At 40.7% G+C, this 144,179-nt stretch overlaps 1 protein-coding gene across 3 annotated transcripts; it reads right to left on the bottom strand.

Moving 5' to 3' along the window:
- Positions 1 to 50,504: 50,504 nt before the first annotated feature.
- cd2ap (CD2-associated protein) lies at positions 50,505 to 133,486 on the bottom strand. Of its 3 annotated transcripts, none has more exons than XM_034150415.1 (19): positions 133,065 to 133,486; positions 117,455 to 117,612; positions 105,667 to 105,844; positions 104,455 to 104,555; positions 103,291 to 103,417; positions 101,239 to 101,417; positions 97,655 to 97,739; positions 97,311 to 97,405; positions 92,220 to 92,318; positions 90,099 to 90,152; positions 78,404 to 78,437; positions 75,313 to 75,375; positions 71,520 to 71,664; positions 71,135 to 71,244; positions 65,712 to 65,827; positions 63,224 to 63,307; positions 57,663 to 57,865; positions 57,007 to 57,070; positions 50,505 to 53,441 (listed from the first exon to the last, which is right to left on the bottom strand). In XM_034150415.1, exons 1-19 carry the CDS (start codon positions 133,066 to 133,068, stop codon positions 53,400 to 53,402), a joined length of 1,941 nt encoding a protein of 646 aa, XP_034006306.1. In that variant the 5' UTR covers positions 133,069 to 133,486; the 3' UTR covers positions 50,505 to 53,399. The 3 variants fall into 3 exon arrangements, with proteins under 3 accessions (XP_034006306.1, XP_034006305.1, XP_034006307.1); XM_034150414.1 differs by having other exon boundaries at positions 78,404 to 78,440; positions 133,065 to 133,485; XM_034150416.1 differs by lacking the exon at positions 90,099 to 90,152 and having other exon boundaries at positions 78,404 to 78,440.
- Between the last annotated feature and the right edge of the window lie 10,693 nt (positions 133,487 to 144,179).

The raw sequence follows: 144,179 nt of genomic DNA, 5'->3' as shown, positions 1-144,179 counted from the left end.
TATATATATATATATATATATATATATATAGCACCTTCTGCCATCCCATCTCTACTGACATATGGATCTTAACAAAGATCCGCTATACATTAGTACCAGATATACTGTACACGGACATTTTAGTGAACCAGACCAGCTGTTTCCGCCGGGTCTTCGCTTCCCGGGCATCACGTTGTTTACAAGTGTGTTCAGATGCTAAATAAAAGTTTAGCTTGTACTTTTGATACCCCGCCTCTCGGCACCACAACATCCAGTTTACTGTATTTCACATGAGCGATGTCGAACATTGAAAAGTCCTTATAAAATTTCTGTTATTAGATCAGTACTTTTCTTATATGACTATTATTGACTTGAACACTGAGAATGTATTTATTAACTTCAGACATTTGAAATATTTGAAATCAGATGAAAACAAACTGTAACGGACCCTGCCGTGTTATCTATGATTACTATGCCTTACTGTACATTCATAATTTCAGCCGGAGGTAGGTGGTAGGCGTTGCGGAGGAGCAGATTGCGAGTGAGGTGCCTGTTCTAAACGAACTATTCCAGCTGTTATAAAGCATTAAATAAAAAGTAAGCAAGGAATACAGAATGTTTCGTTACGTAACTTTGTTGAGAATATGGTCATGTACATGTAATACATGGGATCATTTGCAGCGACTTGGTCATTGTGGGGAAAAATAACACCCATCCTGATCGTTTCAATGAAGTTGAATACAGAATATTCATATTTGTCAGTGATTTCATGTCAATTCGGCGAACATAAACATCAATGATGATGATTAAATTAGGATTAAAAATCGGGAGAGCCGGCTCGTTCGTTTTTTCCGACTAAACAACATTATTAACAACAAAGAAGTTGATTTCACATGACTCCAGTGTGGAACCCCACTGCACCCCCTGGTGGATCAATGATCCATTGCAGCTGGCTTCACAATAATTAAATGTATTTATCATGGGGGCGGTATCAAGTCAGACTGGGGGCCGGCCGGCCATCACGGAACGTGCACGAACCGATCACGACCCTCGCACTTTAAACTGTCCAAAATAAGACGCTTCATCTGTATGGCTTTTATTCCAACACACTCTCACTCCATAAACGTCCAGGAGCGACGCTTGGTCAGGGTCCCGAGGCGTGCAGTTGGGACGCTCCTAGGCTCCTTCAGCTTCATAAAGGGACGCAAATAGCTTTCAACTGATTGCAATGTATTCCCATCTGCGGCGGGATTTGACACTCATGGAAGCACGGCATTCGTTTGTGTCGGCGGCATTTAACCTCTTAAGCCCTGAGCCTGTTTTTCAGGTCTCAGGCTCGAAAATGACATTCCCAGAACAAATGACCATATTTTCCCTTCTAAAAGGGTTAAATTAATAATCTTTGTTCTCAAAGTAATGATAAACCTGTGAGTCGGATGTAGAAAAGTCAGAATCAATATAGATGTTTTTTATTTTAAAGAAAATTCAGATTGAACATAGTAAAAAACTGTAAATTATAGTGTCCGTCCAAAATTTATTTTTTACTTATAGTGAAAACTACCCTTGGATGATGGGTTAGTAGACTAAAAGCTTTAGGAATCCAAAGTACAACATATAATAAGTACCTTGTAGCAAGATTGATGCAAAACAAGTGAAATTTGACATTTTTAGAGAGATTTAGCCAAAAAAACCCACTTCTGGGGTAATTTGGGTGGATTTGACCTATCTCTGGCCCCCCTTGGTTGATTTTGATGAATGAAATCTCTTTATAACTGCTAGAGCCAATGGAATCGAGGGAAAGTTCTATACACACCAACACGTTAACAAATAAGGAGTGAGAGTGACGCGTGACCAAAACCGGAAGCTGCATACACTCTGGTGGCATTAGCAGCTAACTTTTCCGCTCCGATTTTTACATAAAAATTGAATTATGGATTATAAATAATTTTTTCAAAGGCACAGGTACATTATTAACCTATGGATCAACAGTTGTAGCATTTTTTTTCTTCGTTTTAATGCCATTGAACACGTCTTTTGATCTAACCTGTTAAGCACCAAGCCTGTTTTTCATGTTTCAGGCTCGAAAATGACATGCCCAAAACAAATGACTACAACTTAACTTCTAAAAGGGTTATATGAATAATTTCTTTTATCAAAGCAAGGTTACATCTGTGAGTTGGATGTAGAAGTGTCAGAATCAATATAGATGTTGACATTTGACCTTTTTAGAGAGATTTAGCAAAAAGAAACCACTTCTGGGGTCATTTGGGTGGATTTTCCATATCTCTGGCCCCCCTTGCTCAATTTTGATGGTTGACACCTCTTTCTGACCGTTAGAGCCAGATGTACAAAGATATTAATAGGAGGATGTGCAAAACAGACAAACTAATTAGGCTTTATTTAAACATTAAATAATACTTTAGGTTAAGGTCTTCTTTTAAATACATGTAAGCAAAAAGCTTTGGGGGTATCTATATTAAGCCTGACAAAGTACTTAACATTTAATATATTTCATGGTTTGTTTTGGGACTTGACAATCAACTTTCCTGCAAAGTTAACTATGTTGAAGCACTTATTTTACCGATATTATACATATTTATTATACTCTTATAAGATGTATGTAGATAGAATAAGAAATGTGCAGAATATGACAGTTTAATGGTGGAGGTACACACATATTGATAGATCTCTTGTTGAGGAACCTATGACCCAAGTTTGTCATCATTGCATAACTACACCGTAGTTGTGTATATGATATTTCAATAAACCTTTGAAAATCTTGAAATCTTGAAAGGGATGTGCAAAATAGCCATTATATACAGTTTTTGATGAACAATTAGAGAATAACGATAATATGCTTTATAGGGATCTGCAGATACATTTTTTGTCTTCTCAAGCACCAACTATCAAATATCTCGCCTGATTGTTTGCTCTTGACAATCAGCTTCACTGAATTTTACTCAGGTGTAACTAAAGTCTGATTTAAGGGTTGTTTATATTTCACATCATTAATCCAAATCTGTAAAGTAACTAAAATAAATGTAGTAAAAATACCAGGTTAACCTTAAAGAAAGCCCTCAGGATTATAAAAGACCCCCATCACCCCAGCCACAAACTGTTCTGTCTGCTGCCGTCTGGCAGGCGGTACCGCAGCATCCGGACTAAAACCACCAGACTCAGGGACAGCTTCATCCCACAGGCCAAGACTATTAAACACCTGAACTTTGAAACAACATCCATAACATTCATCTGGCTGCTACTTAGAAATTATTTGTCTAATATATCATATTCCAATCACTTGTATATAGACTCTTATTGCACTATTTCACTTTTTACTATTTTACTATTTTTCTTTTTGTATTTACTTGCACTGTTTTATTGTGTTGCACTGTTGGAGGAGCCTGTGACCTAAGGGGGGGGGGGGGGGGTAGGACACGTTCGAGTCTTGATTTGGATAGTGTGCCGTCGATGGGTTTCATTCCATTTCAAAGTGCTGTTTGACACCGCGCACTGCCACTCCAACATCCAATCACAGAGCTTGAGAACTAATCACGGGGTTTGTCACAGAGCACATGGTGTAGTCCTAAACAATAGCTGGGGATTCTGGGTAGTGTAGTGTCTTCTGCCATCCTAAACTCTGAACAAATATTTGTTTCTCCGAATCGAAGGGGAAAAATACAAAAGCATTGCACACAATTTAAACCAATCAATGTTGTGTAATTAACAAGGATAATCTGGCGTTTTTGAGTTGATGAGTAGTGCAGATATCACTGTCAAATCAATCGACAGTAAGGGGAATACTTACTTCCGGCTGTACAATTCTCCGTTATCCAATGGGAATGGACGCTCACATTGCCTTTAAATGCCGCCGACACAAACAAATGCCGTGCTTCCATGAGCGTCAAATCCCACCGCAGATGGGAATACATTGCAATCAGTTGAAAGCTATTTGCGTCTGTTTATGAAGCTGAAGGAGCCTAGGAGCGTCCCAACTGCACGCCTCGGGACCCTGACCAAGCGTCGCTCCTGGACGTTTATGGAGTGAGAGTGTGTTGTTTATTCATGTATTCTATACCTGTTGTGTTTATTTTATTATCTTTGCTTTTTAAAATGCCTGTTATAAAATGCCATTTCATAATGTGTTTCTGCTGTATTTATTCTTAAATATATCTTAAAAATTTTATTTTGTAAAGCACTTTGAATTGCCGTGTGCTGAAAGGTGCTTTATAAATAAACTTGCCTTGCCTAGCCTTGCTACGTTTGCTTTTGTTGTCATTCAGCATTTCCTGTTTAACTTTTACTCATCTCTCCTCTCGTTTCAGTGTCTGCACTTCCTTCGCTTATTGTTGCTCCCTCGTTTGTTTTAGTTGCCTTATCTAACTGATTTTCCTGTGTACCTCACTCTGCTTAGTAAAGACTGTTATTCTACCTTAACCTTTGTCTCTGAGTCGTGTTTTTGAGTCCTTTTCCTGTGTTCACACCAGTCAGTACAGGAGCTGGTAGCATTTTACTTCCAAGATAGAAAAAAGTGTCCTCCTTCATGAAACAAAAGGAAAGATGTGCAACATTTACAAAGAGAGTGAGAGAAAAAACTCAAAATGTATTGTGTTTGAATTAACACATTTATTTTTCAAAGGTCTAAACAAAGTATTAAGTGACTCAGCAGAAATATATATATCTATATCAATGATTGCGTGGTGGCAAACAATTTCAATAAATATGTGTACATAACAAAACGTTGCCATCAATCCTCAGGACAATTGGGTATAAATTATACACTTTTTGAGGCTCAATAATTATTCTTACAATAAATATTAAATCCACAAGAATACAAAAGTGTGAAGATAAGTCACGCCAACAATGATCTATTTACACTGCTGAAAGGAATGCAGACTCAGTTTATCGGACATTAGAGATCATTGCATTGTGATTAAAGAGACTACACCTTCTACTCCCACAGTAGAGAATCTAAATACTTCTTCCCGCACTGTCTATTGGAATCCATGTATTCCCAAAAGTGTCTCAGAGTCTAATACATATCTCAGAACATTATGAACCTGAATTTGAAATCTGCGCAGCTCCGATCCAAACAGTGGAAGGTCAATAACTCCCAAGAACAAAGCATAAAAAAGCAAATAACTGAATACATTTGAAACATGCAGCAACTTATTTGTTAAATTCCTATACTATGGGACATTTCTAAATATTGCCTAAGAGGGGAATTCATTAAGATAAGATAAGAAAGACTAAAAAGCAGCATTGTTTACTGAAATGAAGCAATTCCAAAGTTCAGTTTTGAATGAATATACGTATGAAATAAGGATTGAACTGTGCATTCTAGAAATGAAATGTGATGACATTAAAAGAAACAAAAGCAAAGAAAGAATAGATTTTTGACAAATGCAGGGAGAAGGCGGAAAGTTGCTTGCTGTAAGATTCCTAACTCAAAACAACATTGTATTGGATTACCAAATAACTAAATTACCACTGATACAAATCAAATACCTAAAACATTCACAGGCTTGGACGTAAGTCTGAGAGTGATGATAAGCCTGAAACAATGCATTCATGCTTAGGGTTAAATACATCTTCCCTGATTATCAGAGAAACAAAAGCATGCACTGAAGTAGGCAATGACTCCAATAACAGTTGCCGTATAGAGAGTGAACTGAGACCAGCCTTTGTGTCAGTCTGCTGACCAATTTATATTTTGTAGACAAGGACAAAGGGTCTCTGTGTAGTCTTTCGAATGGTTTCATATAACTGGTTTAGAATTGTTCTATAAGTCCTATGTTGTTAAGGACTGAAGGGTCAATAACATTTCTGTAGAACAAAGATGCAGTCACTCCCGTGTGCACAGAAATACTTCTGCCGGTCTTTTTCTTATATTGATTCCTTATGTACAGTCTGTACGGTATATCCCTTTGCCCAAATGTCTCTATATTCACATCCTCTTAGAATTGTGATGTTGAATAACAGGGATGAAGAGGAATAAGACGTAATAGAACTCAGGGGATGCGTACACATACTTTAGTGTTATAGCAGTAAGCAACACCTCTCTAATCAACACTGTGCCTCCGACAGTATAGTACATAATGGATGCACAGACGTAACTTCATAATGAAATAATTGAATAAATCCAGATGGCCTGCCAACAATTGTGCTTACATGTTTCACACAGGCTGTTGTTGTGTTCAAAATTCCAGGAAAGACAGACAACTTCTAAGTTTAACTATTTATTATAAGGGAGCAAAATATATATATCACTTGGCCAAGGACTCCGTCACGTCATAGAAATCACAGGCAGCAAAGCTGTAATCTGTAACCACTATTTCCGGAAAAGAGCCCCAAACCTCGTGCGTGCATACATTTTATTACACAGGGCGTTGCCCGTACATTTATGATTGGTCAAGACTAGCTGAAGAGATACCATGGTTTAGACTTGGTTCTCTTTGGTTGGTGCACAGACTTTGAAAAAAGTCTCTTGGCAACACAATCCTCCAATCAGCATTCGGCCGGCCTGTGGAAGTCCCTCCCTACTCTGGCACCATCATACGTAATTTGTTTTCGCTAACGTTTCTACAGAAAGTGGAATCTTCATAAGGCTGCTTCCTATGTGTGGGAGTGGAGCTCACCCAAAGCTCAAGGTCGGAGCGATGTCCTGTTTATGAATAACTCTTTGTATTCTTCCAGTGTCTGCACCTGACCTTGCTACTCTGTATTGCAGGCTAAAGACGTCTATTATTCCAAAGTCACAGCAACATAAATGAGCACAATAAGCTTATAATGTAATAATAAGAATCAGTCTTTCTAATGTTATATAAAAATAGGCTCCACACTGTACATGTGATGCTGTTATGTAATAACAATATGTTGGTCTCAATGGAACAGTGTAGGTAAAGCATCATTATAGGCTCTACCAAAATGTTGCCAACCAGTGCTTTGAGTCAGCATTGACCCACTCACTCATTCAGAGGCTGCCATAAAATGAGCTACCTGCTCAGGAGACTAATCAATCAATCAAAGTTAATTTATAAAGCCCAATAACACACATTTACATTTTTGATGTATACATGTATCTCAGGGGACTTAAAAGTTTGTACAGAATATTCTAGAGACTAACGGGCCGTCTCCACGGCAGCGTTAAAAAATCTTGAAACGCTTCTGCCCATTCACTTTGAATGGGGTGACGTCACTTTTTTTCGCTTTCGCCGAAATGCATTGTGGGCAGGCGAGCGGAGATTCTCAGGATTTTCAAGATCCAAAGTTGAACAATGTTCAACTTTTGAAGCTGAGGAGGAAGCGTCAGCCAATCAAATCCCGTGTACGCAAATCTGACAGTTCAAGCTCTAGCCAATCAAACGGCGTGTATGCTGGGAGAGAAATACCGCAGGTCATTTCCTCATATTCCAAAAAATGGAGGAGAAATTAGCGGTAGCGAATCAATCACCCGGTGCTTTATGACCAGACCTACCAGGATATAAACCGGAGGAGCCAGGCATGGAGGGAGGTGGCAGAGACAGTGGTAGGTTTTCGCCTGTTTTGGGGAGTTTATATCCAGTTTACTATGGGCTTTTTTGCTTCGTATGTCGCGGGCGGGAGATTCATGTGATTGGTTGCTCGCAAAAAATCCTCAAGCTTCAGATACGCCCACCTCCAAGATCTTTTTAACGCTGCCGTGGAGACGGCCCGTAACATTTACATGCATTCACACTCCGTTTGCCAAGCCATCCGGAGCAATAAAAAAATCGACATTGTTCACTGCAGAGGCTGGAGATCGAACCACCAACCTTCCAATTAGTGGGCGACCATCTACCTCCTGAGCTACAGCCGCTAAGGTGGCACTAATTTAGGACCGTTACCTTCAATGTGGAAAAATAATTAGTTAGGGTTGGGGTTAAACCTAACCCAATGTTCACCAGTTTGTGCTTTTTATGCTTCAATTTAAAAGTCAGAATAAACTATTTGGTATACTTGAAAGGAAAAATACTTACTTTTGTTCTCCCACAAAGAGATATTTTGGCAACCTTTCAGTCCAACTAGATTTTCTTTTTTAAAGGTCCCATGTCATGCTTTTCTGGTTATTACCCGTCCCGTGTTATGTAGCTTTTTCTGCATGTAAACGGTGTGCAGAGTCACAAACCCTCAAAGTACACCCTGTAGCGAGTAAAACTCTAACACAGAAAAGACCTGTCTATGCTGCCCCAGAACGCCTCGTTGGGGATTTCTCTTTTTCCATTGATTACTTCTTGGGTATAGTGACGTATTTCGGGTATAGTGACGTAACGTAACGGCTCCGCAGATTGGTCCAAATTGACCAATCCGCTCCAACAAGCCGTTTAGGACAGAGAGTGAATACACATACTATACAGAGATGCTGTATGAGAAACCAATGTGAGTTTGGAAAATTGCACAATATACATTTATTTTAGTATACCTCAACAATGGAATTATGATCAGTAGAAATGGGACCTTTAAAGCATTACTGTTGGAGCTCAATTTGAGTCATCTTTGCAGCTATAACCACAGGTGGAGGGCATTACATTGACTAGGCCTCTATACCTTAATTGTAACCGTCTATATTCTCTGAAGGTTTGAAATATCAAGCCATTTATAGCAAATATCAGAAGGTTTCTCTGACTAAACCCTTGCCCTTGTGTTATATCCAGTGAGCTTTAGAGGTCAGAGCGTCCTTTGCTAGCTAGACTGCATTGTGAAAGTATTCTCTTCTTATCATAAAATGCATTTTATCTTAACCTCTCATAAAACATGGGGTAGCCTATCATTTGGCATGGGGTAGCCTATCATTTGGCAGATTGATCTCCACCAATGTCCAATTGGTCAGTTTTATCCTACTGAGTGTTATCTAATAAATCTTATTTTAACCTTCAGTCCAACCATTTCCAGAAAGGATCAGGTTGCTAGCCTTTGGCAGATTGTTTTCCACAAGGTCGGCTGTTGGTAAAATGTCTCTCTTATCGACTGGGAGAGGCAGATCTTATGCTAACACTTTCAGAGAACTGTCATATTGTGTACCGCGAGGAATGGCATTGAATAACTGGAGTGAAGTTTATGTGTGCTTTATGAAAACATTGCTGCAGAAAGTTATATCTGACAACAAAGTTCCAGAGTCTTCTGAGGGTGTCTGTGCTGTGGAGGACATCCTGCCTCGTTCTTGTACCTCAGACGCTGTATCACAGCAGAACAAGGTCTTTCATTACACATTTCTACCTCAATTTCAGTTTATATAACTGGTTTTATTCAATTAAAACCTAATTTCCTCCTGGGATTAATAAAGTACTTTGATTGATTGATCTGTTGTCTCAGTCCTGAAAATTATGCCACCATAATGAATCAATGGTTTATCACTAAATATTTGTACACACACACAAACACACCAAACCAACATTAACTGTTCACTGTGTGACCTGCCTAATCGAGGGATTAAGTTTTGAAAAAATAAGATGGATTGAACCCATCGGTGCAGCTCCTTTTTGTCTCTTTGCCATTGCTCGGGTCCCACAGATCTGAAACCTGACACAGTGTGCAATTACCATTACCATTCATCCAGGTAGATAGACAAACACATTCTGATTTAACTCTTCCCTGTTATGTCTCATTGACATTTTTGGTGGAAATGCATCATCCGTGACACATTTGCGTCCCGCTGCAAACTTTTGCTGGCAGTTTATTCTGATGTTTAGAAAGTTCACATGGCGTTATTTACCGTGACACCACGGATAATTTCTCATCAGGGGATATGAATAATTTAAGAAGTTCCTGTAGCTGTATCATCCATGAAATTAGTCAAAGCCCCTCTTTTAAAATTAGGGTGCTGATTAACCACGCATATCATTCCTGCTTTAATGTGATGACTCCAGCTGTTAATCAACTGTGGAGAACTCTCAATCAACAGACGGATATTTCTGTGGAACTCTAGAAAAACACGGTTGATATGGTTAGACTCTTCCTCAAACATGTTTATGTTGCACAGATCAATCTGCAGTGAAATATGTCATGAAAACTAAATTTAACAATCATGAAAAGTGTTGAAGTGATTCTGGAGAGGTCTGTTTGAGTGCTTCTCTGCCCACTAATGGCCCTCTGTCTGCCCGGTATTAAATTGCATTGAAGACCATTGTACCATAATGAGCACCGAATTGCATGTTGCGGCCACTTCAACCTTAGCCTAGCACATCCCAAAGTGCACCTATACACCAACCTCAGTGCAGACAAGTTCTTTAGTTATTTTAGTGCCGGGAAATTTCCAATAAAGGTAGCAAATAAAAAGACTAGCTTCTGGGAGTTTTTTTTTCAATAAAAGCGTCATTATCCCTGGCTTTGGCATTGCTCCTTTAGGACAACAGAGCCCAACAGTCTTCCAACACAAATTTGGAAATAATTCCTTAAGACCTCATGATTTGGTGATTCATAATCTATCTTATCTATTCATAAGAACTTCTGAAGAAGCGTCTGGATTTTGGGGGGGAATCTCTCCCTGGATGTTGCAGTTATTGGTATTTGTTTTTTTGAATAAGTCTCTTACTTTATCTTTAAAGTTCTTGAAATCTGAGAATCAAATGGCGTTATTAAGTAATGGCAAAGGCTTACATTGGACGCTTGCACAAACAATAATCATGCAGCCATACAGTCCATACAGTTGAGGTCTGCTGGGTAATTTCTTACTGGTTGAGTAACTAAAATGTTCTGTGGTTAGAACATTCCTGTGGTGTACTAAAGTCAGAGGAGAGATGTTTTTTTTCCACCTGATTGATCAGTACACCACCTTTCAGAATGGAGATCCTTTTCTCAAGCTCATGATCATGGGATGAAGTGAAGGCTGCAATCACATGATGAACCAGATACCACGTGGAACGGAAACGAACCCGTCCAACTTAAAATGTACTTAAACACGATTCCACAAATGATGGGACATACACTCACAGCCTACCTGAGTATTGTTGCTTTCCATGTCCATCCCTTTATGACCACAGTGTAATCATCTTCTGATGGCTACTTCCAGCAGGATCAGAATCAGCAGTGTAGATTAAAACAAATGGCAATGAAACGGTTGCATTGACCAATCACATTTCAAGTTGTTGACACCAGGGCCATCTAGCAGGAGTACAATGATGACAGCATTTTCGCGTCCTTTGATTGGATTGTCCGAGTTAGTAAATATTAGCGCGTGTAGCAGTAGCTACTGTTAGCGACCTGTTAGCAAACAGCATCTGCAGCGTCCTTAGCTGCACAAGGTAAAATATTTGTGTTTAGATTTTAAAGCAGTTTTTTCAACCTACAATGGCTGACAGTGGTGGAGAAATTGATTTGGTGAAGCTGGTCGCAGCCAGGGAAAGCGTTTGTCTGCCTCTTCAAATTCAACTACACCGGTACCCTTGGCTCACAGCCTCCGAGGAGCAAACTGTATTGCTGGGAATATGGAGCTAATTTCCTGCCATAACTCCACAAACAAACTAAACAAGTTTTACAAATGCCTTGTGATTCACTTAACAAACACAGTGTGGTTTGCAAATACAAAACACCATTTACAAACTAATGCATTTAGTTTTGCAATTACAAAATGTATCTATCAAACAAACACATTACATTTTTCTAATAAATCATGTTTCAGAGACAAATTCAGCATAGGTTTTACAAGTACAACACTTTTTCTTCTCACGTCACGGAATATTACTGCCAAAAGTCACGTGACTTTTGCCAGTCAGGATTTTCTCACAAATGTACACATACACAATCACACATGCTCACTCACACACAGGGGTTGAATTGGGCCGGGGCTGTCCGGGGCTTAGGACGATGCTCTGACGTCATCACCCTCGCACATTTGTCATATGTTTACAAAAAACGATATATATGTTAAAACTTTTCTCGTTCTTAATATAGACTATATTTAGGGTCGATATGTGTTGACTTTACTTTAAAATAGCAGATCACTGTGACCGGATATAGTTTTTTCGGCTTAGTGAACGTGTGTCTCTTCCTTGGAGGAGCAGCATCGCCCGGACTCCGCTGCTCCTCCGCGGCTCCTCTGTGCAGAGAGTCTGCAGCGGTGTGTGTCAGCGACGTGCAGTCAGGGGAGGCACGGAAAACCTTCTTGTAAATCAGTACCATCATGATTTCCCAGAGAGAGAATATGAGGGAAAACTTCAAATGTCAGCCGAAGAAAGCAAATTCATGCAGCTGGTATCAAGTGCTGCTACACTGAAGGATAATCACTATTATCTACCTTTGCCACTTTGTAATAGTGATGTCATCATGCCCAATAATCACCATATAGCTGAACAAAGAGCACATTACCTTGCTAGGAAATTCAAGAAGGATGCTGCTTATGCTGAATTCCTGCAGGAGGAGGAGTCTCAGTGGCCAAGGAACCCAGACAAAATATCACAAAGCTCTCTTTCTCCAGATGATCCTGAAGTAAAAAGGAATGTCACTGCAAATGTGATGAGTATTGAGGGGAAAAGTCCCACAAGTGAACTAATTGAGCATTACTCAGATTGGAACAGCCTGAAAAAAGCTGTAGCTTGGATCCTGAAATGGAAACTATTGCTCTTGGAGATCAGTCAAAGAAGGAAGGTGATAAACCCTGGATTACTGCTGAGTAATGATAAATCACTGAAAGAACAGGCCATAAACGTTAAAGTGACCGTCACCACAAATCTGACCGTGGAAGATATGGACAATGCTAAAATGGCAATTTTTTATTTTTTTTTAGCCTTTATTTATACAGGTGTAAAATCTCATTGAGACACAAGGTCTCATTTTCAAGAGAGACCTGTCAGTGGTAACACTACCACACAAAGTTTTAATAGCATTTTTACAAAAACAGCCCAGGCGAGCCTAACATGTGAAAATATGGCTTAGACCTCAGAGAGTTCAACTTGGGCCTGCGACCAAAGTTTTACTGTATTTTGTTTTGAAAATCCACAGCGGAGGTTTGTGTCGTACTACATGCGGTGTATTTTGCATTTCTCTCAGTAGCCAACGATCTGTGAGTCTGTTGGACATAAACTCCGTAATTAATGTAGTCTACATTTCATAAGAGGTGTAAAACCTGTGAGCATTTTAAATCGCATTTGAACGAAAGGCTTATATTATCTGTAGTTGTATTTGTATTGTTAATTTAATGTGTGAACGAGGCGATATAGAGAGGTCACGTTAAGCTGTTGTCATTATAAGGCTGTCATTTGTTATATACTGTTGGAGTGGTAAGCAGGCCTATTGTTTTTGGGGATAGGTGGTCCGCGAGTGTTTTTTTATTGGTCCTTGGTATGAAAAAGTTTCATACCATCATTCATTTCATTGGTACGCAAAAGGAGCTTGAACAATCATTAAAATAACTAAAACACGACAAAATCCAAAGCAACCTTCTCCAAGAAGGGATCGAGTGGATATTCAACCCAGCAGCAGGCCCTCACCACGGAGGCGTATGGGAACGACTCATCAAGTCACTAAAAAATATTCTGTGCTCTGTGGTAAGAGAACAAGTCATGGATGATGAGGCATTGCAAACAGCCTTATGTGAAGTGTAAGCTACAATGAATGATAGACCCATCACAACCATAACAAATGACTTGAATGATGTGGAGCCTTTAACACCTAATCATCTGCTTCTGCTCAAAACTAACCCTGTTATGCACCTGGACTCTTCGTGAAGGAGGACCTGTACTCAAGAAGAAAATGGAGACATGTGGTACAATATCTGGCTGATCTTTTCTGGAATATCTTCCAACAATGCAACAGCGAAATAAATGGAATAAGATCAGAAGGAACTTTCTTCCTGGAGACCTCGCTGATATTGTGGACGATTCGGCTCCCAGAAACTCCTGGGTGCTAGGACGGATTCTAAAGACCCTGCCAGGAAGTAAAGGGCTTGTCCGAAGTGTCCAGTTAAAACAAAAACAAGTGTTTTACAGAGGCCTGTCACCAAACTCTGTCTGCTCCTGGAAGCTGGAGATTAACTGGACTACTACTATTGGCTGAAGTTAGACAAATCAAATTTTTATATTTTATGAACTCAAGATGAATTTCATCTATGAACTCTGACAAGAAGAAAATGATTATATTTGTTTGGAATATTGGCTCTATTTATTATTTGTTGTAATGTTAGAGCCATTTTTTGTGTTGATAATGAATGTATTATTTTCTTATTAATTTAGATCTTAATATATTCTTTCCATTTATGAATTAGTATTGAATTAAATATTCGGAGAATAGCTTTGATTTATTGTGATCAATCAGCTGTTATATAAGGAAGGGGTGGGACTGAGCCTCGTGGGGAGATTGTCTCCAGCACGGAACGGGGAATCAGTACAGTCTTTGACCTCACGTTACACTGATAACTTTGTTTATTTGTTTGTTTAATTTCATGGAAGAAGTAAATAAATCTGCCAGAGGAAGGCAAAGAAATCAGCGCCTACAGAGTTTTATTTGGATTGTTTTTAACGTGTGAGTCAAGAAGTGGATCCCTGTTAATGTGGCACAGTTTTAATAAATATCCTACAAGAATGGGCCACGACAGTACCTTTCAATTACATTGAATCAAATTCAGCGATGATTCGCCAAAGTTATATAAACATAACTTACTGTATAACTTATCCCTGTGTCTACAGTAGTTGTATTGACAGGGAGCAGACACACTGATGAAAATGTCTATTTCGAATGTAAGTTGAATTGGATAAATGATTAAATAGTGCAAATGTATTTAGCTGTGTTCTGACACAGAGACAGTGCTTTAAAACTTGAATTCACATATAGTCACATTTTCTTTGGGGCACACAGTTCATGCAGGTCATGACATTTGCATCATGTGCACCTGCTCAAAGCCCATTTCTACCTAGGGCTTTGAGCAGCAGATTTGTATTACCTAATTATGATCAGATATTACATTTCTGTATCAAATGTAAATATCTTTTCCAAATCCAGAATGAACAAGTACAGGGCTGTTATTAATTATGCATGCAGGCCAACAAAAAAAAGTCCATCACATACCAACAATGCAGCTTGATCCCTCAGGTGGGATGAAGTTTTGTTCTTTTTTTGTGCCTCGACCCAGGTGTCAAACTTGTCGATTTGTTTGCTAAGGCGCAGTTTGCGAGGCTGCACCGCCTTGCAGAATTTGCAAGTTTTGCATGCCACATTCAGTGACATGCAGCAGCTTGAGCATTGCCTCGAAGTGGAACCTGGTCCTGGCATTCTTTTGGAGATAAAGACAAATAAAAGACAAGGTCATTTAAAACTGGGTTTCAAATTCAGAATGCAATCAAATACAAATATTGACTCATTTTCCTTTGTCTAGTCTGTCACTGTAAGTCTCACCCCTTGAAGCTACAAAAAAAACTGTATCCTGTTTAGAATAGAATAAAAACACTTGCATTTTTATTTAATTTGAGTAAATGAATTTAGTATCAATGCAATAATGGCCCCTTACTTAGTTTTAGTACAATTTCAAAGCAAAGCTAAAATCCAGCGGTAAAATATGTACTCGAAAGTAAGGTTACACAACTTCTACTATCTTACAAGCTTGACCATGACATTGCAGTGTAAAAGCACAATCTTGAATTTGACCAAAATATATGATACTGTTGTAATTAGGGATGGGTATCGTTAAGGTTTTAACGGTACTACTACTTTTATCGATACCGCTTATCGGTCCGGTCTTTTAACGGTACTTTTATCGGTTCTTTTGGAGAAAAAAATGAGGTAAACTAACTATATGTTGTATGTCAGGGAAATTAGCTCAAAGCTAAAATCCGGCATATTTACACTTGAAGCATTATTTGTCTAAAGTGTTCATTAATGTGCATTGTCCCTATTCAAATAAACGAATAAATGAAAAATGAAAATAAACAAATTGTGAACAAAACTAACATTGCTTTTTATTTAAATTAAATACATAATATTTCACATCAAAAGAAACAACAATGTTTTAACAAATGGTATTAAATAATGTGATGACAGAACTGTAAACAGAATGGCTGAAACTTTAACAAAATAAATGTACCTCTAATCATTAGCCCATGTTTGTATAATTGAGTTAACTCCGTGTGTTGCTGCTAGCATACATACTGTAACACCTGACGTGGAAACGTTACTCGTGGACGGGGCTACAGAGCTACTAGAAAGACAGTCGAACCCGGTGCATTTCTCCGTCTGAATGTGGTGCACTTTTGATAAATGTTTAGACAAATTGCTCGTGTTACCGCCCTTACATGCTAAACTCTTATTGCACTTTAGGTAACGAGCATTGTCCACATCGAGACGGGTAAAGTTTAACCACACCTTTTAGTGCTTAGTTCTCTCCGCCATCTCCTCCGTGTGTGTGTGTTGTAGAGATGGGCGAGTCCTGATTCATCCGGATCATTAACCCGGATCCTAGAAATGAGCTGGTCATGACGAGTCTCCCCTCTCCATTAACCCGAGTCCTTGAGTCCCACACTTGGTGTGACGTACAAATTAAAACTATAAATTGCGTCACTCGCTACTCTCTTTATAACATGTAAAATCACATTACAACGTACCCCAAGTCCATCTACCTACCCTTTAGCAAGTATACAGTCACAGGATAGCTGCCAGAAGTGATCGTTTGGCTCAGGGGAGGGGACGCGGATCAGTGAAACTTCCTGCAGACTCGTGGGGACTCAGAGGAGCCGACGGCTCCAACAGCAGACTCGCAGATTCGCAGATTCGCAAATCCTGACTCGCTGCAACACACAGCGGATCAGACTCGTGCGGACTCGGAGCCGTAACCATATAGCAGCAGATCCAGAGATCCAGCAGACTCGTCGTCATGCACGAGTCCACAGCAGACTCGGATTCGCAAATCCTGACTCACTGTGTGTGCAACACACAGCAGAGCAGACTCGTGCGGACTCGGAGCCGTATATAGCAGCAGATCCAGAGATCCAGCAGACTCGTCCTCATGCACGAGTCAACAGCAGACTCAGATTTGCCAAATCGCAAAATAACCCTTTTTTTTGTGATCAACATTTTTTATTAAAGCAAAATACACTGTGTAGCGGAGGTTAATTATAACGTCAGTTTAATAGATAGATAGATAGATAGATAGTACTTTATTGATCCCAAATTGGGAAATTGTTGTTGTTACAGCAGCATAAAAGGCATTTTACAATAAAACAAAACTACAAAATATACAAGAATAGAAATAAAAATAAAATATAAAATATACATGTCGAAATAGAAAATATACATGCAGATATTATATATATATATATATATATATATATACAAATATATATATATATATATTCAAAATATATGGAATAATAATATGCTCGTGAAATGCAACAACTTTTCGGTTTCACCAATAGGATTTCTACGGTCTTGGTGATGCTGACTCATATGACTCAAATGACTCGTATGATCCGGATCTCTTCAATGACTGACTCAGAAGACCCTGAGTCCGTAAAATGATCCGGATTTGCCATCTCTAGTGTGTTGCTGCATGGAGCAGCTGCGTGTGTGTAAACTGCCCCGCCCCCTCGCAAGCAGGCGGGGGAGAGAGATCTCTCGTCTGGTTTGGAGAGATCGAAAATACTACTGCATTTTGCAGTCTTTTTGCATTGAAACGGAGTTGGCGACACTAAAACTGCAATATAATGTTTGTGTAGCAATAATACACATGACATATTTTTTACATGTCTCCAGTACCGATAAAAAGACCGATAACGTCGGAGCTTAACGGTACCACGGTCTTTAATAATTCAGCCCCGGGGCCCGTTTAATACCGGGGCTCGGTACCCATCCCTAGTTGTAATCCTATATATAATTTTAATTATAATATAATCTAGAATTATAGCAGTACTATAATACAGTACTATAATACTACAGTATAATATGGGTTTCGTGATTCAAGATGGCGCCTGTGTCGGCTCGCCGCTCCCTATTGTGATTGTAGTACTGTGTTTTTATTACATGTACAGCACTTTGGCTCGACCAAAAATCGCTTTTAAATGTGCTTTATAAATAAAACTTGATTTGATTTGATTTGATTTGATATGCTGCAACGTCTACTGTGTTACCAGCTCGAATGAGACCATTTTTTATTTCCCTGTAAGTTTTGCATAACAAAGACATAAATATATGACACTGTTAGTCGATTTGAATGCTATATATAAATCGTGAAAAGTTTAAGTTCTTACCTGTGGGCACAACTACCCAGGTTTGTGCGTATGTGTGTGTGTGTGTGTGTGTGTGTGTGTGTGTGTGTGTGTGTGTGTGTGTGTGTGTGTGTGTGTGTGTGTGTGTGTGTGTGTGTGTGTGTGTGTGTGTGTGTGTGTGTGTGTGTGTGTGTGTGTGTGTGTGTGTGTGTGTGCATAAATACAAAAGAGAAAGTGGTAAAGAGACAGAGATGAAGATGGTAAGAATGGGGAAAAGAGAGGAAGAAATGTAGGGAATATAGCTCTGAGGAGGGAGAGGAGAAGAAATTGAAAAAGGCTCTTAAAAGTGCTGTTTGATCTTGATTTTGCTTTGGAAGTTTTAAATCTTTTGAAGGAAAAAATACAGTTAACACTTTTGGATGCATGACCATTTACAATGTCACATATCATCAACAAGCTTTAACATTGGGGTAAATTACTAGTTAAAGCACTAATCAATCATGGGCGGACTGGAACTCAAGACAGCTCTGAACGTTTTGTCCTAAATAGGACCACAACAATCAGCGTGCAGTAACAGTCTGTAGATGGTTGTCATGACATTTCTTCACAATACTATTAGTTGCCAGTATGCAAGTATGAAAGCCACAATAGGCATGTTTCCATGCTTTGTATTAGGGATGGGAACGATTAATCGAATATTCGAAATTATTCAGGTATTCGAATAATTATTCAGGTTGTAGTGATCACTAATTAACGGGGTTACATAATGCAATCAAGGAACTACAGGTTGGGGGTATTGTTTCCGCACGTACACATATGTTGACGGTACCTCTGGGGTATATACTGGGTGTTTCTCAATCGCGAGTAAAGCTGCTTCAGAGCCACTATTTCAAGCATACTACGTCATCGAGTGCCGCCGAAGTACTGTTCCAATCTCCAGCATACTTGGAAATCTACCGAGCCCGGCGTACTCCGTTTGGAGAAATATCGAGGCTGCACATGAGTAGACTCCGCGGTCTTAAAATCCCCACAATGCTTTGCGCACGGACCAATTTCCCCAAATCTGTGGCGGAAGATGTAAGGCGGGGCCTCTCATATGACCTATATATATATATGTCCTACACAACAGACATGGCGTCAAAAAGGAGTAATGTGTGGAAATATTTCGACCAGGTTAGTGAGTGCGGTGTAGAGTGCAAACTATGCCAAATTAAACGTATATAATACATACTATACCTTGCTATACCCGCAACCTCCGTTCCAGCTGAGAGGGTCTTCTCTACAGCTGGCCTGATTGTGAATCACCTCCGCACATGAAAGCTGTAGGCCTATAGCTGTCAAACTGTGATCACCAGTTCAATACATTTGACAAATTCGACTTGGTTTCTATACTTATTTGAACATGTACTATTTATTTATTTCCAAAAGTTATTGAAACATTTTTTTTTGTACATTTCGGTTAACCGGTTAACCGTTTTTTGGGGGGTCGAATATTCGAATATACATTTGCTTTCAAATTCCCATCCCTACTTTGTATATACAGTGCCAAAAGTATTTAACTCAACATTTTCTTACATTACCTTTTTTCCAACAAAGCATTTACATTGTTAGCAGTTATGTTTTGGTGTACTTCTAAAGGTAATTAGTTATTTATTGCTATTTATTTCAGAGATATTTATTTATTTCAATTTAACAGCTGAGTGGCGTAAAGTTGGCATGACGTTGAAGTCGTGCGACCCTGCTGTACTCGTCTGTAGTTCGTTTATAGCATAACATTAGCATTTAGCTTCTGGCGATTACATTGCTCCGTTTCGCCGGTTCAGGGTGAAGGGCCGTGATACCCCCTGGTTCACTTCTGATCTGGCAGCCCTCTTACGCAAGAGGAATCTGCTTTGGGCTGCTGCGAGGAAGACAGGCTCTGAGGCTGACTGGCTTCTTTTTCGTCAACTGCGTAATCGCTGTACTGCTTCCATTAAAAAAGCCTAAAGCGATTTTTACTTATCCCAGACCACAGACAGTTTAAACGATCCTAGGAGATTTTGGCATACCATAAAATTCCTCTCTGCCAGCTCTCGCTCCTTAGAGCTGCCTCCTAACATTGTTGTTGACTCCACCCCTGTGTCAAATAAAACAGAGACGCTTCATTGTTTTAATAAACATTTGATTGCCTCCAGTTCCTTGTTTGACACATTATCTTTTGGTAAATCATCCCCCTCCATCACCACCAGTCATGCCTCCAGTAGCCACACTTTCTCCTTCAACCCCTTCAATGTTGGGGAGGTTTGTAAGGCTCTAAAGGGCCTAGACACCAATAAATCAGCAGGCCCAGACAATCTCCCCCCTTATTTCTTACGGCTAGCTGCAGATATTATAGCCGAACCACTGTGTCATGTTTTTAATCTTTCTATAACAAACAATGTCATTCCAGATGTTTGGAAAACTGCAAATGTTCTCCCCTTATTGAAAGGTGGTGATCCCATGGCGATGAATAATTACAGACCAATTTCCAAGCTCTCTATTTTAGCTAAAGTACTTGAAAGGCTGGTGAATGATCAAATCAAAGAATATTTAAGCTTGAACAACATTCTATCGCCTCACCAGTCAGGCTTTAGGAAGCAGCACAGTACAGTAACGGCTGCTTTGAAAGTAGTGAATGACATTGTTGAAGGCTTGGACGCAAAGAGCTACTGTGCTGCCCTTTCTATAGACTTATCCAAGGCATTTGATACTGTGGACCATGGCATTCTATGCCAGAAGTTATCTCATATAGGCCTGTCTGACCAAGCTGTTGGTTGTTTTTTAAACTATCTTTCAAATCGCAAGCAATATGTAAAATTCAGCGGTCTCTCCTCAAGCTTTCTTAATGTGCCCAGAGGTGTTCCTCAAGGTTCGGTCTTGGGACCGACCCTTTTTACAATTTATATAAATTATGTGGGTCAAAGTATTGATGCCTGTGTACATCTATATGCAGATGATACTGTTGTGTACTGTTGTGCTAGCACTGCAGTACACAACTTACATTTGAACGTCTGCAGTCTGCTTTTGACACTTTTCAGTCACATCTGTTCCACCTCAGGTTGGTGTTAAATTCAGACAAGACAAAAGTCATGTTCTTTTCCAATAGGAAAAAGTTACCAACTGTTCTTCCCTGCATCATGTCTGCACAGCATAACCCCATTGAAACTGTTAACACCTACAGATACTTAGGCATCACTATAGATGAAAATCTCTGCTTCAAACCACATATTGACAATCTCTTAAGGAAACTGAAATTAAAACTGGGATTATTTTTTAGAAATAAGGCCTGCTTCTCCACAAGTGCTAGGACACGGCTTGTAGCTGCCACATTTTTGCCGCTCTTGGACTACGGGGATGTTGTGTACATGAACGCCTCAGCTCACTCCCTTCATCAGCTGGACGCTGTCTACCATGGGGCTCTGAGGTTCATAACCAACTGTAAACCCCTCACACACCATTGCACGCTGTACTCTTTAGTCAACTGGACATCATTATCAATGCGCAGATCACTGCAATGCGCAGATCACTGCACTGGTACAAACTCATCTATACCGCTATGCTTGGACTGCTGCCCCTCTACATATCCACTTACATATCACACAAACAGTACAGCTATAGACTACGATCTCAAAATTACATCACTCTGTCCGTCCCCTCAGTACGCACGGAGCTTGGGAAAAAAGCCATATCATACTCTGCCCCCTCGACCTGGAACACACTTCAGCAGGAACTTAAGCTGACCAGTTTGATACCCATCACAGATTTTAAACTAATTTGAAAAAAGCTGGAGAAATCATCTGTGGGTGTTTGCACCTGCTATATCTGAATACTGTACTGTATATGGATTTCAATGACTACTTTTTACGATGTTTTATTTTAGTGTTGCCTCTGTGTTTAGTGTCCTGTCTGTCTGTAACTTTGTGTGGTAGTGTTACCACTGAACAGGTCTCTCTTGAAAATGAGACCTTGTGTCTCAATGAGATTTTACACCTGTATAAATAAAGGCTAAATAAAAGGTATGATTAGAAAATTATAAAAGTAGGGTAGAAATGTGGATATTGACTCTAAGACGAGGGAACCGGTAGTGGTAAAATGCTAACTCACTTCCGGGTTTTTGGGACTCGTCCCGGTTAGCTGTTAGCTAGCCAAATAAAGCTAATAGGAGTTTAGCTAGCTCATGCTTTTAAACAAATATGATGTAACTACAACTGATTAACTTGCAATAAACATTAAAATGTTGGACGCATGCGGTGCAGCACCTTACCTGCTTGGCGAAGTCAGACAGAGAGGAAGTTGTAGCCGATGTCCAGTGCGTTCATGGTCATCATACGGCAGTGGCGATCCGTGACTTTTATACCTAGGCCCTCTGACCCCCCCCTTCCCTCGAAAAAAAAAATAAAAAGAAGAGTTATTACGTCACATCGTATACTTCAGCGGAATATCAAAACAACGGCCCGGGGTGCAAAACGCATCAATGACAGCGACCCTCTACCACACAAAACAACACCATTTATATAAACACCTATCATGACAGGGCACCCACAGCCAAGTAACAATTACAAATGAATGAAGTCGGCACGGCGGCCCACATTGAAAGTCACTTAGGCCTACCTTTGATGATCAAATCACTTAAACACAAAGTCCATCCTCCTGTCCTTTTGGATGAATGTCACGATCTTGGTATGTCACGGTTTTAGTTTTGTCTGTCTGGTAATGGGTTTTGTTTTGTTTTTCCTGTCTCCCTCCATGTTGGTCACGATCGTTTTTGGTATTGTATCTTCCTCGTGTTACCTATGTGTTCCATGCCATGTTATTTATGTTCATCAGCTTTTGTTATTAAAGCTCGCTTTTGTTTTGAAACCCGCTTCCCTTTTAATCTGCATTTGGGTCCTACCTTTTGCCGAACCCTAACAGAATGAACCGACCAACTTTGGACTCAGCAGACTCAGATTGTTTTGCTCTACAGGCGGAACGTCTTGGGTACTCTCTGCAGTACATTTTTTACTCTTGGAATAACGCCTCATCTAGACTGGGTAGAGAGGTTGCCTTGAAGGAGGCACGCCAGGAGGTTGCTCGCAAGCCCTGGCTCAGGAGCTTGTTGCCTGAGAGGCTACAACTTCTCACAAGTAGTCCTGAAGACTTGTCTCAAGCCTCTAACCCTTTCCTGGGGTATGACCAGGCCTTGGGAGGTCCACGGATCCTCCAAAAAATCTCTAAGAGACGCAAGACCAAGATTCCAGCCCACACAGGCATGGTCGCGGCTTCAGTTCCGGTCCCAGCAGCCATGGTCCCAGCTCCAGTACCGGCCCCAGCAGCCATGGTCCCGACTCCAGTTTCAGTACCAGTACTGGCTCTTCGGCCGACGCCAGCACCCCGTGTCCTGTCGGCGTACCGGTCGACTCCAGCTCCTCGTCACCTGTTGGCTCTCCGGCCGACGCCAGCTCCCTGTGTCCTGTCGACGTACCGGCCGACTCCAGCTCTCCGTGTCCTGTTGGCGTACCGACTGACTCAAGTCCTATCTCAAGTCTCCTCTCAAGTCCTCTCTCAAGTCCTTTCTCGAGTCCCCTCTCAAGTCCCCTCTCGAGTCCCTTTCCAAGTCCCTTCTCAAGTCCCCTCTCGAGTCTCCTCTCGAGTTCCCTCTCAAGTTCCCTCTCGAGTCCCCTTTCAAGTCCCTTCTCGAGTCCCCTCTCGAGTCTCTTCTCGAGTTCCCTCTCGAGTCCCCTCTCGAGTCCCCTCTCGAGTCCCTTTCCAAGTCCCTTCTCAAGTCCCCTCTCGAGTCTCCTCTCGAGTTCCCTCTCAAGTTCCCTCTCGAGTCCCCTTTCAAGTCACCTCTTGAGTTCCCTCTCAAGTCCCCTCTCAAGTCACCTCTCGAGTTCCCTCAAGTCCCTTCTCGAGTCCTCTCTCAAGTCCCTTCTCGAGTCCCCTCTCAAGTTCCTTCTCAAGTCCCCTCTCGAGTTCCCTCTCGAGTCTCCTTTCAAGTCACCTCTCGAGTTCCCTCTCAAGTCCCCTCTCAAGTCCTCTCTCGAGTCCCTTCTCGAGTCCCCTCTCGAGTCTCTTCTCGAGTTCCCTCTCGAGTCCCCTCTCAAGTCCCTTTCCAAGTCCCTTCTCGAGTCCCCTCTCGAGTCTCCTCTCGAGTTCCCTCTCAAGTTCCCTCTCGAGTCACCTCTCGAGTTCCCTCAAGTCCCTTCTCGAGTCCTCTCTCAAGTCCCTTCTCGAGTCCCCTCTCAAGTTCCTTCTCAAGTCCCCTCTCAAGTCCCTACTCAAGTCCCTTCTCTAGTCCCTTCTCAAGTCCATACTCAAGCCCCTTTCCAAGTCCCTTTCCAAGTCCCTTCTCAAATCCCTTCTCATTTCCCTGTTGGGGGTCCCGCCGACACCTGTCCCACCGGGGGTCCTGCCAACTCTATGTCCTGTCCCGTTGGGGGTCCTGCCGACTACTGTTCTGCCGGGGGTCCTGCCAACCCAATGTCCTGGTCCGTCGGGGGTTCCGCTGGGGGTTCTGCCAACTCTGTGTCCTGTTCCGTTGGGGGTCCCGCCGTCACCTGTCTCGCCGGGGGTCCTGCCAACTCCTTGTCCTGTTTCGTTGGGGGTTCCGCTGAGGGTCCTGCCAACTCCACGTCCTGTTCCGTTGGGGGTCCAGCCGACACCTGCTCCGCCGGATTTCCTGCCAACACCAGATCCTGTCCTGTTGGGGGTCCCGCCGACACCTGCTCCGCCGGATTTCCCACCAACACCTTGTCCTGTCCTGTTTGGGGTCCCGTCGACACCAGCCCTTGCTCCGTCGGGGGTCCCACTGACACCAGCCCATGTTCCGTCCAGGGTCCCGTCTACGCCTGTCCCGCCAGGGGTCCCACCAGCTCCTGCTCTCGATCCCAGTGCTCCGGCGATCCAGCTGACCCTGGAAGGGTCCCATTGCGGCGTACGTCGGCCTCCGGAGCTGTCCCGTCGCCGCCTTCTTGCCCGACCTTGTGCCCGGCCTCCTGAGTTCCCCAGCGGCCTTCGCCCTCGAGCCCGGCCCCCTGACTCTTCCAGCCGCTGCCTTCACCCTCATGCCCGGCCCCCTGAGTTCTCCCGCTGTGGCCTTCGCCCCTTTTTGTACTCTGCCTTGCCTTGCTTACCCAGACCCGTCCTCCGGACCCCCTCCACCCACCCTTTTGGAAATGTTGAATGTTCCATCATGAACGAACTTATGCTAATCATAAATCTATCGATCATAAATCTATCGATTAGATTTATGATTCGAAAATTATAAAAGTAGGGTAGGCAAACAAAATGTGCATTTATCTAACAGGTTCGTTTTCCACAGACCTTATTTCGAGCTATTTTCCAAAATCCTATGGAGAAATCCCATTGCTTTTTTGTCGAGGGAACCTGAGCGCAGCTTACTTCCGGGTTTTAGGACGCGTCACTGCACCACTCTATACACTTGCATAAACTTCACAGTGGGCGGAACTTGTCATAAAGTCCACGAAAATAAAGCCCACCCATTTAGAGGGAAGATATGATTGGTCAATTGTACTGTCATTTGACATTACTCTCTCGTTGAGTTACTATAGCGGGCCCACTGTGAATTTACAGCAGGACCACCAATCAGCTCTTATCTTCGCAGTAACTCGCAGAGAGGGCTAAAGGAATGCAACATGCAAACAGAAACTGAACAGGCAGATTCGATATTTTAAATACAATTCAATCAAGTTATTTTGATAAAACTAATGAAAAATATAACTAAAATTTTTTTTTAGAATATCTTAGGCCCTCTGACGGCTCGCCACTGTCATACGGATAGTAATCACATAGCACGGTGTTCATTTACTATGCGATCGCACATCGTCACGTACAGTAATTCCACAACCACATGAATGGATTAACATCGATTTAGTCGAACAGCTGGGGCAACAAAACTAAAAAAACAAAATAATCTACTGGTTTCATCATTTGAACCAATAGTGGTGCATTTTGCACTATTTTTTATTTATCTTTTTCTAATTTTCTTATTTTGTCTTATGTCCTATTTATATTATGTTGCACTGTTGGAGGAGCTTGGGCTCTAAGATTTTCATTGCCAAAATTACACTGTTGCTAGCATCTGATAACAAAAACCCTTGAACCTTGAACCTTAGTGGTGTTTATTTTCACGGAGTTCAATTGCTACGCGATCGCACGTCACGTCCTGTAATTCCACAACAACACAAATGGATTAAAATCGATTTAATAAATTAATGTAGCCTTTGTTTCTGCTAAAAGGTGTCGACCAGCTGGGGGCATTCATTAAAAATATTTAATTTTGACAATAACAACCGACCAATAGTCGTGGTATAGCATTTGCTTGGCACTTCCGGGTATTTCTCCACTGGTTGGGCCATGTTAACAATACTGTGTAACTGTCACGTTTGAAGGGACGAAATCGTGACATCTTCACGCCTCCCAGCATGGTAAATCGTCACATGTTCACGTCTTGCTGTGATACCGGGTTGCATTTCTCTGTAATTAGAGACTTTAGATCCAATTATTCACTTCAGACAGAGGCTCTGATTTAAAGCCTGTTGAGTAATCGACACGTCCTCTGCACATTTCCAGAAGAGACAGGAAGAACATTCAGAAGTTCACCAGTAATTATACACCACATGTGTCTGGAGCCACAGAACAGGGCAGTGCACAAGTGAAAATTGGAGGGAAATTGACCGTCAGGCAGGGAGGACTTTAACATGGCACCTGTTATTCTGGGATGGATCAATGTTACATCCCCACTGCTCTGAAGACATCCGTCACCATGCTGTGCTTTATGTTGCAATAGCCTAGATGGCTTTTTGGTCTGCATATCTCTTCTAATTTCTAATGGTATTCCTTAACAATTTATCCCACAGTTTGATTATTTCTTCCCTACTCGACCAATTACGATATGCAAATCATATGGGTTTTTACCAGGGGATTCTATGTCGCCAGATTAATTGGAAGATAGTCTCCTTCACACGTTAGGGCCCTTGTCCACATACCCGTGCCTTTTTTCCAATTGATTCCAATGATAACTGAGTGTATGCCATCACATGTGGGCGCTGTGAGTTGAAAATATTTCAACTTTTCAGAAAAGCGGAGATGGCATCAATTTAGAAGTTGGTGGAGAAACTTGTTTTTAACCATGTTTTTGAAGATGAAAACTATTATCATAAAGTGAGGAGTCTTGTTCGTTTTTTAGACTCCAACTTAAGTTTTACATAAGCAAAATTCCAAAAACAGATTTCTTCAACCTACGATATATTCCCAAAGTCCAGCCATTTTTAAATAAAAAAGATGCTTATTGTTGTTTTATTTACTTACTTATTTTAAAGGATCAATTATTTAACTGATTTTATTCACTTTTTCTTATGTCATCCTCATAGACAGATAATTATTTATTTACCTTACATACCTTTTTACTTCCTTTTGTCACTAACGGTTTGATCTGAAGTAAATTCCTTGTTCAGTTTTTTAAAATGTGTGATCTATGACATGTTGTCAAAGCACTTTGAGCTTCACCTTATGTATGAAAAGTGCTTTACAAATAAAGCTTTATCTCAAGAAGAAGAAATAGAAATGAAGCTCAGCGCAAGTTCAACCAAGAAGACCGTCTTTATATCCTGTCAGTCACATATTTCCATCTTACTACGCTCACCTCTCAAATCAGTGAGCGTTCACCCCCCAGCTAAACCTATCACTTTCGTCTCTATTCCCACAAGCCAATCACAGCACATCGTCAAACGCTGTCATTTCAGGTGACTCGACGCAGCCCTCCTCCACCCCTTCCACTTCCTCCGAATCCAGGGTCCAAGTCAAGCTTAAACCACTCCTCTTCAGACCTCCATCAATCCCTTCAGGCCTTCACCACCACCATGTCTAGACCCCAGGGGGGTTTTATCGACTCGGTTTTCCCCTCCCGAATGATATTCCCGCACAACGGGGTCTAATCACCATCACATTCATCTGTGTATTCTTGGCAATACATATATATTGTTACATCAAAACAAGTCTCTCCTGATTGAAATACTCTTTCTAAATGAGACCTTCCTTTTCCTGACAGCTAACTTTGTCTTTTGTAAGAAACGTTGCCAATCCACACACCTGTCGCTGCATGCCCTATATGTATTCTGTCCAGCTGATATACCTGTACCATGAATGATGAGTCTCAGTGTCCCTCACAAAGAGTAGACCCTCTCTGATTAGATTGAAAGCCCTCAACGCTGAAAACACAGCACATCAGCATGGAGCAATCATCAGACTCCCGCGACGCGCTGCTCATCCCAGACTCGTTATCAGCCTTTTCATCCCCACGGACATCCTCAGACACTCAGCAGGTTGACTACAGCTTGCTCACATTTTTCCAATGTTCATCTATCAATATTTATCACACTTTGATGCATTTAATTGGCAGGCAGATGGCGTTGGATGTCAGTGTTTCTGAGAGTACTTTTTTTCACCTACATCACAAAAAAAAAGTCTCTTCAGATTGATTTATGCATGAACTTAATTTGCATGTGCACAAAGGTGAGACAAATGGAACATTTCAGACACAAACAGTGATGGCAGGATTCACAGACCATGCAGTAGTTAAAAGAAGTAGTTTCAACTAGATTGGTGTCAACATACCTGTGACAGAAAGAAAAAAAAGGACAGAGGCAAAGGGTGCTACAAGCCGCCTGGGCAAAGAAGGACATTAGGGTGAATGATTGCAGGATTTTCTTTGATGAGGACTTCACCACCCAAGTGTTCAAGGAGCGCGCAAAATACAGACAAGCAAGGAAGCAACTCCAGGAAAGAAACATCAAATCACGCATACTGTTCCCTGCTAAACTGAAACTATTTGAGAAAAACTGAAAAATCAGGGTGTTTGACAACCCACAAGATGCGGCACAGGGTCTACTGGAGTATGGTGTCAACATGGAGAGTCCAGCAGGACAACCGGACTTGGAGTCTACTCTGCAGGCTTCAGGCTGGCAGAAACACCGCTCCAGGAACAAGAGAACCCCAGGAGGTGAGCTGATGTCGGACGTAAAGACATTTCTTGACTCGCTTGATCGGCATGAAAGAGCAAAGGAATGAACAGGTATGTGTGGAGGGAGTTAACTCCCTGCAGACGTACATGGAAAACAATAACAACAAATAAATGACTGAGCCACTCAGAATCTTTTTAAGATTTGACAACACAGAGCATAACATGTACGATTTTGAATATGATGTCGATTCAGAGAATCACGTGTTTAATCATATCAAGTGACTCGTGTAAATACTATACCGATCATCAATTTAATGACAATGTTGGACTTGAAATGACATTTTCTTTAATACATTTCAACTTCAGGAGTCTGTATGCAAACTTTAATTAGATCACTGACTACACAGCAAATACCAAAGTGTTAAAATCCCAGAGTACTGATGACCAGAGTAGAAATGTTTACACTTTGGAGTAGAATGGACATAAAGTACACTTCTCAGAGTGCACCAGATCTCTCTTTGGTGTTGTTTCTTGGTGTGGTGTTGGTGTTGAGTTCTCCCTCAGAGTATATCTTTGCATTGAGTCTGTCTGGTCCGCATCTGATCTTAGGTTTCGATTTGTCATCAGATAGGCCACGCCTTCTCATTGGTTTAATGCAGGGGTCAGCAACCTTTACTATTAAAAGAGCCATTTTGGCCCCTCGCCCACGAAATAAAATGTATCTGGAGCCGCAAAACATATTTTACCCTTAAAATGAAGATAACACAGTGTATAACGTTTTATATATAGTTATACTATATATACAGAGGGATTGGAATTTATTCAAAAGCTTATTTCTAGTATGTGTCCAGTTATTTTTCATTTTTATTCTTTTTCATTTCCAATTTCTTTTGTCACCCACTGTAAAAGAACTATAGTTTGATGCATTTATGAAATAATAAAACAACACAAAGAAAATTGTTGACATTTTATTGCTTTTTACCTGTTATAACAAAGGAAAACATCAAACTCTTATAAAGAGGAGAAAAAACAATGGCATGTGTTGACCTACTTTGAAATAAAACACAGAACCGTGCAGGTCTATTTGAGTCCTTCCCTTATTTGTGGAAAATTAATAAAATAAAAAGTAGCCCACTTTGAAATAAATAAAACATATAGCTTTAAAAAGAGTAAACATAAAAATAGGCCAGTTTCTATTTAATTATGACTTCAGTCCATCTCAGTTTGTCATCCTCTTCTGTTTTTTCCTCAGCCACGTACAGCAATCAACGATCGAGCCTGAACATAAAACACAACTACATCAGCTCAGGTTCTAAAATGTTTTTTTTGCAAAAATAATAGCCTATTAAATGATAGTGTTCTCACCTGTTTAACCTGTTAAGCCCTGAGCCTGTTTTTCAGGTCTCAGGCTCGAAAATGACATTCCCAGAACAAATGACCATATCTTCCCTTCTAAAAGGGTTAAATTAATAATCTTTTTTCTCAAAGTAATGATAAACCTGTGAGTTGGATGTAGAAAAGTCAGAATCAATATAGATGTTTTTTATTTTAAAGACAATTCAGATTTTACATAGTAAAAAACTGTAAATGATAGTGTCCGTCCAAAAATTATTTTGTACTTAGTTCCAACAGGCTACATACAGTATATAGACACAAGTATTGGGTCACCTACACATTCCCTTTGCAGCTACAGTATAACAACTTCCACTCTTCTTGGAAGGATTTCTACAAGATTTTGGAGTGTGTCTCGCAATCTCTGTTCTAGTTCATCCCAAACGTGTTCAATGGGTTGAGGTCAGGGCTCTGTGCGGGCCAGTCCTTTATGGACCTTGCTTTGTGCACTGGGGCACAGTCATGCTGGAACATGAAGGGCCTTCCCCAAACTGTTTCCACAAAGTTGGAAGCATAGAATTGTCCAAAATGACTTGGTAAGATGAAGCATTAAGAATCCCCTTCACTGGAACTAAGGGGCCTAGGCCAACCCCAGAAAAACAACCCATAGCATTATCCCTCCTCCACCAAACTTTACAGTCGGCACAATGCAGTCCGGCAGGTAACGTTCTCCTGGCATTCGCAAAACCCAGACTGGTCCATCAGAGGACAGATAGAGAAGCCCTATTGGTCACTCCACAGAACACGTTTCCACTGCTCCAGAGTCCAGTGGCGACGCTCTTTACACCACTCCATCCCACGCTTGGCATTGTGTTGGTGATGTAAGGCTTGATGCAGCGGCTCGGCCATGAAAACCCATGAAGCTCCCACAGTTTTGGTCTGATATTAAAGCCAGAGCTGGAACTCTGCAGTTATTGAGTCAGCAGAGATTTGGTCACTTTTACCCACTATGCGCCTCAGCACTCGGCGACCCCCTCGATCTGTAACTTTACGTGGTCTGCCACTTCCTGGCTGAGTTGCTGTGGTTCCTAAACGTTTCCACTTTGCAATAATACTACTTACAGTTGATCGTGGAATATCTAAGAATGTTCACGAACTGATTTGCAACGGTGGCATCCTATTACAGTACGAATTCAGTGAGCTTTTTAGAACGACCCATTCTTTCACAAATGTGTGTAAAAGCAGACTACATGGCTAGGTGCTTGATTTTATACACCTGTGGCACTGGGACTGAATGAAACACCTGAATTCCCAGAGTCCCAATACTTTTGTATACAGTATATAGTGTATATAATATAGGCTACGACTTTGAAGTTTACCAAAGTTGACAAAGCAATGTGAAGACACAAATTCCCTTAGCCTACGGGGAATGTTGTATAAGCCCCTTGTGGCATAAAAAGGAAATAAATGGGAGTCAAGTCTCAATTTTGCAATAAGGTTCTAAATGTTCTTGATGCAATGCATCCAAAATATTTGATTGAAGCACCTTACAATCTCTAATTGTGAACCTTGCATAAGTTGCGTTTTGATTTTACAGTAAGTTCTATAACACACAAAACATCAATGATTCCACCATGTCACTGTACAAAGAATGAAGAATGTGCGTGTGCTTATGATTTTGGTCTGTGTTTCTCTTGTTTCTGCAGTAGTGTTCCCGAACCTGTAAACAACAGAGCATAGCGCCTGAGTGGTTGGGAATGAAAATACATTGAAATTGATGTTTACATGACACATAGTTCAACTGTTAATAACTGTTGAGATGAAAACTGAGACCTATTACGTCTGGGCCAGGAGAAACGTATAAAAAAATATGTTTCCAGAGAGTGAGTCATGGCTCAGTGAAGTGTAAAGACAGCTACACACGCACGCACGCACGCACGCACACAGTAGAAAAAGCATTGCACTCTATGAACTGCATGAATTGCTTTAACTGTCAAGTTTTAACAGAGGGGATCAAGGCATCTTCAATTTTCTGGGATTTCGGAGTGCAGTGAACTGAAATGGGTAAAACCAATAAACGGGGGACACCTTTCTTATCATTCGTGGCATCTTTATTTCACCTTTCTTTATTGATTTTCACTTATATCAAAACAGAACAGGGCACATAAAAATGCAGATGTGTAATCATACAATTGAATTGAATTACATTTGTACCACAAATAAAAATGTCATTGCAGTACATATACTGTGTAAGCACATACACATAATATATATATACATATTCATACACACCCACAGATGCACTTAAAGAAATAAAATAAATAATACAATCCAATAAAATAAACAGTAAATTAAAAGGGAAGGGGGGGGGGGGGCTTCATGCAGTCAGATTGGCACAGGGGAGTTTGTTAAAATAGTCAAGGAAAGGCTGCCAGATCTTGTAGTATTTGTTAACACATCCCTGGCTACGATACCTCAGCTCCTCCAGCTGCAAATGTGCCATCACATCCCTCACCCAGTGGGCATGAGATGGTGGAGTCCGGTCTTTCCATTTGAGGAGGATTAGACGGCGGGCAAGAAGGGTTGCAAACGCAAGTGAGTGTGACTGGCAATTAGAGAGGGAGACCCCCTCAGGGGCTACTCCAAACACAGCTATTATGGGATTTGGTTGTATGTTCTGGCCATACATCAATGAAAAAGTTTCAAATATAGAAGACCAAAATGGGGCAATGGACTGACAGGAGAAAAACATGTGCAATAGGGTAGCCGTGGCACAATGACACCTCTGGCATGTAGGATCAACATCAGGGTACAGCCTGGCAAGCCTGCTCCTGCACAGATGTAATCGATGGAACACTTTAAATTGAAGTACTCCATGCCTCACACAGACGGAGGATTTATGTATGTTCTCAGTCGCAGACCGCCAGGTCTCATCGGTTAGTTCTATGCCCATTTCTTCTTCCCAGGCACCCTTAAGGTGGTTAAGAGAAGGGCTAGAGATTTCTTGAATAATATTATATAGCTTTGAGATATAGCCTCCCTGACAAGGTTTAAGGCCCAGGCAGTCTTCCATCCATCCACCAGGTGGGGCGGCCGGGAAGGAGGGAAATTGTTTTCTTGTAAAATCGCGAATTTGTAAATATCTAAAATAATGATTCCTTGGGATGTCATATTCTTTAACTAAATGTTCAAAGGATGTGAATACCCCTTCGTAGAACAGATCAGCAACACACTTAAGTTCCTTCCGGGACCACAGGTGGAAAGCGGAGTCTATCAGGGCTGGTTTGAAAGCCGGATTGCGAACTATGGGGATGAAGGAGATAGTTTGTCTATATCCAAAATGCCTCCTGAACTGTGACCATATCCTAAGAGAGCTATTGACCACAGGGTTGTTCGAGTGATATTTTCTACTAAGTGGTAAAGGAGCACACATCAGGGAGGCAGGGGCCAGTGGTTCACACGAGTGTTGTTCCATGCTAGACCAAATAGGACCGCCCCCTTCCCGGAAATGACTCATCCAAAATGCCATTTTATGGATATTGGCAGCCCAGTAGTAGTGTAAAAAATTAGGCAGTGCAAGACCCCCCTCTGACTTTCTTTTCTCAAGAAATGCCTTACGCAGACGGGGAATTTTCTTATTCCAGATAAAAGTGGAAATATATTTGTCCAGGTCTTTAAAAAACTTTTTAGGGAGAAAAACAGGAATTGACTGAAAATAATACAGCATACGTGGCATAATAACCATTTTAATGGTGTTCACCCTGCCCGCCAACGAAATAGGGAGCGACGCCCAGCGCTTTAGGTCCTCATTAACCTTGTCCAGAGCTGGTTGCAGGTTCTTTTTAAACAGGGTTTTAAAGTCCTGTGTCACACACACTCCCAGGTAGGTGAAAGAGTCAATGGCCACTTTAAAGGGGAGTTCGCTAAATGAAAGCTTGGCCGCAGTCTCATTGATGGGGAAGAGTACACTCTTGGTCATGTTGACCTTATACCCAGACGCCTTCCCGAAAGAGGTGATTACATCGAGTGCAGCCGGAATGGACCTAAGCGGGTCGGAGCAGTACAGTAAAACATCGTCCGCATACAAAGACAGCTTATGCGTATAGCCTCCCCGCTCAATGCCTGTAAAATTTGACCGATTCCTGAGCGCAGCTGCTAACGGTTCTATGGCTATATCAAACAAGAGGGGGGACAGGGGGCATCCCTGCCTTGTGCCCCGTTGAAGCCGGAAGTATTTTGAAATTATATTATTAGTGCGAACTGCTGCCTGAGGTGCAGAGTAGAGGACCTTTATCCAGGAGATAAAGCATGGGCCGACGCCAAATTTAGCAAGAGTTGCAAATAGGTAGTCAAATTCAATGCGATCAAAGGCTTTGTGTGCGTCTAGAGAGATGAGGGCCTCTGGAGAGAGTCCTGGATTTGAGTAAATTATATTATATAGGCGCCGAAGATTCCCAAAAGACTGTCGGCCTTTTACAAACCCTGTTTGGTCCGGGTGGATGATTCTATGCAGAACAGTCTCAAGGCGCAGAGCTAAAGCTTTGGAGAGAATTTTGTTATCACAACAGACTAGACTTACTGGTCTGTAAGAGTCGCATTTTGCTGGATCTTTGCCCTTTTTAAGGATGACTGTTATCACCGCCTGAGCTAATGTGGGGGGCAGTGAACCCTGCTGGAGTGCCTCTGCATATACTTCGCGCAGCACAGGCGTCAGTTTGCCGGCAAATTTTTTATAGAATTCAATAGGGAAGCCGTCCGGTCCCGGGGCTTTACCACTTTTCATACTTTTAATAGCGCGATTTATCTCCTCATTAGAAATGTCCCCCTCTAAAGCCGAGACATCGTCAGGATCCAGTGTTGGAAGCTTAAGGTCCTTTAGAAAGTTAGCTGTCAGAGAGTCATCCGAGACTTCTGATGAATAAAGATCTTCATAGAAACTCTTAAATTGATCATTAATGCCCCTTTGATCTGAAATGGTGTCCCCATTTACCGTTCCAATTTCCGCAATTAAACTGTCTGCAGCCGACTGCCTTAATTGATGGGAGAGTAATTTACTGGCCCGCTCCCCATGTTCATAATGGGTCTGCCTAGATCTCAGATGAAGGTCCTCTATGTAGATGGATGCCAGAGAGTCATATTCCACCTGCACTGCAATGCGTTCCTTATACAGTTCAGCAGAGGGCTTTGTTGAGTGTATTCTATCAATGTCCCTGATCCGATTAGCAAGTTCTGTCATTCGCTTTGTCCTTTTTCTGCTAATACTGATTGAATATGATATTATTTGCCCACGAAGATAAGCCTTCATGGCCTCCCATACAATGCCTATACTCATCTCTGGTTGACGGTTTATTTCAAGAAAGGTATCGATGTGCGTGGAAATATACTTAATAAAATCTTCATCTAATAATAAGCGTGGGTTTAGACGCCAGATCCTTTGTGGTGGTACATGGTTTGGAAAACAAAGTTTCATGGTCACTGGGCTGTGGTCAGAAATAACAATGCTCTCATAGTCACTGGACTCAAGCACAGAAAGTAACTTTTTATCTAAAATGAAGTAATCTATTCTGGAGAATGACTGCTGGGCTGCAGAAAAAAATGAAAATTGTTTAGATGTTGGGTTCTTAAATCGCCATGGGTCCACCATCCCGTATTCTTCAACAAAGGAGTTCACCACTCGAGCCGAGTTTGACAGTGGTCTAGAGGAGACAGTGGAGCGGTCCAGAGTGTGATTGAGGGCGCAGTTAAAGTCTGCCCCCAAAATTAGGTGATGGGAGTTCAAATCAGGGAGCAGAGAGAAGAAATTGCTAAAGAAATCGGCATCATCTGAGTTGGGAGCATAGAGACATGCAAGCACAATAGGTGTGTTGTACAATTGACCTTGCACTATGATATAGCGGCCATTTGTATCTGCAATTACTTTAGATTCCACAAACTGCACATGCCTACGTATCAGGATCGCTGCACCCCTATATTTGGTGTTGAATTTGGAGTGGAAAATGTGAGAGAAACCACCCCGCTTGAGTCTAGAGTGATCAGAAGTACGCAAATGAGTTTCCTGGAGATAAACAATGTCTGCCTTTAGCTTCTGGAGGTGGGAAAACACTTTGCTGCGCTTTACTGGATGATTGAGACCTCTAACATTCCAGCTAACAAAAGTAGTTGCCGCCTTACCCACACTCAGTGCCCTGTTTGCCTGGGTCATTGTGGGACCTTAGACAGTAATCTAGCCCCCTGTCAGAAGGGTGAGGGAGAGGAAGGGAGGGAAAGGGGGGATGGGTCACCTTAAAAAAACTGAAATAAAACACACAGCGATAAGAACATAAACACCATTGAGAACCTAAAATAGAAGGTCCATATGTAATTGAAGTGGTTGAAACAACATTCACAATAAAGAGCTGGTCCCTCCCCAAATGAGGGACTGCTACCCGCCCCCGATAACACTCGCATCTCAACGTGGACAGCTTACCTGGCGAGATCGAGCCCCGCCAGAACCATCAATAGCTTTAGATAAACCTTGTGATAATAGATATAGACAAACCTCCAAGTTGAACATTCATAACATGGTCTCAGTAGAAGTAACAAACTTATTAACCAGTTATGACAACATATGCAAACATACAGTATTGGTTGTTGAATGAAAAGTAAAGCAAGAAAAACGTGAACCTCCCCAGGAGAATAGGAGAGCAGTTGCTTGAACTAGCGGGCCGTAAGCCAACTGTTATAATGTGGGCTAGTGTGAGCAGCGCGAGCTGGCTTAAATTACACAATAATAAGAAAAACCACAAATGTTCGTAGCAAGCCCTAGCCCACAGCCCCATATACTACAAGTGAATAAGTCAACGCCGCTATCCGGCGCCGCCTGTTATAGCTGCATTAGTCAGTCAGTCAGCTTACCTAGCATCTTAGCCGCTCTGTTTAGCCACGTTCCTCAAAACAAAGTCCTTCGCCACCCCCGGGTCTGTGAAACTGTGTCGCTTTCCATCGGCCGTTGTGATCCGCAGAACTGAGGGATACCACAGTCCGTACTTGACACCATCACAGCCTCTTAGCATGCCTTTCACATCCCTGAAGGTGGCTCTCTGCTTCGCGACTGCTTGGGTGTAGTCGGGGAATACTCTGATCCTGTCTCCGTGTGACGTTGTCGGATCTGTGGCCGTGGCTGCCTTGCGGAGGATCGCTTCCTTCTCCCGGTAATAGTGAAATCTCACCACAAAGGCGCGGGGTGGCTGGTCCTCCTGGGGCCGTTCCCGTAGGGTGCGATGGCATATGTCTAGTAGTGGCTCTTTTTCTAAGCCCAGCGTTTCCTGTAGTAGTTTAGCTACAAAGTCAGTTGGGTTCTTCCCTGCCTCCCGTTTTTCTTGTATCCCGGTGATGCGGAGGTTGCACCTCCTAGATCGCGCCTCCAGGTCCTCACTCCTGTCAGCGAAGATTTTCATATCCTTTTTTATCTGCTGCACGTCTCGTTCGAGAGTGGTAATGAGGTCTGAGTGATCATTAGCGGCAGTATCCAGGCTCTCGACCCGGTCCTCCAAAGACTTGGTGCGGCTGCTGACGCGGTCAACGGCGGATCTCAGCTCGTCCCTCAGTTGGCTTATTTCACGTCGTAATTCTTTGGACTGCATCTCGGCGTTGTCATCGATTTTCTTCAGCAGGTCCTCTCTGAGAGATTGAATGGCCTGTAGAATGGCGGTCTCATCGCCTCGTGCTGCGCTAGCGGCTAGGGGCCCTGCCCCAGCACCTTTAGCCGGGCTAGCACTATTAGCTTTCGGATCTGGCGCAGCAGACGCCTTTTTGCGAGAGGAAGACGACATATTTCGAATTAAACTGTTGGGCGGAGGCAAGGAAGAACAGCTTAGATGAAAATTACTTGAATATAATGTAGAGGGTAGTTGTCTAATATAAATATTCTGATTCTGGCGAGGAGCTCGAGAAATGCGACCTCACATGGCTCCGCTCAGACCGGAAGTCCTTCGTGGCATCTTTATGGTCCAAATATCTCTGAATCCAAGCTCTAGAGAATCTTCAGGATGTGCTATATTCATGGTCCCAAGAGGACATCTCATGACTCCTAAAACAAGATATACAGAAAACTGGCTGTCAAACACTCATGCTGTGTTTTCATTCAGCTACCATGTGTGCACTCACTGCACTGTGAACAGGGCCGGCCCTAGACATTTTGGTCAAATGAACATTGGCTTCCTTTTTGGGCACCATACAGTGGTACGTTTATTAAATAGAAAATAAAACACACGTAACACTTCTATTTGCAAACGCAAGCGTGGCTACTTCGCACAACTTCTATTACAAAGCCAAGATGGCTACATGATATCAATTTTTAAACCGTGGCCTTACTTCACATTAGGACTCAATTATGCAGTCCAAATAGCACATGCAAGTACAAAAGTACACAAACTGAGACACGGCATTGGTTTTGAGTCTTGAATAAGCCAAGGTACTCCTGAACAAAAACGGGGTTTTCTCCAGTGCAACCTTATAATACATTCAAAACATGTTAATATATGTTCTGTATGCGTGCAACATATTAAGGTAGTCCTATCAATGTATTTACATAATCATTATATCAAAGACCCCCCCCCCCCCATAAGCAGTGATCCTACCCACATGCTGTGCTTCCATTATAGAATCTGATTGTCAGGGATGGCTGACTTTCAGTGTAATTAAGTCTTGGGCAATTATGGTAAGGCATGTGCAATGGCTGTAATGATGGATGTAATGAATTCAGTGTGAGTCTGTTGACCTTGGTACCAAGATGTAGGAGAGGTGCAGTGATAACGACCGAGAATGAGTAAATGGAGTACGAACGTTTCTTATGTGACAAAGCAAAATCATTCAGTGTGTTGTTTGATGAACAGAAAAATAGAATAAAATTGGTTGAATAGTAAAATGTGTCATCATCATGTGACTTGTGGTTTATCCTTTTATATCTTAGATGACTTCGTTTCAGACTTGTTTCAACATGTATGATCAATATATTAATTAACAATAACTGTAAAGATCATTAAAAACTTTACAGTTATTTTTTATTCGTCTTATTTTCAAATGTTGTATTTATTATTTGATGTGGTACTTTGAAATACACCATTAGTCGGGTTATCTAATTGAATCACACATTTTAAACACATTTAGAGAATTTTAATGTATCTAACTTGAGTTCTAACTGCACAAATATTCTTCAAGTGAAAACAAATATTCATGACCTGCTGAGTCACACTGACACTGAACTTCCCTCTAACAGGGTTTGTTCAGAGCAGACTGAACTTCCTAGTGCAGTTCTATGAATAGTAAACAGAGCTTCTGCATATATTTATCTTATATATTTACAAGACGCAATTCCAATATAAAAAAAAACACATTACAGTTGCCTATGAAAGATGTCTATCTGATCCAACATAGTTAGAAAATAAATCACTACCAACCCACATCGCTGTCTCGTCATTCATTTAAATATAGAGGGCTTCAGTACGTTGAATACAGAAAGACAGCTAAATGCTCATGGGAAGATTTTGCTGCCCTTAATGGAGAAACTGTATTTGTGGATGTGAGGAAATTCAAATTGGAATTGTTGAGGCTCCAGAGGAAAAAATAAGAAATAGGGCCTTGTTATCAGACATGTTTGATTTAATTCCTCAATCAAATTATAAAAAACAAAGCACCAAATATGGACAGATAAATAGCTTTCACTCAGTGTTTGCTCAGTTTTTAACGTATAATAGCTTTTTCAACTTCCCCTTGTTTGGTTTGTATGTATGATTGTGGAAGTCTTGTGTTTTGTCCAATATTGCACTGGACTTCGATAAGATTTATAAATCATTTAAAAGCAAACATATCAAAACGGCAGTGTCCTGCATAGTCTGGGGCCCAAAAACAACTCATAGAAATGTATTTTTAAATGAGTTTTAAACCCTCAAAGTACACCCTGTAGCGAGTAAAACTCAAACACAGAAAATACCTCCCCAAAACGCCTCGTTGGAGATACGTCACTGCCCATTTGAGTCTTCCATTTCGTTCCGGGTACGGCATGATGTCAAGCGGTACCCGGAACGAAATGGACCAATCCCGAAGAGCCGTTACGTTAAGCCCCCGCTGATTGGTCCAAATTGACCAATCCACGGACTTCCTCACACACACATCTGTGTGCAGGGAGCAGCTCAGCTGATTTCTCCTCCCTGGCTGCAGGCTGATAACAGACAGTTGGGATAGCGGCAAAATTCTCTCTGCAGACCCATTCTCACAGCGTTTATCAACCTTTTTCTTACTCAATATCAAGCCACACTTATTGTTTTTACTTCGGCTGTGACTTTGTGTGTGCTCAGGATGAGTTTGGCTGTGTTTCGCTATGTATCCTAAACAAGGAAACAACACCTCCACGGAGCTCAGCGCGATTCACAACGTCCCGACCAATCAGAGCACACTGTGCTCACAGGGAGGGTGGGGGCTGGAGCTATTGGAGCTACAACGAGCCGTTAAAGGCAGAGAGTGAAATTCAGTGAATACACGTAGTTTACAGAGATGCTGTATGAGAAACCAATGTGAGTTTGGAAAATTGCACAATATAAATCTATTTTAGTAGACCTCAACAATGGAATTATGATCAGTGGAAATGGCCATGACACCTCTCCTTTAATAACTTCTGGTCAAAATCATCCATCATGATTTGTACGTGGTTACTCATTTCTCGATATCCACATTGTAGTAATGTAGTTTTATTTAAATAAAAATAAAAACTTGTTACTAGTAAACATGTTATAGTTTATAACCCTGTTTCTCCTGCATCCAGAGGCTGCTCAAAATATAAAAAAAATATGAGGACATTTTCCACTTTGGACAAGATTCAAATATCATTAATGTACAATGTAAACAACTACGGACCCAGCACTGAACCCTGTGGAACACTTCAGTAAGGCAAGTACGTATAGTTTAATTTTTCCTCGTTAATAATCTATGTTGAATAGTATCAATTCCCTTTTGTAAATCAATGAATACCTTGTATATTCCTTATTATTCCCTCTCTGTGGGTAGATCAGTTCCATCACTAGCATTGTGCTGAATTGGTTCGATTTAAAACCATATGCATGGTCAATCAAAAATGATTATCAAGCACTGAGGAGCGGGGGGAATTGCTCTATGGTTATTATCTGCTCAATTAGTTTCTTCTTTTATTCCTCATGAGGGGGATGGTGGGGTCATTTATATCAATTATATATTTAAATCCCTTGGCAAACTCAAATGTTTTGGTTATGTTTGGTTGACTATATTTATTAAAGTAATTTGGATAATTTGATTTTGCCCTTTTCAATTTCATTGTTGCACCTTGTGTCAATAAATTACATTTGGTTCTGTCGTTTTTTTTTAACTATGCTTTAATTTGTATTTTAAGAAATGTTTGTTAATAATTAAAATAGTTAATTTGTCTTTTATTTTCTAGTCCCCTAGTGATCCAGGGCTTGTCCTGTCTTTGTGTTTGTATACAGTCCTTGTCATATACAGTAAAGTGGTAAAAATAGACAGAAAAGTATCATTAGTTTTCTTTGGATCATTATCAGAATAAACATCATTCCAGCTTTGCTCCCCCTTAAGCCCCCATTAAAGCCCCTCTGACTTCTGGACTGTGTCAAAAACATTAAAAAGTATCACCAATCATAGTTTTGTTATTTTAAAAGCTATTTAAGAATGCAAAAAATGAAGGTGGCGACATTAAGAGGCAGCGAACAACAGTTATTTTATTGGTAATAATGTTCTCCAAAAGTCTCGATTCTTTACATTTAACAAATCTACGGTAGAATCCCCACGCACAGATATAGATCATTTATCATTCATCTTACAATATCTCAAGCATGATATTGTTGTAACACAGGATCTTTGTGTTCTCTTCAGTGTGATTTTATTTCTAGGTTTCTCAACAAGTCATTATTCCAAACAGGGCAATTCTTCCCCTTCCCCTTAAGTTTGTTCTAATATCAACAGTTCTATGTCTAATTGAAAAACAGTTTCCCTATATTTACAGAGCCAAGTCTTTGATACAGTAATTACATTAAGAATGGGGAAATTGTCTCGAAGTCTGCAATGTTTGTTAAATTGCTAGAAAAAATAATCTAGAATTGGTGTTCTGCACTACATTCACTGTTGCAGCTGATATTATTGTAGAAGTGATGCATGTCATACACTTTGTGTTTAACTTGTGTTTGTCCATCCAAGTATTTCCCTACAAAATAGTATTATCTTATATAAATAATTCCACACACAGTTTATGCCAGTGTCTGTACTGTATGTCCATCAATATCACTGCCTATTGATGACTACTGTTCAACAGAAAAGAGCAGCTTAAGGCCATCATCTGTACAGATCTGGGTCATTTTGCATTCTTACTATAAGCACCTGTGCAGATCAGGAGATTTATCAGCCGAATCATCCCTTTGCTATCTCATTTCCAAGTGGCTTGAGCCTGGTTTTGCCTGACTGCCTGGCAATATCAGCCTTGTTATGGGTGAGGTGTGAGATTGCCCTCTGTCCTAGTTAGCTTTTTAGGCTTTTAGATATCATACCCAGTCTAACAGCTCTATCTTGCTCTCACAAAGAACAAATGTTTTGTCTTAAAAACTGTTTAAGGTATTGTTCTAGAGTTTTTTACCTGGATGGTAAGTGTCTATGTTTGGCCTTCTCCTCGTGGAGTGAGAAGGCCAAATGTAGTAAGCCTAATGTTTTTTGATGAAAAGATGATTAAATGAGGCATCTGGAAAAAGGCTTACATAAAGCTCATGCTGAATGGCCTATCAAATATTATTATATTGGTCTTTCTTAAAGCTCAGGTAACAAAGAACTTCTTCAATCCTGTGGTGCTTTTTGGATATGACGCCACATTTGCATTACACTATGTGATATTGGACTGGGAACACTATGTTCCTTCTACCTGATGAACTCTAAATGAGGGCTTTACAATTCCACCTAGAGACTAACAAATCAATATCTCCATTACAATCACAAGAGGCAATAAGAAGACCCTGCTTTTTGTCTGCAGACATTTTAAGCACTCTCACAGAGAGGGTGGCCATTTCCATAACACCAAAACAGGAGGACACTTTGGGATTATCTTTTAGTTTTTATCCTGGCTTCACTGAATCCTTCAAACTCAAAACACAATAAAACTCTAGTGTACTAACCACATAGTTGAATGTCTATTTTCGAAACTTTTGCCCTTTCCTGGCTGCTTCCAAGAGTTTTTTGTTTGTAAAGAGTCTCTGGTACATGTCTGTGCACTCAAATGTGAAGTTGACACAAATGTGCAGCTCTGCCTTGACACTGTCCACATCCAGACGGTTTCTCTCATTTCTCCATGCTGAGGTCATCATTGAGAACACACGTTCTGTATGTGCATTGCTACATGGGATGGAGAAGATGTAGGCGCTGACCTTCCTCAGATTCACAAGTGGGACTTCTGCTTTGGAAAACAGTTTCAGATACCGCTCCGCACTGTGGCAACCTTCCATTTCTGAAGAGCTGAGAATAGCTTCCACCATGCCATATTCCTTATAGAGTCCATCCATATCAATGTCTTTCAGGCTGCAGGCCTGGACTGCATCACTGTATTCTTCATAGGACACAGCATTTGCGAGGCCAAGCTTTGACACTTTACTATGAAAGCTGTTCTCAGAGAAGTCATACCTTTCACTCACGTATTTCTTTCATAGAAAACAATAAAATCAGCCTCACATTTCTTAGCCAGATCAGGGGTTAGCTGCTTGAGTTTGTTGTTCACAGCAAAGCCAAAATATGTGTCCTTTAACCTTCTCTCAAGTTTCCCTTTCAGTTCAGTCATTACCTTAAACACAGAGGTTATGCTGAATGATTTGGCCTCAAGTGCTTCAATGCAGTCTGAAAACACATTCAGAATGTGACTGAGGAAGAGAAAATACATCTCAGATACTTCCGTGCCATCCTCTCCAAAGCATTTCCACAAAATCTTGGAGCATTCCTCCTCACCTAGACTCTGAAAGTAGCTGGTCAGGGGTCTCCAACACTTCAGGATTCTGTCAATAGACGCCAGCAGAGACAACCATCTCGTGACAACGTGCCGCAGCAGATTGCATTCCTCCACTTCCACAAACTCGCAGAATTCCTTCTGCTAGCTGAGATGCTAAAATGGCTATACACCTTAAGCACAACATGTCAATATCCAAGCTGCTTGCTGCATATCCTGTTGCATTGTGCAGAATATAGGCTAAACAGTTTGCAGCGAGCACGTCTTTTTGAGCAAGTTTCAGTTTCCAGTGGCGAACCGTGTCTATCACAACTGGACCTTCTGTAGACACACACACACACACCCCGCCGCCGCACAAAGCTTTGGCTTTTGTTTTTCCACAGGTCATCCCTTTTGCTATTGATGAGTCGCTCTAGATCGTGCGATCAACTTTTATTCCACAGTCTACACTCCTGTATGACTGGTGATGCTTGACTGCATGATAACCTTTACAAAGTTCTGCAGCGGAGATTTTGTCATCTTGAGGCGATGAAGCTTCACGGAAAAACGATAAAAGTGAAGAGGCACCTGCTCTTTGATCGTTGCTTTTGTGCTTGTCTGTGCTAGCATGTCTGTCGACAGCACCTTTTACTTTACTGCTTACGTCCACATCGCAACGACACAACGTGCAAAAAGCAGGGAAGTCGTCCTTCTGGCTTTTTGTGAGGAATCCATGCTCTTTCGACCATTCAGGATTAAATGAAGTCTTTCGTTTCGGCATTTCTGCGGTTTAACCTACCGCTAACTAGGCGGAGATGGCTCATGAGCTAGTCCGCAAGTGCTAACGTTACTCTGTCTACACGGTGCCGCCCCTGCCGTCACCGTGACGTCAAGAAGCACATGGCTAATTGTTCACGTTTATTAACCAATTAAATACAATATATTAATTTGACATCGCATTCAGCCAATAATTTGTAAGACCACAAGTCTTAAGGGGATATATACTTACACATAACTTATTTTTGTATTTCTTTGTATTATTGTCTATTTTTTTATTTTATACCCTAAAAGTATAAAATAGGGTTGACCTCAAAAGGAGGACAAATGAGCGTCGGCAGACAGACACAGAAATTGAAAACCGGACTGTCCGACCTAAAACCGGACGGATGGCCACCCTACTCACAGAGGCATCCTGTAGCTTTTGAAGCCCCCTTCCACCAAAAACCCATTCAAATGTAACTTTTAGGGTTAACATTTGACATTTTAATTGTGCTGATCCGCCCAAAGAAACCAGCTAACTAACCATCAGAAGTGAGATGTGTTAGACTCTCTATGATCTGTGCCCTGCTGTGCATTCAGAGAGTTTCTGCTGCAGCATGTCCTCCTGCTGAGTCCTGTTAATCAGCAACAGTGATGAGAATTTAAAATCGTTATTTTTCAAACTGTCGCCCTACATCCTCCTTCTCCATGTTTTTGTAATTCTGAACACGAATTTATTAAAATAGGGATCGCTTCTCATTATCAGGTTTCTTCAGTTTTTTATGATATTGGGCTTTCCAATTTTTTTTTATTAAACTTTAATTGATAAAATATTGTTGAATATTTAATTACATTTTTCAACCCTAGAGGATTTGCAAGGTGTTCCATGCTATTAAATATATTGGATTTGAATTGACAACCGACAACCTTTAAAATGTTACTCGTCATTATTAAGTAAATGCCAATTTCATTGCCAGCATTTAAACAGATGATAATGCTTCGTGGGGACTGGGTGCCGTGTTGGCGGGACGTTGCGCGGCTCGCTGCTGCGAGGAGCGGACAGTGTGAGCTGGGTTCAACAAAAACCCGCCAACTCATTGTTACCAGCAGCTGTTTAGCCTGCTTTTATCACGAGTTCAGAGGTTCTGGTTTAAATCTGAGCTTTTACAGTTGGTTCTTGCTTTGAATGGTAGCCAGGGCGCTAGCGTTAGCCATGTTGCTAAATCAATAGAGAGAAAATCTGTTATTAACATTTATTTTCAACGGGTATGAAAGGCAAGTAGTACCTAAACAAAGAACAAAGGGTTTATGTAAAGAAAAAAGAGCTTCAATGAATGTAAACCTGGAACAACAACAAAAAAAATGGAGCAGAGAAGGTTATTCAAAAAAAAGGGAAAAAACAGCTAAAACAAAACGAGGGACAACCGGATGGCAGAGGAAACGCAAGCAGACAAGCCACAGAGAGAACACATGGATGGAAACCTTGACAAGTTGGAACTGACAGAGAACACCGGGAAAGACCGGCCTTTATACACACAGACTGACCACATTGACAAGACACAGCTGAGCACAGGCACAAACAGGGAATCAGGGCGGGGGCAGACAAACACTAGAGGCGGGAAAACTGAAACACAGGAAGTGAATCCGGAGAAGTCACAAGGAGAGTGTTCTATCAAATAAAACAGGAAACACAAAAAGACAGACACTGTGATCATGACATTTCCAATTCGACATTGTTTGGACTAAATTCAGTGTGTACTGTGTTGTTGTCACCTCTGTAGAAAACAGGACTTCATTACACCAACACGAATATCACTTGGAAAGCTAAACCATACAGGAGACCCGGTCAGGTTTTGGTATTTTAATTTATCTTAACAACATTTTAAAAGGTTGTTTTATTGTGTATAGTAAACCATTATACCTCAAAACTAATCATTTGTGGTTCCACTACATGATGGAAAATTATAAAAGGCCTCAACTGTATATTGTCCTCTGTGACCTGGGGGGGGGGGGGGGGGGGGGGGGGGGGGGGGGGGCGGGGGTTCTGCTGAAACAAACAAAGCCGCAGCCTACTGACTATGTGTTCATATGGACTGCAGGCTTTACTCTCAGGCTGGAGCCTCTGGAAATGTTCTTTTTGACCATAAGATTCGAATTAGGCATATCTGCAATATATCCAGTATGGTTATTAAATATTACAAATCTTGCCATAGGGGTTCTTCAACCCAGACAATTTTCCAGAAGTATGTTTGCATATATGGTGCGATAAGCTCAATACAGTGAGTGTCCTTCATCAGAGAGATCTATGTAGGAGGTTCAGACTATACGGGTTGTTCTAGATTTACTGCACATGTGCTTCAGTGAGAAAGAGGCTGTTTGGCTGCTGCAAAATACCCCGGTTTCACGCAAGAACACTTTGTGAAATACCCATGAAATGGCTGTGTCCCTCGTCCACATGCACTGCATTAACACGGATGAGGTGAGATTGGATAAAATGTTGGAAAACCCAACAAAGCCATTATGTAAAAATGGTTTTGAAGCTGAACTGAGATCATTTCGGTAGTCCCTGTGGTGTGACCTAAAGAGGCTAAGGAGCATGAAATGAACTAAAGTCACATGATACCGATAAGAAGGTCAAAGCAAACAGGGGCTAACTGAAAGGAGGAGAAGTGGAAGCGAGGAAAAGAGTGAGTGACTTCAAAAGGATAACCCTCTTTGCTACTTGCTGCAGAAAGCCTCTGCAGAATGGTTTGATTTAGTGCGGCCTGCTTTGATCTCTGAACACACGCTCACGAACATGTTCTTACACACATGCCTGACTTTAGCTTATCCCATGTCTTTGTAAAAATTGAATAACAGATAACAAACTCACTTAACCTTTATGTGGTTTTTCCAATTAACGTGTTCCGTCTTTTGCCTTCTTCAGTTACAAGGTTGACCCTGTGTCAGATAAATAACTTTAAAAGTCTCCAGAGAGAAAACTGTTGTCCTGCATGCAGGAGAGAGTACATCTGTCCAGTTCAGAATGATGGGGAGTTAACCCTGGGAGTTATGATGTTCTGTATTTCACATTTTCACTGTCAGATATGAGATAAGACTGCAATCCATCCTGGTCTGCTGAGGGAAGTTAGCTATCCTATTTATGATTGATTCTTGCCTGTGTATCATTTAGTCCAGTGGTTCTCAACTGGTCAAGCCTCGGGACCCACTTTTTACTTGGTCAATACATCGCGACCCAACATTTTGAAGCACTCAAATCTATTCAACAAAATATCGTGCTGTAATATATACGCTTTTGAGCATACAATATTAATAAAAGTGAAGTACAGTGCATATATCCCTTATATCCCTTCACAGAACTAAAGTATGCTTTTAAAAAAGGTTTAATGAGATGATGGAATCAAAGCTGAACTATATAAAAAGGCACACATGCTGAAACCCAACCCCAGCAGGGGGGTCTGGGGGATTCTCCCCCAGGAGATTTTTAGAAATACTAACATAAACTACGCATTCTGGTACACTCTGAGAAGAAAATCGGGCCTTCAAAATAAAAGTTTGAGTTTTTCCCCAAAAAAAAAAAAAAAAAAATTCAATTTTTTTTTTTCAACTTTTTTTTCTTCACTCACACATCCGCGACCCACTCGAAACGGGTCCGCGACCCACTTTTGGGTCGCGACCCACCAGTTGAGAACCACTGATTTAGTCAACGTTACAAAGAAGCTTTAGCCTCTATCTGAAATCTTGCAGACTGTCGCCTTAACCTTTAACACTGGAATCTTCTTCGAATTCCAATAGAGGTGCAGGAATGAGTCCTACGACTTCCAAAAATAATGTCTGTGGTTAATATAAGCTATTTTGAAAAATAGAAAGCTATTTGAAAATGGTCAAAATCAGTTTTGTAGTGTTTATATAGCTGTTGTGGAGGATATCATGAAGCCTTGTTCCGTTAAAAAAAACTAGAGCGTAGTTATTATATAATTTTAACTTGAAACGGGTCACGGGAGACCCGAACACAACATAAGTGTTAAAAACAGTGGTAGCTAACAAGTGACAAAATGAGTCATCGTCATCACACCGAACATTAACCTCCTTTAGCTTAGCGGTGTTAATGTGAAGTAATGAAGTAAACTCATGTAGTTCTTTGAATAGCCTAACGTTAGCTTTTTACTTTTGGAGATGCAGTTATGCTTAATCCATTATAAAAGTGGTGTTAATATGTGGAGATCGTCCTGCTGAAGAAAACATGTAAGTATCATAAACATGTGTGTCGCAGATCTTATTTTCTGCAATATTCCCAAACCCAATGGAAAAATCCCATTGCTTTTGCAGAAGCAATGCTTACTGCCAACGAACGAGAGGGTACACTAACGTGTGGAGAAAAGGTGAAAATGGATCCGTCCAACAAACACAGGACTTTCAACCAAGAGGCCGCTTTTTCGTGTCCTGTGTAAAACCAAAATCTGATGATGACTTTATACACCTTTTGGTGACATAACTTATGTGCGTTTTACATAACACCATGTTCTATTCCTCATCTTAACCCTGTTATTTTGTTGCCTAAACCTAACCAAGGAGTTTTTCCAGGGTAAGTTAACCATCAACTAAGTTATGCTACGTTGGGAGCCTATTTTGAAGACTGTATGCATATATAAGGACCAATTATACGATTTAATTTGGATAGATGTTTATTTGAAAAAGACTGAGCAAAACTGTTACGTCAAAAATGATTATGAACCGACTGGCTACATTTACAGAAAAGTTAGTTTGCATTTAAATGTAAGGGCATAATAGAGCCGCTTCATGTCTATTATAAGAGAAGACAACCTAATTATAATTAATTATAGTTTTTGTTGAAAAGATGAAAAAGACCATTTGATGGGATCGATTTTTTATATTTTTGTCAGCATCAGAACCAAGCTGCTGATGTCAGACTGTGTTCAATAAGATGATTTTTAAAAGCCCCTTTTTGCATTTGTTTGGTGCTTGTCACTGGTTTGAGGCTATAAAGTTACAGTAGGGGAAAGGAAAGTCAGAGAAATAGAACTGTGTTTAAACACAGGGGGTTGGTCATGAGGTTAGGGATGGAACATCGATTGGTTGGTAAATCGAAAGCACCCCGTTCTCCACCACAGTCCGATACATCGCCCAAACGTCAGAGGCAACGCACCACCCACGGCTCATTTCTCTGTGGGATGCATTTCCTCAGAAACTCAATATGTTCCACTCAATAATTCCAAGAATGCTTTTTAAGAGTTCGAGCACGACAAAGTCAGAAGGTTGTCTGTGAAGCATTTCAAGTGATGCACAATATAAGGGAAAGGAAGAAGCAACAAGTATGTGACAGTAAATAAAGATGATATTTATTCAATTTTGAAAAGAATCTCAGCTCATGCAAGGATACAGCTTTTGTAAACAAATCACTTGAACATATGTTATAAATGTGCACAGATTTCTTATTCTCTTGGTGTCAAACTCTGGAATGTACAATATGTGGAAGCCGTATTACAGATATCATGTGATGAGCTATCACCCAAATCCCAGGTCCCCGTTTCCCAAATTGTGATTATTTCATCGCCCAGACATATCATTTAAGAGCTGCTTCCTCAAACAGGAAGCGTTTTGCACGAGTGCCATGCTCATTAAGGTCAGATATACAGTATAAACTTGGTCAAAGCACTCTGGAGTCCAACATCATGGCCTCTGTTACACTTTGCGAGCATGCACACACACATCAGACACATGGAAGAAAGCCTGAGGATGATTTAAAAGCAAAGTAACACTTCTTTAAGACATTTGTGAGACATGTATAGATATATATATATATTTTAAAAAAGAAACATTATTTGTATAGAGGTTAAACAGCTCTAAAACATTCCGACTCAGGGCTGAAATGCTCCTCTAACCCATATAGACTCCAGAGGGCGTTCCACTTGGTACTGTACTGGTGTCCTGAACGTTTCTCAAAACTGAGATTGGCTCAGCAGTGAACCCTTACACTGTACATTCAGAGCTCAGGGCTACAAGTTAGAGCCGACAGAGAGTAACTGACATTGTATTACCAATTAGTTCCACCCATTTCTGTAGCCCTGAACTGTGCGTACTCTGATATGAATACAGATAAGCATCCAGAAAGACAGAAGTAGTTATGTGGTGTTGAAAAAAAATTGTAATCACCATTTTTAAATCAGAGTACACTTTATTTTCCTGTTACTTTATTCATCTTAAAAAGGAGTTATGTGTGGGATTTGAAGGTTTTAGAGTTTAGCGACTCCTAGTGGGGGTGTCTCTCTGGTAGCTGTCTGAGTCTTTACTCTGAGCTTTGAGCAAAATGCTAACAAAGCAGTCAACGCTCCAAAGGTGTTTTAAAACTGCATGACAAATTGTTTTGTTTCTTATTTTTGAAACTGTAAAAATCCTTATCAAAAATGTTTGTTTAGGCCATGTATTAACACAGATAATATTTGACATTGGCAGACAAATAGCTGGCAGATTAGTTGCAACTTTGTTTTATTAATATCGGTTTTAAAGTCCAGTATTGTTCAGGAGTAAAGCTTACTTGCTAATGTTAACAGTGTTTACTAAATTGATTTAGCTTGTAAGCATGGTAACATCTGAAACACTGCTTCTGCCAGTCTGGCATTAAGTAACTCTTATATATCTTTAGTACGGACACATTTGATAAATATTGGGCCGATGAAACTACTTTTCAATGGATAATGAGAACTTTGATATGTTATTGGTGTCACACAAAGAAATGAAACCGGGGGATCACCAAGGATATATCCTTTGGGGGCCATGAATGTCTGTACCAAATGTATTTGCAATGTATATTATGTTAATAGACATATTCCAGGTGCTCTGACTATTTAGCTGACGGATAGCTCTTTCTAAAATGACACAGATTTCACACATTTTTCTCCAGGATTGTCTCATTTTTCTACATACAAAAACTTCCACCAAGAAAATGTTTTGAAGCACAATATCACCACATTAAAAAGGTACACACATTAACTCTTTGCTCCTCAAACTGATAGGATAAGGAGTGTGAGTTAATTTCATTTTCATTCATTCATTATTGCTGCTCTCTGCTTCCAGTTCACTTTTGTAGTTGGAATGTGGGAAGATATGCAGACTACAGGACATGTAGAATATGATTAGATAACACTACAGGTCAAAGGATTAATTTGGAATCTTAGAGAGGTTGGAGAAAGAAGGGGAAGAGGTAGAACGGGCCGTGGCAGGGATAAAAGGGACGATGGCTGGAATTAATAGCAGGTTGTAGAGATGATCATCACGAGGATGCCTCATTTGATAAATGTGTTGGTCAGAAACCTTGATAATGGAAGAGTGCAGTCTCCTTTCTTCTTTTACGTTTTTTGCATGCAATATCTATCTGCATAACTGCAGAGCATAAATCTGGCTAAACCTCTGAGAACATTCCCAGCGACTTGTGTCAAAAATAGAAGAGCCCGGCACAGAAGAGGCTCTCTATATACTGTAGTATTTGACTGTAGGCATGTCAGTGGACTTAAAAAATATAGATATACAATATCATGCTGCAACATTTCCAGACACCATCATGGTATTTGTAAGCTCCAATTATAAACACTTTATATATATATTTTTTTTAAACAGGCACAGTAGTGTTACCCTGGATAGGAATGCTATATAAAATAAGAGCGCTGCAGGGTGGAGTACTGCTGATGGGCGCCGTGTAGGAAACAAAACAATTAGCGAAGACGATCAAAATAACTGAAATCAATTTTAAAATCAACTATTTGTGCACCATTAAAAAAAAAAATGAGAGAAAGAAAATTAGGCGGGGCAAACAAGCGACCCCTGTTTTATACAAAGTCAGTAGTACGAACCTCCACCCTGATGGAGGTCAAGGAACGCCGGAGTGACAGACAAAGAGCGGGAGAGTCCAGCGCAGTAGTTTGAAGTAAGGCCTCGTTTTTTTGTATCGGCAAAAAAAAAGAAAAGAGGAACATATACATTTGTAACTAAATTACATCTAGCTTTCTTTATATGTGCAAAGTGTAAATCTTACAAATATGGGGATTTTATTTTCGTAGATCACTGGAAAAAAAAGGATTGTGCTCGTGGTGGTTCGTGTGATTCCCCACCCTCTCTCCGTCCATTCAGCAAACACCCGTCACCGCCCTGCTGCTCTCTGGTTGGTCGACAGGACACCAGCTGACCTTAAGGCTTGCTGTTGATAGGACCGAGGGCCTCACGTCGAGTGGGTGCTCCGCTTCAGTTTATCTATCTCCATCTGCGAGGACAAAATCAAATGATGCAGTTAGATTGTAGAACTGAAAAGAGTAGACCCCCTCTGGAAGAATAATAGGAAGTTTAAAAAGTGCGAAATTAGGTTGAGCCAGACATCATCCCCGCTGTGAGGCACAATGCTTGAGGTGTCCCGCTGTGGAAGGGATTTTTCAGCGGCAGTGATTAGAGGGATGACAATGGAGCCATGTGAGAGAGGAGAACGTGAGCTGGGCAGCAAATGTCTTCAAAAAGGATGTCAAATACAATCCTTAATATGGAAGAAGAAACTTGTTTTTGTCTCGCATATATATATATATATATATATATATATATATATATATATATATATATATATATATATATATATAGCATACTTGTCCATATACTGTATGTTACCCCACAAACTTTAGTTAAAAGTTGTAGGATATGTCTGACTACAATTATCCAAACAATGCAGAACATCTTAATATTTATTTACAGACCAATTAAATGCTAGGATAAGCTAACTATCTCCTGGGTCCAGTTCATTGTCCAGATATTAGAGTCGTATTGATCTCCTCATCAACTCTTTGCAAAAAAATAATCTAACTTTTCCCTTACATGACAATATTAGATTTAATTTATTGATCCCAATTCGTTTTTTTTCCTAAATTGGGATCAATAAAGTAAATCTTAAACAAACAGAGTTGATGAAGTTTGTTGTGACTCATGTGGTGAGGGTAAACTGGACCCAGGAGACAGTGAGATTAGCTCAGCATTAAGACTGGAAACAAGGGGAACATTCACTTCTCTCTGCCCAAAGGTTGAATCAAAAATTCAGATAAATCATGTTTTCATGTCATGTTTTTATTGTGAGCTTTAGAGGCAAGGGTAGGATTATATTGGGACATTTGTGACGTAGCCAGACTAACTTCTTTCCCGTCTTTCATTTATATGCTAAGTCAAGGGTGAGAAACTCATATTCATTCATACGATCTCAAGAGGGCTGCATCAGTAAACATCCTTTAAACAGCAACACCTCTGAAGAACACTCAAATATGTTCAACACTATTGACCAAAACAGATGAAAGACAATTCATGAGATCTCTGGCAATACGTCTCAGTTTTCCCCCATTCAGTTTGTCTACTTAATGTCATTACGTGTGCATCGCAATGTAAAGATTAGAGTGGACCAACAAAGGCACAAAATATATAATATAAAAATGAATAAAGAAATATTATTTTACTTTTGAATGGTTCGAACAATCTGATTCAGATTTTCTTGAATTGGTTTTGTTATGCTACACAGGAACAAAAGCTATAGAAGAAGCAGGTTGAGTCAAACATTCGAAAAGACGACTTCTCTTGGATGATTTTCAAAGTCATCCAGTGGGTCTATGTTTGATACAGCTCTACTAAGCTAACCAACTTTCACCGCTGCTTGATAATCAACTGGCAAAATGTCCTACTATTTATTTTAAATAAAGAATTCCAAACATTATGGACTAACGGAAAAGACTCAAAAGGCAGTTATGGGCAATTCCAGACTTAATGCAAACTTGAAGCCAACAGAAGAAGAATTGTTATGAGATAAATAATCCAATGTTGCGTTCCTGTAACTCTTATTACTTCTACAACAACCACTGCTGCATCGGAAATATCTGAATGGGAAGAGGAAAGCTCTAAATCCTGAGAACAATATATGTGATGGCAATCTCTCCTCAGCTTTTTCTATCCCTGGTTTGCTCTTTCTACATATGTGTGGAAGTAGAGAGAACCGTAGGGGGTAAAACTAATCTGCAGTTATGGTTCCGTGTGTGCATGTGTGTGCGGAATGTATGCCATGGGTTCGCTCTGTGATGTGATTTTTATCGGTGCCATGCTGGGAAGGGCCGGGCCGTGTAATGTGGGTTTAAAGAAAACGTGGATTGGATGTTCTTCTACTTTCTTGTAATAATATGTTACAAAATTGGTAATAAAACAGTTCAAATGGTCCCTTTAGGCGCAACACGATACGTTCAATTGACTCATCAGATGTTTCCTTTGCTGTTGTCAAATTGTGAGTAATTACATTTTTATAATCAAGATTTCAATAAATCTAAAACTGAATCACCACAATGTCTGTTTAGCAGCTGTTCTGGAGCGTTCAGATATATCACATGATCTTCATCAGCAGATAGTCTGCCATGTTGGATGGAGAACTGTCAAAACGCAACTCAACAACATGCCTCTTAAAACACTACAACCCTAGTTTGTAAGTTTACATTTAATCTAAGAAAAGTCTTAAAGTGGACCTATCATGCTATATTTGAATAATATATTGTAGGGCCATACCTATATAAGGTATATTTATACGTTTTCTTTTTCAAAATACCAAACAGATCATGCATTTTAGCCATGCCTCATTTCGCTCTATTTTGCTCTCCTCCACCCTGTCTTTGCATGCACTGCAGCTGACCACGCCCCCCTGCAAAGGAGGGGGCCGAGTTATGAGCGTCATGTTACCATGCTGTTACCATGCCACGGCAACCTCTCATTCCCCTGATAGGTCAGCTCCTCCGTCCTGACATCAGAGAAATGTTCAAATCTGGATCAGTCTGTATCAGATCCGTTGCAGCCCCTTTTTTAGAGATTTGGGTATGGAGGAAAATAGAGAGGGTTGTGTTTTCTGACACTTGGTGAGTTCCCTGGAACACCGGGGACACATATTCATGTATAAAAGACGTACAAAAGTGCATTTTGCATGATAGGTCCCCTTTAAGTTAAGGTGGAACTAAGCATGAGGACATCAGTTTGTTTTAAGGGTTATTTTTTTGATTCTGGACAAGATTACAAGATTTAAGAAAAGTAGTCCTCAACTTAAAGAGCATCAATTCTGAGAGGAACTCTTCTCTGGAGGGAACACAGGGATGTTAGCCTTTGCAGACCATTTACATGCACTGAAACCTATTTAACACATTAGAGGAGAAGCAAAACCTAACCGAGCCTCTTTAATGCTGGGGTCTGATGTCACAGTACATCGAGCTAAGCTTTTGACCATCCTTACGCTGTTCTCATTACGGAGGTCTCTTCAGCCTTTACTGCTGCAATTAACTGTTGCTTAGTAAACAATAGTCACTGCTGTATAGTCATTAATTTAGTTAATTAGCTAAATATGTTATAAAACCCTTTAAAATGGTTGAAACAATAACTGAAATAGGCTGTCTTCAGGTTTTTCTTTGTTGTGTTCAATAAGTAGACATTATAGTATTCTATAACATGATCTAATTTGACCAACTGTAAGTTAACTAGCTTTCAAATAAATTGTTCTTATTAAGATTTACAAGATTCTTGTTCTCTACTGACAGCTTGGTCTGATTATTTTTCACAGTACAGCTAGCTTAGATACCGTGTCCTCTCATTACTGATCTCTCTGCAGCTTGACTGCTGCAATTAACGGCCTGTAAAAGAATCACTTATATGTGGTAACTCTGGTTGCGTCATCTGTGTGCACACAAGTCAGTGTTCTGCTCTTCATAAATAGTTGGCTATCTAATGAGGCTAATGAGCGTGGACAGCCCAGCATGGGTTGCTATGGGGATCAATGTTACCTGCAGAGCCATGCGCTTCAGCTTCTCCTCATCCAGCTCCCCTCGGAGCTCCGCTATCTCTTTCCTGGAAATAAACATTTCAAGCGTCAGCACTTATGCAGCATATATACAATATCAAACTCATGATCTTTGCCCTGCTCTACGCGTTTCGATACAAAATGTAAATAAAGCTTAAGCACTGCGAGCTGAAGTTCTCCTAGCACAACCAAAGGTCAGTTAAGTATTATCATAAAGCATTGCATGCTAAATCCCTTCACTCAATGTATGGTTTATCCTCAGTGACCAACATTACATTTTATAATTAGCTTAATCTGCAAATGTTCATTCTTTGAAAAAGCCTAAATCTGTTTCTAATGAAACATAATATTATGAGATATAATTATGAATATGGTTCTAAGTAAACAACATCTTATGTTGTGGGATACGGGGGGATGTCGGTTGGAAAATTGCTGTAGGGAAGGCATTTACATGATTGACAGAATTTAAAATCATTAGTTATGCGGAGTGGAGAATTGCATAATGTGTCAAAACGGATATTAAGTATTTTTTCCCCGTAAAGCTACATTATAGAAAGAAGCATATTTCTACACGCATGGGTTGTTGCGTGACACATTTGTTATTCTTATGAAGCGTATTCATGTGTTGAGTGTTATTACATTTGCTGGGCCTTGAGCAGCTCCACAGACAGCAGCAGCTCCTTCATCTGGCTCCTCAGCTCCTCCAGCTGGGAGCCCGGCTCCTCAGGCTCCAGCCGGGCCCTGCTGCCCTGAGAGGTGCTGCTGGCGCTGGGCTGGGCCTCGCTGCTGGACACGCTGGGTTTGTGGAGCGGCGGTGACTGGGATCTGGTGTTCGTGGAAGGCTAGGAAGAAAAACAACATTTGTGAGAAAAATCCTGAGTTAGAAAGTCGAAGCTGTGGAATAGGATTTTATTTTGTAAAATGTCTCCTTTAGCTTAGGATACACTGGACCATCCTTTCCGGAAGGGAAGGAGATATTGCCATCCCATAGGACATTGCGGCCGCAACATTTAAAGTGACAAAGGATCCGATTTGTTAAGTAAACACAGTGACGGTGTTTATCAAGCATTCCCCTCGCTGCACATTATCCCGCTGATAAAGCAGCTACATACGAAATAAACCAAAGGCTTGACCCACAATATTGATAGGAAAACGACCCTAATGATTAAAAAAGGATCGTTCTGCCATGGCAGACAAAAATAGTCTGTTCCACGGCCAGCAGCTGGAACTGCAGCCACAGCAAAGTAACCTAAAATGATGTCAGCACTGTTGGAGGGTTTTTGTAACTGTCCAAGTCTGTTCACCTTTTCTTTTCTGTTAACTACTGCCAGAGCCCAGACTGTGTTCCCTTTATCTTTACTTCCTGTCTTCTTCTTTGGATTTCTCTGACGCTCAGCACTCTGTACTTTAACCTCTTTCCTTTTCTTGCACTCTTTTCACTTCTTTTCTGGGTGGACAGGAGGGTGAGGGAGAGTAGTCCATTTACAGAAAATTGTAGATTTCCCACGGCAGAGAGTTTGGCACATTAGAAATTGCGTCATCCTGTGTATCGGATTATTTTAACACCACGTCTGTCTTTTCCTAAATCCTGATGAACTCTCCTTCACATGTTTCCCCAGGGGAAAATTGGTTAGGAAAAGACATAAGACCTGATTTTTTGACCATTCAACTGCAGCCAGGGATTTGCTAAATGTGTAAAACAGAAAGATATCACCTAAACTGGTCCACAGATCTGGTGAATGGGGCCTTACGATTAACATTATTTTCAAACTTGCTCAGTGATGCTTTGTGCAGGGCATTGTGCTCCTGCATCCACAAGAGCAATGTTTCATCATAACATAAAAGGTGATAACCATTGTTGACTTGTTCCTTTTGACCAAATGCCAAGCATACATGCCTAAACAAAGACATGTTTCAATCAGTGGTTCAATCAGTCCCTGCAGTCAACATGTGGAAGTGTCCTTGGGAAAGATATTTAACCCTTAATGTCTACGTTTTTTAAGTGTATGCAAGTCGCTTTGGATAAATAGGACCATGAAAAGTAAAAAGTAATGCTTGTTCTGTGCAAATTAAAAATGCCCAAAGCTTTTAAGACTACTTATTTCATAGCTTAGTTGAATACTTGATTTTGATTGGACAATCAAGAGGTTGTTAGTTCTCGCTAACAGTCTTCTTCTTAGGAGAGCAGACTGTTGCTAAGGAGGATCAAGGAAATATGTGCAGTCATATCAATCCACAGAAAGAAGTCCGGTAAGTTTAACGTCAGCCGTGGACGCAAATCATTCATTTTCAAACGTCAGACATTTACGTCAGACATTTGCTTGAAGCAAAGAGGTTATAAGACAGAGCGCTGGACGTCAGTGAAATCAGCAGGAGAAGTCAGACAGGAAGTGAACACTAACTGGAACACAGTATGGGCTCTGCAGTGTTTAAAGACTGGTTGATCAAATATAGAATGTGAACAGACTTGGACAGTTACAGAAAACCAAGGTCAGTTCTGCCGTCTTTTTAAGTCACGTTGCTGTTACCTCAGTCCCAGCCAGTGGCGGGCAGTGGAATGGAATGGATCTTTTCTTAGTGGAAGCTATATGATCATTTTCAAATTATCATTATCCCTAACTTAGCCGTCTGATTATCCTAATTGAGATTGTCTTTACACTACACAATCCTTTTCTCTTTCTCCTAAGTCAAAGGGAAGGAACACATTTTGAGAGTCAGCTTTCAAAACGGCACCCGATTCATTTATCAGTTTTACTCTGATCTGTTATACTGAGGAGGGGGGGGGGGGGGGGGGGGGGGGGGGGGGGGGGGGTCTCTTAAGGACCATAGTAGGAACGATAACTGTCAGTAACATCAACATGTGATGTTTTCAGACATGAAATAACCCACCCTATAGTTCATTAGTTACGCAGTATACCTTTAGTCAAGCATTTGTGGTTGTTTCTTTACTTTTGGTTTTTCCTTTATCTTGACACACATCTGTAGCTGTAGTATGTCAGCAGCAGGTGGATCCCACGGTGAGTGAGGGCTCGAGGAGGAGGACAGACAGAGGCCATGTCCTGTCATTTCACAGTAAGTCTGAGCTGCTCTGTCTGTCTCTACATGTGTGTGTGTGTGTATTTTTGTAACAATAGGATGGTCTGATGATCTGTTCCCCCAGCTGAACAGCCAGGTCTCATTTGTCTCGGCTTACCATGACCAATCCACACTAGATAACATCTAGAACAATTATTGTAAAGCAGAAGGGAAGAACAGCAGGTGGTGGTGATCCGTCATCAAGGAAATTGGTGGCGGTCAATATGTCCAGGAAGATAATAATGGAAGGAATTTTGTTCAAATATGATCTGTTTGCTTATAAATGGCTCATAGGAAGGATGTATAAAGAATGACACCAGCAAAAAAACAAAAAAATGATTTCCCCTTAGTTTCAGTCCTACATATATTCTCAGATAAAATGTGGCTGCAAATTTGTGTTTTAATTCTGTTCCGAGGGAAAATATTCTCTGACCATTGAATAATTAAACCCTCCATCACTGTGAAGTTCTTTCATCACAGTTATGGCATCGCGTTGCTTAAGAGGGGCTTGAGCCGAGTCATTAATTCAGTCTTTTTTAAATACGCTTCAAATTGCGCATTAGGGTAAATATTTGTACTAAATATACAACTGGAAAGGTTTAGATTTTCTTGACTTCCATAGATTTTTCCGGTCAGTGTCCGGTAACGGATGCTAACTTTTGTAAATGTCGTAAATACACTAGCCCTGTAAGTTGAACAAACAAAAGCAAAAATAAAATGTATATGTTTTGGTAACAATTATTTCTAAGAGTCTACTGTTTTTAACAAACTTTTACTTAAATCCAGGATTATAATGACAATATTCTCGATGAAAAAACTAATTCTTACGTCTTTGACATGTGGGAAAATGGCAAGAATATTTTAAAGCCCAAGCTCAAAATAAGCGGTCTAAACCAAACATATTCAGTTAAATATCATACACCTGCAAAGCACCTACATGTTTTTGGTCCTCACCACACAATTCATTAACATATTATTTCTTAAACTTTAAATCTCTTGTCCACAGATGGGGTATTCAATGTGTGACACTGTCGGCCTCCCCTCAGACAAAGCTTGTAAAAATCGGAATCATCTTCTAACTAAATCTCACACATGTATGCTATTCTATGCCATATTCATCTGATAACTTCTTTTTACTTCCAGTTGCTGTTTGAGCCCCCCTGGGGAAGAGAGCCTCAGATTTGAATAAACCTCTGGTCTACAATACTTGAAGAGCTAGAGAAGTTGTTCTGCTGGTAAATCAAACCCACTCATTTCATCTCTATGAAGTGGCTTGGCAACTTGACTTTTTACCTTGCTAAATGTTTTGATCTTTCGAATGACTTTACTGCTGTTATGAAGTAGAGCAATTAGAATCAACATACAAGCTGCAAAATATCTTGTGATATAACCATTCTACCTCAGTCTCTGCAGATATTCAGTTTCAACAAAGAATTCAATGGTAGTCACCTATATATTGCATTAGAAATGGCTACTTTCGACTTGTGCATGGTAACAAGAGAGCACACACTGTACACGGTTCATCTGGGTTTAGATACTTGCATCCCAAACGGAAAGCCTTTGCGTCACAAGGTTAATGGTGAGGCCCAAAATTAAATCCTGTTTGACCGGAACATGCAGGTCAGACAGGGATTTAACATCACTGCTGTAGTGTAGGGACAAGAGCACAGGAGGCACACAGTAAATGTGGCCATTTTGTACTTGCACAAGATTGGACTATAGAAACAAGTTGATATAGCTTCAATAGACATACATATATTGCCAGGAACAGATAAACACTAGAAAATCTCTAATTTGAATCATTAGAGCTGAATCCAGAATCCATTAGACAGTATTGCCCTGACTTTGATCGAAAAATCTGTAGAAGTCCGACAAATTTAAATCCCTCTGTCATGTTGTTTGGTCAAAAGTAATTTCCTCTAAGCACAATTTGTATTGTATTAAGAATTGGGCTGAATGAACTATTCAGAACCCGTCCCTCTTACGGATTGAGGATTCTCTGCAGATCTTAATTAAAACAGCCCTTGATTGAGCCGGCACCAGACGCATTCATTTAAATGTTAAGAACCAGACAGGCTTCATGTAGTCTGTTTTATTTTATACGAGAATATGAAAGCCTTAAGCTTAGGAAATTGTTCATCTTAAGAAGTAGTTTGTGTAAGATGTATTTATTTATATCTTTGCTGTATGCACTTATCTATTGACAGAAACCGAACTGAAATTATTTTCAAAAATCTACCTGCCTTGATGATGTCATTCTTAAATATCCTTCCTATACATTATATTCAAATAAAAAAAATAGTGTCAGATAAAATTTGAAAGGAATTTTTCCAGTTCCAGACATTGAAATCTTTTGGATATGTTGACTGGCACAAATGTTCAGATGCTAATCCAGAGTTATTTTTCTTCTCCAATCATTTCACTGAACCACGACCAACTGTGACAGATGGGACTGGAGGCGGGGTGTAAACTCAGGTGGGCGTGCTCTATGGATCCAGGTACTTTTGTTATAGTCAGGTCGTTTTAGTTTCATGCGCCACTGAGAAACTTTCATAAGAATGATCAGGGCCCACCCTCCAACGCTGTATCCAGTTCTCTTTATACATCCATTAACATCTACTAAAAGTGTTTATTTTTGCCAGTGACAGTTAGATTGATAGTAAAAGTGTCTGAAAAAGTATGTAAAAGACCTTCAGAGAGATATAACATTCGTCTTCAAGTTTTTCTTTCCCCGATCTGTCAAACCAAGCAGAAGACGTAGGGTCCTTTACATAATAATGTCAGACACATAAGCATGATAACAATCTGAGCCCCTCAGCGGCACAAACTAACACTTTTAGTGGGATTACATCGGGGTGCACAATTCCCAAATTATATTGAAACCCTAGACTGTGGCCGCTTTCTGCACCACTCATTACTTGAACGATTTAAAAATTGTTGTTCAGTTTATCATGTTGAAAATAAGTGGTCAGTGTTTGATTCTGGACGGGATAAGATTTGCTCTTCTGGAGGGTAAGTGCTCCAACCAACAGGGACAATACTGAGAAACATCTGCACCCATATGATGCCTTTTGGAGTGTTTGTCATCTGTCATTTCATTGGTGAATAACAGTGTTATAAGTTACCTTTCTGGTGTCTGTTAGCTTTGGTTTGGCAGCATCTTCTTCATCAACCTTGAATAACTTCTCCACGCTCAATTCCTTGGTGGGCTGCAAAGGAAAAAGATTTACATGATTAAAGATTTAATATTTTTCTTTTTGTTTACAGCTTGGTGACAGGGTAACTATTCCCAGTGACAGTCGTTTGAAGGAGTGCTGCTGAGTGATGCCTGCTCTGAGGAGAGGAGGGCAGGCGATGGGACTCCTGTGTGACAGTGTTCATTTCGTCAACGAAAACTATGACGAAAAATGTTCGTCAACGACCTTTTTTACATGACTAAGACGAGACGATGACGAGCTAAAAATAGATTCTTGATAACGAAAACTATGACGAAATGTATATTTAGTTTTCGTTGACGAGACGAGACGGGACTAAGGTGTTAATGGTGGACTATCGGACATTCAAAATGCAGGGTATTTCCCCCCAAGTGTCCGTCTTGTCTGTCAAAATGCATCTTACGTTTCTAACTTGAAATATCATTATTTCCGCTCTCATCACTCCAGAAGAGCGATCTCCCTGTGTCTCTCTGTGTGCGGGGGGGCGGGGCCTAACAGACATGCTGCAGCGGACACAGAGATCTGCCGGGGACGGAGCGTTCAGAGAGTATAGAGAAACTACAAGGCTCGATGTGGAAAAAGCTTGTTTGCCATTAGTGTTATGGCGTAAGCGCGTTGACACGAGTAGAGTAGTCTGTCCAAACAGCCGGCCAAAAGGCGTCATATTCAATCGGAGAAATGCACAATTTCCGACTTCCTTAACTCGTAGCTCTGTTGCCCCAATTGCGAGTAACGTTATCACATCAGGTGCGCAGAGGTGGGAGAAGTACTCAGATCTTAAGTAAAAAAATACCAGAGTGTAGGAATACTCTGTTACAGTAAAAGTCCTGCATTCAAAATGTTCCTCAAGTAAAAGTAGAAAAGTATGATCATCAAAATATAGTTAAAGTAGCGACAGTAAAAGTAGTCATTGTGCAGATTGTTCCATTTCAGAATAATATATATGATATGTTTTATAATGATTGATCATGAAAGTGTTCTCAAAGCTGGTAAAGGTGCAGCTAGTTTGAATGACTTTGTATACTGCAGGGTAGCTTGTGAATTTACTCCAGGTGGAACTAAAGTCTGATTTAACACTTGATTATATTTCACATCAATAATCTGTGAAGTAACTAAAGGTATTAAATACATGTAGTGGAGTAAAAGTACATAATTTACCTCTGAACTGTAGTGGAGTAGAAGTACTAAGTAGCAAAACATTGAAATACTCCAGTAAAGTAGAAGTACCTCAACATTTTACTCAAGCACAGTACAATATAATAACATAATTATATATATTTTATTTTTTTCACAATCCAATAAAGCAATTAATTCGGTTAACAATTTGTTAGTTTTTCCCTTTAAAAAATAACAAAAAGTGCATACAAGAATACCGTTAAAGTACCGGATCGATAAGCAGTCTCGATAAGAGTAGTACCGTAAAAGACCTTAGCGATACCCATCCCTAGATATTACACAAGTAAAGTGTTAAGAGAGTGAAATGTTGCTTTACGAATCTCAACGAACATGCTGTCACCTTGATTCCAATTTCAGAAACCTGTATTTGCCTAACTGAATTGGTTTAAAGAGAGAAAACAATTTGGCTAAAAGTTGACTAAAATGTAATTTTTCATCGACTAAAAGTTGCCTAAAACGTTTTGAGTTTTCGTCGACTAAAACTAAACTAAAACTATGAAGGATAGAAATGACTAAAATGTGACTAAAACTAATAACCATTTTCGTCTAAAGACTAAGCCTAAATCAAAAATAGCTGCCAAAATGAACACTGCTGTGTGAGGACGTGGAATGAGAGTGAGGTGAAGGGATGTGACGGGTTACAGAGAGCTGAGAGACCTCAATGTCAAAGGAAATCCATAGGGAGGTAGAACCATTTCAGAAGAGAAGAAAAAAAAGGGATCAGATATAAAAAAGGAACAATATGAAGCCTAAACCTTTTTACAAATGGTTGCTGCAATCTGAAAAAAAGGATTATAAGCATAAGCGTAAAATATGAAATAATGCATTTATTTTTTATTTTGTATAGGCACTCTCAAGTTCGCCGTACAATATACAAAAACACAAAACTCAAATCAAAACAAAACACTAGCAGAATAATCGATTAATATTCGCCAGGGCTATCCGATTTTCGAATTTGATCATGGTCAGTTTCTGGCATCCCTAAACGATATGCCAATATTTAAAATATAAGACGATATGTAGTCCCAATTTAATATTGCCATATTGCCTAACCATAACATGAATACATTGTGTTGAAATGTTTCCAACACCTGACTATCAGTCTGTAACAGCAATATGACATGACATTGTGTATATGACAATGAAAATGCATCTACAGGACCACAACAGTTCTCCACATTTTGTTATCATCATCATTGTATTTATCTGTGTGTTTTCTCACCGAGTTTCCTCCACCAAACTGTGCGGGCAGCCGTCTGCCAGGCATCTTTGGTCTGTTAGCGGTGGGGTGAGAGAGCTTCTCCGAGTTAGACGACAGCTCATCAAAACTCATCAGATCTGTGAGAAGAGGAAGACCAAACGGAGACATGAGGAAGGAAACAGAGTGGAGCATTTCATCACTTTTACATGCTTTTCTTTCATTACCCTGCAACCAGCCGCGGCGTTATGGGTGGGCCTACTGGGCCTAGGCCCACCCACTCTGTCACTGGGCCCACCCATTCATTGATCAAAAATGACTGTGAGAAAATATAGTTTACCAACATTTTTATTTTTGATTATCAAAATTAAATAATTAAATAAGAGCAAACATGTGTTTCCCTTTATAAAAATGTATAAAATTAAAAGCAACATGAATTAACGTAATCAGGCAACGTAAAATGTGAATTGGACCGAACTCGTAGTCGATGCGTGGGAGCAAACACATCGTAGAACGTCTCGCGGCCACGCGCAAACAAAAGAGTACAGTGGACTGGACAGATACAACAAATATACCGCACTCACTAACAATGTCACAACAATCGATGTTCAGGTTTTTTAAAAGAGTAAGAACAGAGTCGCCGCCGCCGGAACCACCACACTCATCATCCTCACAGCAGGTGCCGCCTCAGAGAGACGAGAGTGTGTTTCATGTTGTGCCCCCGCTGAGCTCAGTCCCTCTGCGGGACGTAGCATCCGTTGGAAGGGCAGGAAATAGCCTCCCAGTGCCGGACCTCTCAGCCATAGATGACCTGGCGGCTACACAGCCAAAGCTCATAAAGTACCCTCAGACACTTTTCGGACAAAAAGAAAAAAGGAGCTTCGCTGCCCACTGGTATGACAAGTACACATTCTTGGAGTATAGTATTAGCAAGGACAGTGTGTTTTGTAAAATGTGCTGGCATTTTAGTGAGAGAGGCGGGGCCGGCGGAGAAGATACAATCAGTCGCCATGGTTACAGGGACTGGAAACACATCGACTATGCTCTCAGTAAACACGAATGCAGCGCAGCTCATGCAATAGCTATGGAGAGAAATACAAACTACAGATAGTGCGAGAAATCTGACCATGGAACCATCCTCCATCAGCTACTCAACCCAGAGGGCCGACAGGGAGAGAGAGATCATTGAGAAAAATCGGGAACACCTAAAAGTTTTACTGGACATCATTCTCACATGTCCAAATCAGCAAAGCTTCTGAGTGTGAAACAGTATCTGCTGCCTAGCTGCTTTAGTATGAAATCTCTGCAGTATCAGAAGGAAGTAGCCTAATGATAAATCTGCAGCCTCTGAAAAGTGCCGCGTCAGAGAACCAGTGCCATTTACGCACGGCCGCTCACTTCGCTAGATCCGCTAAAGGACAGCAGGCTGCGGTCTAACCACACAGACACACATCAGGTGCTCGCTCATTATTCCATATTCTGCCGTTGTATGCTCTTTGTTTTCTAAATGTATCAATGTATTGTGAACCAAAACAAAAAAACATGCAGTAGGCTTTAACATTTAAATTTCACTCATTGCAGCGTGCCGCTTAATCATTTAAATAATATTTAAGCTTCTTATACGTGAACATGTTTAAAAGAGAAGGGTTTAGAAAAAGTGTCTTTACTATAGGAAATATGCATTACACAGTTGCCTACAATGATATGCAGGCATTTATTTATTTATTTTTTATTTTTGTTAACGAGAAACATCTAATAGAATAGGCCCAGCCGAAATTACATTGGCCCACCCAAAATTGAAATCCTGGCGCCGCGGCTGCCTGCAACTATTTTTATTTTTTACCATGAATGAGGCAAAGTGCAAACAACTGGAACTAAATAACTAATTAAACAGAATGTTTGTAAACGAGAGAAATTGAGGACAACAGAGTACATAAAGATGTATTATCACTAATATACTTATAGAAACAGCAATGCCTCATATAGAAAAAATAATAATTGAGAAATGATGAGGGATTTTGTTTGATGTGTATTATCTATTTGTTTGCCATATTTATTGTATACTATGTTGAGAGAATAAATTAATAATGAATTAAAATGTACATCGTGTGTGTCCTCGCTGCTTGTTCCGACATGCATTAAGGATAATGAAAAGTTCAAAGGCTTTATTTGTTATATACACAGCTATAGTGTAGGTGCCTAACTTCCTGAATTGACGACTACTGGTATCCTAGAAAAATCTTAAGTCGAAACAAGCCCTAGTGCATGCAACAAAGTTAAACAGAGGGAAGAATCAATCACTCCCAAATGTATTATACAACACTGAAACCTTTTAGCAACTGTTGAGTAACAGCACTTTGCAGTACACAGTGTTAAAGTGCTGCTGGCAGAAAGCATTGCCTGTGATTGCAGGGTAGATTGAGTTTTCATGTTTCACAAAGGGTGTCAGACTGTCCTCTGGTGAGCGCTGTGGGCTTTTAGCAGTGCTTTGTCACCTAAGAGAGAACTCTCAGATAAAAAACATTAAGAAAACTCCATTAAATCCGTCAAAGATTCTCTGCACCTTCTTCTTCCTCGGTTGTCAATAAACACTTCTCTCCCCCCACCCTCTCTCAAAATGGCAGCCTCTGAACTGTTTATCTGTTCAATTATGTCTGCTGCTGCTCCTCTTCACAATCCCCTCATACCTCCTTCACTGAGCTCTGCTTCAATTATTGTACGTTATGCCAATTAAAGCTCTGCTTGTCTTTTACCATTTTATCAGAAACACATTTTCATATTGATGTGTTGTGGGGTTGTTGTTACCAATGCTCTGCTGTTTCACTAATAACGTTCTGTCTCCATCAGTGTAAAACTCTGAATAAGACAATTAACAATTATTCAGTTGCTTTCTACAACATGAGTAGTAGATAGATGCATCATGAGAACAGATGGATGCACATTGTACATACAGCACACACTGTAAAAGTCGACCTCTGCATTTATCCCATCCTAGTACTAGGGCAGTGGTTCTCAAACTTTTTCTGTCAGGCCCCCCCCTTTGGATAAAAAGAAAAATGTGGGGCCCCCCCAACACAAATAGTCACGTAATGGGCCAAGTTAACATTTATTCAAATACATCAATATGAACGTGAGCATTCCTTTCAAAAAAATAAGAAAATCACTTTGGTAGAACATTGATAATAAAACAATGCTCCATAAGTCTGTGTGGTCAAAAGAATAAATACATAACACAATTGTGCAATCCCTTTGCTAGAACAATAAGTTATAATACTTTGCCACTTTGCAAAAAAATGAAAAGAAAGAAAATGCTGATATTTGGCAGAAAAGTGTGTCTGGTGGCTGCAATGAGCCTGTTTTGCACTGCACATTTCCTCAAAACGGCGTTGCAGGCTCAGTGGCGGCGCCAGAGATTTCTTTTGGGGGTGCTGTGGGGTAGCTTGACGTTTCATAGAGGGTGCTCAAACATTTAGGGTTTCCAATTAATGTACCGGGCGCTACAGTGGAATTTTCTACTGCAACAATCCCAATGCAAATACACAGTACACCCGCGACTGTTACAATGAAGGCTCGATAATCAGCTCACGGCATAAAGGTGTAAGCAGGGGTAAAGTGCTATTTTTATAGGTGGTGTGTGGACCTCACATTGGGGGTCCGGGGGCATGCTCCCCCGGGAAGATTTGTTTTTTAAATATTGAAGTTAAAACTGTAAACAGATTTACTTTTTCTTTATGGATATTTTACAAATCACTCCCCTTTATTCTTTTTTTTACTGTCATATAGTATTTCATACCTGTTTTTCATTTATTCTCCTATTTTTTTGTAACTATAATGATCATATAAACGTGTGCCTCAGAAATAATTGTTTACATTAATCGTGACCAAAACGTTTGAGACCCACTGAGATAACTTAGACTAAAGTTAACTATCTAAACACTCAGAGAGTCCTTTAGTTCACTGAGCGTCTCAGTCTGACAGGAGAGGACTCTCCCTTCACCTTGTTGTTGAAAAAGCTCCTTATATCCGTTAGCGTAGCTCGCTAGCACAGAAGAAGAAGCAACCAAAAACGGGCGCTCTCGCGAGGATCGATCTCGCTAGAGCTCATACGAATGCAGGAGCCAGAGAAGAGAGAGAACGAGAGGAACAAGCGAGGCGAGGAGAGAGAGAGACGAGAGAGAGAGGATGAAGAGAGGATAGAGAGAGACGAGAGAGAGAAGAGTAGCAGAGAGGAGAGAGAGAGAGTTAGAAGAAGAGAGAGAGAGTAAGGAAGAGAGAGAGAGCGTAGAGAGAAGAGAGATGAGAGTAGACGAGAGAGAGAGAGGAGAAGAGAGAGAGAGAGAGAGAAGAGAGAGAGAGAGAGAGATCGAGAGCAGAGAGTAGGAGACGAAGCGAGAGCGGAGAGAGGAGAAGAGAGAGAGAGAGAGAGAGAGTAGGAGAGGGGGATAGCGAGATAGAGAGAATATAGATGAGAGCGATGAGCATATACCTAGCTATATACGATGTATACTATCTATCTCTCTCCTCTCTTCTCTCTCTATACTCTCTCTCCTATCTCTCTCTCTCTTCTACCACTCTCACTCTCTCCTCCTTCGTCTTCTCTCTCTCTCTCTCTCTCACACAAATGAGCCCACACACACAGAGCCGAGCTGAATGAAACACAGAGACCCAGACGTACTTGTACTGTATCATATTATCTTCGAATCAATAATATTCCAAATTATGTTTTTTTTTTTCATAACCATTTTTCCTCCTGTTCTCTAGCGCCTCCCCTGTCATGCCTCTGCGCCCCCCACTTTGAGAAACACTTTACTAGGGTCATAGACTGTATATATAAATGGACGTTGTGTCTGTGACGCCACCCATAGGATTCTACAGAGTTGCTGAGAAGCCCAAAGTGGGCGGAGCCGGTCGGTGCAATGTTGGCCGTGACGTCGGCATCTTACTCCCACCTGCCCCCTCCTTATCCAAAAAAGGGCAAAAGGCGGAGCTGCTGGAACATGCCTGACGAGCTCAAAGCTCCCCAGCTAGCTAAGGCAAACAAGCTAAGCTAACATGCTCAGTAGTGCTGCATGGAGTTGCTACTTGCTAGCCGGCAAATCTGCGATCTGTTGCTCCCCATCGATAGACTGTCGTCGCATTATACGTTGCTAAAGGTCCCAGTTATCCTCCTGTGTACTGCCGTGGTGCCTTGCTCATGGGCACTGCCTTGCTCCAAGTACCAGCCCACCCTCTGATTCACAAGCCATGTCCCTACAGACTGAGCTACTGTCACCCCAAAAATCAATGTAGGTTTTAATGGAAGTCACACACATTATTTAATATTTGTGAAGCATTCTTTTTCAGCTCACCTTCTGTAGTTAAAAATCATGAATTGACCTAATATCAAGTAAAACAAATCACCCCAGTAATATGGGCTTGGATAATCTGTAAGCGCACACTGTACATACCCACATCCGAGGACTTCTCCCCCCAGTCCCCAGACAGGGTTTTGGGTTTGGTGGGCAACGATGGCTCAAACTCTGATTTTAGTCGTGTGGAAGGCACCTCTCCATTGTGCCTAGAGACAAGAGGTCAAAATAAAACAATTATGAAAAAACATTACTGTATACAGAGGAATCAAAAAGGTCAGTGTTGTCTAATTTCCAGGTCCTTCAACAGAACATTTCTAGGGAAAACCTTCATGTTTAAGTGGATGAGTAATCATAAAATACAAGAGACAGGAGTGATGTGTGGGGGGAAAGACACTAGAGAAAAGGGTTCAGCGATGATCAGAAAGGCGCACAGCAGGATGGATGAACAGAAGCTGGACTAGGAGATGAATATTAGACTTACTTTGGCGATGGAGCGAGAGGCTTGTCGGGCCTCTTTGGTGGGAGGCTCCCCGGCCTGCCTTTCCCAGGAGGGGGGACCGGCTTTTTGGGCGGTACCACTGGCGCTGCAGGCTTGGATGGCTTGTGTTCTAGTGTAGGCTTATCAACTGAAACAGAGGAAAACAGTGAGGAGATTTTTAAAAAGAAAGATGGACCAAGCTTACATATAACCGAGAGTAAAGAGGAGAAATGGCTTTATTGTTGACAGTTTCAAAGAGAACATTCCTGCAATCATCTAGAATTACACACAGCAACTGAGGTACATTGTTTTATGTCTGAGGCACAAAAGTCAATTTGTTTTTGTGCAGCACTGAAACAACCAGGGCAAATTAATGTTCAACAAGCTTGTCTGCTGATAAAACGAGTCCGCGGCTGAACAAAGCCTCCATGCTCTTTACAAAGTAATTATCTCATAGATTTTCATTTGAATAAATGTCTGTTAGGCAACAAAGTAAGTTGTGTGACTGGTTTTCCAAATCACTTGGTTGTGACTCAGCGTATTAGTATATTCATCACATTAGAATACTTTATTGACCACCCGGTAACAATGTGACAATTGCTCCATTTTAAAATCAATTAAAAGATATATAAAAAAGATGTATAAAAGTAAAAAAATATATATTAAAAAAATAAATGAAACAAGCATAAGATAAAGTACTAAACAAAATAAACAAAAATTGCTCTTCTGTCTGCTATCAAGAAAAAGCAACCGCAGAATGTCCAAATCGGCCAATTATAAACAAGGATTTTACTAAGCTGTGTACCAAGTAGTTATGAAAGAGGTTGTTGTCTATTAAATAGAATCCCTGCCTTGTTGCACAGAAAACCATACAAGTATTTCCACGGTTCATTATTTACGTGGAGCTTTTGGAACCACGAAGACGTAGAAGAAAAAAAGAGTGCTTGAGAAATACATTTGTTCTGCTTTTCTATATATTTTTTTTACACAAGAAATAAATAGCCCTGCAATCACCGTTTTATTCAAATAATGCATAATCTGAGCATGTGATTGTATATCTGGGAGAGAAATCTGCCTGCCGCTCTGCCTTCATAGAACAAATAAAACTGAGGTTCATAACTCATAACTGAAGGAAATAAGATGGAAATCACTGTCATTTTTTTTTTATATATACTTCTGACAGTTTATTTAATTGCTGATATCACACTAGGAAATGTATATACATGTATACAATTACTGATACTTTATAAACTCCATGAATTCTCTAACTGATTCTATTTTTGGAGTCTTAAGAAGTGCGGGACACATCTGTTCAGCCATGAAAGAGGAAAATGGATCTTGATGTAGCTCGCAGTTAATGATTGTCAGATCAGTTTTATGTGTGATTTGTATTCTCTATACTCTCAATCTAATTTGCATCTGAAAGGGAGGTTTAGCATGTTTAACACGTGTGGCTGAGATGAATGACTTATGCTAACTGACATCGCCTAGCCTGCAAGTTGGAAATGACATTTAATGAAATTGAGGCTAATATGCTTAGCTGGCACTGAGAATAAAAAGCCAGAGGGATGAAGGAGATAGTTTAAGAAGAGAGGGGACTTAGTTCAGCTGTTGATGGTGGAAGCAATAGGAAACTCGGTTGTTAAATGTACTTCAAGTTTGAAGATTGATGCTAAAAACAGGAATTGTATAATGACGTGACATAGAATCACTCTAATTGAGTCAAACCGTTGCTGCCCTACAGTATTTACCTATCGTTGGATTGCCTTATTAGATTATATTTTTACCAATACCATAATCATTATAAAATTGTTGTTACTCCAAGAACATTATTTTCTTTAAATATTTTTGGCTGATCTACTTATGTAAGCCATTAACATTTCAGAATCAGGTGTGTTGCCTAGTACTTTTTCACATATAAGGAATTTGCTTTGGTAAATTGTGAAAAAGGGACACATTAATTATAATACATATTTTTTATTAAAAATATAAAAAGGGAATTACAATAGGAAAACAACGGTTTACTCCGAGAATTAAAATATATGGAGTATATCAGAATTTAAAGCGGAAGAGCTGTGCAGTTACAAAAGAGGTAGCATTGAACAGAAAGTATACAGAGGAATATGCAGTATGGAATATGAAGAATGGCTTACACTATGAGTGGTTATGAACTCATATATAATTAATAATAATGTATTGGGAGAGAAAATAGTAATAATTAATAATGAAATTGCAAAAGTTATTTGTACTTTCTGCACTTTTCACTCACATCGCTGCAATATCACAACGGCACTGAATACACAGCAATTCAAGTCTCAAAGAAGTATTATTAGAAAGTCCCTCTTATAATGCTTCTTTGAGAGTTGAATTACTGGGGATGGAGGTAAGTGCTAAAATGAAAAGGGCATATGCATCAATGTCTTGAGTACGATCATTATTTCACACCTGGAAGGAGAACAGCATGAGTAACAGATGATGTACGCTGAAGCTTGGATGTCACTGATAGAAAAAGAGCAGAAAGAAGACCCTGAGGTAAAGAAGTAGGTGACTCACAGTGATGGAAGTAAAAGTAAGTCAAGTTTTTAGGTTCTTGTACTTAATACAGATCCGGAGAAATCTGCGTTATTATTGTCAATGTGTAGGCCATGGATGTATATAATATACACGTTCATTTAATATAATATTAAATGAACGTGTAGGCCAGAACATATTAAAATGTAAGCTGATATGAAGGAAAGAAACGTAATGTGTGTGAATGTGAGAGATGTCAGAATAAACGCAGGTCTTTGAAGTGTGTGTGTGTGTGTGTGTGTGTGTGTGTGTGTGTGTGTGTGTGTGTGTGTGTGTGTGTGTGTGTGCCTGGTGGTCAGCCCTGAGCGACAGAGCAGAGTAGATATGTCATTGTAATTGCTACATTACAATTCATAATGAAACCTCAAAATAACCATGTGTGTTTGCAGTGTTGTTACACATGTACATTTTTCAATGATTGACACTCTTATCTCTCAAACTGTTTTATTTAAACATTTTATTTCTTAAATGCAAATATATGTCTTTAACTCTGTTGTTTTCAGGTCAGTGAAATGTATGACGCATATATGTTGTGTATAGATGGGGACATGTGCTTGTAATTACTCAGAAAGATCATTATTGGGTATTATTAATTTTTTCATTTAATACTACGGTCAAAATTAATGCACATTTGTTTTAGCTACACTCATTACTTTTGAGGCAGGCTTTGTAATGACGTACACTTTATACTGCAACATTGTGAAAAACAAATCTGTACTGAATCTTCAGGAGGATGGATGGATTCAACCTGTGTTTGGTAAAAGTGTGTAATGGGCCGAAGGTACAACGTTTTTGGCAAGAAACTTGAATGTGTAAAAGTTACTTTTTTGCCTTTAATATTAAATAACAAACGAGCTTACATTCTCTCTAACCATAACCCGTTAGCTACAACCTAGGAAAAGACCATTTTTCGTTGAAGCATTTAAACTAATTATTTTGTTTATTCTTATGGAAAAGAACATCTGTTTCTGCGAACAACAGTGCTCTTAATTTAGTGCAGAGCATCAAGTTCAAACAAACACTACCAAAGGCAAAATGGAGACGAGATGGAAAATGGTCTCTGTGTACTGCCTCCACAGGTCGATAGAGGAGTTAGTGGTGACACTGCCCAGTGCGTCAGGAAAAGAGTGCTCCAAAGTGGGAAAGATGTCAAAAAGAGAACATGAGATGCTAATGTGTGATATGTAGGGTGAGGATGGGTGTGAGGAAAGGTGGAGGATCCTACCTCTGTCCTCTGGCCTGATGGGATGAGGCTTCTTGTCCACACTTGGAACCTCTGGCTTAAGTGCTGAAAAACGAAACATGGTCCAATCAACGTCACAACGTCACAACGTCTGTCTGGCCCGACAGATTTTACACTCAACAGACAATGAGAAGAAAGATACACACTTTCACAAGCACAATTACACAAAGAGAACTGCTTTCTGACACACAGCAGCACACACACCGCTAACAGGCTTCGAGAGACAGTTACAGAATAATCATCTATCCCATTCTGGCACATAATACTCTGCAGGTATAGCATCATTTCAGACGTCTCAGACATACAGACAGCAAACTGCACCACACGGCAGGAAGAAGGTCATGAACGCAAACATCCTGTGTCGACATGAAGGCAATGATGCAAGAGTGCATTTTGCAAATGTTGGATATTTGTGCTGATAACCCTTTAACACCCAGAACCATGAGACTATGCGTTTGCCTTTCATTAAACAACAACTGGAGAACAGGGGGTTTAGGGACTGGGCTTTCCAGGGAAACTTTTTCTAAGTATTGAGTTGAACAATTCCGGCCTTTGTATGACTTTGAAAATGCCTGCCCTGGAGATTTAATTCCCAAGAAAGGACAGAAAAAAAACATTTTAATGCTAGGATTGAAATCTCGTTTTAAATGGGCCCTATTGAATTTGTTGTGGTTTAGGGCTGCAACAAACGACTAATTTGATAATCGATGAATCTATCGATTAATGAAACGATTAATCCACTATTCTGCCTTGCACAATTTCTCAAACGCTCTTATTTAGCCATCAACTTTTAGATTTAGCTTGAGGTTGTTTTAGGCATGTGGAAACTAACAATGAAGACAATAAAGATGAATACTTGATTCAAAAATACATATATTATTAAATTAACTAAACAAATTGCGAACAAAATTAACATTGCTTTTTATTTAAATTAAATAAATAATATTTCACATCAAAAGAAACAACAGTGTTTTAACAAATCGTATTAAATAATCTGATGACAGAACTGTAAACAGAATAGCTGAAACTTTAACAAACTAAATAACTCAGTTACCTCTAATCATTAGCCCATGTTTGTATAATTGAGTTAGCTCCGTGTGTTGCTGCTAGCATACATAACACCTGACGTGGAAACGTTACTCGTGGATGGGGCTACAGAGCTACTAGAAAGACAGTCGAACCCGGTGCATTTCTGCGTCTGGATGTGGTGCAAATGTTCAGACAAATTGCTCGTGTTACCGCCCTTACATGCTAAACTCTTATTGCACTTTTGGCAACGAGCATTGTCCACCTCAAGACATTTAACCACACCTCGGAGCGCTTAGTTCTCTCCGCCATCCCCGCCGTGTGTGTGTTGCATGATCGAAAATACATCAGACGCATTGTTTGGTCTTTTTGCATGTTAGAAACGAGTTGGCGACACTAAGACTGCGATATAATGTGTATGTATAATACATATGACATATATTTTTTAAATAGACCTCTTTAAAAAAGACCGATAACGTTGGAGCTTAACGGCGCGTAAAACACACGTGATGACGTCACCAATGAATCGACGACTGAATTAGTTGGCAATTTTAATCGATTAGTTGTTGCACCCCTATTGTGGTTGTCCCTTTCCTGTAGTGTGTTATATAGGTTTTTGTGCACTATGTCACCCTCGTTGTTCTATTGGCTAGTGCTCCAACACATTGTATGTGGTAGGCTAAGGGACAGGACATCTCTAAGCCGTTGATCAGAGCAGACTGGGCTCTGGTTTCAGACAGAGGGTGAAAAGAGGTGCTGCAGCACAGGCAGTATGAGAAAAATAAAGAGCTTTTTGAACATTAAAGCATGGAGACATGTCCCAGTAGAGGCACTAAATACGGATATGAAGCTGAAAATGAGCATTATGTCCTACTTAATTTATATTATCCTGATACCAAAACTTTCCTGAAACACTTCTAGTTCCACCTCATTCTAAAGTAAAATGATTACAACGTTGACTAACAAATTCATAATTGAAGTATATGATGAAGCGTTCTCCAAATTCTCCAAATGAATGTAAATACACTTTAAACACCATGAACATGGTAAAACGTTTTTGACATCTGCCTCTTATTTCAAGGTGCTGGATTAGCTTTATTTATCTGAAGTCAAACATCCCAAAATGTACTCTACTCGTGACCGGCTCTTACCTGCCTCTTTAGCAAAGTCATTCTGGTAATGTCCAAATGTAATCAGCGAATGGAATTCACACTTCAAAACACTGCCAAATATTTTCAAAATTGCCTGACCCTGATATAGCTTTTTTCAGGCATAAGGGGACAGAACCATTATAATGCTTTTGGAGCTACACTTCAAATAACTATATTTATGAAAGTATAACAAAAATTGAGATTCACTCATCTTATAATTGTGACAGAAATTGGAAGCAATTCAAGAATTACATTGGAGCTAAGCTTTACCACCATCATGAATGCATTAACTTGTCTCTTTTTCTATCTTTGGTAAAAGTCAGATAAGATCATTGGGATAAGATAAGTCGGTTTTTATTTTGTGCAACACACTGAATAGAATGTCCGCGTAAAGCACGTCTTGTTTTTTTAAGATCTGGTAGAGTGGTCACTTAACCTTCATGATACAGCAGCTTCTTTTTTTATAAATAGTCTTCTAATATGCAGCTCTCAGAGTTCATCATATCCTTGTTTATAAAGTCCATGCTCTGTTCTACTGGTATTCTCTGATGTGATTCAAACACTATCAATAAATAATGATCACAAACTCTGATTCAAGTCCATCATATTCTACTTCTAGACAGACAGAAATAAGATAATTGCCCAGGTAACTTACTAATCCTAAGGTTGGTAAAAAAAACAAATAATGGGTTACCATGAAATGTGCTGTGGCTTCAAAGTAGAAAGAGACTTCAATTCTGCATATTCTGAAGCAGTATGAGGTAAATGTGTTCAAAGTGAGCTTAAGTAGTGAGAACAGGGAGTTCCACTGAAAGATACATGGAGGAGCACGACTTCCAACTATAGCATTGAGTTGATAGCCTTTAATGAGCAGCAGGATGTAAAGTGTTACTCACCGATGCTTTTTGAAGGCGGTGGTGGCTTCTTCGGCTTCTGGCAGGAAGAGAGAGATAAAAGGAAAAATAGGTCAGAGTGCCAGACATCTATCCTCTTAAAAACCAAAGCTGACATAAAGGAGAAAGGCAAAGCCATTAAGGTTTGGTCCATAGAAGGAACATGTGTAGCCTGGAAATGTATGCTTGATGAATATTAATTAAAAAGGGAAAAAAGTAGTAGTTTCGCTTATTTTATGAAGATCTTGAATCCCCCTGAATTTGAATACATTTAAAATATTTCCTAAACATTTGAAATACTATGTAATAACAATCACCTATAAAATTAAACATGTATACTGTAACAAATGTATTGTCTAATATTCAAAGATAGCAAAGTGGTTGCAGAAGAAAGGATTGAACAATTAACCTTTCTTTAATCCTTTCCTCTTGAACCACTTTGCTATCGTTGAATACAACACAATACATCTGTTACTATGGGATTAGTTTTGTTTCATAAAGATAAAGCAACACTTTCTCAGAATCAAGCAAAACTAAGAGTTTAAGAGGGAAAAAAACTGAGTCAAGCAAAATAAATGTAATTTAAAAAATAAAACTATAAGTTGCAAACAAATCATTTGTGTAATCATGCAAACTATAAGTCTTTTTTCTTTGTTTTAACACATCTTTGTGTTTGCAGTTCTCTTTGCTTCTTTCTCAATGATCAGACTTTTGCTCTCGCTGAAGCTTTCTCATTTGCGCTCCCTGATTTTTTGTTTTCAATTCTGACACAAACGTCCCAGGTAGGCGGGACTTTCAGGGGTGCGTCCCCATTGGCTACTCAGTTTTTGAGTTACAGCCCAGTCCTCCAGCGATTGTACAGTGCAGGCAGCTGCGGTGCGGTAGCTGAGCGTGGATAGAAGACCCCCAGAAGAACCAGCATTTCAATTATTATAATACTACAAGCAGTGGCGGCCGGCCCATAGGGGCGCCGCCCCCCCTCTTCCCACATTAAAAAAAATATATATATATATATATATATATTTAAAAAATATATTTTTTATTTTTATTTTTATTTTTAATAAACAAGGTAAATATTATATAATTGGTATCAGTAAAATGTATAATCTACAATAAAATCTCGTTTAAAATTGTGTTACGATGTCTAAAGTTACTGATAAATCACATGTTTCCTGCCTGGCCTTGCCCATGTATCATTACTCCCTCTCGTCTGGGCGCTATGCACAGCGCCCAGATGAGAGTGCAGAAAGTGCAGCAGAAGCCAACTGTTGCTATCTTTAAACTATGCCGCCGAAACATAATTTCAGCCAATCAGCGTCGTCAAATCTGATGGTCACAGGGCTCCTACGTCAGCGCCCGGTGCAGTCTGTGAGTTGTTTGGACTCGTATCCAAGGAGACAAAACAGGAAGCTGTCATACACTCTGGAAGCTACCATTAGCAGCTAATGAAAACTCAGTTTTTGACATAAAAATTGAATTATGGATCATCAATCATTTTTCAAAGTGACAGACACATTGGATTAACCTATGGATTAACCTTCAGCTGCGTTTTTCTCGTTTTTGATCAGAATTGTTATTCTGCAAAAGGTGAGCATATCTCCATGTTTTGCTACCTAAAGCTACGTCGTGTGATGTCTGTATTTGCTTCCCCTGTCGCGAGTTCTGATCGCTCAGTGATGATACTTATATTTCTAGAATCTTGTTAGCATAAGCTTGTTTGTGCATATCCGATGAGTATATCGATTGATTTATACCTAGAGTGCGTTAGCATTTTTTCGCTCAGGGCTCATTTAGACGCTTCTTGTGAGACTTGTGTTTTGTTTCGGTAAACATGGTTCATATCATCAGTTAGCTGCGTTTCCTCTGAGTAGGACACATGAATAGTTTATTACATTTTAAGAAGCCCTGAGACACAGTTTCGTGAGAAAAAAAGCCCCTTAACAGGTTAAATGGGAATTAAATCATTTTAAGTAATTTTGAGTGTTCCCAAAGCCCCGGTGTTCTGCAGTTTGTGTGGGCCTACTGTACTGTTGCACAGTTTATGCTGTAGAAACTATGTCCAGGACAAGGTGTTTGGAAGTTTTGGAAGATTCATAGCTAACCACACTGAAGTTATGGAGGTATTGATCAGTCTTCTCATATTTTTAAGCCTCAAATTGTCCTTCCCCGGACCCCCCTAGTATTGTTTGATCACCATTTCCACAGCCCCACCTAAAATATTTTCCACCAGCCGCCACTGACTACAAGTGAAAATATATGTAAGTATTGATAATTTGTGTTGTTTGTGCTGTACTATATGGTCTGTTTCTTTATTGTGTTAGTTAAGTGAGAAGTAAAGAAAAGCTGTGTTATGAAAGTTAGCTTTTGCTAACTTTAGATCCATAACAATGCAAGCTAGTAGCCTAATAGCAGGGACAGTTAGCTACAAAGCGAGCAGTGAGTGAGTGAGCGTTCAGACACCAGCGCACACACTCAAACGGACTCGTGTGTCTGACTCTACCAACAGGCTTTCATGATTCTGTTTAGATATGCAAGTATAAGCCATGGTAGCTTATTTTATTAACACGCTAATTTGATGTGAAAATCAATGGAGGCTGAGTTAACTACTTCTCCTTGTAGGAAAACCTACCGTCCATGACTGCCCCTGAGCTGTGTTTTATTTGTTAACTTCATATTTTTCATTTCCTAAAACATTTATTTTCCTCTCATATTAACAGTGTGGATCATTGAGACAGCGTGGTGTCCAGAGTCTTATCCCGTTTTCCCACTTCCTCTGAGGGGACAGCACGGAGGGGGGGCATGAAGAAAGACCTGCACCAGCTTCATCCACGCTGGGCGTTGCTGTTATCACTTGCTCACTGTCATTTCATTTGACCAAATGTCTTTACATACATTTCATATATTTTATTATTATCCACCTTTTTGTTTTATGTCCTTTTATTTAAAACATTCTTTGAGACTTCTTCTTCTGGTTCAAATTTCAATAAATGTAATTTGTATAATCACTCTTTTGTCTTTATTCTATATGCAAATGTTAGAGATTCCATTCAAATCTGTTGATTATTCATATCTTCCTCAGGCTAGGAATAGTATGTCAAGTTTGTATTGCTAAATGTATATCATTTTCTCACAGGATATAGAATGAGACAACACCGTTTTTATCCATTCTGTATGAATGCTTCAGCTCTTCAGACCAACATAGTATGATGTGAGCATGTTCCTAATTGTGTTGGTATGCAACCTAGGTCTGGTCTGTTTAATAAAGCAAATCTGCCTCTTTTATATTGCAGAATTTGTTAAATTAAAGCAGTCTTTAATTGTTTGTCCTAAACATAGCAATATATGCTTTTGAAATGTAACATGTCTTTGAAAAAATAACAGTAGGCTATACAGTTTATATTGTGTATCACCTTTAGCTTGAAAATACATAGATGTGTTTTTTTTATCTATAAAATAAATAAATAGACAGACAGACACTTTATCAATCCCAAATTGGGAAATTATTTAACAGCAGCAGTGTGTTCAGGTATTAAAATATTGAAAGTTGGAATAAAGCATAAACTACACAACACAAGTATAATGCACAGCAATCCATAAGATAAGTCTGATATGTCCATGAAAACTCCCCAGGACACACCAACACTAACGTGGCCGAGTGGACTCCGGAGTTTGCTGCATGAGTTGCACTGTATGATCTGTGGTGTAGTGGGCTGTCACTCAAAAACTGAGTAGCCAATGGGGACGCACCCCTGAAAGTCCCGCCCACCTGGGACGTTCGTGTCAAAATCGAAAACAAAAAATGAGGGGGCGCAAACGAGAAAGCTGCAGCGAGAGCAAAAGTCTGATCATTGAGAAAGAAGCAAAGAGAACTGAAAACAAAAAGATATGTTAAAACAAAGAAAAAATACTTATAGTTTACATGATTACACAAATGATTTGTTTGCAACTTATAGTTTTATTTTTTAAATAAAATTTATTTTGCTTGACTCAGTTTTTTTTTTCTCTTAAACTCTTAGTTTTGCTTGATTCTGAGAAAGTGTTGCTTTATCTTTATGAAACAAAACTAATCCCATATGTTACAGTATACACGTTTAATCGTTTAGATGGGTTTTTTTTAAATATAGATTTCACCAGTAATACATAAGAATCATAGAAAACGCAATAGAAAGGAATTGTCTATACTTTCAGATCAGTTACTTGAAGAAAGTTGAGACTCTGAGTAAGTCAGCTGCTTTTGGCTTTGTGGTCTTTTTTATTTGTTTCTGTACCCCATGAAGGGTTAATGTCTCGTGTTAACTTTTTAATAAATGCAAATATGCGGGATGCACCAGCCACATTTTTGCATAATTTCCTTCATTGGAACATCTTTACATAAGGTCACATGCACCCGTGGCAGTAGCTGATGTGTATCCGTTTTGATCGGCTATGTGACTGGAAGACATGTCGGGTAAATCTGAAGGCTGTCTGTCATTGCATTTAAAAGGATTCAAAGACTGCCTGAGGGTGATCTAACGTAAGTAATCTAAGTAATTCAAAGCATGTGTTCTCAACTGCCATATGTCAGGAGCAGATACTGCTGCTGCAAGAGCTTTCTTCAAGGTCCGTAAATGAAATCCTATATTCATAGATTATTTTTCAACTTCTTATCACTTGGCTGGGAGTAATGTTTCAAAACTTCAAAAACGCCGTCTGAAGTCTTGCTGTTGAGTCAGTCTGCAGAGTGTTAGTGTGGCAGGAAAAGTGACACGAAAAGTGAGCGCGCTGTTTTTCTCCATTCACCTATAAATGAATAACCTAAAAGCTAGTTCTTTATTTTTGAATCAGTGAATAATGTATTTCTATGAATCAAAATAAAATAATATTACCCATGTTCTTTATTGTGATCAAAAAATGCCGGGTAATAATAAGGGCTGTAAAAGTTAACACAATAGCAGAGTAAGGCGATTTCCTTTTATCGCCACTATTTATTTTGGTGCGCATTAACGCGTGCACGTTTTGTGACACTCTGCCAGTGCTGCAACTTGCAAGATCCGGAAGCAATGAAGCAGCAACATTGTGAAAGAAAAGTTCAGCTTTAAAGCCCCGCCAGATGTTCTCTCAACAACAACATTATAGTTATAAGTTAGCACCGGAGTACGTTGAGTCTCAAACACCACTCGCTGGCTAAATCAAATCAAATCAAATCAAGTTTTATTTATATAGCACATTTTTAAAACGATTTTTGGTCGAGCCAAAGTGCTGTACATATAATAATGACCTTACAGTAAGGACACTTTACAGCAAATATAACAGCAGTTTGTACAGAATATCAGTATGAGAAAACGACACCCTCTGTCCTTAGGCTAAGATTACGGCTGATGCAGAGTGGCTACAACTTGCAGGCCTTAAATTAAATTAACTTAAAATAGTCTTTAGTTTGGATTGTTGCAATAATATTTTAATTGATTGACAGCCTTAGTAATAATGGATTATGAAGGATGTAACGGAGGTGATCTCTGGGGCCATAGATCTCGGCTTCCATTACGGATAATATAGCTTCATATTTGGCGAAGTATATTCTGTTCTACACTAAAACATGGCACAGGAAGAATGTGAATATACATGTAATTTATGCATCTAGTTGTCACGATCTGTCTATGTTTTAGTTTGTCTGTCTCCGTTTCTTGTTTTATTCTGAAAAATGTTCCCCTTCCCCCATGTCTGTTGTTGCTGATTCACCTGGTGCCCTGTGTTGTCTCCTCCCCCCTCACCTGTGTCTTGTTGATTGATTAGTCTGTGGGTATTTAGGCTCTGTGTTTCCTGTTTGTGGTGGGTGAGATTGAGGCTGTGAGTCATGTGTCTATGATTTTAATAAATGCCCACACCGGGTTGTATTTGGGACGTTTTGCCTCTGCCTCCTTGCTTGGTCGGGCCGCTCAATTGTCAGCTTCACAAAGGATAACGAGAATCAAAAGATACCACTAACTGTTGGTAATTCAAGTCTTCTCAATAAGTGGGTAATTATATGAACACTAAAGATACCGTGTTATTTTGGGGAATTTTTGCTCATCCAGAGTTTGTGAGATGAAGGACCGAAAAACAGTTCACATTTATATATATTTTTTAAAATATAAATCGGCTTTGGTATTCCCTGAGAAATTCAACATTGATGCGGATTAATCTTTTGGCTTCAAACTGCTTTTAAACTCGTTAAAGTTTTAACACAGATAGTTTGAATTAAACAAGGTCGATCCCAACACATTAGTATACAGACTGGAAGATGTGTTGGACTTTCTGACAGTGCTAAACTGGATTCAATCCTTTTTGAAGGACAGGGACTGCACTGTGTCTAATTGTAACTACATGTGTGCATACAAAGTTCATTATTAGTGTCTTGCAAACACAGTTTAACTTCCTCACAAAACACTTATTCTGCAGAGTGAACGTTTATTAAATGAGCAACATTACTCAGGTTAACTAAGTTGAATCTGTGACTCTTGCCCCTTTCACATCAACGCGTTTTCAGCGCCGGCTCGGAGCTAGAGCCTGAAAAGTACCGGTTTTTCCTGTTCACACCGCAGCGGCGCCGCCTCTTAGCTCCGGAATCCAGTTCGTTTCCAGCTCCAAAAGATTGTCGGTCTAGAAGCAGGACTCCGGAGCTAAGAGGCTGCGTCGCTTACGTCTCTCTTACGTCGAGGCGTGCAGGAAACTAAACCCACCTCCCCTGAACATGGGTCGACTGAAGAGTCTTGTCATGCCTGCCTACAAGCAGTAGCGCTGAGCAAAGTGACTAGAAGGCAACCACACACTTATAAAAAAAAAAAACACTTTATAAAGTCAGGCAACATTAACCAGGCTTCGTGTGATTCTGTTTATTTGTACCTTACTTTGACCATCCGTTCGCTGTTATTGATCATTGTGGAGAGCAGGCAGACGTTTTGTTTGTTATTATAGCAGCTATCGGATGGAATCAATACATGGGCTGCACAGGTTGTCATGTCCGACTATCACAAGTAGAATCATAATGAAAAATACGCCGGTAAAATGTGCCTGTAGAAAACGGCTTAGCAAGTAGTCAGTTTAGCTTCGGTTGCTATGCTAACATCACCCATGTTATACCAGAGAAACTTTCATAACAGCGTTGTGATGCCAAACAGCGTCAATTCAGACTGACACACATTCACTTAAGGGGAACTGGGGATATGTATCAGCTGCTTGTGTGACAGTCAGACAGTGAATACTTTAGAGCCGTGTGAGCTAACCCGGAGCTAACGGGAGAATAAACTCCCGTGGAAGAGCAGCCAGCACTGCAGCGGTCGGTAAATGCCGCTGAAACACATTAATAAACAATGAACCACAGCACTCAGGAGAAAAGTATAAGGTTGGAGAAGTCGTTATTTAATTTAATCTGGCTTCGTATGATTAAAAGCAACACGATCATCGACCCGACGCAGTCCCCCGTTGTTGTTGTGAGCGCCGTTGGGGAGCAAATCAGCGATGTAAACGGTGACGTCATGACACAGCAGCGGCAGCTCTGGGCGGTGTGAACAGAGCGGGAGCAGAAAAGGGAAACCGGAGCTGAACCAGAAAAGCTCTAGCTCGGAGCTAGAAAGGGAAAAGCGCTGGTGTGAAAGCCGCATCTGACAGTTTAACCAATAGGCGCGTTCACACCGGAGTACTTTTCCCCGTACTTTTCGCGTTTAGTTCCGTTAGTACCTCCTATGTCGCGTTCACACCAAAAAGAGTACTTGCCGGGAACTTTTACCCCCATTTTTAGTGCCTGCTGAGAGATGGTACTTTCCTGGGGGGGAAAAGTGCCCCAGATCTGATTGGCTGGGCGAATTGCAAACCACGCCCCGTAAAACTCTGAAATGTTTTGTAGAGCCGCCATTTTATTATCCTCGCATTAGCATTATTAGCATTAGCATTCGCCCAGCGCACAAATGCAGAGAGACTAACTTATGGCAACACAAAATAAAACATGGGAGCGGTGGAGATGAGGAGGTGTCGGCGTTCTGGCGATTTACTCGGAAGGCTTCAGTAGACGCTGCTGGGAGTCCCAGCAGCTTCTACTGAAGCCAGTCCCCAACTCCGGTGGCAGTATACACCGTGAAGTGGTTTGCGGCCTGCCAGTAAACCCAAAGCAGAAGAAGACGAAGTGACGTCAGCGGCTCATTTTTGCGTAATCTTCACTCAGGGAACTTATTCCGGTGTGAACGCGATCTGTACTAAGTGCCCTGGGGTAATAAGTGCCGGGGTAATAAGTGCCGGCACTAAGTACGGCAAAGTACTTGGTGTGAACGCGGCTAAAAAGGAAACCTCTTCTGCCTCATAAAGGCAGTATTTATTAAAGGGCTGTTGCACAAAATACAACCGTTTAAAGTTATTTTCCTCCTTCTGACTTACATGTAGTGTGTGAGAATGCTGTTTTTGACATTTAACGACTTGGACATCTTAAAAAACATCAAATAGAGTCAAAGACCCCATGGGCTGAATAATTAACAATGACATACTGATTGCCGACATCTATTAAATGTCAAGCCATTTACAACCCAATTATATTATATAACCCTGGTGGGCCTCGCCTGACACTGAGGCCCCGCTCACACGGGACCGTTTGCGTTTATGCACAGTATGCGTATTCAAAAAAGTCTTCCGTTCACATGCATTTGTTTCATTTAACGTGTCTGTTTAAACGAGGCCGCTGGAAACGCTGTAGTACATATGCTGGGACTGTAAGTGGCGCTGTAACTTCTGCCAAAATACACCAAAAGCCGCGAAGAAGAGCAGCCTGGAGCAGCCCCACAGCAATGTTGCCATGGCTACCCTTCTGTTTAAGCCCTGAAACTGAAAGAAACTGAAAGAAACCGAATCTGTTGTTGCTGATGGTTGTGGTAGAGGAGCTGTATATTTTTGCACTAATATCTGTAGCATGGTCAGTAGCAGTAGCACTAACAGTAGCTACTGACAGGAGGAAGTCAGTGTGTGTGGCGATTGCTGGTATTCAGCGGGATATAGTAATTTCCTCAGCATATGGATAAATGCAACGGGGGGAAGTTAACTGAAAGAAACCAAGAAGCACGTCTCTGTGGATATTGCATCGAGAGCACGGCTCAGAAAGAGAGATATTCTCTACAAACACCGGGTGAGATGCACCTTTGTCAATATAATGGATCAATGCATGAAATCTGACTGTTTATTTTGTTTAAGGAGTATATTGGGCGTTAACAATTCTGGTTTGCCTTTTATAATATTATTTCATTCAAGAACCCCTTGTGCGTTTAATTAACACAGCTATTTTTGATAGTTGCTACAGCAGTGAGCAGGAGAGGTGGGGAGAGGTGGGGCTATCGCTATTTTTTCAGGAAATATTTGTATAGAGGTGATTACACGGACTCGGTTGACCCCCCAGAGCGTTTCGTTTGCAAATCTATCCACCTTGGGACCCGTTATTGTTTGTGGGGTCAGTTTCTATCGGCCTCGTGTAAATAATAGGGCTATACGCACGCGAAACTATGCAGATACAAGCAGTTTTCTCCTCGTGTAAACGGCGCCTGAGTCACATACACAGGAATATGCACAAATAAATCATATCCTGCCACAGGGGTACATGTCTATTTTTACAACATACAGCAACAAAACTTTCAATTATTTATTTTTAGCATTAAAAAGCAATTTCCTTCATCATGGGAGTCTGTTTCTGCACAGGTTGAAATGCTAGTTAATATGTATTTGTTCTAGCTGTACCTGTATAATTAGCCATACCTATATATGGTGTATATATTAGGAATTGGAATACAGTCCTTGACTTTCATTAAGGACCCAGCACAAAGTATTCAAGGGCTGACTTGATGGAGTGTATTGTGTCTTAATTCCATTGGCATTAGATCAATATGTTGTTTAAACGATGTCTAACTGAGTCACACTTCAGTGAAGTAGCACAGCTTGAATAACTGAGACTCGAGAACAATATACCACTTTCGGCGGCAGGAGCTCCAACAAGCCGTTTCGGACAGAGAGTGAATACACATACTAAACAGAGATGCTGTATGAGAAACCAATGTGAGTTTGCAAAATTGCACAATATAAATCTATTCTCGTCGACCTCAACAATGGAATTATGATCAGTAGAAATGGCCATGACATGGGACCTTTAATAAAAGGTGCAGAGCTCACGTCTCTCTATTCCTATGCTCAACACGTACTTGTATTAACTCCTGATGGGCCTTTCGGAATCTGTGAATGCCACTGTCTATGTCGGTATGTTTTAACTGCATGTGTGTGAACGTGTGGGTCTGTGCTGTCACAACTCAACAGGGGTCCGGGTCAGCACACTAGTCAGTTACTACGAACCAAGAATACTAGAGAAACCATTGTTTATCAAGAGGTTGCACAATGGGGGACAGTATCGCTTAAAGGTCTCCTATCATGATATTTGTAGGCATATATTATAGGTCTCAGATATATAAAAATATATAAAAAACATGTCAATGAAGTGTTTTGCTCAAAACACTAAACAGATCACCCGTTCTGGCCATGCCTGATACCCCTCTGTTTCAGCCCTGTTACTAAAGGGCTGATTATGGGTATAATAGCTTTATAAAACTAAAAACTAAAACGAGGGGGCGGAGCTCATGCCTGCTCATGCAGGAGAATTCTACCCAGATACTCAGCTAAACGCTGCCGTGATGAAACGTCATATCATGTTCCAAACCACATCAAGGATTATTTCTGAAACAGTATGGAGCTCAAACGCTTTTTCTCTTGCGGGTTTACCACAAGGTGAGTTCCTTTTTTTATTTCCTGCTTTTTTACACATACTCTCTCCAGTACAGGTTAGCTCTGACTGTTAGCGATGCTTGCTAATGTAAACAAAGACCATATTACGTCCAAAACACGTCACGCATTGTTTCTGATAGCAACGTTTCTGATAGGGCCGTGGGTGTAAAGCCAGCCCACATTTAATTTATTACGTAATATCGGACGCAAATCTGGATCAGCTCCGTTGTTGTTGGAAAAGAGAGAGGGTTTTATTTTTGTGAGTTTTCTGACACACCAGGGACACATATTTATGTATAAAAGACATAAAAAAGTGCATTTTGCACGATAGGTCCCCTTTAAATGTCTGCAGGTGAAATTGAAGAACTGCAAATGTGTAACCCTGAAGAGAGCAGAGATAACTGCTTCAGTTCCCATTCAGAAGGGGCAATTTAACTGTAAGTGGTGAAAAGATAAATATAGCATACACTTCAACTGTTATTGATTTTTTTCTTTTTGGTGGGCCTTGTTATGGGGCTCAAGTATGTTTTACTTTGAATTACTCCTCACTTTTTCAAAACAAACCGGGGGCATGCCGACCACAATCTACTAAGTGAAACACTGACTATGGAGAAGTAATATCCAATCCAACTCTATTATAGAGCACTTCAAAACCTCCAGACCAAAGAGCTGTAAAGAGAACTACAAAATCACACAGCTCACAAAACAAAAACAAATAAAGATAAGAACACAAAATAAACAAGAATAAAAACTACAGATATAGAGATGTACTACTCTGCTTCAAAAAATCCGAAGTGTCTTTAATTTACACACACTATATAATTTGCCCCTGTCTCCAGTCTTTTTCTTGATTGAGATGTTCAGATATATAAGAATACACATGAGTGATGGGAGAAACAAACAATCTGTGATGTTCTTTCATCAGGCACTAACAGCTCACCTCTTCTGGCTCCTGCTTAGGAGATGATCTCACTGACCCTCTTGATGTGGGAGTCTAAAATACAAACAGGACAACACAGAATAACTTAATGCTTAATTACTTTCTGTGATGAAACCTCAGAGGACGCTAATGTCATTTACAAAAGACAGCAAGTAGACTCAGCCTTCATTCAGAAAAGAGCGCTCACATGGCCTGATCATACCAATTATTTTTGAGCTGAAGCCTTTTGAAAAAAAAGCTGATTCACTGATAAATAACAATGCCTGGAAGAGATGTATTAGTACTAAGCTTGAACCAGACTCTGGGACAGTTTATCCCACAGGCGATAACCACATTTTGTATATTTGTTTATTGCAGGTAAACACGTGTATTTTAATCGTTTATTTGGCAGGGACAATGCACATCAATGAACACTTAAAACAATTAAATGTGTCAAGTGTAAATATGCCAGATTTAGTTTGAGCTAATTTCCATCCGCAGTCCTTCACATAAAACATTTAAGAAAATGACATTTTACAAACATGGCAAAAACAAAATACATGATATGCAAAAAGTGCAAAAGAGCAAGAGCAGCATACACAAGTATTTATGACATGGTAGTACAATATAGCAGCAACGACATATAAAGTGCAAGAGATGATACAAGAGCTACCTAAAGTGCAAGAGGAGATACCCCTGTGTTAAAGTGCATTTAGCGGTGATTACACGTCTGTTTGTTTCTCCACCATTCTTTGAGTTGACCTTTAAAACTATTGAGAGTGGGTCAATCCCGTATCTCAGTTGGGAGGCTACTAATGCTGCTTTCTCAGCAAAATTGGAACGTTTTGGTAAGGATTGAAAACTTCCGACCTCCACGTGCATGACGCCAAATGCAAGTAGGGGCATGGCTGACTGACAAACTGATGTTTCTTCTACACTTTAGACCAAGAAATAACGAATCGCTTTTGTGCAGAGGAGATTATCAACAGAGTTGATTTACCGTAGCCAGGTACATAATTACATTGGTGACATATGGTGACATTAATTTACATGCAGTACAGGATTTATTATATGATAGTGTGGATATGTTACATGCAGAAACGGTTTTACTATATGATAGTGTGTACCTTTTTTAATTAAATAGAGATAGATATGCTCTACAAAGTGTGTTGATGTTGTGCGACGTCAGACAACTGCTGCTTTATTAAGTTGAGGTTAATGGAATTGCAGGCTTACTATTAAGAAGTTCCACTACGAATAGGGTTCCAGTTTCTAGTTAGGTCAACCATTTTCTATGTGTGCTATTTTGAACGCAGTATCATTTAAGTCACACTCAACATCTCGCTTTTCTGTTTTTTTACCCGTTTTGCTCAGTATATAAAACATTTTTTTACATTTAATATATGTGTGTGTCTAGTTTACTCAATTATCAGAGGAAAAAAGGACATAATCAAAGAATATTTAAGACTATTTTAAGACTATGAATACTGCTTTGTAAAAAGAACTCGTTCCAATTTCCATACCATTACAGGGCCAAAGCATTGTAGACATAAACGCCCGCTACCGGCACATAACATTTCATGATGAACAGATAATTAGAGCTCTCCTTCAAACACGTTTCAAGAAACATAATTGCCCTATTTTGAATGATAATTTGACCGATGTGCAAACAACCTTCTATTGTCACACAATGATCATTTATTCAGACTGGAATCTGCCACGTTGTCACTATGAAACTTGTTTTTAATGACACTGTCACCTCCTATCAGTCTTATATTATGTGAGGATTTAAAACACCGTCAGGTCCTGTAGTTTACAACGTCTGGGTTATTTAGTATTTTACTTTCTACCCGTTTGTAGAGGGACTTTATAGACATTTTCCACATTTACAATTAGGATGTTTAATTTTCCTTAAAGGCCCTCAACTAGTATCTTTTGTCATTATTTTGTTACAATTTGATATGTAAAATGTCAGAAAATAGCTTCAGATGTCCAACAGAACTTCAGAGCAAACATTGATATCATTAAATTATAATAAGTCCTAAACACAAATATATTTGCAGAAAATAAACAAAGAAAACAGCAAATCCTCAGAATTAAGAATCTTCAACTAAAAGATTTGATAGATTTGCAAAGACTTACCTCTTTTTCTGCATCAGACACCATGGTAACAAAGTTGTCAGGGAAGACCCCCTCTCTGCCCCCGATCTCCCCTCGCCACCATCCTGGCTCTCCTGTGTCCTGTTAGACAACGAATTAAGAAAACACTTCATAACAACAAAACTTAAGGCAGGGCTTGACATCATAAATGGCCCGCTGGCCCGGAGGCACTATTTAGACACCCCGGGCCAGCATAACGTACTTTCCACTTGCCCGCTCGGGCCACTAAAAACAGTAAGACATACATTCACATTGTTCTGTGGTATTGGTATTTTAAGCAATTTTTTAAGCAATTTTGTTAGATTGTTTCGTTTATTAACGCTACAACATCGCGCTCTACTCCATAGCTCCCGTGCGCGTGCAGTGTGAGTAGGCTCTGGTGCTCCTTCACTACAGACTTTCGTGCCACCTAACCATTCGGCAAAATGTTTTTAAAAACACCGGTAACCGGCCAAGCGCCGGGCAAAAATCAGTCCTTAAATAAAGAAAGGCACCGGAGGAGTTAAAGGAGAGTGACAGGGAGTATGAGAAGACGAGGGAGAGAAAGTTTCAGCCACACTGGCTTGATCGTTGGAGTTGGCTGGAATATGATGCCAATATAAACTAGGTCTTTTGTCGGCTCTGTACATCAATGCCGACCTATTCTGACAAGTAAGTGAAGAGTAGAAAATATAAAAGGTATATTTGCTATAGGGAAATGTCCCAGCAGTTAAGGATAATGAAGGCTGTAATCTAGGCTATTACATTTCTAACTCCTGATGATGACAGGAAGGCAGAAAGCGCATTATAAAAACAATAATACTCATAGCAGAAAATGTCACCCTCCTTTTTATTTATTTTTAACAATGACCACAATATAATTATTTTAATAAACCAAATATGAACAATTGCTTTATAGAATGTATAGTAGGCCTAGCTAGTTATAGTGGCTATTTACATATGATATTTAAGCAGCAGATTCTTTTGGTTGTTTAGGGACTCTCCACTCTTCAAGGGCCAGGTAGCAGAACGCTCCACAGGGGTTTGACCCGCATGAAAAAAACACCTCACACCAGGTGTAATCGAAAGCAATCGAAACACCCGCTGTGTTAGCTGGGATTCATGTTAATGGTGAAATGGATGCAGGTTTCCAGGATAAAATGGAGAATATGTTTCATACAGCGTACTATGTTGTTAAGAAAGAAAAGCCATTAACTGACTTTCCGGACCTGGTGCAGCTCAACAGTAGGACTCGCTCCAACATGACCAATTGTTACTTGTCAGACAAGGCATGTTTAAGGTGAGAATCACAAATACATTAATACATTCCGAATTTACTATTTAATTAACTTTTTACAATTCCTTCATTATGAATGAAATTCCCTTTTTTTACCTACAGATTCACAATTGATATCTACAATGTGGAGAGGGAGCAACTGCTTTCTGACCTAAAGAATGCAGGCTATATCAGTGTGATGATTGACGGGGCAACTGATACTGGGAACCTTGACAACGAGATTGTCTATGTCAAGTTCTTCAATAAGGAGAGAGGAGTGGTTCAGTCCTTCCTTGGCATTGAGGATGTCAAACACGCACATGCAGTTGGTGTACTTTCTGCAGTACAGACAGTGTTTGAACAAGCAGGTCTGGATAACTTGAAGGAAAAGGTGGTTTTCCTATGCGCTGATGGTGTGGCTGTCAATTTGGGGAAGAGGAATGGTGTGGCTGCAAAGCTGAAGGAAGAGATTGGACACCTGCTTGCTATACACTGTGTGGCACACAGGCTGAAATTAGGTGTGGTGGATTCAATAAAAGAGAATCAGAGGCTGAAGCAGCTGCAGGAGGTGCTGCAATATTTGCATCAGCAATACCACTACTCTCCAAAGGCACTGAGCCCCCTTTCACACAAACGCGTTTTCAGGGCCGGCTCGGAGCTAGAGCCTGAAAAGTACAGATTTTTCCTCTTCACACCGCAGTGGCGCCGCCTCTTAGCTCCGGAACCCGTTTCGTTTCCAGCTCCAAAAAATTGTCGGTCTAGAAGCAAGATTCCGGAGCTAAGAGGCGGCGCCGCTTACGTCTCTCTTACGTCGAGGCGGGGGCAGGGGCATGGGCGGGATTAACCTCCTGAACAACAACAAAATGCCCGCGTTTTATCCAGTTTGTACACAACGATAGCATAGCATAACCAAAGCGAACAGCGCTTCAATACAATCGGCCATTGTTGTTGTTGTCGATGCGAGGGATTTCCGCGCGGTTTGGCTTTTATGAAGCAGGCACGTAAACGGTTACATCATGACGCAAACGATGAGGCAATGACGCAGTACCACCCCGGCTCTGTGTGGTGTGAACAAAGCGGGAGCAGAAAAGGGAAACCGGAGCTGAACCAGAAAAGCTCTAGCACGGAGCTAGAACGGGAAAAGCGCTGGTGTGAAAGCCGCATGAGGGAGCTGAGGATGCTGGCAGATGCAATGGAGGAGAAGGTCCTCAAGCCTACAAACCTGAAGGGGGCCAGGTGGTTGCCCTACATCCACAAGGCAACACAGATCCTGTGTAATAGCTATGCAATCTTTGTGGCCCACTTTGAGGACCAGGTCAGCCCAGAGAGGACACCCCGACCTTCACCTGCAGTGATGGGAAGGGCAAAGAACATCCTACACTACCGCAAAAGCCACACCAATGTCCAGTTCATGCACTTCTTGCTGGATACACAGGACTTTCTCAAGGCACTGAGCCTCCAGTTTCAGCAGGATAATCTGATGCCAGGGGAGGCAGTGCAGTACATTGAGGCCTGCCTCATTGGCCTTACAGAACTGTGTCTGGAGCCCGGAGAGCAGCAAAGGAAGATGTTGGCTGATGCAATGAATGGCACCTATAGGAGGGGTAGAGCTAAAAAAAACACCACCACAGACTAGGGTTGCAAAATTCCGGGAATTTTCAAAGATGGAAACTTTCCATGGGAATAAACGGGAATTAACGGGAATAAACTGGGAATTTTCTAAATTGAAGGTTGGCTCTTCATAGGGAACTTAAATATAGTTGGGGAAAGTATATTTTAGCATAATCTTGACTAAAACAAACAGATGCCATTCAAGTACACTTGAATATCCATGCCAGAGCACACTGCTTACTGCATGGCTATTGAGACCACACCCCCTACAGGCACTGTGCATTCCTCCATCACATGCACAGATGAGTAATATTTAACTCAACATTCCTGTTTTCGTTCTTCAATGAAACAAATAATTGTTCAATAAAATAATTAAAACGTGTTCTGTTCTACTACTAAAAAAATATATATTAAAATTAAAAAAGATCTGTTGAAATGTCATGTTTTTTGTTTAATTTTGCATCGAATATTTCCAAAATTCCCCAGCTTAACTTCCCATGGAAACTTTCCGGAAACTTTCTGCCCCTTTGCAACCCTACCACAGACACACTGGCTACAGACAGGAAGACAATTACAGACATGCTTGCCAAACATATTGAGAGCCGTCTGGGAGACCTGCTGTCTACCGAGAGCATTGTGCAAAAATGCTCAGCTCTTGATCATAATATGTGGCCAAAACTGGACAACTCAGATGAGTCCAAAGAAGCCTTTGTCCTCCATGGACGAGCAAATATTGAGTCCCTGTGCCACCATTACCAGAGCATCCTGGTGCGTGAGGGGACCACAGTCACTGAGGTGTTGGGAGAGTACAGGCTCTATCAAATCTGGGCAAGAATGCGGAATGGGCCCCTCAGAGACACTCTCCTAGAAATACTCCAGAGAGGTGATCTACAGACCAAGTTTAAGAACCCAGGCATCTTTTCCCAGATCTACCTAACAATGGCCGTCAGTACCGCAGCATGTGAGAGAGGCTTCTCATGCGTGAAGAGTGACTGGAGGTCCTCACTGTCGACCCAAAATGATACCTTTGACGCTAAGAGAGCTGTTTTGCAGTGGTGGCAGTCGGGGTCAAGAGCCAGAGGTCCAGGATCTACAGCCTGGTCATCAGGAGGACGGCAAAATCAACCGACCGAGGAGGAAAATGAGGAAGAACTGACGATTGAAATGTTGTAGTATAGTAGTAATGTAGTTTGTAAATAAATTACTATTGCAACAAATGTGTTCATTTTCTTCATTATTAGAGTCCATTTTTTTTAGACCAATTCTCTTGGGCCAGTGTTGGTTACAATGGTGGGGCCAGTGACAATGAAAATCTAATTTTCCCTTAATGTCTACCCTTACTTAAGGTATTGATTTGTGATCTTTGCTCTGTCTTGGCTCCACAGCAAAGTAGAAAATCATAGCACTTCTCATCAGTGTCCACTAGATGGTGCTACATATCTTTACTCTGTGGTCTTTAAAGGGAACTGAAGGAGTCATGGAGACAACCCCTGAGTCAGAGACAACATAACTGTCAACATGTCAGAGGCAGCTGAGTTTGAGTCCGAGTGTGTGTGCCTTTCTGTGTGTGTGTGTCTGTTAGTGTCCATTCTCTCACCTAATGGAGAAGACTAAATGGGGCTTTAACAAGACAGAGGTGTGTCAGAATTTCTCTGTAATTTAATAAGCCATCAAAATGCCAGGGACTGCAGATGAAAATGTACCTTTGTGGCTAAATCTGACTTAAGTTCTCCAGGTCCATTGTCCCTTCTCAAATAGATACATAGATACCAATGCCTCAATACAATGTGAGCAAAGACATGCAACGTGATTGATGAGTTGCAGTACTGGTTTCACTACTTCAAAATGTGTTTTTGCTCATTAAATAACAAAGATCATTATGATCAGTGTGTTAATCTCCTGTTAATATATTTTATTTCCTCCAACCTGTGACTTCTAATACAGAATTGAACCACTAGATATGCTGGGAAGATTTGAGTACTATCAGGAAATGTCATAACTTAAAACCCATGTTTATAAATCAAGCTGATTTGCAGGATGATTTTTGAGAATAAACTTGAAAACAGTTCTGCAGTTATGAGTAAGCCTGCATGAGCACATCAAACAGCCAAGCATGTGAGTTTAGATAATATAGGTGACTTTAGTGAACCCAGTTGTTTCCATCATTTAATTTCACAACTTGAATGTATGAGACAGTGGAGTCTTACCTTGCTCAGGATGTGGAGGGTCTCGCCCTCCTTTATGGTCAGCTCATCCTCATTTGTACCCTCGAAAGCAAACGTGACTTTACAGTACTCTTTCGCTGAGGAAACAGAGAATGGGGTCTTAAGGATTCATAGGCAAAAACACAAGACAAAACTAAATATACTACAGTTTCACACATTGATTTACTGTTCATGTCAAAAAAGGGAAACGTCTGATGTAATATCTCAACTACCAAACACACAAACAACACATGGTTTCAAGTTCTCTTACTTTAGGTTTATTATTTTTGAGAAAAATAAATGTTGTCTGTCTACTTATATATTTTAAGTATTTTTCAGTGCTTTACCTTTGGATTTGTTGTCGTCTGCTCTCTGCGAGTCTGTCATGTTGGGATGGGCGGGCTTTGCAGCGGATGGTAATGATGGGATTGGCTAAAATGAAGCAAACCATACAGATGGAGATGATTTATCGCACATGAGTGGACATGTTTAATGTGTTGGACTACTGTCATAAAGACAGAGTGAGTCTGAACCCAATGAGTGGAGTTATCTGATCATGAGTGATGCTTTCATTCTCGGGTTAGCAGTTAAGAATTGTTGATTTTATGGTAAGAGAATCATTATTAAAAGTAAACGGTACATGTTTTCATGCTCACTTATATTCCACAAATTCAAAATAGTTAAAGTAAACAGGATATCTTTCCTTGAAATATTTCAAATGTATTCAGAATGTAGCATTTTCCAATGAAGACGTTTGATGTGTAGATATTATTTGGGTTTTAGCAGCATTCCTTGGACATGTATGCAGAACATTAGGAATTTGGTTCTCAATTTGTTGTTTTTTTATCGCAGTTTGCGGTGCACAGCCTCTTGCCTTATCACACTCAGCTAACCAACAGCATCCAACGCTAGGGTATGGATGTTATGCACAACAAATATCCCTCATGTCTTCAAGTATAATAATGCCTATGAAAACCTTGGATATGTGAAAACATTTCAACATGAGCTTTCTAAAGAGGGTCACTGTTTTTTAGCAAGGTCAAACAAGCCCTCTGTAGGCGGAAATCCCATTTGAATGCAAAGACGCATCAAAATAGAGTATTAGTGGAATATTAATTTTAATGGTGTAGTAGGAATATTGTCATTTTTAAACTCCTGAACAACAACAAAAAGCCCGCGTTTTATCCAGTTTGTACACAACGATGGAGAAACTTAACAAGCAGCAGTGGTCCACTGAAGAGACCAGCTACCTACTGGGAATCTGGTCTTCCGAAGAGGTACAGAGGAAGCTGGAGCACAATCGGCCATTGTTGTTGTTGTCGGTGTGAGCTGTGAGGGGTTTCCGCGCGGTTTGGCTTTATGAAGCAGGCACGCAAACGGTTGCGTCATGACGCAAACGATGACGCAATGACGCAGCACCAGTCGGACTCTGGGCGGTGTGAAAAGAGCCGGAGCTAAACCGAAGAACCGGTTCTGAACCTAAAAAGCTCTAGCACGGAGCTTGAACCGGAGTTGCGTTGGTGTGAAAGCCGCAGTGTACTTGATACTAGCGCAGGCAGAGGGGGTTCTGAGGCTGTGAGGAGTGTGAGAGAATGACATGTGGGGGGATGTGAGGAGTGGAAAGTGAGGAAGCCATGTTAGTTTTGAAAAAGAGTGAGGGCTGTTGTGAGGAGAGAGAAGGAGAAGTGGAGAGAGTTTCAGATCGGAGTGAGCTCATGTTATCACCTGCAAGTTTATATTTACAAGCCAATGATCGGATTGTCCTTCCTTTTTTATTTTCAATTGCAAAGGAGTAAACTAATTATAAAAAATAAATCCTGCTTCCCTCAATGGTCAATGGTTATAAGTGGTATTTCCTGTTTGAATGTGATGTCGAGTGCATGTGCTGATGACATTAAAACAAGTGTATTCACAACAAACAGACACTTCACGTCAATCTGGGTCTGCTCCTTTAGTGTGGGCATTAAACAACCGATCTCTAGAAAAGGCAAATTAGTCAGAAGAACACAGGCTGTGGCTCAAGGGGGGAAATGGACATCAACCAATCGGAGGGTCGGGGGTTTGATCCCCAGCCCCTGCAGTCTACATATCCAAATGTGCTTGGGCAGAACACTGAGACCCACATTTCTCGCGTATGCATGGCCATAGATCTAAACGTAAAACAGCACAGAAATACACTACATAGATAAAACATATCTCGTATAGATTTATGAGATGTTACTGAGCCTGGCGGCTGTTTATATAGTCTGCCTCAGATAACTGTCAGGAGCTCAACATTTTGCATATATTTTATTTACTGAGACTATTCATGTAAATGTGCTGGGCTCCAGTTCATCTGATTTGCATACATTGCTGCATCTGATGCCAGTCTTTTTATCTTGCAAGAGAAAAGTTAAGAGGAAACAGTCAGATGTTATCAGCTGAACTACAAGATCACCGACTGAATGAAAATGAAAAATCTAATATATGAATGTCTCTGACTAGATCATTGCTGGTAATAACAGGTAAAGGATGATAAACGGCCTGCTTAAAAAGGGCTTGAATTGGCTGCTAAATCACACTGCAATCGACCTGCTGTGAGTCATCGAAAACACACATTCAGGTAGAAAACCACCACGACAAACAGAAAGCTAGTCGGGAGAACATCGCAGCGCTCACCAGAAATGTACTGTAAAGTAACTTTATGATGTATGTATTGAATGCTGAAATATTCTTTACTCTGTATTTTCTTGTTAAAACTAGTTGGTGTAAAGTGATGCTGGAAAAAAATAGTTTCTCAGACATGGTCTGTGTGAAGAGATGGGCGTCATAGAGAAGGGAATAAGTGATATCTCTCAAATATGAGGCCAATTTTCTCTCCTGGAATATTACAAAGTGTTGCGATTGATGAAACTCATTTCAAAACGGAGAGGAATAGTTGTAATGAATGAAAAAAGAGAGCTATAGAAAGCTGGAGTGGATGTAAATGACAGACGTCTGTATGGAAAGCAACCAAAACGCTCGCAAACTTCAACACTGGAAAGGTGTGAAGGAACGGGGATTCAGAAGATTAACAATAGCAAGCAGTTCTTATGGTGTACACTGGCCCCTTAAGAGGTGTCACTATATCTCTGACTCACTCAATGTTTTTGACTGGGCTGTAGTCTCACTCTGAGTCACACACAACAGTGCTCCAGAGTTCACCCCTGAGACTTCTTTTATGAACAGGAGTCCCTTAAAATAGATAATGTATGTGCCAAAACATGGACTTAGCGAAGTCCTTATAAATGACAAATGTCCACATAGTGTCTTTTTATGTGTCTATGACTACGTTCACTTCTTCCAAGACAGACTAGCATCGCAACCTTGCCGTTTAGTATCTGTTTGTGCTACTATATATTTGTCTGACATTGTTTTTTTACTGTCCATCCAGAACATGCTCTCAAACTTGTGTATGGGGGATAAAACACTCGCCGGCAGCAACATCCAGGGTACTCTCCCAATCCGCTCAAACAAATCAGCTTTTGGTCTTTTTTATGATAGTTCCCATTTGAAAGACAGGGCCAATAACTGGTTTTCCTCCGATTTCCACAGTGATATCACTAAAGGTTTTTCCTTAAGATATATTCACATCTAAGCGCTCAGGATGGCTGAACAAAAACGTTGGGTGCAGCACTCTTTTGTTGGCGACTACTTCTTAATATTGGAAACATTTAAAAAGGTTACTATGTTGATAAAGGCCCCAACTGTTAAGTGTAAAATTTAAAAAAGGCTGAAAATCTACACTGCCTGGGTGGAACTTGGAAAAAGAAAAATCGTAATGTTGCTAATATCTCATGTGAAATACGTTGTCATATTAAAAAGGACATATTGCTTTTCTATTGAGTTGAGCTCTAACAACATGTCTTATGTCACAGATACTGTATATATTTAGAGGTTGCGTCACACTTACTCTGCCCTTCCTCTCCTCTATGTCGGGGCTCGGCAGGCGGGCCTTTAGTTTGACCGAGCCTTCCTTGAAAATATCTCCGAAGCCCACGCCTCTGATCTTCTTGGGCTGAGCAACTACTCCGTTCCCTGAGGCGGGCTGAGGGGATGTGGGGGTGGAGCCGCTTTCCATTCCACTTCCATCTGCGGGTGAGATAAAACAGGGTGAGATGGGGGGTGATTTAATAAGTGTCCAGTCTTACTGCTTTGCCTCCTGCTGCAATACTCTATACTGTAGATTAGAATTTATCTTGAATAAGACATTTTCGCTTCAAGACACAAGAAGGTGTTAAAATTGTGAATTCATAAAACTACCTAGGAGCAGTTTTTAGAATGTTAATACTCAAGATCTGATTTTTTTTTTAAAACAGATGCATGATGGGAAACGATGGTATGATATTTGACACAAAATGATATGTTCTCACATTGTTGCGTTTAAATGTAACCACTTCATATCCAAATAAGACAGACAAACAGGAAGTGAACACTAACAGGAACACGGTATGGGCTCTGCAGCGTTTAAAGACTGGTTCATGGAAAACTAAATGTGAACAGACAGTTACAGAAAACCTTGATCAGTGCTGCTGTTTCTTTAAGTTACGTTGCTGTTCCAGCTGTCGGTACGCAGTGGAATGGACAATTTTCATCTTAGCGGAAACAATACGATCATTTTTAAAGGTCACCTATCATGCTATTTTTAGGCAATAGCATAGGACTCTATAAAAAACATGTCTAAGAAGTGTTTTGCTCAAAATACCAAACAGAGGGTGCGGAGCTTATGCCTGCTCATGCGGGAGATTCTACCGGCAGATTGTCAGCTAAACAATGCCGTGATTAAACACCACATCATGTTCCAAACCACATCAAGGATTATTTCTGAAACAGTATGGAGCTCAAATGCTATTTCTCTTGTCGGTTCACCACAAGGACAGTTCCTTTTTATTTCCTGCTTCTTTACACATACTCTCTCCAGTACAGGTTAGCTCTGACTGTTAGCGATGCTTGCTAATGTAAACAAAGACCATATTAAGTCCAAAACAGTCGGGCATTGATTCTGATACAGCAACGTTTCTGATAGGGCCTTGGGCGTAAAGCCAGCCCACATTTAAGATATTATGTCATGTACGACGCAAATCTGGATCAGCTCCGTTGTACCCCCGTTTTTAGAGAAGTGGGAAAAGAGAGAGGGTTTTATTTTCTGACACTTTGTGAGTCTCCTTACACATCGGGGACACATATTTATGTATAAAAGACATCAAAAAGTGCTTTTTCCCCAATAGGTCCCCTTTAAATCAATTTACCATTTTCAAATCAATATTGTAAGTCAAGTCGTTGGTTTATTTAGTACGTTGTTGTGTAATACGCGGAAAGACGAACATCGACAGGGTGGTCAGGATTCCCATGCGAAGCTAAGTAGCAAATTTGTAAAAGGTAGTTATGATATTTGACCCTACACTATATGTTCTCACAATGTAGCGTTTAAATGTAATCCCTTAATATCCAACCTCAAGCTGTGGATCCTTACATGTACACACACACCCCACACACACAGCAGTAGCTCCCAGTCATATAACTAGCAGACTAAAAGGCTCAGAAACATCCAGCTGCAGACTGAACACCCAGCCAAGCTGCTTGTTGAGACCTGTTTCACCTGTCCTGCAATGACAATCTGAACACCACCTTTTCTACGCTTCATTTCACTTACAATACAATCATAATGCAACAAAAACAACAATTTCTAAATCTTCTGTCTCAACGAGTTCTCCAAAGTCTTGAACAGAGTCTGACAGAGATATTAGAAATAGACTCTGCGCAGATGACAGCCACAGTAACATTTAAGAAGAACCAGAAATTCAGTCAATTTGCTTAATTCAAGCCAATGCACTTGCCTTGGGCTTGTTCTGGTATCGTTCCTAACGAACATACATTTCCAGCACACCTTTTTTAATGTTTGATCCCAACTGAGCTGCATCATTCACACTAATGAGGCCCATCTTGTTTGCAGTTGCTCTCTCACCAGTCTCCTCTGCCGCCGTGTCGTTGGACTCCCCCTCCTCTCCAGAGGCATCCAGCTCTTTGACAAAGTTGGAGGGAAACAGTCCTGACTTGCCGTTCGCGTTGCCGCTCCACCAGCCCTCTTCAACCTGCACAGAGAGGACATTAGGAGATATAATCCACCTGACATGGTAATGTTTTTGTCATTTGAAATGCAGCCTACTGCAAAAACAACACTCACACCCACTAACATCTGGCTTTGTTCTCAGTGACACAGTGAAAATGATTGTGGTATTTATCTCTTGCAGATCTGCTTGGCACAGATACATGGAAACATGAAACCAGGGTGGACAGGCTAATGGGAAAGTAAATGGATAATCATTGAAGACTAACAGGTATGTCCAAACAAGTATGTCTAAATCCCTATTAATTAAAGTAAGTAATTATAATGAATTAACATACAATCAATATGCTCTCTTGGACGCCACTGGAGTCTCTTTTGATAGAAACAGTCATTTTACTTTTTGTCCTATAACGCACTTAATCAAAACCTTTTTCTGCAATTCCAACAAAAATCGCCTCTATTCGGAGGGTTTGAACGGTAGACTAAAAAAAGTAAACCAAACTGCTTTTTACTGTTCAGTTAAATACATTGGACACATTGTGAAGTGTTGTTGTGGCGTTTGATACACGTTACATATGTAAAATGAAATGCATTCTCGCTTATCGACAATATGAAAGGAGTCAGGAATTGACTATGTAAGCAGTGTTTCCTGTGTTTAAAATACTTTGCATGTGCCTACTCATTTAAGTATATTTTCCAACCCACACATCCCTTTAATTTATTATTAGCCCTTCATGTTGCGAACAGTTTAAAAACGCAGTCCTGTCTCTTTCCTGTTCTGACTTGCAGAACCACAAATAACTATTTAACAGTTGGAGTATATTCAGTGGTTAAATGCATTAAGTGGTTGTAATGTACACCTATAACAGTGTCTCAAATGACAGACCAAAAATAGGTTGTTTATCCAAAACACTAAAAGGTGACTAATGGAAAAAGGCAAGGCCATGGCAGATATCTCAAACATGTATACTCCCCCTACCTTCTCCAAAAGCACTGTTATCAGAAGTGACGTACACATATTGGACATTTACATTGTATAAAGTCAAAGCATGCATTAAATACCTCTTCAGTGATGTCTACGATGTCTCCGATCTTCAGCTCCAGCTCATCCTCGTTCTGTGGCTGATAGTCAAACAGAGACTTGCACTGTCTCCTCTTAGGCTCTGTGAAAGGCGGGTCAACAAAACACCAGCTTAGTTAACCAACCTGTTGTATGGCCTCACATGTGCATGTTGGTTAGTGCCAGTCTGAGTTTAATCAAAAGGGAAGGGCTCGGCTGTGTGGAAGAGCATGTTTTCATCTCTGCTAAAATGTCAAAAGCGGGCGGTGTAAGAACTGGGAAGCAAGCAAAGGGTTAATCAAGGAAGCAGGAGAGCATTAAAAATGCTCTGAGAATGTTCCAAAGGTGAGTCTGTGGCAGGCAGCAGGCACACCCTGCTCAACTATGAACTACTGAAAATATAACCACTAAACAAGAGATAGTATTGGTGTGATAGTGTTTAAAGACGTTTTCAGCAATGCAACAAAAGATGCCGCATGCATTTGAGCTGATCCATGAAGGAGAATATCAACTTGGCAGTAACGTAAGCAGTTTATTTGTCAGTGAATACAGCTACAACTCATCAAGCCTCAGGCCAAGTTCCCATGTCTTGCTTTCCACCTGCTGATTAAAGTGAAGAGGGTTAGCCCCACATTTGGCATCTACTCTAGCTCATTGTTAATTAAGGTAGGCTCACTTTTAATGTGTACCAGCTACATAGTTGTGCGTTGATGACCTATTTTTGTAGGCCGCCCCGGATGTTAGCATCACAAAGGCTCCCTCAACATAAAATGTCATTGGATTTGGGAAATATTACACCCACATTAACACCACTTTAATGATTTCTGAAGCGTAAATGCAATCACCAGAAGTAGAAAGCTAATGTTAGGCTATAAAGGGACTTGCTTGGACTTGCTTGGTATTGCTCAAACGCAAAACATCACCATTAGCAGCTTTTTACAGTTGCATTTTTCCCTGAAGTTGAGGTCCTAAAAAAAACATGCCATTTTGTAAGAATAGAAACTGTGGCTAGGTTGAAAAAGACAAAGAAAAAACTCATGATAGGATCTTTGAGCAAGACTGGACACGGTGCAACACACAAATATGCATGAGAGGATACACAAGCCCACAGACAGCACACACAGGTGAAAACATGTTTGCTAATAAGTGTTGACCCATTGCAGTAAACCACAACTCATCCAGGCAGTTATACACATGTGACTACTGCATCTTACTCTTTGAAGCTGCTGGGGGTTGAGGCAGGAAGCCCCCGGTGGGGATGCCGATGGTGCTCATTCTCTGGACCAGGTTGGCCACGTTTCCTGCGCTCTTCTCTCTCCTTAGAGGCAGAGAGGCTTCTTCTTTCGGCTCAGTCTTTGTTTCCTTGACCTCTTTGGATTCCTTCTTCAGTTCCTAAAAAAAAAAAACACACAGGACACAGGAATAAGTCATAAGGCTGGTTTTCCCCCTGGTTTTTAAATGGTTCATTTGGTACCTTTTATACAAGATAATGTTTTATCATGTCACTATATCCAGACAGTAGAAATGAGCCAAAACTCCCAAAAGTAAACCATCCAATCAAAGCCAAGTATTACCTGGAGCAAACTAGGCAGCCTTAATACTGATTGATACCTGCAACCTAAATTAATTACAAATTAAAAAAGAAACAATTACATTTTTAAACCAATTATATTATACTAACATAACAGGCTTAAAGCCAGGGGGAGTGTCTGCAGGTATGTTTCAAACAAAACAACTATTATAAGACATGACATGTTATATGTTCACACCCAAGCCCAGTAGTGTAGTAGCAATGCGCTGCGGCCACAGTTCATATCCACAACACATCTGACTCGTTGGAGCTAATCTGCACCACCCAACTCGCTTCAATATACCCTAATGAAGATCTGATTGGAACCCGACTAGAAAACCGCCAACTTTGTGCATTATATGAGCATAATTGTTCAGAATGAATCAAGAGACATAGAGCGATGCAGCTCTTTCTCACACACTCACACCCAAGCGCACACCTCAGGCCCCCGGAAATAATGGATTTTATTTTTTATTATTTCACAGGTACAGTTACATTAATCTGTAAATAGAGAGGCTATTTTTCATCTGTAGTCCCTGGACAGATTTGATAAATCACCCTATTGAGACACATTTCATTTAAAATAACAAGTTAATACAATCAATAAAAACATGCAACATATAGTACTGGAAATGTTGATAAAAAACAATAAAACAAACATACATATAACATATCAAGAGAAAAAGGACAGGTTAAAGCACAGGCAGTGCAGACAGACGGTGGGTTGTAAGGTGCAGAAGATTGGATCAGTGTTGACAGAGCTGATTCCTCCCTAACCATTATGGCCTGATCAATAGCAATTTGTTTGAACTTGAGCATAACGACAAAATAATAGACCAACTGACCAGAAGGAGTCAGCCTTACTCACTTTAAAGCTTAACATACACTCACTTACTTTTTCAGTATTTGAGGGAAAAACACAGGCACTGCAACGAGTGGATTTATATTTAGTCAGCCCTGCCTAGTTTGACAGTTTGGTCGGAGTTCCCAGGCAGTGATTGACATGTTACCATATCTAAGATAAGTATCAACCACAGACTTGTCTCTGATTGGTTGTGTTCTTTCAGGCCCAGTGAATATTTTAAATGCCATAAGGAGCACTATGAGGAGGCAGAGGAACCAGATATTCCTTTAAAGATGATCAGTTACCCGTACTAATATCTTTATGTCAGGATAGATTGATAGTTTCAGAAAAGAGGCTTAAAAGTTGTTTCAAAAAAGTTGCAAAATGAAAATGAAATGCAGCATAATTAGTTGTTACTATCATTATCATTCAAACTATAAGATGTCAAAAAAATAAAATCAGTATTTTTTTATTTTCATTCTTAACTCGATTTTAAATATAGATGCATTTACTACTCAAACTCCTGATCAATCAGTACCAGGAAATACTATTATTATCATATTTAATTAAGACAATTCTATGTTTAATATTAGGACGCCCTACAATACATCAAAAGGAAAGTTACTCAGATAAAATTATTTGAAATAAAGAAATTGGATATTATGTTATTTTGCAGACGACTTTGTTGCAAACAAAGCTACATTTATGCTCGCTGCTGTAGCCGTGGTTTAATCACAATTTCCTCAGAAATGCATTACCATACAAAACATCTATTTAAATATACATTTAAAAAACAACACATGTAGAATAAGATCTGTCAGAGACACAATAGGTGATAGTGGTAAAGGTGACATTAGACATACTAGATCAAATAATGTTTGTCAAAAAGCCTCTTATTAAAAAATTACATTTAGAATCTTAAGCATTTGTCTTTGTCAAGTGAGTTGCAGGATTGATCAAGACTGTGAAGTGGAACAGAAAGGTAACATGTGAAACAATATGCATCAGTTTCAGATAACATAAGGAGAAGTGAAAAGTGTGTGAGAAGAATGTTCTGGTGAGCTGAAGAGACACAGGAAAAGACCACAACAATGGCTTTGTGTGTAGGGGCTCAGTGCAACATTGTACTAGTTACTCATGCTAAAAGTAGCCACTGCTAATGATCCCAATGATCCAATCAGTCACATAGCCAGGCAGTAAAGCAGCTGCCTGGGAAACTCCCTGACAGCAGCACTAAGTCCACATCACACCTTCACTAAATAGAGTCAGGAATAACATACATTATGTGTGCATAAGTACATTTTTCTATAGCCATTCATACTTAGCAGGTTCCAGCATGCACTGGGGAAGACTGAGGTAGAGTACACATTGAACAATCAGCAGACTATGACAAGGCTAAAGACATATAACTACATTTGCACGTAACGGTCACTGAAATGTCTCCAAATAACCAAACTGCATGTTTTTAGTCCTTAACCTGAGAGACCCCGGTACCGGGGCACTGCTGCAACATCTTGCAGGAAACAGTGTCTGAGGGCATGTTCATTGAATAAACTATGAATGTTTTATATCCATGTAACGGGAAGAAACTCATCTAACTGATCTTTTCTTTTTTCAAAAGAAAACCCACAATGCTAACACTGAGCCTCTGAATTAGCAACGAGCGAAAAATGCTAACACCTTACTGCACCCAAAATCACTCACAAAACCTTATTATTTATCTCTTCTCTACATCCATGACATCGTTTCACATCGTGAGGTGACACAGAATCGATGGGTACCCACATTATCACTGAATTATACGAATTTGCGACGTTATAAGCACAAACGGACATCAAAACAGGTGACGCTAGGTAGCTAAAAATGCTAACATTTTTACCTTGGCTCTGTAGTCTCTCCAAAGTGGTCTTCAATGGCATTAAAACGATAAAAACGCTGCTGAAGTTAATCCATAGGTTAATCCAATGTGTCTGTGTCCCTTTGAAATGATTTCTGATAATCCATAAGCAATAAAACTGCAAAATCGAGCCAGAGATATGGAAAATCCACCCAAATGACCCCAGAAGTGGTTTCTTTTTGCTAAATCTCTCTAAAAAGGTCAAATGTCACTTGTTTTGCATCAATCTTGATACAGGGTACTTATTATATGTTGTACTTTGGATTCCTAAAGCTTTTAGTCTACCTTACCATCATCCAAGAGTAGTTTTCACTATAAGTAAAAAAGAATTTTTGGACGGACACTATAATTTACAGTTTTTTACTATGTAAAATCTGAATTTTCTTTAAAATAAAAAACATCTATATTGATTCTGACTTTTCTACATCCAACTCACAGGTTTATCATTACTTTGAGAATAAAGATTATTAATTTAAACCTTTTAGAAGGGAAGATATGGTCATTTGTTCTGGGAATGTCATTTTCGAGCCTGAGACCTGAAAAACAGGCTCAGGGCTTAAGAGGTTAAAGGTCACCTATCATGCTATTTTTAGGCAATAGCATAGGTCTCAGATATATACAAATTAGGGATGCTCCGATCGCTCGGTTACCGATCGAGATCTGCCGATACTCACTCTCTACCGATCGATCGGTGCTCTCTAAACATGCCGATTCTCTGTGCACGGCAAAACAAGCTCGCCAAAATGGCTTCACCGGTCTGGCATTATTTTAAGATGTCCGAAAAAGACAGTAAAATAGCGGTATGCAACTTGTGTGTGAAGCAGAAATCCTGTAGCTCCACCCGCTGTGACGGACCGGTGAGCGGAGTGAAACACACAAGAGTTAGACCTAACACACTTAGCTATTTTATCTACCTCTGGAACAAGCTAAACTAGTTATAAATATATTTATTCTTCACCGTCAGGTCACTCATTACTGGATCAGTGAGCTGCATGAGATACTGACGGGCTGTCAGGAGAGGGGGAGAGAGAGGGGGAGAGAGGGAGAGAGGAAAAGAGGAAAAGAGAGCGCTTCCGCTCATTTCTCCCGTGTTATTATCCAAAGTGAAATAATGTACATCATTTGAATGTAATAATTAAGTTGATTGTTGTTTGTGGAAGCTCCAGTGAATGAGCCCCATTAACTGAGTTTTAAACATCACTTTAAATGGAAGATTTAAAGTGATGTTTAAATCTTCCATTTAGGCCCCGCCCACTCGATCGGATCGGCGATCGGTATCGGCCGATACTGATTCCGTTGATCGTCCCCAAAATTGGCGATCGGAGCATCCCTAATACAAATATATAAAAAAACATGTCTATGAAGTGTTTTGTTCAAAATACCCAACAGATCACCCATTCTAGCCATGCCTCATATCCCTCTATTTCACTTCCTGTTTCAAAAGTGCTGATTTTATGTATAAAGCTTTAAAAAAAAGAAAAAATAATTTGATTAAAAAAGAAGGGCGGAGCTGCGGTGATGAAACGCCATATCATGGATTATCAAGGATTATTTCTGAAACAGTATGGAGCTCAAAGGCTTTCTCTCTTGCCGGTTATACCACGAGGTGAGTTCCTTTTTATTTCCTGCTTCTTCACACACATGCTCTCCAGTACAGGTTAGCTCTGAGTGTTAGCGATGCTAATGTAAACACCGACCATATTACGTCTAAAACAGTCGGGCATTGTTTCTGATAGCAACGTTTCTGCCGTGGGTCTGCATTGCCGATATGACGTCATATCGGACGCAACTCTGGTCTCCGTTTTTAGAGAGTTGGGTACGGAGGAAAAGAGAGAGGGTTTTATTTTCTGACACTGCTTGAGTTCCCTGACACACCGGGGGGACATATTTATGTATAAAAGACATCAAAAAGTGCATTTTGCATGATAGGTCCCCTTTAAAGGACATGGTTTGCTTTTGGAGTTGTTTATTACTACACACTAGGGTTGTAACCACGTGCAGTTTAAACTGTATTTGTGGTAAACTCCTGTATTTATACTAATAGTTATCATACTGTGTATTTTTGGTTATCTACAGTTTTGAAAATAACTCACTTTAGCAAATGTGAGGTAAAGACTGAAGCACCTACAGTATATGTTAAATGTGTACTTTTATAGGACATAATTATTTAACATGCTAAAGTACTGCTAACATGCAAACTAACATGCTTCAGTTATATAACATGTCATTGTGACATGCTTCTTTTTTAAATCAAGTTTATATTAGGTGAACAGACTGGGTTTGAGTCTGTGATGAGCTTACTGCTAATTAAACTGTATGAATAAAACTGTTGAACCTACTGGGCTATCCCCGCCTCCTACATTGTAGCCCCGCCCACTTCCACAACCATTTGTCATAAAAACTCTACAGAGAATTCCAGTGTCATTATGTGTTGCCCTTACCCGTTTGCTTAAGCCACGCCCCCTTCCATAACCCATGACTCTTACGGGATGCATGCACAGAGTTCATGTCCAAGGGTGACACACTGCCTGCAGTCAGATACTATTTTATTGTTGCCTGGCGTCCCACCAGCATTTTGATTGGCATGAATGTGAGAGGACCCGTTTATTAGAGTTATAATTATTTTATTTATTTTTAATAAACTTGCCTTGCCTTCCCTTTATCTCAACAACTGCCTTGCTCTTGACATTAGATAATAAAGGCAAATAAGAAACACTTTTTCTTTATTCTCCATATTCTATGTATGTCGTTTTTTTATGAACTTAGCCACCACACGACACTTGCTAGTAGTTAAGACTGAAGTCCTACTCTAACAGAGCCATTGCTGTAAAAGGCTCATAGACCAATGAAAACAGGAACACTAATTGAGTATTGCAGAAGAAAAACGATTAACATTCTAAGTTTCAAACTGCAGATCCACAGAGATACAGCTGGCAGGAAAACAGTAAAAAAAAACAAGTGCAAGATAAATGTGAACACTGAGGAGGTTCTTCCACTACTCTCAGGTGTCTGTATGAAATTATTAACAACACAGAAGACAGGTGTGTGGGGGGATTCTGCTGAAACATCTGGGGTGTTAATAAGATTGCACAAACATATGGGCATCACTTCTTCCAGTATAGTCAGCTCACACAGGAATTTTCCAGAGCATGTTTGATATGCGTTATCGTTAAAGAAGTGAGCTCAGCAAGAAAAATACAAACATTCATGTAATGTTTGTTACTGAAGAGGTGATGCTGGCTGTGAGTATTTGAAAGTGTTTAGGTACTCTGAGTGAACAATCTCTGTGGGGAAATAAATATCAGTTTTATAGTTTGTATAATCACCATTAGTGGCTCAGCGATGATACCTTAATTGACTTCATCTAATATAAATAGACTCCTATCACCAACAAGGGATGAAACAAAAGGGAATGAGAGGACACTGTTATTAGAAGGGCAATCTTATGAATAATTATATATAATATATGAGCAAATATCAACAAATATGCTTGTATGTTCTTTTGTATAGTATGTGTTTAAAGTTGTCTGCTGGTTTTTGGGGGTTTCCCTTCCCTGTAGTGTGCTCTATAGGTTTTAAATGTTCTACAAAGATTAAAATCCCAAAGTTCCCTCCAGAGGGAGTTTGCCTGCCTAAAACGCCTCCATTAGACTCCTTTATTTAACTCTGTAACATAATGACATCACTATGTAACACTTGCACTTCTTTTGGCTAGCACTCCAACACATTGTATGTGATAGGCTAAGGGGCGGCACATCTCTAAGCGGTCGACCAATCACAACAAAGCCAGCCAGCTAACCAATCAGAGCAGACTGGGCTCTGGTTTCAGACAGAGGGTGAAAAGAGGTGCTGCAGCACAGGCAGTGTGAGAACAATAAAGAGCTTTTTGAACATTAAAGCATGGAGACATGTCACAGTAGAGACTGAAAATTAGAATAATATGTCCTCTTTAAAAAGGTATTCCGTTATCCAGTAATTACTGTTTTTTTTTTTTTACCATTGATATATGTTGAAGTTTGGCATATTTTAATCTCTCCACTCATGAGGTCCGATTAGAATAATTACCTCTAAGCACTGAGCCAATTGAATGCTTTTAAGATAGGCTACAATAATAATAATAATAATAATAATAATATGTGCTTGCTTCATCCTCTTAGTTTTTCAGGAATTTGCTGTACCAGTCATTTCAAGTATAATTGTTTATTTTTGCTCGCACGCAGCAACGCTCTGAAAGTCCTCATCAGGGTCAGGATTGCTTTTCTTTTCAGCGCTCATAGCCCTGGTGAGCAAGTGAGGCTAGGCTAGAGTTTGCTTCTTAAATATCTAAGATAAGTATCAATGGAATTAAATCAAATATTCTATTATTGAGCGCTTTATCCAAAGGCAAACTTAATGTAACAATATATTTCTGGTAGACAACGCCACAGCAGGAAGCAGTCAGGTAGAGGTTAGCGCTGTGACTGAGGCTTTATAAGTGGAATGATACTAGCGGTCAAGACACTGGGTTTTTTATTGTACCTTTTTGATTGAGAAATGGCCTGTAACGCATAAAAGTTATTTGTGATCAAGTCAGCAGCAGTACGCTGTAATTAAAATGTTACGAGCCTTATTATGCCTGTGAGGATTTTTTTTTAAACTGTATAACCCAAAGTAATCTACTTTATGCCTTGATGTCGCCGTTCATTTTAACACAGATAATCATTGACCAGGATATGGATGTGTTTATAGGCATATTTTTGTTTGCTTATCCAACTTAATTTGTATGTACGTTTATCTTAGTTGAGTCTTAAAGTGGGAACTGTGGTCCTAACATTTACAGCATGATCAACCCCTGAATAAAAAAAACTGAAAATATCAATATCAAAATGTTTGAGCTGAGCTATAAAATATTGTTTAACATTACAAAGGCTAAGAAAGTCCCATCAACATGGTTCTTATATTCACACTGTCAGAAAAAAAACAGAAACACTACACAGATATATATATATACATACATACATACATACGTACATAACCATCTTCCATTGATTAATAAGATTATTTCAAGGACCCTTCATCAACAATATACATTCATGTCAATTACTCCTAGGTAACTATAATGAAGCTCTCCTTACCATCTCCCCCCCAGACAGGATTTATGCCCCCCCCGGCCGATCAGCTACAATTTAAAGGAAGCAGGAAGAGGACAACATCTCAGGCGACAGTAACGCAGTCGGGGGCAAAGTTCAATCAGCCAGCAGGCTCTTTAGAGGATTAACTATCCCAGCTCAGTGACTGTGCCAGGCTGTTTAGCAGATTACCTATCTCACTATGCAGGATTACAGACTGGGAAAAACAAGAGAGCAATGAGAGGGAAGTGAGGGTTTAAAGAAAGGAGGAAAGAGATGGGAGAAGATGCACTCTAGTCACTTATTTCACCACTGTGTAGGTGTCCTGCAAGCTGTAGACATTTTACGCAATATCCAAATAAAATACATTTTATAAATGTAGTCTTGCCAGCTCTTACCCTTGAATAGTCACATTTAGAGACAAATGTGTATTAAACTAAAAGCATAATAATCCTGGGGCGCTCTCAATGCTAGTAGTATACTACATGATGCTATAAGTATATTCAACTACTTTCAACTTATCCTGTCGATTCTGTGTTCCCGTGATTTAATTTGAAATTCATTGAATTTTAAGCTTCAATTTGGTTACTTTAAAGGTCCCATGTCATGGCCCTTTCTACTGATCATAATTCCATTGTTGAGGTCTACTAGGATAGATTGACATTGTTCAATGTTCCAAAATCACATTGGTTTCTCATACAGCATCTCTGTATAGTATGTGTATTCACTCTCTGTCCTAAACGGCTTGTTGGAGCTCCTGCCCCCGCCCCCCTCCCTATGAGCCCACTGTGCTCTGATTGGTCAGCTCGCCCACTCTGTTCTGATTAGTCAACCACCGTTACAGCTGGACATCAGTGTTTATGTGTTACAATGGCGTTTCTTAGCAACCAGAAAATGACACCAGTAATGGCAAACAGATGAGAATGCTGCATGGGGTCTGGGTGCCATGTTGGCGGGACGTTGCGAGGCTCGCTGCTGCGCCCTTTGAGGCTCGAGGAGCGGACAGTGTGAGCTGGATTACTGATGTCGTTTCCTGGTTGCTGGGTGGGGTCTGCGTCCACTTGGTCTATATCCAGCATCCAGGGAAACACAGCGGGAAATCCACCTCACACTGTCCGCTCCGGGAGCCTCGCAGGGCGGACTCCTGAGCTGCTCGGGAGTCCACCCTGGCAGAGGGTGTGCCTATTGTTCTATAGCTGTGTGCCAATTGGTCCAGACTTAGTGACGTCAATAGGCCTCAGGAAAAAAAATGGAAAAAGAGAAATCTCCAACGAGGCTTTCTGGGGCAGCATAGACAGGTCTTTTCTGTGTTAGAGTTTTACTCGCTACAGGGTGTACTTTAGCCGCGTTCACACCGCAGTACTTTTCCCACTTTAGTTCCGATATAGTTCCGAAATGTCGCCTTTACACCAAAAAGAGCCGGAACTCAAATGAGTTCATCAGAACCTTTTTTACCCTCTTTTCCGTCCCTGCTAGAGAGCAGGTACTTTCGTGGGAGAAAAAGGTTCCTATGTCTGATTGGCTGGGCGGAATGCAAACCACGCCCCGTAAAACTCCCAAAAAGTGTTGTGAAGCCGCCATTTTATTATCCTCGCATTAGCATTATTAGCATTAGCCCAGCGCACAAACGCAGAGAGACTAACTTATGGCAACACAAGAAAACATGGGAGAGGTGTCGGCGTTCTGGCGATTTACTCGGAAGGCTTCAGTAGAAGCTGCTGGGAGTCCCAGCAACTTCTACTGAAGCCAGTCCCCAACTCCGGGGACTTCTGGCCGAGGACTTTGGGTGGCAGTATACGCCGTGAAGTTGTTTGCGGCCTGCCAGTAAACCCAAAGCAGAAGAAGAAGTGACGTCAGCGGCTTCATTTGCCTAATCCTTCCCCAGGGACTTATTCCGGTGTGAACGCGATCTGTACTTAGTTCATGAGAACTCTTTAGTTCTCATGAACCAAGTTCTCATGTAGGAAAAGTACTGCGGTGTGAATGCGCCTTTTGAGGGTTTGTGACTTTGCAGACCGTTTACACACAAGGGGACGGGTAATAACCGGAAAAGCATATGATGGGACCTTTAAGTAAGAGGGTGCAGCGCCCCTGTTACATGGTTTAGACAAAACCCTGGTATTTAAATACACCATAACAATCTATAGAGTTTCATAGAGTACACAATATGAAAACACACAATATAGAACTATACATAATAATTTTGAAAACACTATAATAGATTGCTTTTCGAACTCACAAAGACTCCGTGTGCAGGGTTTCCCAGACATAGACTTTACTTGGGCGGGCCGCCTAGGTATATTAACGTCCGTCCAAGTATATTTTGCGACCCATTTAGTTTTTTGTTTTTTTACGTCCGCGACCACGACGCCATCTGCGATCTTTTAACTTGTGGACAATGATTCCGCGCTCTACGCGTCCTGTACCCAGGCCCGGACTGGCCATCGGGAGGTCCGGGGGGTTTCCCGATGGCCTGGCCTGTTAAGTGGCCTGCTGGCCTGAGGATTTTTTTTTTTTTTTATGTATTGTGAATGCAACTCTGCGCAAATGTGGGTCTGCCTCACACAGGGTGACTGGCTGTCTACATGATGTGGCCTGCCAACATGGCCACTGTCATACAGATCATAAATCAAAGCCCTTAATTGGTCTCCGTGTGTCATTCAAGCTCGGGATAACTACAGCTCAGGTGAGGTTAAGGACTCTCTGAGTGTTTAGATAGTTAACTTAGTCTAAGTTCTCAGTGGGTCTCAAACGGTTTGGTCACCATTTATGTAAACAAATATTTCCATTTGAGGGGGGAGTGATTGTAAAAAAGCATGAATAAAAAGAAAGAAAAGTTAACTAGGTGAAAAAAGGTAATACACTTTTAAAACTTGTTGAGAGCTAAAACTAGTCTTTGCTGCTGCCTCAAAGAGGAGCAGGGGGAGAGGAGCGAGAGGAGCAGGGGGGAGAGGAGCAGAGAGGAGGGAGACAGGAGAGGCTGAGACAGGAGAGGCTGATTCAGGAGCAGAGACACACTCACAACTATAAATGAACCAAAAATAAATAAATAAACAAGTGTTTTTTCATATTGGATATGGTATGTTATTGGTTATGGCCATGTTCTTATGATTTTATGATTATTGAAATGTATACAGTTCTGTTTCATATAGGTGTTTCCATAGATCTAGTCTCTTTATTTCCCCCTCAAAGTGCACCAGATTGATACATTTAACTCCAAAATAAAAAATGTAAATCTTACTGGGGGAGCATGCCCCCGGACCCCCCTAGAAGATTTAAGGTCCACCCCCACTTAAAATCACATGGATAGGTTCCTAAATACATTTACAATTTTTTTTAAATAGTAACCCATGTCCATATGTTTATTTGTGGGTAGTAGATGTAAACTATAGGGCTATCACTATGGGCCCTGCCTGTACCTGTTCGCTCTGCCATCGCGTGAAGGGTCTGGTAACAAGCGACCAACAGAAAGGTTAATGTTAATGTTGTTGCACGTCACAAAGGCACCTCAACCCCCCCCGCTACCACCACCCCCCCAAGTATATTTCAGATCTGTGGGAAACACTGCGTGTGTTTTGCTCACCTTAACAAAGTTGTCAGGGAAGAGGCCCCTCTTCCCGTTGAGGTCCCCCTCCATCCAGCCATCCTCTTCTATATAGCGCACGTTCTTGATGATCTCGCCCGGTCGCAGGGTCAGTTCGTCATCATGGAGCGCGTCGTACTCATACTCCACCAGGACCTCTGCTCAGGACAGCGGGAGGGAGGAAAAGCACACAGAAATTAACAAAATATCAGAGTGACATCTTAAACTAATGCTACTGAGCAATGTCAATTTCACATATTTTTTCCTAGCATCTATTTATTTATTTATTGGGGTTCGTACAGAACATATACACTTTATAGTCCATGATGGTAAGGAGCAGGGAGAAGAAAGTATTTATTTTACCTGCCCCTTACTCAACAACAGATGGTCTGTCAATCACTGCTACCTACAACCAAATACTTATATTAACATGAAAACAAAAAAACATGAAAACAACCATCTACTATTGACATTGTCCATACAGTCTGATTAAGATGTTCATACAGCCCTTTATATAGTTTGGTATGGATTTCCACAGTTTAAACCCCACTACAGGATCTATTACTGAGTCATAAAACCATTTTATTTGATAACAGGGCAAGCTTTTTGTATAGAAAACGGAAGAGCAATTAAATAGTTAAAATAACCCACAATAATCATAATAGTTCAAAAGAAGCAAAAAAAGCCTCACAGTGATGAGTTGACTTTCTAAATGCATTTTGTCTCTTTTTTTTTTTTAGACAAATCTTAAAGGTCCCATGTTATGGCCCTTTCTACTTATCATAATTCCATTGTTGAGGTCTACTAGAATAGATTGACATTGTTCAATGTTCCAAAATGGCATTGGTTTCTCATACAGCATCTCTGTATAGTATGTGTATTCACTCTCTGTCCTACAGCCTTGTTGGAGCTCCTGCCCCCCCCTCACTATGAGCCCACTGTGCTCCGATTGGTCAGCTCGCCCACTCTGTTCTGATGAGTCCACCACCGTTAGAGCGGAACATCAGTGATTATGTGTTACAATGGCGTTAGCAACCACAAAATGACACCAGTAAGGACAAACAGATGAGAATGCTGCGTGGGGTCTGGGTGCCGTGTTGGCGGGACGTTGCGCGGCTCACTGCTGTGAGGAGCGGACAGTGTGAGCTGGATTACTGGTGTCGTTTCCTGGTTGCTGCGTGGGGCCTGCGAGACAGCGAGACATCGCGAAACTCAGCTGCCCTGAACACAGCCTGAGCACCATGGACGCGGGAAGGGGGGGTGCTGAGGGGGCTGCAGCACCCCCATCTGCGAGGCTCCACTAGCAGGCTCACTGTTTAGTTTCTATTGTGCCGAGATAAATGTGCCTCACAGCGCACTGATCAAATCTTGCAAACCCAGACTCAATATAGTAGTGCTAAAAGAAAAAACTATTGACTCAGCTCTTAAGATGAATGGATGCCTCTGTAAGTAATAAGATGTGGTTTTGATGTACAGGTTAAAACCTGACCTTTTCCCGTGGTGTTTAAAGTGTGTTACACAGCAAGTTACATTATTCCAAAAATAGAAAGCAACAAGATGTTTGCATTTTTACCATTGCCATTCCAACAGGAAGGAAACATGGTGGAAGTAAGACAAGTAAAGAGATGTAATTAATGAAGTAAAAAGCTTCACTTAAGACATGCTCTCAAGCTAAGACTCTTTAGTCGGATGCAACCCTAACACAAATGTATTTTGCAATTTTAGTCATCTTAATAATGATTGTAATGTTTGACCAAACATCATGATTGCTATTAGGGATGTCCCGATCCGATCACGTGATCGGGGATCGGAGCCGATCACGTGATTTTCACGTGATCGGGGATCGGGAGAAAAAAATCGGGGATCGGAATTCTTTTTTTTTTTTTTTTTTTTTTTTATAAAATATTTTTATACATTTTATTTAATGTTACAAAACAAAAATGACCATGTTCACGTCTTAAAGTCATCCTGAGGCCTTAGTTTTGGATTAAAATTACACAACATCATGTATGTGTTGCTTCTTTTGGGCTTGTTTTCATAGACCTGGTTGCTTATTTCTCTCAAATCTGGCAACAGTGGGCGCAGTGTCTAATAGTAGCAGTAAGCTAACAAGAGGCTACGTTCAGCTGGTGCCTCGGGAGTCGGGACAGAGAAAATGTCAGGAGTTTGGAAGTATTATAAAATTGAAAGCGAAGGCAGTGTAACAGCCAGATGCAATGTTTGCAAGGCGGAGGTTCCGCGTGGTGGAAAGAACAGAGCTACGTTCAACATGACCAATCTAATACAAACACCACCAACAACAACACGACGAGTACACAGCGGCCACTCAGGTAACGGCACTGAAACAACCAACACTTTCAGAGACTTTTAAAAGGAAAGAGAAACTGCCCCAGAACAGTGAAAAGGCCAACAAAATAACAGCCAAGATAGCTGAATTCATCGCGTTGGATGACCAGCCGTTATCTGTTACCTTTTTTTTCCTCTTAATGCATTGCATAAAGATCGGATCGGGAAAAATCGGTATCGGCAGATTGTCAAAATCAAATGATCGGAATCGGATCGGGAGCAAAAAAAGGTGATCGGGACATCCCTAATTGCTATATTCTGTTTTTTTTGTTTCCTGGCTGTTTCAAACAGCTGAAAATAAACATTTGGCTGTACTTGAAGAAACAGCCAAAACATTTCTAAATAAAAAAAACAATCTATTAGGGCTGTGCGATTATGGCAAAAATCATAATCACGATTATTTTGGTCAATAATTGATATCACGATTATTAAATACGATTATTCATGACTTTGAAAACATCCATTTATTGAACTTTTAAATACAAATAATAATTTGAACAGTATCTTTTTAACTGTTGATTTCCCTGAGCGTATAATTCAACTGAAAAACCAATACAAAAATAAATAAGATACATTTATATCTACATTTAAATAAATAATATCAAAATAATAAATACCAATAAACAAGATCAACAAATATTTTGGAGCGCACTTCAACAAGCTACTAAACATATATAAATATGATAAATACAAATACATTTGATCAAATATGTTGCAGTGCACTGTCACAACTTAGCAATGCAAAATAATCGTTTTTTTCGATTATGTTGTTTTCGTAATTGTGGCAGGCCAAAATCGTAATTGCGATTAAAATACGATTAATTGCACAGCCCTATAATCTATGCAAACAGATCATGCAAACAGATATTTAAGATTGTGCAAGGCAGTTTGACAAGCAAGCCGACTGATTCCAGTCCAGCCGGTTGAGCAACCTCTAAAAATAAGGCAGCTGTAGAGGACTTACTGGTAGAGAGTTATTTTACTACGTGGTATGGCCCTTTAAGACCTGACTGCTATGTTTGTAAAATGTAAACTTCTTAAATGTTTTATGTGAGGGACTGCGGATGGAAATGAGCTCAAAGCTAAATCTGGCACTGTTACGCTTGACACATTTTAATGTTTTAAGTGTTCATTACTGTGCATTGTCCCTGCCAAATAAACGATTAAATAAATAAATAGAGACACTCAACTGGCATGGCTACTTTCACACCAAGCACAGCCAAAACAAAAACATCAGGGTGACACACTCACACACAGGTATGTTGGTCAAGCTGTAAAAGATTAACTGCTGGTGTGTATGTGGCTGGTTCAACTTTCAGGGATTGTATGTGTGTGTCGCTCTAGTCTCCCTCTGACATCACCAACCTTGGCTCCAACACTACAGGCAGTCTAGGCCAACATCCAAGATGAAATTGGTCCTGACCACTGATCTTAGAGCAGCACTCCCTGCTACATCAAATACTCAGCATTTAAGATTTTGAAATGCTGCTTTAATCCACTTCAACTGGTGCTATCCTGCTGTGATTGTGATTCTTTATTAAAGACATGGTTAAACCATACACTCCAGCATGTGCACTTCACTCTGCAACAGCCAATCAGCTCACTTCACCATCTCTGCGACTAGAACAGAAGACAGGACAGCAGAAATCCTACAAATCTTCCACTGCAAAATGAAAATCCACCCGTTTCCAATGTACATTGGCCATAAAATTAAAAATAAATTCCCACTTCTGTATGTAGACTTGCAGGATTCCTGCTAAATGAAATACAATGTAATGTAAGGACTGAGTAAGGACTGTTAAAAGAGTTGGCAGTGGTTCAACGCATCTCAAGCAAAGTCTAGAAAAGGATTTTAGTAAAACGATTATTATGTTTTATTAAATCTTTGTGATCATTGGGCCATTGCATTTACTGGCAAAATGTAAATTGGACAGGGTCTGTGTCACTTGGACAGGTTTCAGTAGGGCTGTGCAATTAATCGTATTTTAATCGCAATTACGATTTTGGCCTGCCACAATTACGAAAACAAACATAATCGAAAAAAACAATTATTTTGCTTTGCTAGGTTGTGACAGTGCAACATATTTGATCTAATTTATTTTTGGTCTAATTTATTTTTATTTATCATATTTATATATGTTTAGTAGCTTGTGGAAGTGCGCTCCAAAATATTTGTTGATCTTGTTTATTGTTATTTATTATTTTTTATATTATTTATTTAAATGTATCATTTATTTTTGTATTGGTTTTTCAGTTGAATTATACGTTCAGGGTAATCAACAGTTACAAAGATACTGTTGGAAATTATTATTTGTATTTGTTTTAAAGATCAATAAATGGGTGTTTTCAAAGTCAATGAATAATCGTATTTAATAATCGTGATATCAATTATTAACCAAAATAATCGTGATTATGATTTTTGCCATAATCGCACAGCCTTAGGTTTCAGTGTAACTGGGAGAAATATAAAATTGTAGAACAGAAGTAACTTGCAGAAGAATAGAAGTCAAGAACCAGTTAAAACCTGAAACAATAAGCAAAACCTGAAATTGTCGGAAAAAAACAAAAAAGAAGCTTAGCCTACAGCTTGGCCTAGCTGCCTGCTCTGTCTTACTGTGGACTCAGATCAAAACAACCAGATGTCTTTGACAGCAAAGGGACACATTATTTCATAGAATGATTATGAATTGCAGGAAGGTATGATACTGCCAAATCTAATCGATATCATTAGAATAGGATTATAGAGCAGATACCAATAATCAATTGTTTTCAACTTTAGAGGCAAGCATTTCTTTTTTAATTCTGTCTGCAGTTATTAAATTAACTAGGAATAGGCTTTGTATTAGACCAAACATGTAAATAACTGTCAATTATTATATGCTCACAGTCACAGCCTATCACCAACCTTTTTTAGGATGAGAGCTACTTTCAAAAAATAAAACAAAGTCGTGAGCTACTTTTACTCCTCTTTTTTTTGTTTTTTGCAGTGTATATATATTTGTTTAATGTTGAAGTGAAATGCATCAATCTGGAGCACTTTGAGCACAACATGAATGTATGAATACAGCTCTCAACACTCAGATGAAAGGGAGCTGTATACTTTTCAATCATCCAAACATCTTTAGAATATGATCACAACCAATAACAAATCATTTTAAACTGGTTTATTCTTATCTTATGTTACCTGGTTAGCATTCTTTCTTTTTATTTATGCTTATTTTACTAATCACTCTCCTTTTAAACTGTTTTTTGTTTTTTTTACTGTCCTATAGTACACATTGGAATGATGTATTACTTTATTGCTGTGTGCTCCACCGTGGCGATGACGGCTTGCGTTAAAAAATAATAATAAACATATTTGTAAAGTGCGGGGACACAAACGGGATTTTGAAAAGTGGGGGGGGCATGTCCCCCCTGTCCCCAGTGGAAATAACACCATGTGTATGTGTGCACAGGGCCGTTTCTAGCTTTTTGGGGGCCCTATGCAAGATGCTGTTTGGGGGGCCTAGTTTTTACAGTTTTTTTTTTAACTACAATGGGGGGATTCCGAAGCCTTTGTATTATATTTATTATATATATTATTAGATCATATTTAGTAAATAAAACTCTGGCCCTCATGTGTTGTATAGGCTGGCACGACTAGGCTGTGTTCAATGGGGCTGATGTGTTGTAGATTCTGCCAGAAGGAAAATCACGGTCAAACTCCTTATGAAGCGTGCGGTGAGGTGCCGCTCCACATTCTTTTCCCGACTGCAACGCTGGTCCCGCAAATCAAGCAAGAACGTGATTGGTCGATATTCATTGTGGGGGAAGGAGGGGTGTTAGATAGATATAGACTTGTAGTAAGTAGATAAGAGTTTGTTATGATTGAGGTTTCGTTTATGCATAGGGTAGATTCTTTTAATTACATTTCCTTTTTTGTTTTGTGTATTTTTTACATTTGCGAGCTATTTTTTAGAACATGCCCCGTGGGCGACTCACGTTGCCCCTGCGAGCGACTATGTGCCCGCGGGCACCGTGTTGGCTACTCCTGCTTTAGAAAGTTTCTGGCCAAAAAACAAAATGTTACAAGATTGCAGTTGAACAAATCATTGTAACATTATTATTTACCTTTGCCCTCACGTCATTTGTATTTAACAGAGCTTGAATGCACCCTTATGCAACTCTATGTAACTTCCTGAACTTCCCAACCAATAAAGAATAACTAGCTTTCATTCTGATACATTTAAGATTTGTTGTTCTGACAATTGGGACACATTGATACTGAGTTTACACATTTTCATCCCCAGGATGACAGGGGGCCAAATGTCTCAAGCTCTGACAGTACCTACAGTATCTGCAGTACTGTAGATAAAGTATCACCACACTTTCAGAATAATGACTAGGTACCGAAGTATCTGTTTACATGACTTTCCCCGTCCATTACATTGGATTGTTGAAATCTCTAGAAGAGCTAGTTAATGTTTGCCGTTAGCAGCTGTCGTAGCACCGCATTCTATATTAGCTGATATAACATAGTAATACAACAACAGAATTATAGATATCAATTGGCTGTGTATCGGCAGATATTTCACATAGAGAATCTGCAATCTGTACTTTGTTGCTTCTTTATTGTCAAGTTGCAGAAGGATAAACATGTGCCAGCTGAGAAATACTGCCTTTGAAAGGCTTCAGATATGATCAAAAAACATTTCCACTGACGCAGAGAAGTGAGATGTGCAGGTTGACCTCAGTCCGCAATCAACATTTACATCACATCAAAGTGGTCTGGATAAAAAAAGTCTTTGGGAAAGCGGTTTGAACTAGTTTAAACTCTAATGGTGACATGTCCAGTTGTCAGAAATGTTTCCCACAAACTGGCTGCTACTGAATGAGTGCAATGAGTGGTGTGTGTTGGCCTGTGTTACACCAGCAGTGAAGCAGTGGACAAAGTCTTCTTGGTTTGTTCCTCAAGATTCAAGGGCTTTAATGTCATATGCATCCCGAGCTCCACTAACAATGCAACATAGTTATATAAGACTTAAAACAGAGGACATGCTTTTCTAAACGAATTAAACACAGCCACAAACAGTCTATGTGCAGGTTGTGTGTGTGTGTGTGTGTGTGTGTGTGTGTGTGTGTGTGTGTGTGTGTGTGTGTGTGTGTGTGTGTGTGTGTGTGTGTGTGTGTGTGTGTGTGTGTGTGTGTGTGTGTGTGTGTGTGTCAGGAGCAAACTTCCCGCTGGTTCGCTGCGTTCAGGCAGCAGAAGGGGGATTCCTGACTAAATATTTGATTGACTAATGAAGGGAAAAACTGAGAATCTAAATTTCATGAGCACTACAAGCAAGGACAAGTCTGCTAATAAAATACCCAGGACGAACACTTGAATAGTCCTGATTTGAATCACTAGGTCCTACAAGTTGTAAAATGCCATAAAAGGCTGACTTATTTTCTTATTAGAATAAGAGTTATTTTCCATCTGTAGACTGAGCCAAGACCGACCTTGACGGAGCGAATTTGAGGCGGGGCTTAAGGAACACACCATAGCGAATGCTCCATGTGCCCAATGGATGCCGAAGATCGCCGGAGGATCCAGGAATTTGTATTCTCGAGAAACAGGAAATGTTGGCGTTATGGGGCAAGTAGTTGTGAGTTGAAAGAAATTAAAATACTGGGGGAAACGCTGATCCTGCTTTTTATTTAGATGATCAAAATCAAAGCTTATTATTTTTGATAGATTTGAATATAGAATCAAAATTGTGACACCCCTCCAATTGAATAAATAAAATGTGTTAAAAGGCCCACAGCTTTCATTGCTAGAGCAGGAAGCTGGCTTGCATGCATCTCTCTGTAGCTACATTAGTGTAAATGTATCAGTGTGGATATGGGTCAGAAGGCCTGCTAGACTGTACACGAGTACAGTATGATGCAGACACACTATGACTGGTGTCAAATATTTAGTACAGTCAGAAGAAGTCACTGATGTGAAATTACAAAATCCTATTCCTCTTTAATTCCATTCAAATCTGAGCGTATTGTTGAACGTGAGAAGATTTACAGCTTGAAATCACAACAACATCATAAGGCCAAGCAACAGCCACAACATCGCCGCAAGAGTTGTTCTGCTGTCCTGCCGTTAATGCAGAAATAGGTCAAGAAGCTAAGAGGCAAAAAGTCTGTCAAAGAAAGAGATGAGAAAATAACCTAAGAATGAGGTGCTGGAGGGTACTTGAGTCTTCTGGCAACAGTGTCCAGAGTTTATTGACATCTTGAAAATATTACATTTTCTAACGTTATTCAAGACGTGTAAGAATATTGTGCATACATCAAATAAACATGACACAATCTAAAGCTCTGGATAATACCTGACCTTAGTTCAAGGTCAGATGTTTGATTCTGGATTTATTCTGAGCAGTTAATAAGTACTCAAAACTTTACTTTTTCATCAGGCATGATATTCAGCAACGTTGAAATTTGATGTGGTAAAATATTTGGCTCTTTCTTTAACCAGTAGATTTGAGCACGGAGCAAAGTATTAGGGAATTCAGCAGCCGCTTCTTCTTTTATGAAGTAGATATGCTGCTATTGGCCTAAGATATTCGCTCCTTTTTTAACACATTTTCCTCTCATTGTGTTTGTGTACAAGTATTACTATATATTAAAGCAATTTCCTTGTTGTTTGTGTAAACCTACTTGGCAGTAAACCTGATAGCCATAACACTGTGCTTCCCTGCATGATAGCAATAAAGAAAAGTGGTTGGCTCTTACAATGCACAGGGAGAATTTATTTTTCCCATTGACCTTTAGACTGATACAAACCACACTGCCAAGAAACTACCTGAAGGATTATTTGGCACTGTCAACAGGTTTATGGAGCACCAGGAAAAAAGGGAAACGAAAGTGAACCTTCTCTGATGTGGACCAGTGTAAAAGGAGTACTGAGAGATAATGGTAGACAGGAGTGAAAGAGAAAAAAGCAGTACACCCAAACACACACTAGGAAACCTGCTGACTCCTTTAACAGTGGACTGACACCTAGGCCCTGGGGAGTGGCGGCTGAGGATTCCTGACATATTTGCCTGCAGCTGGGTGAAAGGGGAGGGATCAGAGGAGACACAACACAGTACCATGGGCCTGAAACATGCTCAGTCTGTCTTTACATTCAACTTTTCAGAAACTCTGTTCTCAACTAGCGTTTCACTGTGTACTAAAATGATTGGAAAATGTTTTGATCCCTGCCATTAACCACGGAACAACAACAAACGTTAAGATGTGTTCTTCATAGGCATAGGGACCCAGTGTTTCTCTGTTATGCATGCTGCAAATTCAAGTGCTCTTGCAGATAGTCGCAGCTTGCTGACTTAGCAGACAGAAGATAATATACCAGCTGCTTGGGGTTAGGAGTTGCGTCTATACTTATAATGTATTCACTTCCAAGAGGCAAATTAAAAAAATGTGCTTACATCACTGCTCAAACTAATCCAGTATGACATGAAGAAAGAGAAGTGTGAACATGTAAATAGCTTATCTTAATCAAGTGTTTCTCCAGTCCTGGTAGGATATTAATTAACAAGATTATACTTCTATATCTTTATGGCTTTTATTCCCATGCTCTACTGCCTTCGAATGATTTTGATTGTTTTTTACATTACATTACATGTCACTTGTTAGACGCTTTTATCCAAAGCGACTTACATACATTCAGTACTGTGGGCAATCCCCACAGGAGCAATTTGGGGTGAAGTGTCTTGCCCAGGGACACAACGACATGCTGACTGCAGTGGGACTCGAACTCGCTACCCCCTGATTCCAAGTTCAGCACACTACCCACTGAGCCATAGCCTCCCTTTTAAAAAGGGTATCATTTTTTAAATATGTCACAAGAAGCAATAGTTGTTGGCAAAATTCTGAAAATGTTACGGTTCTTGTTTTCAAAGTCACAGGAACCAAAGTGACTGCCTGTGACATTTAAAAGAAAATACATTGAAATGTTATTCTGCTTATTGGTTGCTAAATCAAACAAGCCTGGCCGTGCTGCCTGGACCTCAGGGTTTTTTCCGCAGCATTTTAACGCCGACAGCTGTTTGCTGTCACCGCATCCACCACTCTTTCAATTTCCCTCAACCAAACAATCGCCCAGCAAACACTTGACTTTTTGTGATTATTTATTGACCAAACCCACTATGCCGTGTCAAGAGAACACACTTTTCCCAGACAATGCTATACTGTAAACACCAAGAATCAGCATTGAAATTGGAAGCTGGTTAACGTAAGATGTTATCGGAGGTGATATTGATTGGCAGCTGGGTATGTAAAGATTTTTTTTGGTAAAGATGTTTATTTGACGAAGATAAAGTACAACATTATAGTGATAAGGTCAAACTTAATCTTTAAAAAAGTAATGTATAAGTTCTTTTTAAAAAGGAGTGCATGTTGAATTATATTCAACATTATATGAAATACGGTACCTTGCGCAGCAGCTGGATTCAGGAGAATCCCGAGATCCCCAAAGAATGCCGCTGTATCAATGGACACATTTATACTTATCCTAAGTGCAAGTACCGTATTTAGTCAGAATTATCTACAACTTGCTGTGATTGTAGTCTCAAAGAAGAGCAAATAAATAAGTGTGTCTCTGTGTGCGTGTGTGTGTGTGTGTGTGTGTGATGTCTGTATTGTCTCTTCAGTAGGGCTGTGTGATTATGGCAAAAATCATAATCACAATTATTTTGGTCAATAATTGATATCACGATTATTAAAAACAATTATCCATTTATTGAAAAATAAATTGAACAATATGTTTTTAACAGTTGATTACCCTGAACTTTAAGTATAATTCAACTGAAAAAAATAAAATAATAAATAATCGTTTTATTTCGATTACGTTGTTCTCGTAATCGTTGCAAGCCAAAATCGTAATCGAGATTAAAATACGATTAATTGCACAGCCCTACTCTTCAGCATACCTCGATCATGCCCACTCTTGTTTTGAGTTGAGTTCTTCTTATCAGTTACATTTGATCTTTCTTTCTCCTCCCTAAAGTGTCAATTACCAAACGACACAGTGGTATTTAAAATAGAAGTGAGTCAGTGGACATATTTGAAAGTCAATAAAGTGACGTTTTGGAGTCTCTGAAGTGTAGGAATTAAACTGAGCTTGCACAGCAAATGTACTTCCTGTCTGAGTCCCGGGTCAGAGTTCAGCAGAAGGAAAGGAACTTCCAGGTTATTGTTTTCCTCTCCCAACACAATGCTTCCAGGTAAAGAGTTTGAACAATATGGCTCTTGTATAAGCCAGTGACAGACAGGAGGATGTAACGGGGGATGGAGAGGTGGGGGAGAGGAAGGAAGGCAGAAAAAGAAAGGGGGGGAATACTCAAGGCCACGCAGGCAATTTGATTGCCAGGCAGCCAGTGTGTCAGTGTGCTCTCTTTGCTTTTCCCACTCAATCATTAAAGAGGAAACTCATAACTGCATTCCTTCCCACTGATCTGAGAGCTAGCTGATACGAAGGGCAAAGTGTTACCAAGAGAAATCAAACGAGGGAGAGGACAGAGAGCTGTTGCTATTCTCAATGGCACTAACTCCTCTTGTTCACTTGTATTGACCTATCCGCAGCACAGGCCGTGAGGATAGCCTCTGAACATGTGTACATTTCACCAACGCCCTCACACATTACACACCAGGGAGCTACGTCTGGGAAACATTATCAAACCTTTCCTCTCTCACATAAAACATAACCAATAGTTCTATGAGCAAACAAAAGGCATGTGCAAACAAACATGAAGTCTGAGACGAGACGTAAATTGAGTGGTGAGGTGATGACATTTTTTTAACAGGAAGTTTAGCATTTCAAGGGCTCCTTCAACAAAAAAGAGTGAGATTTTCTATTGGATATCAGAGTATTGGAGAATAGAATATATAATATTCACATGCATTTCCACATTGAAGCTGTCCAAACAGCTAACAGTCCTTTATCCTGAGGTCTAGCACTCTGTTCCACATGGAGGGAACGCACAAAATGTCCCAGATCATAAAAGGTCAGAAATTGAAAACAATTAGTAAATTAAAATAAGTAAATCTTTTAGAAATGTGTTTTACATGTTTTACAGACCAATATAAAAAGTATTAAAACGATACCTGCAGCCATAGCGTGTTTAGGGGGAGTGAGAGTGTGTGGACTTCCACATTGTATCAAATGTAAGATGCAAAGGTGGCTGGTGTGAAGAGGTTAAAATCTGCCTGACATGTCCTCTCATTTGGAGTTTGGCATTCCCTGAAGCAGTTTCATTTCTGATGAATTGTGACAAATGCATCAGGCGTTTTATCGACTGATTATGATCAAATAAAGCTGTAGTAACATGCAGGATTCAGTTCATCATCAAATACAGAGTTCCCACAGCACACATGTGAGGTCAGATATCAAGGTGTGTTGTTTTCACCTCACTAAAGGTTGGTAATAGTTCCTTATTAGTCAGCGTCTTATCGTGTTCTGTTGCGTGTGCATGCAAAATATGTCTTAACCATATTATTAGGTTACTGTTGTTATAAATGAATTAACTGTTACGTACCAGATTAGCAGAACTAGGTAAACTGACCTTCATCAGTAAAGTTAAACCAGGGGAAACAACACAAACCACATACCAGTAAATATTGGTTGAGGCCAGTGAGGTTAATATTCAATCAGACATTCTGGCACATGTCCAGTCTTTGTTTCTGAAGTTCTTAGAATCCTGTAGGGAAGTGGCCTATGGAAACAGAACAGTAACTGGGGCATTGTAGCCTCTGGGTTAAATAACTTGTCCATCTAATCGCAATAGCCCCAGTTCATTTCTCGCTGGGGACCTTTGTTGCATGTCATCCTCGCTCTCTTTCTCCTCTCATTCACTTTTTGCTCTGTCTGTACTATCCACTATGAAAATATAAGGAAAAGAAAATGCAAAAAAAACAATACAAGACTGTAGGGCTGTCCCGAATACCATTTTTCGGGCTCCAGATATTCGGTAGTAATCAGCAGCGAATATCCGAATAACGAAATTGAAACCTGAATAGTACTCCAACAAACGAATATTCGGATACAGCCCTACAAGACTGATGAATGGAATACAGACCAGACAAAGCACCAGTATTTCCAACAACCTAATGCTATGAAACAAAAGTCCAGATTGCTGATACATTTGTACCTTTCAACCACCAGTAGCAGGATGCATGATGTTTGCATGAAGCTAAGTATACAGCTAGCAAAATGAGGAGCTCACAAACCCACACACAGCTCAGACATGTTCTAACAGAACTGAGATATTTTCACCAATGAGCCACCTCAGGAGAGGCATACCTAAGAAGAATACAAAGAATTACAAGTGAAACTAGCTTCCTATAAATAGACACTGGTAAAGTAGCCTGTTGTGGTTGATTTGCATATGGAGTGATTGTCGAATATTATAATGGTAGGTCAGTTTTACTCCTAACCATTATCATTCTTTATTACACTTTTTTCTGTAATAACATTACAGTATGTTTTTGTATACTCTTTGCTAATTCAGTTTCATATGTCTCTAATACGGAATGTAAGCAACAGCCACTTTGTTTTTAGCATGTCAAAAACACCCTCTTCATTACACATCTGAAGGCTAAGCAAGGCTGGGCTTATAACCTGTTTAACTACATAGCACAGCTCTTGAACAAGTCTTACTGCAAACAACCACAGAAACCACAGAGAGCACATCCGACAAGATGCATGAGGCTGGTTTCATGATACAGTAGACGTGTGCAATACACTGACAGTCTGTGGCTTCTGATCTTTGTTTCATGTCCTGTCTGTTTTTTATGTATTTATGCTATGTTTTTATACAGTTGTTGATGTACAGCACTTTGTTCAACTCTGTTGTTTTTAAATGTGCTATAGAAATAAAATGGATTGGACAGGACATAGATCAGAGTGCTTTCTCTACATGTAGTCATCACAACCACTCTCTGCGACCAGGTTATTTTTAAACATGTGCATCAAAGATAGAAACCATCTTTGATTGTTACTACAAGCCAAGGTGTTCAAGTTTGGTAGTGAAATGCCCCGATTACATGATGTCAGCATAAGAAACGGAATCCATCATCTTAAGAAGCAGGTACATGTAATACCCTATTGACGATAGACACCAAAAAAAGTTCCTGAGTCCATTTTTGTTGTAAAGTGGATATAAACTAAGCATAACATCCATTTGACTTTGGGGACTTAGAATAAGCAGTGGTGGTAAAAGTACTAAATTCGTATACTTAAGTAAAGTAGCAATAATACATTTGAAAAAAGAATTGAAGTCACAAAGGTAAACTGATTTACTATGCGTAATAGCCAATTTCAGTATCACATGATATATTAAACATGGGGATTTTGATTATTGATGCATTAGTGTGCCTATCACATCTATTAAAACGGTGGAGCTAATTGTATTTCCTTTGTATGCTGCTGTTGGATATTTTAAAAACTATAATTATGTCAATGTTTATTTATTTGTTCATTTATATTTTTCGTATAAGCTAATCATTGAAATGTGCAAGGTAACTATAATTGACAGATACATGTAGTGGAGTAGAAGTGTAAAGTAGCATAAAAGCAAATACTCAGGTAAAAAAATCATACTTAAGTACTGTACTTAAATAAATGGACCTTATTACATTCCACCACTGACAGTAAGACTGTCACCGTCAGAAAGGAATGCAAGTCAGCACACAGTCTGGACACATTCTGCACAATTCTATTTACATATTTCTTAAATCAGACCCACGCAAATTTCAAAGAGGAAGTTAACACATACTCAAGTTATCAGAAGAAGCTAACTTGCCATATGGAGTTTCCTGTCTGTGGGGTTCTGTCGACGCCTAATGCTTCTGCAACTTCTAACTTCTAACTTCTAACAGAGCACAAACTGTCACATGAATAACCTAGAAACTTCAAGCAACTTATATTACAGTAGTGTTGGGGCATATGGTCGTTTAACATAGGCTGTGTAGACATTTTAAATGAGGTAGCTCATGTTAACATTAGCTAAACCTGCAGTAAAAATCCAAGGATGGAGGTGGCGTTATCCAGTTATCCAGGCAGCTAGCTGGCTAGGCTAACAAGCTAGCAAACTGGCTTGCACACTTCATACCCTTCCCGGCAAACAATGATAGCATGGTTTATGTCACTGAAATTTGGTTAAATGACTCACGAGTGTTCGACTTGCTGTGTAAGTCGAGTCAAGAAGTAGGAGTTAAACACAACACAAGCGCCACATCATGGAAAACTCACCCATTCCTCCTCTCGCACCGCCTCGCTATCAAACGTTAGGAATGTCTTGTCCAGCAGCAGCAGCCTCACTGCTAGCTAGCTAACAAGCCAGGTAGATGTAATCAACAAAAGTGTCGATTCACTGCCGAAAAAGAAGTAGAGTTAGCCGTATATCCATTAGTCCTTGACCCAGCAGCAGCAGCGTCCCCGCTTCCCTCCTGGTGGTGCTTCAAGATTATTGTCAGGAAGTTAACCCAGGAGTCTCCACCTTTCTTGGACTAGTCTCCACGGGTTGTTGCTGCCTGCCACCAAAATACAAAATAGCAGGAAACTTCGCGGTGATTCAGGCGGTTAAGTCGCGCGAGAGGAATGTTTAATGGAATGTTAATCCCCCTTTTTTTATTGGCTCATTCAGCAAGTACAGTAGATACTGTAGTTCACGTGTGCGCGCCCGTGCGTGTGCGTGAGAGAGACTTAATTCACTCACTCCAGCTCCTCCCAACTAGTATGACATTATGGTTGTTTTTTACTGAACCACTAGTCATTAGGGTTTCACAAATGTTATGGGAATGGGAAACAAGTCCACCCATAAAAACATTACAATACAAATACTGCTACCACTCATATGAAATGATGATGTCTATATCCACAAGTCTTTATCTTGTAGAGAAATGCATGTTGACAACTGAGTGCTTCTGTTCAAATGAGTTGTCACAGCTTGAGGACAATGTAAGTCTTCTTAAATCATTAACATCCAATAGGGGAAATTCACATTAGAGCAGCCCAAGCAGAGAGGTAAGAAAATCAGAATCAGAATCAGAATTCCTTTGTTTGTCCTGCAACGAAGACATTTACATATTCATTCATTTATTTATTGTTGTTTTGTTTTTCTGTCAGGCCATCTATTTGGCCCATCCCAAATGAGATATCAAGGCAGCAACATGTTTTAATTATATAAAAAAGGGTGTATCCCAAATTGGGGGGGGGGGGGGAAAACATTAATTATTTCCAGATTATCTTGGTAAATCGCTTTTTCTTTCTTTTCCCGAGCTTTTTTATCAAATAACAATCAATTGTGCAAATATTTGTGCAAAAGAAGTCCAGTATTGCACCACCAGCAGCCGTTATGTGTGAACTTTATATAGTATTAGAAACGGGGGTTGTATTGTAACCCTAGTTATATAAGCACAGGCGGAGCCCTCTACTGGACTCTATGGGTACTACCTCTTAACCATACTATGCGAACATTCACCTACTGAGACATCTATAAACGTAGCCGGCCCCTCGGGGCGGGCCTACTTGAATGCGTGCGCAAGCCCACCGTTTTTAAGGCGGCCACGCCTCCTGACTGTCATCCTACACCCTCTTCAGCGAGTGGCATAGGACAGACAGGGCCCCAAGTAGAGGGCTCCGCCTGTGCTTATATAACTAGGGTTACAATACGTAACCCCCCGTTATATCTTACACAGGCTCCGCCCTCTACTGGACTCTATGGGTACAGTGGGTGGAGCCCTGATGCATAAACGCCCTGTCGTCCAACAACATCGACCCATCATACTGCCCCTGACCGGCTTTTGGTTAACAGCCACTGCACCGCAACTTCTTCTCCTCCGGCTGTGACCGTGGAGAAGTCGCAGTTTACTTGGCTGGTAGAGCACACTCAGACACGCTTACCTCGAGAAGAGTGTGCATGGAAAATAGTGAGGAAGACTAGTGAGGAAGACTCCAGGAAGAGTCCTCCAGCCTTGCATGGGGCTTACCGTGCACCATGTTTCCCGGGTCCCTAAGGAGCATGGGGAGAACGTAATTGCACCATGTCCCCCACACTCACACACGCCTCGTGTAGAGTGTGCATGGACGATAGTGGGGAAGGCTCTATGGGGCTTACTGCGCACCATGTTTCCCGGGTCCCTAAGGAGCATGGGAAAACATAAGTGCATTATGTCCAGGGGGGGTCAGATACCTACTGACCCACAGCCGCCCCCCCCCCCCCACCAGTCCTGTGTTGCCCCAGCAAGCCCAGACGATGAAAAGGAGCCAGACATGTCAAAAAAATAAAACCTTATGAAGGGGCCTGGCGTAGACCAAGACGCCGCCGTGCATATGCCCTCCACACTCACGCCGTTGAACAAGGCTGTTGATACAGCCACGTGTAGAGTGTGCATGGACCCCAGTGGGGAAGGCTCTCCCCGCCTGTCCATAGGCATGTGAAATGCACTCGCAGAGCCATCCTGTCAGGCGTTTCTTGGACAGAGCTTTACCGGCCACACCATCCCAAAAGCACACAAACACCTGTTCAGTGCGCCCAATGGAAGTCGTGCGCCCTAGATAACATGCCAGCGCACGCACTGGGCAGAGGAGGTGCAATTTAGCCTCCCTGTCCCCAATATGGGGTGAAAGAATAAAGCCGTTTAACTGTATAGCCCTCGACCTGAACAAACTCCTTAGGTTCTTGGGAACAAAAGAGGGGTTCGGTCTGAGTGTCGCCCCGCTACGGTCACCCCCGATCAAAAGGCAACTCGGGTGCACAGACAGAGCTGCCAGCTCGGATACTCCCCTGGTCGAAGTCAGGGCAAGCAGCAAAGCTGTTTTCAATGACAGTACTTTGAGGGAGGAGAGCTCCAGAGGCTCAAATGGTTCTGTGACCACAGCCTCGAGCACCAACGGCAGATCCCATTGCGGGGAGGAGGCATGCACCACTGGGCGCTGTCTCCTGACCCCCTGCAAAAACCGCGTCATAAGCGGCTGACTGAAGGCTGACCTGCCGTCAAATCTCTCATGGCAGGACGAAATGGCTGCTGCATACACTTTAATTGTGGAATGAGCAAGCCCCCTGTCCACCAGTATCTGTAAATAGGACAGAATAGAGCCCAATGTACATGATAGAGGCTCTAGACTCCTTTCTTCACACCACCGCTGGAATCCCAACCACTCCGTCCTGTAACAGGCTGTGGTGGATCCTGCTCCTGCTGCCTGGATAGTCTGAATAACTTTGTCAGGCAGTCCCTCCCGTCTCAGCCTGTCCCTCTCAGGAGTCAAGCCTGGAGAGGTTGGCCCAGAGTGGGTAACGCCCCTATTGCACCTGCTTCCTGAGACAACGCCCCCCAGACCTGAGGAACCGTCCAGGGCTGGCCCACCATCATCTGTGTCACCTCTGCGTACCACGGCGCCAAGCGGCGACCTGGGGCCACTAGGATGACTGATGGACGTTCTCGTCTCACCCTCTCCAGGAGGGGGAGAATGAGACGCAGCGGTGGAAAGGCGTAGAGCAGCTATCTTGGCCATGGCTCGTGTGCAAACGTGTCCACCCCCAAGGGTGGATTGTCCTGCCGAGCCAGGGAGAACCACCATTCGTCTGGCAGGGTCCCACCTCTTGACATGAGGCCGGCCGCCCTGTTCTCCAGTCCCGGAATGTGGGGGGCCTTCAGAGATAAAAACATTCTCTGAGGCCCACAACCACAGGTTCTCCGCTGTGCTAAACAAGGTGGCGGAGCTGACTCCGTCCTGCCTGTTGATGTAAGCCACTGTGGTGCGTTTGTCGCTTCTCACCAGCACATGTTTGCCCTGTAGTAAGGGTTTGCAGTGCTGTAGGACCAGTACTACTGCCCGTAGCTCTAGAAGGTTGATGTGCCAAGTTTCTGTCAGAGGCCAGCCACCACCTATAGCTCTCTCTAGGCAGGTCCCCCCCCATCCTGTCACGGATGCATCCTGTCACGGATGCATCTTGAACACCGTGACGTAGGAGGTCACCCGCCCCAGCGGAGTTCCCCTCCGAAGATGCTTTGGGGACCCCCAGTATCGGAGGTTGCCCTCCACTGAGGGGGGGCGGGGTGGTCACCAGACGTCGTTTGTGCCTCTTGGGATCTAAACGAAGGCCGGAAAACCACCTTTGCAGGTGAGTAAGTAACCCCAGCGGTACCACGAGGTGAGCAGCCGCCATGAGACCCAGAGTCTGCATGATGGTCAAAGCCGCCGTTGCCCCCTGTCGCAGTCTGCAAACGGCCTGAAGCAGGGATGCCTGTCTGCTCTCTGACAGGGTGGCACGTAGTCTGCCTGCATCGAGCAAAAATCCCCAGATACCCCACCTGCTAGTGAGGTATGGGACTGCTCTTCTTCCAATTGACCGCAATCCACTTGGATCAATTGGGCTGTGTTTGTCTCTTCCCTGGACCTGGCCATGACTATGAGGTCGTATTACAAACCCTCATGCCATGGTCGCGAAGCGGCTGAAACGCTGTGGCCACACATTTGCTGAACGTGCGTGGGGATAGGGAGTAGCCAAACGGTAGTCTGTTGTACTCGTAGGCTACCCCCCTGGAAGGCAAAACGCAAATACTTTCTGTGTTTTGGAGCAATTTTCGACATGAAAGTAAGCGTCCTTCAGGTCGATGGTTGTGAACCAATCGCCCGGCTGCCCTAGTTCCAGTAATTGGTTTACATATGGAACTTTTTGCAGGCAATGTGCTGATTCAGGCTGCGAAGATCCAGAATGGGTCTGAATTCTCCTGTCTTCTTGGGAACCAGGATGTACATGGAGTAAAGCCCCTTTTCTCTCTCCTGAAAGTGCACAACAGACACAGCCTGCTTTTGCAACAGGGCCTGAATCTCTGTTGAAAGGAAAACCTATCTCCTCCTGGGATGATAGATTTGCCTCTCTTATGCCCCTGAATGGAGGAGGGATGCTGCAAAACTGGAGTGAGTACCCCAGTTTCAGTGTCCACTCTGTCAGTACACAGCTGAGCTTCCATTCCACATAAAACTGTGTTTAGGGAACATGCAAGCAGCTGTGGAGCCGCAGCTAAGAAGCTGTAGTACTCTCTGGTGGCCTACTCCGCTGCCAAACCTTCCATAAAAGGAAGTTTGGCCCATGGGAGGCTGACACAGAAAGGGCCGATTTTCTACTGAGGTCCTTGAACGCACCTCGGCACGCTCTCGTGGGGCCGCGGCTCTGGGTGCGTTTCACTTCGGTTAAATGGATCCCTTGCGTCCCTCACTTGCGTCGTTTCCCTGCGGCTAGTCCCTCCCACCAGGGAGGCATGGCGAGACGCAAGAGCCTCATCTCAATACCCCTCCTCGACTCCTCTCTTCCCCTCCTCCGGGACTTGACCCGGAAATCGATCAAGACACGCCATGTTGAAGGACGTCCCAATACTTGAAATGCACACAGAGGAGTCGAGGAGGGGTGAGGGAGGAGGGGTGCGGGAGGAGACGAAAGGGAGGATACACGAGAGCAGACTACGCGGAAGTGTTTTCACTACTCGCGTATAAAAGCCCCGCCCCCACCTTCACAGCTGGTCGATTTCAAGAGAGGAAAACGGAGAACTGGAAGAATGAGTGGAAAAGCATCACATAAATGTATAAGTGCTCACAGCTCCGTGGGAATTATTATGTGTTAAGGTTATACTAACAATTTAAGTCATGTTTAAAGATTTTGAACGTCACTAAAACATAGCTATTAAGAAAGCTATTATTCATAAATGGCTAGATCTTGATAAATAACAATTATTTTATAGTTTTGTGTTAAAATATTTAGTAGTTAAATTATTTAAAATTCACAGTCCTGAATGTGGGTTTGTGGTGAATGTGGGGATCTACAGGACACACATGTTCAGAGTAAAGGCTTTCACATTACTATAATTATATTTGTATTTAAATGTAGGCTACCTTTTACACCACAACAGAACACAAAAGCAGGACCAACCATCATACATTGAATTCCTTGACTAACAAGAGAAAGATTCATTCATTTAAATAAATATTTAACAACAAATGGGCCGGTTCTAAAGGGTTATTCAGTTAAACCCGATGAGAGGGGATACAGCTGTGCACATGTCATCATTAACAGACGTCGTTTAAGAGTGACGTTTGAGTGAACGAGGACATCCCAATTAATACCTGAGGACTCCTCTGTCCTCGCGTCACCTCCTCGTGTCTCTCGCTCGCATCTTACGGAGGCGGAGCTAAGACGCAAGGAAGGGACGCGACGCGAGTGAGGGAAAGGAGGAGTCGAGGAGGGGTATTGAGATGAGGCTAAGGAAACCACGAGAAGCAGGGAAATGAGTTTTAAGAGCAATGGGACGTCCTTTCCTCCGGAGCGTCACGTGAAGCGACGTCCGTTTGTGATGACTCCGCACACCTGATCGTCTGACAGCAGCCAGCTCTGTCCCCGTTATTTTCACAAACATCCCCGCCTCTGTTATGCCCCTTTCACACCGGCGCTTTTCCAGCTCCGGAAAAGCACCGGTTTTTCCTGTTCACACCGCAGCAGCGCCGCGTCATAGCTCCGGAATGCGGTTCACTTCCAGCTCCAAATAATTGTCGGTCTAGAGGCAAGAGCTTCGGAGCTAGAGGCGGCGTCGCTTACGTCTCTCTTACGTCGAGGCGTGCAGGAAACTAAACCCACCTCCCCTGAACATGGGTCGACTGAAGAGTCTCGTCATGCCTGCCTACAAGCAGTAGCGCTGAGCAAAGAGACTAGAAGGCAACCACACACTTATAAAAAAAACACACTTTATAAAGTCAGGCAACACTAACCAGGCTTCGTGTGATTCTGTTTATTTGTACCTTACTTTGACCATCCGTTCGCTGTTATTGATCATTGTGGAGAGCAGGCAGACGTTTTGTTTGTTATTATAGCAGCTATCGGATGGAATCAATACATGGGCTGCACAGGTTGTCATGTCCGACTATCACAAGTAGAATCATAATGAAAAATACGCCGGTAAAATGTGCCTGTAGAAAACGGCTTAGCAAGTAGTCAGTTTAGCTTCGGTTGCTATGCTAGCATCACCCATGGTATACCAGAGAAACTTTCATAACAGCGTTGTGATGCCAAACAGCGTCAATTCAGACTGACACACATTCACTTAAGGGGAACTGGGGATATGTATCAGCTGCTTGTGTGACAGTCAGACAGTGAATACTTTAGAGCCGTGTGAGCTAACCCGGAGCTAACGGGAGAATAAACTCCCGTTGAAGAGCAGCCAGCACTGCAGCGGTCGGTAAATGCCGCTGAAACACATTAATAAACAATGAACCACGGCACTCTGGAGAAAAGTATAAGGTTGGAGAAGTCGTTATTTAATTTAATCTGGCTTCGTATGATTAAAAGCAACACGATCATCGACCCGACGCAGTCCCCCCCCGTTGTTGTTGTTGTGAGCTCCGTTGGGGAGAAAATCAGCGATGTAAACGGTGACGTCATGACGCAGCAGCGGCAGCTGGGCGGTGTGAACAGAGCGGGAGCTGAAAAGGGAAACCGGAGCTGAGCCAGAAAAGCTCTAGCTAGGAGCTAGAAAGGGAAAAGCGCTGGTGTGAAAGCTGCATTAGTACACATTTACTGACATCAGAGTTGGGTGTAATGCGTTACAAAGTAACGCGTTACTGTAATAATATTACTTTTGTCGGTAACGGAGTAGTGTAACGCGTTACTTTTATAATTCAGTAATCACACTACAGTTACTAACATTGCCCCGACACGCGTTACTTCGTTACTTTTATAAAATCAGTCATAATCACACTGACAGACAAGAGGGGTTTCCGCCGCAGGTTTATATGTACGTAATCTGCGCGACTTGCGCGTCCACATCTCCACGTGCAGTGCTGCATAAACATGGCAGAGTCAGCGATAACTTTCGAGGGGTGGAGGTATGCCCATTATTTTGAGTTCGTCCGAAGAATAGACAGGAATGTGACGGTGAGGTGCAAACTGTGTCCAGGCCAGAAGCTGTTATACACTGCTGCAAACACCACGTCAAACCTCAACAAACACCTGCAAAGAACACATGCTAAGGTGAAGCTAATAGCTAAGGACCCCCGAACCCAGAGTGAGGATGTTGTGAGTGCGCCGCCGCCGACTCCGAAGCAGCACAAATTAGAATTTGGAGGACCGGTAACCAAAGCAGAGATGGACAGGCTTGTAGCATCCTTCATAGTAGAGGTAATGTTGCCCATTTGCACAGTGGAATCACCATCGCATCGTTCAGAGATATACTGCGCAAAATACAGATAGCAGGAGACAGAGGACAGCCATAGTCAGAGCTATCTGGATCAGTCTTATGCGACAATGGAAACTGAACTAAAGAGAACATTTGAAACTTTAGCAGTCTGCGTGATCTGCCTGTAGGGAGGGGCGGGACGGCCCTGCGAGTAAAGTAACGAGTAAAGTAACGAGTAAAGTAACGAGTTACTTTATGTAGAGAGTAACGAAGTAGTGTAATATATTACTTTTTTTTAAAGTAATATGTAATATGTAATATATTACTTTTTTTTAGTAACGACCCCATCTCTGACTGACATAAACATTTGTATCATCTGTTGTAGACCCAAATAAATAAAATAAAACAAGAACTCATTCTCAAAAAAGATAAACGCCATTCTTAAAATGTATAAACGAATAATAGTTAGATTAATATTGATGAGAGTGCACAAAATCAATAAAATAATTGAGAGAAGAAAAAGATATATGTTATCTATCAAAACCCAGTTAGATTAACATTCATTGGATTGCACATTTTGTTTGTGTGGATATGTAGCAAATTAACATTTTAAATAGTACTTAATGACTGACTAAATGGAAATGACAATAAATTAAAATGTAAAACGAAAAAGCGATCATGAAAATGTTTCCAATAAATGAATAAAATGATTTTTGACCACTTTGTTGTTCAGATATCACATATTTGTAACTAAATTATACATTAATTGAAACACAACACAGTATAAACTGAGGAGTGAGTCCCGTGAGTTTCATGTGTTTTCTTCACTCCGCTGTTAAACTGCTCTCATGTCAAGAAGCAACAGATCAGTGCATGCGCTGCATCGTCCAATCAGTGAGCGATACACAGTAAGGGGGCGGGGCGAGTGTCTGAGGATTTCACCGGAGGATGGTCTGGTGGTTCCTCGGGTTATCGCTCCTCCATTATCACTCCTCGATCCTCGATCCTCCGGCAAAAATAAGGCCACTGGGATGGTACCTTTATACAGTCTATGGACGGTACTCAAGATGGCGCAGACAAATCAACTTCCGGTGATACCGAGCCCGAGGAGAGAGGAAATTAAAAATAACCGAAGTGAGACGCAGCCTTAGTCATAAGCAGGTTTATAGTGTAATGCCATCTGAGAAGATACGTTTCTGCAGTGGTTTGTTGGGGTGTCAATAAAAAATGACCAGACAATCCTTGGTTAGTTCCAATAGCATGATCTTAAAAATATCTCATTAACTCCCAAATCTTTCTTGATTCAAATCTTTTTTGATATAATGTGTTTTGGCAGTGTCACAAAGGGTTTGGCATCAACAGGAACATTATGGTCTTCAATAGTTCTTCTCCTGTCTGTGACAACATGCGGAGTGGAAAAACTTTTAATAAAAATATCCAGTTTGGTCTTGGGGATATTCTGAGTCTGACAAATTTAAAGAAAGATTTGTAAACATGGCTTAAATGATTTTCATACGTTATGTTCAAATCATATAATATTTTTTATGTTTCACTATAGTGACGGCATTATCAATGCCTTTATTTCTTCTTTACTAATTTACCATATTGAAAGACACAAAAACTGACATGAGATCACTTAAATCTAAGTAAATACTGTTACTACACATATATTGTACAAATCCCTTAATGGTAATAATAATAATAATGATTCGTCACCCTAAATAACAATTTGGTTTAAACCGTCTTAGTGTCCATATCCCCTTCCGAAATAGCCTTTCTTTATTATAATTGTTATGATTTTTTTCCATACCAGGATTTGGGATTTTCATCTTATAATTGCATTTCCCGTATATTAAAAAAGCTTGGTTTGCCCTTTGAGTAGGCCCTTCCTACTTGTGGTATTACATGAATATCCATTGCCCTGCAGCAGGCACTGTGCCCGCTTATCTAACACCAGAGAATGAACTGTGAGAAAAAGGAAGTAGTTGAGGGAAATTTCATCCTGAAAGCACCCATTTAGTCAAAGTATCAGCCAGCGTTCACAAAAGCAGTGTAAACACAGATTTGAAGCATATGTGTTTGACTGCATAAGTACCACACACACACACACACACACACACACACACACACACACACACACACACACACACACACACACACACACACACACACACACACACACACACACACACACACACACACACACACACACACACACACACACACACACACACACACACACACAGCTCATTGTTGGCTAGTATGAATGCCATTCAGTAAAAGCCTGGCATTCTAAGTGAACCACAGCAGTCCTAATTTACATATTTTTGCAATGTTTTGCATCCTATTTTAGGTCCACATTTATTCACATGAAACATGTCATGATTTTTGCTTTTTTCTCAACTTTGGGTCATTTTCCAGACTGGTCACAAATGTTTCATGGGACATCACAATTGTATAATATGCCTGCAAAAGGTAGTCACTTTCATGTGTGATTCAAATAATGTTATTCTGTCAGTATAATGGCCAATGCGACCTAAATGAAAAGTCATAAATGTTTTAAGTTCTTTGAGCATAGCATGTCACCTGAACATGAAAAAATAAGTATATCGCCAACAAATTAAATGTAACATTGTAGTAAGATTATGAAATAATATTTCCAATTACAATATGTTCGAAGTTTAAAAATAATAATTTTCCCTTATTAAATCTAATCTCATTTTTATATATAATAATTACTTCAGTGGAAACTCTAATCTTTACAAATGTCTGAAATTGCCATAGTTTTTTTAAAGTCTCCAAACACTCAACAATTACAATTTATGACTGTTGCGCTTCCAATAAATAATATCCATTGGACTTCATACACTTACAAATAGTAAAATATTTATATTTAGGTTTGAGTAGTTATTCTCAGTTTTCTTTAAAAAGCAACACATCACATAGTTCTTTCAAGGCAACTTCCTAGGAAATATTATCTATGGGCTTCCATGACTCAGCTGTTTCTGTGTAAAAGGCTATTATCAATGAACCCTGGAGAAATGTCACCTACAATTGAAGCTGTTACAGTAATAAGGAGCACTCCCAAGGTATAGCGTTGTGGGCAGCTTTGGTGTATTTACAGTTAACTGTCCTTTAACTGTCTGAGAAAACAAAGACAAATCACATGGAAACTTGTTTGAGGCATGTTTGCAGACAA

This window comes from Trematomus bernacchii, unplaced genomic scaffold (assembly GCF_902827165.1).
Source record: "Trematomus bernacchii unplaced genomic scaffold, fTreBer1.1, whole genome shotgun sequence".
Classification (NCBI taxonomy): Eukaryota; Metazoa; Chordata; class Actinopteri; order Perciformes; family Nototheniidae; genus Trematomus; species Trematomus bernacchii.
This window is presented reverse-complemented; position numbering and strand designations above follow the sequence as displayed.

Coding starts and splice junctions, on each gene's coding strand:
- cd2ap (XM_034150414.1), bottom strand. Junction 75,376..78,403: donor ACCGCCTTCAAAAAGCATCG/GTGAGTAACACT, acceptor TTCGTTTTTCAG/CACTTAAGCCAGAGGTTCCA. Junction 71,245..71,519: donor CCTCTCGCTCCATCGCCAAA/GTAAGTCTAATA, acceptor TCTTGTCTCTAG/GCACAATGGAGAGGTGCCTT.